At 43.9% G+C, this 144,179-nt stretch overlaps 2 protein-coding genes across 4 annotated transcripts in view; one reads left to right on the top strand and one right to left on the bottom strand.

The window, feature by feature from the left end:
- The window catches only part of MPP7 (MAGUK p55 scaffold protein 7), a 260,619-nt gene extending 256,126 nt beyond the window's left edge, over nt 1-4,493 (bottom strand). The window contains exons 1-2 of one of the 2 annotated variants that reach the window (XM_069959010.1): nt 4,478-4,493; nt 4,300-4,385 (exon numbers count right to left, since the gene is read on the bottom strand). The gene's annotated coding sequence lies outside the window, so the exon portion shown is untranslated. Of the gene's footprint in view, nt 1-2,097; nt 2,156-4,299; nt 4,386-4,477 lie in introns of those variants that run through there. The other variant, XM_069959013.1, reaches the window with a different exon arrangement.
- Nucleotides 4,494-73,247: 68,754 nt separating this feature from the next.
- Nucleotides 73,248-122,075, top strand: WAC (WW domain containing adaptor with coiled-coil). Of its 2 annotated transcripts, XM_069959005.1 has the most exons (14): nt 73,248-73,595; nt 73,752-73,785; nt 80,551-80,737; nt 90,904-90,998; nt 95,028-95,143; nt 97,042-97,136; nt 102,727-103,041; nt 115,641-115,889; nt 117,451-117,573; nt 117,729-117,877; nt 118,117-118,238; nt 118,493-118,682; nt 119,675-119,802; nt 120,894-122,075. In XM_069959005.1, the coding sequence occupies exons 1-14, from the start codon at nt 73,555-73,557 to the stop codon at nt 120,961-120,963; spliced, it is 1,914 nt and encodes a 637-aa protein (XP_069815106.1). In that variant the 5' UTR covers nt 73,248-73,554; the 3' UTR covers nt 120,964-122,075. The 2 variants fall into 2 exon arrangements, with proteins under 2 accessions (XP_069815106.1, XP_069815107.1); XM_069959006.1 differs by lacking the exon at nt 102,727-103,041 and having other exon boundaries at nt 73,249-73,595.
- The last annotated feature ends 22,104 nt before the right edge of the window (nt 122,076-144,179 follow it).

Raw genomic sequence — 144,179 nt, 5'->3', positions numbered from 1 at the left:
TTTCATAACTTTTTATTCAGATTTTCCCGGATTTGATGTGACCAAAAATCAGTTTGCACTTTGGTGTTTTATTGTACTTACACCATTTACAGTGTGAGATCATGATGAAATAATTTAATATTTCAAGCGATTCCGCCCTTTTTAAATTTTAATATGGGAATAATAAACCTGTTTTATTATTAATTAATTTTTTTTAACCTCAATAACTTTTAGTTCCCTAGGGGGCACCTATGAGAAATACACTGATTGCTCATAGGGATCAATGCAGTATGTATATACTACATTGATCAATGAATCTGGTGCTCAATTATTAAGGGCTGCTGAAGCCCATAGTAATCGAGCGCTGACCCAAGATCTTCGTCATAGCGCTAGATTACAAGTGATCATCCTTTCTCGATCGCATTGAGGGATAGCTCTTCAACTGCATATAAATGTCGCTGTCAGTTTTGACAGTGGCATTTACACTGTTAATTAACAACGTGGCGTGACCCCTCTTTGTACCCCCTTTGGGACTCCATGAGGTACCAGGTACGTCACAGGTCCTTAAGGGAGTAAACTACACTGAGACTTCCTGTTCTGTCTGTGATGATAAGGAGGAGGCTGCTGGAAAGTGACATGTATAGGACTACAGTAAAAGGTGGCACCAGTAGATAAGACAGTAGCAGCTCAGCCTCCCCCTCCCCTGTGGAAAAACCTTTGCACAGGTCATAGAGCATGCTTCAAAAGTTTCTCATACAAAGAATAAGGTCTAGGGATGTTCATGCTGTAAATCATGTCACTAAATGCTGTTAAAAATAACAGTTTAGGCTGAGCCCTTAATAAATGTACTAAAAACAAAATAAAAAAAATAAAAAAATAGAAATAGATTAGAAACATATTCCAGTATCGGCCTCTGATTAGTGATCAGAAGCTTCCCGGCCTGTATGAGGGAAGAGCAGTCTATAGGATGTGATACACATTTTTAATTTGGACTATAAAACCTTATCTTACCTTTTTGCTTTTGATGGTTTTTTTTTTTTTTCCCAGCGATGGTTTTCAGTCACCATTAGCTGTGCGTGAAGCTCTTCATACGGCTCCTTACTTCAAAGTGATTGCTGACATTTCTATGGCTTTCATAACACGTCTTCTTGTCTTCTGGTACTTTTGAGGGACAGTCTAGAAGCTTCCATTCTCTCACAAATCATCCAATAATGATCAATAATCAATAATCAATCCAATCTCACTAGGATACCCACACACTAATGGTCCTTTTACACGGAGCGATAATTCGACCAATCGAACGACTAACGATATCTAAGTAACGATGTGTTTTTTTATAACGATCAACGTTTAGATGGAACGATATATCGTTAGAAAAATCGTTATTGCGATCGTTTTAAGATCGCTTAAGCCTATCTCACACATAGGATAAATCGGTGAAAGACTGTTTACAGGAAGCGATCTGCGTATTTTCAGTGAACGACCAACGACAATTTGAGAACATGTTGAAAGATGAAAATGAACGTTTTCTCGCTCGTCGCTTGATCATTTGCTGTGTTTACACAAGTCGATTATGGCTCAAATGCGATTGTTATCGTGAAAATTCAAACGATAATCAATAAAAGGACCATTACTATCTATCTATTATCTATCTATCTATTTTCTACAGTATCTATAGATATCCTATTTATCTATCTATTATCTATCTATCTATCTATCTCCTATCTATCTATCCTTTGTACAGTGAAACCTTGGATTATGAGCATAATTTGTTCCGGGAATGTGCTTGTAATCCAAATCCTTAAGCAAATTTTCCCATAAGAAATAACTAAGAGGCAGACAATTCGTTCCTCAACCCAAAAATAAGGTAGGTAAGGTGTTCTGTATCAATAGAAAAAACAATGTATCAGTAAAGAAGGGGTTAATCAGTTAACTCTCTGTCCACATACAACTCCCCAGGTGGCTGCCAACCTGCTGGTGCTGGTACCTGCTAGTGCCTGGAGCAGCTATCGGTGAAGGGGCTAATTCAGGGGTCAGTGGGAAGCAGCGGTCATATACCATCCAGTTCCATGTGTAAGCATGTGTCCGGAAAAGACCGTGGGGAGTTGAAGCACTCACCGCTTGGGTTACATCTGTGCACGCAGGATCTTGGCTGCATGAACATTAGAGTAGGAGGGCGCCGCAGCCTCACTCACATTCATTCCTCCGGCAGCAAGGAGAGGAGATAAGGCCAAGCTGCTCGCTTCCACAGGAGGATCTCCACAGTTCTACAGGGTCCCTGATGCCGATTGGCTGGAAGGCATCCGATTACCGTCAGAGTTGATCAAGTAGCAGTGAGTTAAAATAAGAGGACTTTCTGCCCAGTACAGTATCAGGATGGGGACACAGGGGGCTTGTATTATCAAATCTCTAAAATGATTAGCTTATCTTGCAAAATGCCCTCAGACCAAGCTACTAATAATCCAGGGTTTAACTATATTTATTTATGCCTTCAATTATTTTATTATCTATCTATAGTGTATCCAGACTTTTATCATCAATTTTTTTGGACCTTATTTTCACAATTTTCCTTTAGATTCTGACCAAATATACTGGAATGGGGGGGGGGGATGTTTAATCATAAAAGGTGACCTTTTTAGTGATTCACGTCCAAAGGGCAATGTCTTTCATCTGTGCCTTTGGTTGAAGCGTCATTATTCTTGTTGTCAAACAGCCATGACAGAAAGGTGCAGTCAGAATATGTAACCTATCAGTGGTGGCAGATAGAGATAAGAAAACTCGCTGAAGGTCGATCATCATTTGAATCCCGCTGCCTGGGGAAGCTGGATGCAACCCAAAGACTGCCTGGAAAACATGGATACAGCCTATGGCCGATCTCCATTTGAGTCCTAACTTTCGGCAAATTCTCTCATCTCTATTGGTAGACATGATGTATGGAGGTGGAAAATACTTAAAGTGTCACTGTCGTGTTTTTTTTTTTTGTTTTTTTTTGCAGAAATCAATAGTAAAGTTTTAAAAAACTTTTTAATTGGGTTTATTAGGCAAATATGCCATTATCTGCATTCAAAAAGACTTTCCCCAGGTCCCCCCCTCCCTCATCTCTCATTCACTGCTCATTATCAAGAAATTTGGACTCTTTTACATCAATCGAGCCCTGTGTAACCTATGGAGAGGGGAGGGGGAGGAGGGGGATTAGTTGCCAAAAGAGAACAAAGGATCACACAGCGGGACCTGCGAGAAAACTAGTATTCAGAGGCCAGAGAGGTCAGTGCTGACTTCAGAGGAGATAGCCCGGTGATGTACCTGTAAATTAACTCTTTGTTGTCCTGTTTTGGTGCCTCATCTCCCTCCACCCCTCCCCTCTCCATGGAGAACAATGAAGACAGGGGGGAGAGCTTCAAGCTGCTTTTTCATGATAAAAATGCATTTTTCAGCTAATAAACCCAATTACAAAGTTTCCTGTACTATTGAAATTACCTGTACTATTGATTTCTGCAAAAAAAAATGTAGGCGACAGTGACACTTTAAATGGGCACTATCATGTCAAAACTTTTGTTCAACTGCAGATTCATTGCTGAGACCCTCACAATAGCTAGATATAGAGGGAGAGGTGCACACTAAGTGTGTTCTCTCCAAGCCATGTCACAGTCAGGGAGGGGAGGGGGGGAGTGTACGCTTCTTTTATTTCATTCTCACAATTGGTGGGAGTCAAGAAAACCAGGGACCTATCGATAATCCAGACCCCCTTAACTATGACATGTCCTTACGACACAGCAAAACTTTTCTGAAGTGATAGGTAATATCCATGACCTGCATTTGGTATCATTGCAGCCGGCGCCAATAGATTGTACTGGGGACATGAACAGAATTTGGATCTCCATAGCTTTAGGTATAATTGATACAGAATTACTCGGTAAACATTCCTAACTTTAGTTCCTGCTGGCACAATGATGGGGAGTAGGAGGAATTGCAAACAATTATTTGTCTTTCTCAGTTGCCAATTATTTCTCTCTATGTAAGGCAGGTGTGGGAAGAAATCATTGGCATCCATTGTCTTTCTTGAGTTTTATTACAAAGATTTATAAGAAACAGGAACAATCTTTTGTTCTGCACTGAAAAATATCAAGGACAATTACATGGGATATTTCCAAGTTTTGTAAAAATTAAAGGGAAACTATCAGCAGGTTAGAAGCAATAGGAATGACTAGGCCCCATAGCAAACTTTTGATTGCCCCCCCCCCCTCTGACTAACCACTATGCCGCCAAGTGTGGTCACACTTATAGGGCATGAGGCAATAAGGATAAAGGTAGGTTTCTTACCTTCATCTTCGGTGCCATTTTCAGGATATTAGCAGTTTACTTAATATGCTAATGAGGCGTTTGGTGCACTAGGAGCAGAAGTTTCCCTTTAAATATAAAAAGAAAGCAACATGTGAGGGGAGTCAGTACATGTAACTATAGAAAGGTAGCAATGCTTAGAGAGGTAAATATAAAGTACCTCCAAACAGTCCAAACGCCACAGAGTGGTGGGGATTTTTTGGGGAGTGGCTATTCACAAGGCCTGGACTGGTAGTCTGTCCTATTGGGTAGATTCCTGGTGGGCCAGGCTTGCATGGGATGATCTAGAACAGACGTGTCAAACTGGCCCGCAGAGCCCACCGACGATTTCTATTGGCCTGTTCATAATGTGTAAAACAAAGATCAGTTGGGCGGCTGCCTAGCCCGCCACCAGACGCCACATGTTGCCCTGCTTTTGCCCTCCTTCTATGCTTCAACTGGTTATGTCATGAACCCGCTTCCCAGCAAAAGTGTATTGTACTATCAAGAGACTGTACAGTAAAGCTGTTATATTTTTATATCACTGTGACTCAGTCATCCTTTCCATCGCACCAGCACCTATACACTAGCCACACACCTTAGGTTATTTTTTCCCTTTCTGTGGGTGGCGGTACCAAAAGTCCGGGTGGGTCAATTGCCACTTAGGACTACCGTGACAAGAGCCATCACAACCCGGCAGGTCACCGACCATTTCTGGGGAGTACAGACAGAGCTGTACAATAACACTGTTAACAGCCATCCATCAGTGTCTTATATCACAAACAGCCGTGCTACACCACACTAGGGTACTAGAAATGTGAGTTATTTTGAGACTGACACAGTGTGTGTGCGTGTGGGGCGGGGGGGGGGGGGGGGGGTGTATCAAACATGGTGTAAAGTGAAACTGGCTCAGTTGCCCCTAGCAACCAATCAGATTCCACTTTCATTTTCCAAAGAGTCTGTGACGAATGAAAGGAGGAATCTGACTGGTTACTAGGGGCAACTGAGCCAGTTTCACTTTACACCATGTTTGATAAATCTTCTCCAGTATGCGGACATTTGTGTTCTGCACTGTTATAAAGATCCCCATACACTTTATACTTGCAACAGGTTTGGCCATCAGTATAAAGTGTATAGGGCTCTCCTATGACTCCATCAACAGATGATCTTTGTAGAGATAGGGTGTCATGGAATTTAAATGCCCAACCCCTTTGTTCTCAGAAAGATAATTCACCACACAAATCAGTCTGGTTTAACCCTCCACATACAGAACACAGCAACGTTCATGTTTATGGGGAGGACGGGAAAGATAACTGTTGAATGATCGTTCATCCAACAGCTATAGTAGGTGTATGGCCACCTTATAGGTCCTTATGGCTCAGCCTGTATGTGGACATTTGTGTTTTCCACGTTAAAAGGGTCATTGCGGCTGACACTGTTTAGGGGAAGTTAGGGCTGGCACCACGTGGAGACTCTGTGACTATCACTGAAATACATACATCACCTGCTGATATAACTAATTTCAAGGGGAAAAAAAGTTGATTTTCTTAGCCATTTCCATTATATATATATATATATATATATATATATATATATATATATATTGAATTACATTTGTTACTAATGTCTGATACAACAAGCATTACATGTGATGTGGTGCCAGGCAGACGGAGGCCAATGGCTAGTGATGAATCTCTATTTATAACCACAGTTAGGCAAAAGAACAGAAAAAAACACATATAGGTGCGCGCTCAAATAATCAAAAATATACAAATTATATTTCACAATAACCTATATAATACATCACAAGAAAGCTAGACAAAAAATATTAAAAACACAAGCATGATGTGCTGTACTTCATACCGGATAGCTACCCCTATAATTTGAGAATTCAGGGTCCACAATGATTGTAAATAAATTCCAAAAAAAATGTAAATATTCGCATACCCTATTTCTCCTTGGTAAAGTGCAAGTGCTAGAAAATACCACAAAACCTATAATTCATATAATATCAAAGTCATCCACTAAAGTGCTAGTGCCCAATGTAAACCAAATCAAACAGTGCAAAAAATACAATAACATAAACAATATTTTCCATAATATACTAACATGAACCCAAGGAAGAAATAGGCAACCATATGTAATATCACATGAATAAAATGGTCACCCAGGATCCTGTAAGCTCCTCCGGACCAAACCCTACGTGCATCGTCACTCCCAAATGGTGACTTCGTCAGAGACAATGGTTTCTAACAATAGTCCAGCCTTTATATTGTAAATACCGGAAATCAATAATTACATAATACAGTTCCTTACCTCTCCGATTGGAGTAAGGGCCCTATTCTACTGAACGATTATCATTTGCATAATCGTTAACGATTAACGATCTCAAACTACCGCTATTGCGAAAGACCTTAAAACGTTCACTCATTTCCATGGAACGATAATCATTACTTATGATCGTATATGCGATCGTTTTTTCTTCGCTATTTCTTCGCTATTGCGTTCGTATCTACTGCAAACGACCGAACGATGTCTTATTCAATGCGAACGTTTTGCGAACGAGCAACGATAAAAATAGGTCCAGGTCTTATAAAGCGATCAACGATTTCTCTTTTGGTCGTTAATCGTTAACTGCATTTCCACCAAATGATTATCGTTTAGATTCGAACGATTTAACGATAATCTAAACGATAGTCGTCCGGTGGAATAGGGCCCTAAGACCGCCACACATGTAATTTATATTTATAAAACTATAGGCTGCATCTCCTTGTTGACCACTACTAAACAATTTGGGAACAAAGTCTTGTGTCTATAGCCCTATACTACAATGAGTTATTAGAATAATCCATGATCAGAGTCCTTTTACATAGAACGATAATCGAGCGAAAAATCGTTACATCATTTGATTTTAGGCATAAATCTTTCTGTGTGTATGCAGGCAACCATCAAGCAACTAACGAAAAATTGTTCGTATGTCGTTGATCGCATCTTTTGTGCTGACCATATAATCATCATTCGCAAATCTAATTGTCGCAAATTGTTGTGTGTTATGGTGCGTTTACACAGACAGATTTATCTGACATTTTTTTTTAAGCCAAAGCCAGGAACAGATTATAAACAGGGAACATGTCATAAAGGAACGACTGAGATTTTTCCTCTTTTCAAATCCATTCCTGGCTTTGGCTTCCAAAACCTGCCAGATAAATCTGTCTGTGTAAACGAACCGTTAGGCTAAGTTTACACGGAGCGATAATTGGCCCGATCGTACGGTTAACGATTTCAAAGTAACATTTTTTTTTTTATAACGATCAGCGTTTACATGGAACGATATATCGTACAGAAAATTCGTTTTGCGATCGTTTTGCGATCACTTAAGCCTATCTCACACATAGGTAAAATCAGTGAACGACTGTTTACACAGAACGTTCGGCGAATTTTTTGCGAAAGACGATTTAAGAACATGTTAAAAGGTCAAAATGAACGATTTATCGATCGTTCGCCGCGTTTACACGTACGATTATGGTTCGAATTAGATCGTTATTGCAAAAATTCGCTCAATAATCGTTCCGTGTAAACGTAGCATTATGGTGAATGATTTTAGTTGATTTTGTTCGCAAAATTGCTAGTTTGCTTTAGTTTTTTTTCGAATAATCGCTTCCTCTAGTAGGACCCTTCGTCACACATTCCTTCAAAAAAGCAAATGATGGACACAGAAACTTGATGGTCCCCATTATAGTCAGTGGGGTCTGCCAGGCACCACCCTCCTTAAAGGGGAACTCCAGGTAGGGGTTAAAAAAATTAAACTTCTGCAGAAGCATAAAGCATTACTTACCTATCTATCCCAGATAATGTACTTTTAATAGAAAGCAAGTTTTTATTATCCGGAGTTCCACTTTAAATTGCCATTGATTTTTGTTTTTCTGTTCCTATATGTACAGTATAACAGAATAAAAAAACCGAAAAAAAAATTTGTAGATTTTCCATATCCCTTTTCAGTACCAGACTTAGCTTATTTCTAGTTTCAAGCATACCTATAAAAAGAAAAACTTTTAAACTTTTGACACAGAGACATAGAAAAGCGATGTACTCTTGTATGTGGTAACGCTGACAGGTGGGATTGTCAGCTGTGCAGTGTGCATCCACATTCTGTACTACCAGCGGATTATTCCTCTTGGTGCTGTTGGTGAAAAGATATGATCGGTCGAGGTCTGACTGTTCAGACCGCGACCAGCCTGGAGAATTATCATGGTAAATACAATACCATGCTTTCCTCCCCGCTCTGTGTACATGTGAGCAGGACAGCTCCATAGACTTACATTATGCAGCTAAAGCTTCGGCTGTCCGGGCATGATGGGAATTGTAGTTTTGCAACAGCTGGAGGGCTGAAGGTTCCCTACCCCTGATTTACAGTGACAGAAAAATACAATGGGAATTAATACAGCAGACATGTTGGTTTAGACAGGGTAAGCTGTAATTCTGCTATATATAAAGCTGGTATACACATATGGCAGAGGGAGCTCAGGAGCCAGGGCCCAGGTGTGACTACCTCTGCGACGCCTTGGATAATAGATCCTCATGGGATCCTGTATTACTTGTTGCCGTTAAAAGGAACATGTTTCTCAGTGATATCAGCAGGTTTATTAGACTTTGGTACAAATATCTGTTATCAAGGAACCCATATAAGAACTGAATAAGTGATTCATGCTTCATGCTTCTGCTGCAGTCTCTGCAGTTTTCTATACCACCTATAGGGTGTGCATGCATTCTTGCCTTCTTAAAGGCCCTATATGACAGACACCACCTACACCATGTTCACTGCCAGAGGTAGCAACCCGGTAGCCCTTTGCAGTAAAGACCAGATGCTTAAAGGAGAGAGTTTAAGGGTGATAAGTAGTGATGATTGAATAGTGATATTTGACTCCGGGTGGCTGGAGAAGTTAGATGCAGGGTGTCCTGGAAAACCTATGGCTGACAGGCCTAGGGCTGTATCCAGCTTCTTCAGCCATCGGGAGTCAAATGTTAAGCCAAATGTTCAGGTTCAGAGGAACCTGAATGTTTGTTACGTTTGCTCATCACTAGTGATAAGCATAGGGCTAAATAGACAACACCCTGTGTAGAGGTCCAAAACCAGACCAGCTGGGTGACCCACTAGGTCTATTGTCCATTACACAGAGTTAGGGATCCCGCCTCCTTCACTGAGTGGCTGAGCGGACCTGAGACATCACGTCTCGGGCCTGCATCAGACACCCGGAAACGGCCGGGAACCGGGCCCCCGGAGCGCCGCGATGCGGGACCTGCCGCTGGAACCGGAGGGGGGGGGGGTGAGTGGACGTCTTTTCCCTCGGCCACCTCATCCCCGATCCCAGCGCAAAAGTGCCCCCACGCTGGAGTACCCCTTTAAGTTCCATTCACTTCAATGGAACTGAGTTACAAAACCTGCACCCAAACTGGAGACAAGAGCGGTGCTGTCTCTGGAAGAAAGTGGCTATGTTATGTAGCACTGGATAACCCATTTAAGAATAACCTGATATATTTTAGAAAGTAGCTTCATGTTGGATTTTATCATGTTGGGAGAAAGACGTAGCATACATTACAGTAAATGAGGAATGATCCTGCTAACTAGATACCAGTCCCTGCAGCCCAGCAGATAAAACCCCTCTCAGTAACTTGTAACATCTGACAATTGAATTACAATTTGCGCTCTAGCGGTGCTCTAAAGTCATTATGTAATTAGCGGCACAGGCTGTAAAGTGACCTGTGATGAATGACCCGACCGCTTCCCGGCTTCAGGCTAGTGTACTTAGTTTATTTCATCTATTTTCTTTAAAGGTCAGGCCGTCGTTCTTATCTGGACGTAGATGGCTCTCATTGTCTCCACTTTCTTTTAATTAAGTAACTTATTAACTAAGTGCTGCTGAATTATTAGCATTGCCATTTACAACAACCCAAGACGGGGAATTTTTCTTTTTTTTTACAGAGTGCTATGGGTCCACACTGTATTTGTGTCTATGAAGAGCGTGTTATATGACATGTCATATTATGGACTGCAATCTTTAATTTTCAAATGTCCCTGAGCTAGTGCATAAACACTACAGGCTATGATGTGTCATATATATGGCAAACACACGTAAAATATGGGATTCTGCTGCCTTGTATCGCTATAGCACATCATTAACATGAAGAGCATTATAGATCAGTACTGAGCAGTGCAAGCTGTGATTCCAGAATTGAAGTAAGGTGAAACACTCACTGCCTCTCTGTAGCTCCCTTCTCCTTGTTCTTTCATCTTCCTTGGGCAGCTTGTCACCTGGTCCCTTTGCTAGCTGGTCTGTCTTGAGGCCAGGGGTGTTGCTAGGGTTCTAAAATATCCAGAGTTGCATTTTGCTCAATAAGATATTACCACCACATAATAACTATGGGGGAGATTTATCAAACTGGTGTAAAGGCAAATAGGCCCAGTTGCCCCTAGCAACCAATCAGATTCCACTATTCATTTCTCACAGACGCTTTGGAAAATGAAAGGTGGAATCTGATTGGTTGCTAGGGGCAACTGAGCCAGTTTCACTTTACACCATGTTTGATAAATCTCCCCCTATGTTACTATTATATTCTTACTAAATAAAACCTATTATAGCAAGGGCAATATGGCCAATAGCACTACTATCATATAAAACACTTTACACAGACCATTGTTACCTCCATACATGATCATATAACAGCAGTAACAGTACACCCAGTGACTCCCCCATTTGGCCCACGCTGTCATGATGATTTTTTCTGGTCACAACTCGTCTCTCAGAGAAATGTTTTTTTCCAGCACCACCTTCACCTGTATACTAAATCCCCAATGTAGTATTTAGGCTCAATTTGGGCCCTCAGTACTTATGCCCCCTCAATGGCCTAACATAGTAGAAAAGCCACCATCTGCTCCCCCATATAACAGATTAGCTCTTTTGTTCCTCCATATAGTTGTCAGGTCCCCATTCTGTGCATCCATATATTATCTTGGCCTCCCTATGCAGGAAGCAGCGTCCTGTGGCCGGAGCCAGAATACTGCCTGCCGCCACAAGAGGCATTGGCCCAGCAGGGAGCCAATATCTCTTCCCAGTGTCAATCATGGCGCCATTTTTAACAGCGAGCGCTTGTCAGGAGAGCTCTCAATTAAAAGGCTCACTGCGTAGGGGCCTAGATGAAGGGGCCCCTGTATGAGTGAGCGGGTGCTGCTATGAGTATGGGCGGTTCAGGCCATGTGGTTCAGGCCTATATTATAACCTATCACTGGGCACATTAATGTCCGTGGCCAGCCGTTATTCCTTTGGGGCTTGAGCCACAGAAATTTATGTGTAGTGACGCCCCTGCTTGAGACAAGTATTTAGCAGTTTTTCAGATTGATAATGAATACAGGAGGGAGGTGCTCATTTACAAAGCCAACACGGCCATGGCCAATTGATAGATTGGTAGCATGTCCTCTGTGAATGTACACAAGTTCCTAGTTATTAGTGTAGAATCCCTCATTCAGTGCCAACATCAAATATCCATATAATAAAGGAACACAACCTGTGTGCCTCGCTCTTCCTCTGGAGGACCCAACACGTCCATCTATTCTACAGACATTGAATTCCATAGGTACCACAGTTTGCTGTCAGTTTCCTACAGACAATCATTTTGCAGGGGATATTTTTGCATTATTTTAGTAGGAATCCTTCTAACAAAGAGGCCTTCTAAAAAGCAGACGATACCTTCACATTTGTACATATTACAAATATTGCACATCTGTGATATATATGACATTGCAGTAGGGCTCCTCCATAGAGCACAGATACATATGACCTCTATACTCCTAATAGAGCTAATGTTGTATGCCCCTTTGTACTATTGGGTTCACATTCCTCCCTTCTTACATTAAGTATGTTCCTGCCCCTTAGAGATAACAATGGCATTTTTGATATTTTAAAAGATAAGCAAATAGCAGCAAATTTAACCCAGGGGGTTTATCAAGAAAGCTCCAGGGACGTTACATAGCAGGATGATTCAGCAGAATGAAGTCATGCCTTAGCCTTATGGCCCTATTCCACGAGTCGTTTGGAGGAGCAAACTCCTCGTTCCCCGCTCGCTGCCGCCGCTATTCAGCGCGGCGGCAGCGAGCGGGTGAGTACGGGAGGGGCGGCGGGGGGCTGCCCGGGTGATCGCTGATCGTCCGGGCAGCCCATAGGATACAGCAGCGCCTGCTGCCGATGCTCCTATTCAACGGAGCGACGGCAGCAGATCGCTGCTATATCAGTCGCTTGTTTTTCAACATGTTGAAAAACAAGCGACTGCAACGATCAGCCGACATGAACGATGTCGGCTGATCGTTGCACTCTATTCCACGGGACGAATATCGTTCGTAGCGGCCGATATCGGCTGAATACGAATGATATTGCTCCTCTAAACGACCCGTGGAATAGGGCCATTAGAGTGGATTCACTCATAACGTTTTTCAGAAGAAAAAAGTGGGATTTTCCTACCTTTTTTCCCTCTAATCAACTGCTGCCAGAGATTTGTAATTTACTTCTATTAAAAAAAATCTCAAGTCTTCCAGTACTTATCAGCTGCTGTATGTCCTGCAGGAAGCCGTTTATTCACTCCAGTCTGACAGAGTGCACTCTGCTGCCACCTCTGTCCATGTTAGGAACTGTCCAAAGCAGGAGAGGTTTTCCATGAGGATTTGCTTCTGCTTTGGACAGTTCCTCTGACGGACAGAGGTGGCAGCAGAGAGCACTGTGTCAGTCTGGAAAGAATACACCACTTACTGCAGGAAATACAGCAGCTGACAAGTACTGTAGGACTTTTAAATAAAAGTGAAATATAATTTTCTGAAACCAGTTGATTTGTAAGAATTTATATTGCCAGCGTTCCTCTTTAAAATGTGCTATTCCACTTGAAAAGTCCATATGATAGGTAATACCCATCTGATTGGAGGGGGACAACTGCTAGCTCCCCAATTTTGAGAATGGGGATCTGAGCCTCCTCTCTGTATAAAATATTGATGTATAGCATTCAGCTCCCATAAAGAATGAAGGCTTTATTGCCATTAACCAGCTATCTCATCGCACTATTCTAGCAAGAAAGCTATCGTCAAGATTACAGAAGGTCTCAGCAGTCGGACCCCCACAATCAGATAGTTATAACTTTGCGAGATGCTACAGCCCCTTTAAGGTCTATTTTGACTATAAATTCTGAAAACCATAAGGTCGGACTGTGACTTTTGCACAGAACTCTCCATGCCGTATAATTAAGCCTGAGAGAAGGGCAGAGACTGTTATAATTACTGAGAGGAGAAATACGCTCCTGCAGCTTTTTGATTCCTTTCCAGAACTTCTTTTTATTGAAATCACAGGCTTCTGAGAGAAAACTTGTCAGGAATATTTTTTGTTATAATTTCTAAATCCTTTAAGCTGCTGTATAAACAGTGGCGGAAACAGGTCATTAAGTTTTTTTGTTTAAATAAAGGATTATTACAGGAAGATTACTGAAGGAAAAGTCTTTTCTATTCATGTCAGCCCTGAAGATACAAAGAACAACCAAATCTGGATTAGACTACCCAGTGGTCTGTGGTCCCAATGCTGAATATCATTGGGGATTCTTGTGAATGTTATAACTTACTGTACTTTACAGTATGTTCCCTTTACTGTCGTTTACTGTGGATTTATTAGCCAAAAAATGCATTTTTTGTCTGTCTTCATTGTTCTCTATGGAGAGGGAAGGGGTGGAGGGAGATGAGGCACCAAAACAGGACAACAAAGAGTTAATTTACAGGTACATCACCGGGCTATCTCCTCTGAAGTCAGCACTGACCTCTCTGAACTCTTAATACCGGCTTTCACACAGCTTTGTTCACACAATGCTTTGTTCTCTGCTCTCTGCTGGTGACTAATCTCCCTCCTCCCCTCTCCATAGGTTACACAGGACTCGAATGATGTAAAAGAGTCGAGATTTCTTGATAATGAGCAGTGAATGAGAGAGAAGAGGGAGGGGGATATGGGGAATGGCTTTTTGAATACATATAATGGCATATTTGCCTAATAAACCCAATTACAAATTTTCTTAAAATCACCTGTACTATTGATTTCTGCAAAAAAAGAGAAAATACAACAGTGACACTTTAACGGCTATGGATGGCTTTAATATGGAAACAATGGGGGAGATAGGGGTCGGCCGATCCTGTGTTGTCTATAGGGAGGTGAGGGCTAAGTGGCAGCTTGAGCGCTATCAGCTATATTGTAGTATACCAGAGCGCTTAGGATGGCACCTGTCCACAAGTAGTTTGTTGTATATAAGGTAATATGTTTTATGTGAAACTATGCTATGTATTCTCTGTAGGGGAATTCCACAGCGGAGCCCCCGCCATGAAATCCCGCCTGCCTCAGTGTGATAGGATGCACTGCACGTCTCTGCTCTCTGCTATGTCAATTCATTGAGCGTAGAGCGGAGGCGCGAGGCATCCCATTGGCACACTGAGGAAGACGGGATTGTCAATTCTTCAGAGCGAACAGGCGCGGACAGAGGAGGCACGTGAGCTCTCCCATAGACTGCCTGTATGACACGGATGCTGGTGGGATTCCACCAGTTTTACTCCGTGTGAACTGGCCCTTACAGTGTAACAGGAAGACAGAGAATAGGTTACATGCCGTACACAACACACACTACACAAACTGTTAGGTAACAGTGACACCTGCAGTCCTTAGTGGGAACTGCCTTAGGTAGTGTAGACTTTCCAGCTCTTTCTAGAACCTGCTAGACTAGGTGGAGCAGGCTCTTTACAAAACCCTAGCTGTAACAGGAAGTAGAGTTCAGTCTGGTCAGGTCAGTGTTAAGTGCAGCTGGTTGCTGTTCTGTGAGCAGGCCAGTCCAGGCCTGGTCAGTCAGACAATCCTGTCTGGTACTGAAGAAGGGGAAAGAGATGAAGGAGAAACTGAACTGAAGGAAAAGTAAAGCTGGAAGTGAGAGAGAGTTCTGCAGGTACATGTGTAGAAAGAAAAGGTGAGTAAAGTGGGAATCCTAAGAACAGGAACCCAAAGCAAGTGGATTTGAGTATACTTGGTAGCAGAGATAACTTAAAGGGGAACTCCACATAAGATTTTTTTTTTATTAAAAGTACATTAAAAGTTATATAGATGTGTCTATACAATGTATTACCATATCTGTACGGTTCTGCCACATTGGTAGCTGATAGAAATCCAGGAAGTGAATGGCCTCTGTGCCAATCCACATTGTCTCCTGCTCCCTCTGCTCTCCCACCTTAGGAGACAAATATTCCATGCCTCTGTCTCACATTGTGTGTGTTTGCTGAGCACAGGCTGATGATGCAGACAGGGGGCAGGTTGTGATGTCACAGGAGGCGGGGCTGGATCCCCCAATCACCTGAGTGATTCGCCATCTCTGACTGGCCTGAAGCAGGTGTTGCAAGGACTGCGGACTGTGATGAACAGCTGTGGGAAAGCATTGCGTTCTGGAACCAGTACGGCATTCTGGGAACTGCTCAACCAGGAAGTACAGAAACACAATACAGAACGAAACCACCCAAAAGAAATGGATTTTTGGTAGTTTCAAAACTGGGATAGATAGGTAAGTAATGCGTTATGCTTATGCAAAAGTTTCATTTTTTTTTTAACCTCTACCTGGAGTTCCCCTTTAAGCCTATGAACCGTCTCTTTCTAGGATTCAATGCGGAGCTTGAACAAGAACATTTGAATATTTCTAGGAACTGCAAGTAGTGGCTTATGGCCCGGCCTAGATACTAAGCTCTCTAGCTGACAGGGAGGAAAAGACAGTGCCCATTAAGTTCCCACACGTAGTGACAGACCATCTCTCCACACACACCACCATTCTCTCCACAAGCACAGTAACCCATTCCATAACTCCCGTTCCCTACTTTTGAGCCAAGTCCCTTTGTCCCTCTTTGCCCCTTACATGTCCCTCTTTTTGACCTAGGAACTAGATTTGCAACATATGTTGTTTCATGTTGGATCCTAAAAATTGTTATATTCAGATGAATCATGTGACATTATAGCCCCTTTCTCAAATCATTTCACCTACAGATGTGTGTATGTGTACATGCCGTTCATATGGCCCCATACACACATCTGTAGGGGTTATGGATCCATTTTGGGGCCTTGTTCCGTGACACAAAAAAATGAATAAGCCATTGTGCGTCCGTGTCACCTATTGAACAGTGGGTCCCTGCAAAAGACGACAGTTAGGCTAGGTTCACACTGCGTTTTTGCAATCCGTTTTTTTTTTTCATCCTTTTTTTTGCAAAAAACGGATGGAAAAAACAGATGCATTTGTGTGCATCTGTTTTGATCCGTTTTTCCATTGACTTCCATTGTAAAAAAAAAAAAGGATCAAAATGGATCCGTTTTTTTTAACAGACACAAAAGTAGTATCAGCTACGTTTTTGTGTCCGTAAAAAAAAACGGATCCGTTTTGATCCGTTTTTTTTTTTACAATGGAAGTCATTGCATTAATCTGCAGCAGATACTGTAAGTGTGATTGCATCAATCTGAAGCTGATCCTGTATGTGTGTGTGTGGTGTCCCACTACGGGTGTTGCTCCTATTTACACCTTTCGTAAAAGTCTGTACTTTTGTGTGGTCTTATTGCAGCTACAGTGTTATTAGAGATGGCCACTAGTATTGTGTAACTAAAGTATGTAAGCTGCACGGATGAAGTATATCAAGGGTTATTTGTATGGGTATGTACCACATTCTGTTAACCAGTATGGTCCCTACTTTCTTCTGTCCTATCGCCTCTTTTCTTTCTCCTCTTCTGTTGCACTCTTTCCACCCAACAACGGAGCATCTTACACGCTGGTTAGGAAGTTAGTCCCTTGGGTGAAGGAGGAGTCTTAGCTGAGCTTTGGTGGAGAAAGGACGCAGCTCAGATAGCTCTTCTCTGTGGTTCTACCTGGGCTCTGGCCCATTGCCAGGTCCCCTCTACAGTCGCAGTTCTTAGCTAGTACCCCGCATGGGTAGGACGCAGAACAGTCAGCTCTTACAAACCTCTTTCTTGAAGCACCACACAAGCTATGTGATGCACTGTTAAGCCCTTCAAGAGAGGACTAGCCAACAGATCACCTCAACCCACGCCGAGGACAAGGAGTCACTACAGTGCAGGACATTATCCACAAGAGAGCCAAAGAGCTAGGAACTGATCCAGGTGGAGAAAAGTTACGTAAAGTCTATGAACTCCATCTCGCAGCGCGGGTGTGCTTCGGAAATCCTAACCATTTCGCTCGTCCCAGGTATTAGGGTCTGGGGCCTGTGTCACCCATTGGTACGGTTCCGCCAAAGCTAGTGGGCATCAGGTGGTGTGAAGACTATAGTAAAGGTCAAAACACAGGCACAGGTTGTTTCTTCTTCTTTTCCTACAAGTATTCTTCTCTACACCCAACATCCCGGCAGAGCACATTACTAATTGGGTTGAGACTCTCACGGCACCCTCCTCTCTGCTACCTCAGTACAACCTTATCCACTCTACTACAAGAAGTAAACCCAGTCAACGTTATCAACAGTCTATTATTTTTTACCACCTGCACAGCATTTGCACTGCAACCTTGGGACATTTTCCCTATATTTGGGTGGCGGGTCCTACTACTATTTGGAAGGGTCATTACACCGCTCTGGTCACCTGTGACTATATCACCTGTAACAACATTATCCCAAGGGACCCTGCAGCAACCCGACAGGACACCGACCAAAGGGGAAAAGGATGCAACCGACCTTAGGGCCCATTTACACAGAAAGATTATCTGACAGATTATCTGCCAAAGATTTGAAGCCAAAGCCAGGAATGGATTTGAAAAGAGGAAGAATCTCAGGCTTTCCTTTATGATCTGTTCCCTGTTTATAGTTTGTTTCTGGTTTTGGCTTCAAATCTTTGGCAGCTAATCTGTCAGCTAATCTTTCTGTGTAAATGGACCCTAACACTCTGAGGCTGGGTTCACACTACGTATATTTCAGTCAGTATTGTGGTCCTCATATAGCAACCAAAACCAGGAGTGGATTGAAAACACAGAAAGGCTCTGTTAACACAATGTTGAAATTGAGTGGATGGCCGCCATATAACAGTAAATAACGGCCATTATTTCAATATAACAGCCGTTGTTTTAAGATAACAGCAAATATTTGCCATTAAATGGCGGCCATCCACTCAATTTCAACATTGTGTGAACAGATCCTTTCTGTGTTTTTAATCCACTCCTGGATTAGGTTGCAATATGAGGACCACAATACTGACTGAAATATACGTAGTGTGCACCCAGCCTAAAAGCAGGCGTGCCATCACACCTGTGTGCTCCCTGCCGCGGCCAGTGATTGGCTGAGCGGTCTGTCAGCTCAGACAGGCCGCTCCGAAGCTGCTGCTGCGCGCGGGACCGGGAGAAGGATCGAAGGTGAGGCCCTGCAGTATGGTTAGGCAAAGTATGCTGTTAAAACAAGGGCTGCAAGGACATCGGTAACGGTGTCCCTGCACCCCTCGCTAAATGATTATTGGGTCATGGAATAGGCCCAGTAAACGAGCGCCGATCTAGCAGATCAACGCTCGTTTAGTTTATTGATTGGGCCCACATGGAATAGGACCCTATGGCTGCATTCCCACGTTTCGTGATCCTGACGGAGTCCCCCCGCGACCGGACAGCATCTGTAATTAGATGCTGGGAGCGGGGGAGACTGTATTCATAAGCGCCGCGCTGTAGTAACAGCACCGATCGGCTGATTCATTACAGCGCGGCGCTTATGAATACAGTCTCCCCCACTCCCAGCATCTAATTACAGATGCTGTCCGGGCGCGGGGGGACTCCGGTACATGCATCCCACGTCCGTGATCCGTTAGGATCACGGAACGTGGGAATGCAGCCTAAGTCTGTTTGTCTAATGTGGTAATGTGGTGGCAGCAGAGAGACTCCAGTTTTGTTTTGTTTTTTAAATAGAATTAATTTACAAATCTGTATAACGTCCTGGCACCTGTTGATGTAAATAAAAAAAAAAATTCAGTCAGTGTACTCACAAATTATAAAAAAAATGAAAATTAAAAACAATTTTATTTATTTTTAAACAGCATAGTTGCCTTTTTTTATTTTATAAAGTTGATTTACAGAAGTTGATGGATCCCTGCTGGTATGCAAAGTTTGACTGCCTCCAAAAGTGCACAATACAAAGTAAATCCACAATATTTAATGATTTTCCCACATAACCACTTACCACTGTTCCGTAATGTGATGTTTATAGCTTGTTGCCTAGAGTGATGACCTGTAGTTCAGCTGTCTGGTCGAGCATGCTCAGTTGCAGCACAAGGAATTATAGGAGGAGGAGCTCTTTGTTTATGAAACAGCAGATGATGGGAATCAGGAACTAATGTGAGGGAGGGAGACCATGAAGGGCACAATAAAAGAGACAAGGGGGGGGGGGGATTTACAAAGCTTACGCCAGGGAGAAGGTGCAGATTCGCCCCTTCTTTCTGCTGTACACCTCCCGTGCGCCCTGCTCACCCTGCTGGAAGCAGGTGAAGACTTGGTATACCGGGCGCAGATTCAGGTGCCCGGCCGGCCGGATTCACTAAGAGGCGTACGCCTGTTAGTGAATCCTGCCACGAAAAGGGGGCGGGGCTTAATATAAGACCGGCTTACCTGTACCTGTATCTGATCAGTGCTGTATCCTCCTATATGTCCTGTAGTAATATCCTTACTGTCATTATATCCGATCAGTGCTGTATTCTTAAAAAAAAATCTTAAAAAAAGCGTTGCTTTCTGAATGTGTTGTTTTTCTAAGTAGTAAATAGTGATGAGCGAACATGTTCGTATGTTCGTACGAACAATTTGTTCGATGATTGGAATGGTTATAATGATGATTTTCGAACCTGTTCAAACTTGCGAACGTACACAACCGTGTAATTTACACCTTGTGTCTGATCATCTGTACGCCGCACGTGCGCAACCCTTGACTACAACATACACAATCTGTACGCAAATGAATGCAAATACCTGATAACCTGTTTGCTTGTGCGTAGACCTGAAACGCGCTTCTACTGTACGTTCGTTATTTGTTTGTGAATATTCGGAGAACATGAACACGAACTGATCACAATAATTTTTTTTTCTGTTCGTGTTTGGGATCTGAACTGAACATCGGGATGTTCGCTCATCACTAGTAGAGATGATCGAACAGGACCAAGGGTCAGGTTGATACGAACCCGAACCATCGGCATTTGACTCCCGCTGCCTTCCCGTTCCGTGGGAAAGGTGGAGACTCAGGCTGTACTCATACGAACCTGAACCTCGGCCCTGTTCGATCATCTCTAATCACTAGTAGCTAAAATATAGACGTCCTATATAGAGATGAGCGAACCTCAACCATGCTCGAGTCCATCCGAACCCGAACTTTCGGCATTTGATTAGCGGTGGCTGCTGAAGTTGGATAAAGCCCTAAGGCTATGTGGAAATCATGGATATAGTCATTGGCTGTATCCATGTTTTCCAGACAACCTTAGAGCTTTATCCAAGTTCAGCAGCCACCACGAATCAAATACCGAACGTTCGGGTTCGGATCGACTCTAAACCCGAACCCGGTTCGCTCATCTCTAGTCCTATATTCTCCTTGTACCACATTCTTATCTGTAATACTAAAGTGGCACATATGCCCGGATGCCATTTGTCTCAATGTATTTAGGTTTACATGAATACCCCAGGGTTACTTGTAGCTGTGTACAATATGTCCTTTCCTATCTAGTTTGTAGTGACAGCAACGTTCATTGTCGCCCAACACTGACGAGAGTGAGGAACTTCTTTCCTGGCCCTCTTATACAATTCTGCATTGACTGGCTGTAATTGACATTGATGTTTTAGTAACAATGGTTCTCCATACCCACCAGTTTTTCCTGGGAATGAGGGGGATGGGGGGTCTGTTCTCTGCTGATTATTTCCAATACTTGGAAATTATGCGACAAGTTGTGCAGATTTTTTATTTTTTTTTGGAGGGAGACAGAAGCCCATCTGTCTGAAAGGCCTCCGCTAACAATCATTCTTTTATGGAAGTCATAAATGAGTTTTCTAATATGAAAGAAGTGACAGTACATCCAGTGTAGCTGCGTTCTATAGCACGACAAGCACAGACGGTCCCAGCCATTTCATTCACTGAGAAGTGACAATTTATAATGTATTTATAGATGTACAGACACTTCCTTTGTCACCACGCTGTGTGACAATTACAGTGGATTGTATTAACGCTTGCATTTATAAGAGGAAAGCAATGAGTGGATGGAACGGAAAATATTAGTTTAGAGGCGTACTTGTAATAAGGTGACCGATCAACTCTCCCTTACAGTACTTATCAGCTGCTGTATGTTTTCCTGCAGAAAGTGGAGTATACTTTTCAGTCTGACACAGTGCTCTCTGCTGCCACCTCTGTCCATGTCAGGAACTGTCCAGGGCAGTAGCAAATCCCCATAGAAAACCTTTCCTGCTCTGATTAATAATCAATGGAGTGGTCAGGCCGGATGACGCTATGGGGGCAGGGCAGTGCTCCTAACAGTGCTCCTGGCCGAAGATTTTGCCAACTAATGCTGCGTTTACACGAAACGATAATTGGCCCGATCGTACGATTAACCCCTTAAGGTCCAAGCCAATTTTCATTTTTGCGCTTTTGCTTTTTCCATTTTATGTTTAAAAGTCCATAGCGCTTGCATTTTTTCACCTAGAGACGTATATGAGCGCTTATTTTTTGCGAAACCAATTGTACTTTGCAATTACAGGCATAATTTTTCCATAAAATATGTTGTGAAACCGGAAAAAAAATCATTTGCGCTGTCAAATTGAAAAAAAAACGAATTTGTTTTGATTTCGGGGAGTTTTGTATTTACACCGTTCGCCCTATGGTAAAACTGACTTGTTATGCATGTTCCTCAAGTCGTTACGATTACTATGATATATAACATGTATAACTTATATTGTATCTGATGGCCTGTAAAAAATTCAAACCATTGTTAACAAATATACGTTCCTTAAAATCGCTCCATTCCCAGGCTTATAGCGCTTTTATCCTTTGGTCTATGGGGCTGTGTGAGGTGTCAGTTTTTGCGCCATGATGCGTTCTTTCTACCGGTACCTTGATTGCGCATATACGACTTTTTGATCGCTTTTTATTACATTTTTTCTGGATTTGATGCGACCAAAAATGCGCAATTTTGCACTTTGGGATTTTTTTGCGCTGACGCCGTTTACCGTGCGAGTTCAGGAATGTGATTAATTAATAGTTCGGGCGATTACGCACGCGGCGATACTAAATATGTTTATTTATTTATTTATTTATTAATTTATATTTATAAAATGGGAAAAGGGGGGTGATTTGGACTTTTATTAGGGGAGGGGATTTTTTATTAATAAAAACACTTTTTTACTTTTTTTTTTTACATACACTAGAAGCCCCCCTGGGGGGCTTGTATATACACAGCAATGATCTCTCATAGAGATCATTGCTGTGTATATACACAGCAAAGATCCATGAGATCGGTCATAGATTGCTATGGCCTGCTGCAGGCCATAGCAATCTACTGCCGAGTCGGGATCAGCGTCATTCCGACGCTGAGGCCCGGCACGGGCAGAAGAACCGATCTCCCCCCCCTGATCGCATCGCGGGGGGGAGATCCGACCCACTAGACACCAGGGATGTGATGTCTGAAGCCCTTCAATGCAGCTGTCAGGTTTGACAGCTGCATTGAAGTGCTTAATTAGTCGGCGCGGCAACGGGACCCGCGCCGGCTAACAGAGGCACTGCCCGGCTGCACGTGTCAGCCGGGATCAGCGCCGTTCAGAGCGGGGTCCCGGCGGGACCCCGCTCTGAACACCCCCCGCGGCGCCATGACGTATTAGATACGTCATGGGTCGCTAAGGGGTTAACGATGTCGGAGTAACAATTTTATTTTTCATAACAATCAGCGTTTAGACGGTACGATATATCATACAGAAAATTCGTTTTGTGATCGCTTAAGCCTGTCTCACACATTGGTTAAATCGGCGAACGGCTGTTTACACGTAACGATGTGCGATTTTTTTGCGAACGACGAACGACGATTTGAGAACATGTTGTAAGATCAAAATTAACGATTTCTCATTCGTCATTTGATCGTTCGCTGCGTTTACACGTACGATTAGCGTTCGAATTCAATCGTTATCGCGCAAATTCGCACGATAACCGTTACGTGTAAACACAGCATAACAGCGCAGGACGGGTGCCAAGGAGGAAGGTAAGACACATAGTGCCTACCTTCCTCCTCAGCGTCCCAGGCACTATCTATAGGGATATCAGCAGGTTAGATTTATATTTTTACCTCCCACAGTCACACAAATCGATCGGAACCCCCACAGTGTGTTTCGGACAGTGACAGGCAGCCCATCATTAACAGTGAGGACCTCACGCTCTATGAAGCGAATTCAGCTCCTGAGTTAGCTTCATAGAGCCCCTGCACATCATGATGTTCCTGGAATGTCATTTTGCATCAAGGGGTTAAAGCAGGGATGGGGAACGTTTGGTAATTGTAGTTTTGCAACAGCTGGAGGGCCTGAGGTTCCCTACTCCTGCTTTAGGCCGGGTTCACACTACGTATAACAACGGCCGTTCTGTGACCTGGCCGGGTCACAGAACGGCAAGTGTTACTGAAAACCATCCCGACCGGTACTGCAGTAACAGCCGGATGATCTTCATTTCTGGTCAATTTGAAAGCAGGCGCACTCATGTGCGCCCGCACCCCAATTCACCGCCGCACACAATGGAGCTTTCGGCCAAAGCTGCACATTCCATTGCTTGAACAGACAGGTTCTCTGGGGCTGCTATTTAATGAATATCAGCTGCAGTTTTTTGTGCGGCCGGATGGAATCTCTGCCAGAGCGTATACTATGGGGGACGTTTATTAAGTCCGACGTTTTTTTTTACGCCGGACTTAAAAATGTCCCCGCATCTACGGCGCTACGGAGATTTATGTAGAGGCTTACTGCCTCTACATAAATCCTGTGCGCAGCTGAGGACTGGTGGCAGAACGGATGGTGAATCCGCTTCCCCCCGTTCCGCCCCCTTCACACCCCCTCCCCACCCCCCGGCGTACTCAGCGGAAAGTGACTATTTGCGAATATTTTGTTCGCAAATCGGCCATTTGCGAATAAAATAATGTGCAAATCGGCACTTTCCGCCGAAAATCATCCGTACGCCGGATGATACATGTCCCCCTATGTGTATACGCTCCGACTGGGAGTCCATTCATTCTAATACAATGTATGTTTTGTATAAATCCCGACCCTTGTTGCAATTTGCAACAACGGCCATGATTTATGCAAAACATACGTTGTGTGAACGTGGCCTTAAAGGCTAAGATTCTGGTTCTCGGCAGCCACTACTAGAGGAAATTTAGGATATGACTGCATACTGGTATAGAGTATGGTCCTGTGCTTCCTCTAGTGGTAGCTGCAGGGAGAAAGCAATGATGTTTAGGGGAAGAAATTAAGGTGCGTTTACACGTAACGATTATCGTGCGAATTTGCGCTATAACGATTGAATTCGAACGATAATCGTACCTGTAAATGCAGCGAACGATCAAACGACGAACGAGAAATCGTTCATTTTGATCTTTCAACATGTTATCAAATCGTCGTTTGCAAAAAATTCGCTGATCGTTCCGTGTAAACAAACGTCGCGCGAAAGTCCGGACGCCCGCAGCCCCGCCCGCCGCCCGGCCCCCCGCTCGCAGCCCGGCCCCCTGCGGCCTCGTCCGCAGCCCCCTGCGCCGGCTGGATCGCCACCCCCGCCGGCGCCGCGCTCTGATCGCCACCCCCGCCGCCCCGATCGCCAAACGGCTCAAACGGCTCCTCTTCAGCCAATCAGTGCTCCTCTTCACCACTGATTGGCTGAAGAGGAGCCGTTTGAAATTCCCGACTCCCCTCTTTAGCCAATCAATGCACGGCAGCACTGATTGGCTGAAGAGGAGCCGTTTGAAATTCCCGGCTCACCTCTTCAGCCAATCAATGCACTGAAGAGGGGAGTCAGGGATTTCAAAGACTGCTACGCAGAGCAAGTAACGTATGCTCGCGGCCGGGGCGGCGGGGGCGATCAGAGCGGCGGCAGGGTGGGGGGTGTCGATCAGAGCGGCGGCGGGGGTGGCGATCGGGCCGGCGCAGGGGGCTGCGGTTGACCGTGGGTCAGGGCTGCGGATGAGCGGGGGGCCGGGCTGCGGGCCGGCCGGGCTGCGGGAGCGCGAACGCAAAACGATTTTTCCGTACGATATATCGTACCGTCTAAACGCTGATCGTTATGAAAAAAAATTGTTACTCCGACATCGTTAATCGTACGATCGGGCCAATTATCGTTTCGTTTAAACGCACCATTAATTTGCATGATTAAGGTGAGTTTTGATACAGGAATATCTGACATGTGACTACAGCATCCACATTTTCATCAGGAGTCTGAAAAAATCTTGAAATACATGATTTTCTTGTTTCGGATGTTTTCACAACTAGAAAAACTGAACAGCGGACATTATTTTAAGTTGTTCACACACAGCACTTTTTTTCACAGTCCTTTCTCCGTCCTTTGTATTAAAATCAATGGACCTTTAAATTAGAGATGAGCGAATCAGATTCTTTTTGCTTCGTACGAAGGAAAACTGATCTGTGCTCTTATCCCCCAGTCTGCTGCGGTATCCTCCCTCTGCACCCGTCAATAGTAGACTGAGGGGTATGAGCGCAGATCAGTTTTCCTTCCTATGAAGCAAAAAGAATCTAATTCGCTCATCTCTGCTTTTAATTAAAGTGGTATTCCACTCAAACATAACTTTTCAAATGTTTTTGCCCATGGTGAGTCTAACATTTCCTTACATACTTGTTATAATCTATTTAGTCTCCTTCCCCCAGTTCTGAGCTGCTGTCTGCTGAAGACACTGTGTGAGCTTTTCTGTTTGTCTCCCCATCCTCCCCCTCCCTTCTCAGACAGCTGATGTAAACAAGTCAAGCAGGCTTTATCTGCAACATTGTAGCTTCTTTGTAATGCTGGGAGGGTTATGCTGAAGTCAAGTTGCTAATGAACTCACTGTGATTAAAGGGGTAGTGCGGCGGTAAACAATTATTCACAGAATAACACACATTATAAAGTTATACAACTTTGTAATGTATGTTATGTCTGTGAATGGCCCCCTTCCCCGTGTCCCACCACCCCCACCCGTGTACCCGGAAGTGTGGTGCGCTATACATACCTGTCACGTGCCGACTCGTCTCTGATCTTCAGTCAGCGATGTCATCTTCGGCCGAATCCCTCCGAGCGTCTTGAGTGCCGGCCGCCCTCTGCCGCGTCATCGGCTGCTCAGCCGCGATTGGCTGAGCATAACTGTGCTCAGCCAATCACGGCTGAGCATCTGATGACACTGAAGAGGGCGGCCGGCACTCAGGACGCTCGGAGGGATTCGGCCGAAGACGACATCGCAGACTGAAGATCGGAGACGAGTCGGCACGTGACAGGTATGTATAGCGCACCTCACTTCCGGGTACACGGGCGGGGGTGGTGGGACACAGGGAAGGGGGCCATTCACAGACATAACATACATTACAAAGTTGTATAACTTTGTAATGTGTATTATTCTGTGAATAATTCTTTACAGCCGCACTACCCCTTTAATCCTCCCAGCATTACAAAGAATCTACAATGTTTCAGATAAAGCCTGCCAGGGACTTGTTTACATCAGCCGTCTCAGAAGGGAGGGGGAGGAGGGGGAGACAGAGAGAAAAGCTCACGCAAAGCAGCAGCTGAGAACTGGGGGAAAGAGACTGAAAGGCAATAACAATATCAAAAGTTATGTTTGAGTGGAATACCCCTTTAAAGACACACCCAAAGGGCCATCTTTGACTTTCAACTAGAATAATGTTACTAAGTTTAGTAACTTTGTGAATATATTCCAATACCTTGAACTGATCCTATGTTAAAGATGGTGCTGGTGGAGAATAAGGTCAGGTATGTGGGATTTTTACCACTTAACCCTATGGAGAGATAAGCTGATCTTAGACCTCTCATCGTAGAGTGTTCAGTTGTGCTGAATGTTCATGTGTATGGAGAGGTTGGGAGAGATAACTGTTCGGTCACTAGATATAGAAAATGTATGCTCACCTTTGTGTTTAGTGGTTTCTAGTAAAGATGAGTGGGACTGTAGCATGCTCGAGTCCAATCGTTCAGCACTTGAATACTGGTATCTGGATGCAGCCCTAGGTGTCCGGGAAAACATGGATACAGCCTATGGCCTATGGCTGTATCCATGTTCTTCCAGAACTTTCTAGGGCGGCATCCAACTACTTTTTCCACCACTAGTATTCAAATGCCAAACAATTGGGGGGGGGGGGGGGTATATGGTAAGTCCTAGCACTTGCAGGTTGCTGTTGCATTTTTTCCCCTATTTTTGTCTTTATTTTAGCCACAGCAGTGCGCACCTGCTATATAGTGTGAGCAGTGCTAATGGAGTGCTGCCCATTTTTTTGCTTTTTATGCCCTTAGACTGTTACTGCCTGTTCTCACCTAGCTTCAGCACAATCCCCTTTTGTTCCTTCTTCCTCTCAGCGCTGCAAATGCACAAGTGATGCCAAACTTGCCCTGGGGAGCTGTGGGAGAGAGCAGCCTCTTGTGGCCAGAGGACTGTGGGAACAAGAGTGAGTGACAAAGCGGAAGCCATTGAGTCAAAGCGAGCCCTCATTACGGAGCGTTTACAGTTAAAGTGCCAGAGCAGGCAACGATCCTCTGCAGGGCTGGTGCTAATGAGCAGCAGGACAGGCAGTCCACTGTCTGACAATCTGGGTGGCTCACTGGGCATCTGCCCGGTCTGCCATATAGCCAGTCCGGGCCTGCTGTTCAAACTGTTCAAACTGGCTATACAAGATCAATGACACTGGGAAAAGGACAAGTTATCTTTCAGGGAATGTTCTGAGAATATTCTTTCCTGGAAAAACCAAAACTATTACTCATGAAAGAACAATCTTTCATTTTTTCATCAAAAAATTTCCGCCACGACCAATTTCTTTTCGGACTATAAGTCAGCCAGTCATCGATCAGTCGTTAAAATGATTGTTCATTGTTAAACGCGACAGGCAATCATTTTGGTTCATTATTTTTTTATATAAGGTGTATGGGCGGCTCTACACCTGTGAGGTGAATAGTTCGCTCAGCACCAGGTATTGTTGTTGTGCAGTGATAATGAACTAGTAATGAACGCAGACATAAGAAAAGTTAATTGTACTAAAAGCAAGCTACCAGCACAAAGCATATAGCCATGGAAACGGCAGAGACGTTACTATTACCACCACACAGCTCTCACAATACATGAATAATGCATCAAAGACGGGTAATTATATAATAGGATATTAATATTTGATTGTGAATGTGATTCCGATGTTCATACTACAAAGGCCAGCAGTCAAGCACGACTCCTGCAGGCCTGGTAATGGAGAAGTAGCATTACATTTATTCTTGCAAATATTCAAGGACCACTCTGTCCTTAGGGCTGCTGTGCTAATAGCCACATGTGAAACAGCCAAGCAATCCAACTGGAAGGCTGATAATAATAGAAATATTTATGACCAGGCACTGTTATCCAGGGTTATACAGGATTAGAAAAAAAAAACACACAACTACTTCCTTTTAAGAATGGCGCCACCGCTGTCCTCAGGTTGTGTGTGGTAGTACAATTCAGCTTCATTTACTTCAATGGAACTGAGCTGCAATACCTCATACAATCTGAGGACAAGAGTGGTGGCCTGATCAGCCATGCTGCCTAATTAACCACTTAGATGCTGCTGTCAAAACTGACTAAATGCCTTTTTATGGTGGTCCAGTGGGGGGATCGGCTTCCCACGTTGTGATCATGGAAAACTGTTCTGTCACACTCACATTGTCAGTGTCTCTATCCTGTGACGGCTTTGAGATTGCTATAGGCTGCCTTTAGCAGCCTGTAGCAATCGGGTCAAGATAACATCAATCTATGCAGTACCCATGTACAACATTGATCTCTATTAGCAGTCATGGTATTGCTCATATCAGTCCCCTGGGGGGACTACAAAAGAAAAAAAATATTTAAAAAAAAATAAATAGTAAAAAATCCCTTTCCATAGTAAAGGTTTAAATAATCACCCCATTTTCTTATATAAAATTTATATATATATATATATATATATATATATATATATATATATATATACTGTATAATCTCACATATTTGGCATCACTGCACGTGGAACTGCCCGATCTATTAAATTTTGGCATTCCTGATCTTTCATGGTAAACGGCATAAGCACAAAAAACCACCAAAGCACAAATTTCTGGATTTTTGGTTATATCACATCCTGAATCTAATAAATAATTAATAAAAAGAGATTTGAAAAAAGGTGCACATACAACGGTAAGGTACTGATATAAGGTACAGATTATGGAACAAAAAACGGCACTAGAAGGAGCAGAATAGAGCAGTTTTAATTTTTAAAAAGTAAAAATTTTTTAAAAGTAGCGAAATAAAATAAAAGTTTTTTAAATTGGGTATCATTGTAATCACACTAGTTAGAGGAACCTAGATAACATGTCAGCTTTAACAACCCCCCCAAGTAAAATTTCAATTTCACCAGGCAAATAATTTTTTTTCTTTTTCAGTTTTGCAGCATATTTCATGGAAGAACCGCTCATAGCGGAATGGGCTCTTGAACATGAGGTGACAAAAAAAAAATAAAAGTGCAAAAACTTTTCTCTGTCCTTATGGGATTGAAGGGGTACTCTGGCACAAAAAAATTCATTTAAATCAACTGGTGTCAGGAACTGTCCAGAGCAGTAGCAAATCCCCATAGAAAACCTCTTCTGCTCTGGACAGTTCCTGACACAAACATAGGTGGCAGCAGAGAGCACTGTGTCAGACTGGAAAAAATACACCACTTTAAATAGAAGCAAATCCTGAATCTTTCTTAAACTAGTTGATTTGAAAGAAGAAAAATGCCGAGTTCCCACTTACATTTCATTTATAATTTTTGTAAACTTCAGATGTGTCATACAGAAATATAAGCAATTTTAACTGTTTGGGGGTCTGCCCCACTAATCTCTAAACAGTGGCGCAGACGCTTTCACTATGACATATAGAAGAAGTTTGTTAATATGATGTGAATCCTGGGCCTTAAAGGGGTTACATGGGCTGTAATAGTTTTATAAGTAGACTACAGAAATGTTACAAAAAAAACAAAACAAAACACATACACTTACCTCCCCCATCCCCCACATGTCGCTCTGGTCCTTGCTGTGTAGAACTGCAGTGTTTGTAGATTATTATTATTATTTTGATCCCAGGATGCTATACATATGATAAGGAATTAACATATAGGGGGAGATTTATCAAACTGGTGTAAAGTGAAACTGGCTCAGTTGCCCCTAGCAACCAATCAGATTCGACCGTTCATTTTCCAAAGAATCTGTGAGGAAAGAAAAGTGGAATCTGATTGGTTGCTAGGGGCAACTGAGCTAATTCTAATGTACACCAGTTTGATAAATCTCCATCATAAAATGTAATATAAAATCAAGAAAACCTCATAAATAAATTAAATGACTGATAAATAGAAAGAAAGGATCCTGCCTATGGGGCCTGTACAATCTGTAAATTTGATGTCACAGGCCTGCTCAGCCAATCAGTGACTGAGGGGGCACCACTGTGACCACTGATTGGCTGAGCAGGCCTATGACATCACTTCCATGCAGCCAGAAGTGCTGTGCAGGATGCACAGGTGATACATGCTACCGCCGAAGGGATGTGGGGGTTCAGTATATGTTTTCTAGTAATCCTAGGATTTCTATTGCATAATGTAAGGGGGGAAAACACCAGAAAAAACATCCTAAATAATATAATAATCTCATTGTCATAATAGAGTTGGGTTTGTAACCTTGCAGTAATATTTGCAGTGCATCCGTCTTATCCATTGTTCTACGTTTCTAATCCTCAGCCCTTCTTACATAACGTTACAGCGCTGGGACAGTCTTCATTTGATTTGTACCACAAGCTGTTCACATGCGATACAGTTCACTCATAATGAAATACCATGAAAATCCCATTCAAGGTTAATCTCCATATCAAGGGCTTGAAAACTACAGGGAATAGAGATCAGAGAGGAAGGACTCGCTCTGTCTTTCAGATGCACAACCTGTTTGCGTTTCTTAAAGTTGAAGACCGTTTTACTTTTACAATGTTGTTTATTTGATTTCTTAATGGAGCATTCTGAGACTTATGGAAGAATCCGCTAATTCTCTCCTGGTGCAAAAAACAATCTCCATGTTCTGGTGTTGGGAAGTGGCTGCCATCTTGGATTCTCTCTGGCACTGGATCACAGGATAGAAAAATATGCTGCCTGCACTTTCAATAAATTTTCTGCAATTTTACCCTATGGGCATACCTGGGTATGGGGGTGGTCCTAGTACCCATAACCCACCTCTTTGTCTTCAGAAGAAAACATATGAGTTAGGCCATGGGTAGATACTGCACTTAGATGGTGCAGAGTAAGGCTGGGTTCACACTACGTTTTTCCTATCCGTTTAACGTATTCGTTTTATGGAAAAAACTGATGCAATTGTATGCCATCCGTTTGGATCAGTTTTTCCATAGACTTCCATTATAAAAAAAAAAAAACGGATCGAAGCAGATGCGTTTTTTTTTAACGTACACAAAAATAGGGTTGACTAAGTTTTTCTGTCCATTAATAGTAACCAAACAAAAAACGGATACGTTGAATGGATCGGAAAAACGTAGTGGGAACCCAGCCTTAGTGGCCTTTTACACAGGACAATCATCGGCAACAAGCGTTCCTAGAAACGCTCATTCAGTCGATCATTGGCCTGTGTAAAAGTGCCAGTGATCAGCCGATGCGTGGGAAATTGCTGGATATTTTCACTGAGAGTAAGGCTGGGTTCACACTACGCTTTTTTTCATCCGTTTTCAACAAAAAACAGATGGTAAAAACTGATGCATGTGTGTGCATCCGTTTTGATTCGTTATTTTTTTTTTTTAACGTACACAAAAACGTAATCGACCTCATTTTTAGGTCTGTTAAAAAAAAACCATCCGTTTTTTTTTATAATGTAATTCAATGGAAAAATGGATCAAAACGGATGCACAAACATGCCTCCGTTTTTTTCCATACGTTTGCAAAATTGTAGTGTGAACCCAGCCTAATAACTACCAGTATTAGAGCTGTGTTTAGGTTCACCCAAACCCAAACTTTCTGCATTTGATTACCAGTAGCTGCCCTAGGGAGTCCTGTAAAACATAGATACAGCCAATGGCCTAGGCATTCAACTTCTTCAGCCACCGGTAGTCAAATGCCGTGAGTTCGGCTTCAGACGGACCCAAACATGCTTGAGGGGTATTTTCTTTTGCGGCTTTTAAAGGCTTAGCGTTTTAGGATTGGCATCACACTTCAAAGAAGGCCAGCATCACACTTCTTCTAGTGTGAGAAGGTAACAGCTGTGGAGGAACCTTAGTGACCTCCAGCAGGATTTGGAAACATATCTCTCGCTGGGAGCCAACCAGAGTGACTCCAACCAGAGGGATTTTAACATCTCAGGAACACAGATAATTGAAACTCAAGCATTGATTGGCGGTTGATTACCGATAGCTGAAGAAATTGGATGCAGCCCTAGGGAGTCTGGGAAAACATGGATACAGCCATAGACCATAGGCTGTATACATGTTTTCCAGGACTCCCTAGAGCTGCATCCAACTTCTTCAGCCATCGGTAATCAAACGCCAATCGATTGGACTCGAGCAGCTTATCTCTACTCAGGAACTCACATACTGACTTTGCAAGGGCTAGCTCTCCACTACCTGCACCACCTCTTGCTGTTTCAAAATCATCGGAGCTGTAAAGTGTTTAAAGTAGGGTAATCCAGCGCTACAAAAACATGGCCACTTTTCCCCCTCTCTTGTCTCCAGTTCAGGTGTGGTTTGCAATTAAGCTCCATTTACTTCAATGGAACTGAGTTTTAAAACTTTACCCAAACCGGAGACAACAGTAGGGTGAAAAGTGGCCATGTTTTTGTAGCGCTGGATAACCCCTTTAAGATTTGTGCCTCCATGTCTGTGGATGTTCTGTAAGTTGAGAGTAAAATATCCATTGCATTGCAGTCTTCCAGCTTCACTTGCACCAGTTCAACATCGAGGGTACCCCAAGCAACCATTGACTGGGCACTGTATTCTGATATGCAATACCTGTGCGGCCCCAATATTACTGCTTTTGCGTGTTACAGGGGAAGCCTCTAAGATCATGGTGGCACACTGCACATGCATACATAATAGTCATCTTGTAGGAAAGCAAATTGTGTTGGCATTTGGAAATCAGAGTTAAATCCTACGCAGTGGGGCTACTTTAGTATGTCATAATCCGGCCCTTTAACGAATCCTCTGGTTCTCAGATGGGTCAGTCTGACCTTGATGGTGTACACTCACATTTAGACAAACACTAGCAAAAGCAAAGACAGGAACAATTATTTACCCATTCCTCTAGTTTCCAGCTCTGCCCTTTACCAGCCGGACCCCAGGACATATGTGAATTTTGGTGCAGGTCATTTCGATTGCATTGGATTCTCAATGCGAGTTATTTAGCTGTGTAAATTACAATCACTTTAAAGAACAAATGTGGAACTTGTCAGAACGAGTCACCTAGATGTATGAACTCACCCTTATAGTTCTCACATTTAAAAATATATAGTGTGATTCACACATAACCCAGATAACCTGAGCACAGTGCTATGTAAACTGTGGTCATAGGCAGATAAATGCTCATAGCTATTTACAGCAGAAATATAGCATTACAAAAGAAATGGGAGTATAAGGAAAATTCCAGCATACACATTTTTTTTAAATTTCTTTAAAAAAAAAAATCTATATAACTTGCGGCAGCAGTAAGGGCCCACACAGCTCCCCTGCTGCCTCTAACGGCTGTGTCAGGAACTGCAGGGCCGTTTAAGCCCTGATTCCGTCATAGCTAGATATTGCTAGACCTGCTGCGTGCAGTGTACGGTGACGTTCTATCCACGGGTACCGGGCCGAGGCTGAAGCACAGGAGGCGGGCCAGCCCGCCCCCAGTGTAAGGAAACCCCCGCCCCTCTATGACGCAGCTCCATTGACCCTTATTAAGCCGCGTCATAGAGGGGAGGGAATTCCCTCCCACTGGGAGCGGGCCGGCCCGCCTCCCGTGCTTCAGTCCCGGCCCGTACCCGTGGATAGAACGGCGCCATACACGGGAACCGGGCCGCGGTTCAAAAAACGGACTACGGCACCGGATTCCCCCTCACAGCACCGTTCTATCCGTGGGTCATATTAAAGAGCATGTACCTGATGGTACATCCTCTTTAAACTCCATGTACTTCAATGGAGCTGAGTTTCAAACCACACCCAATCTGGAGACAAGAGTAGTGCAAAAGTGGCCATGTTTTTGTAGCAGTGGATAACCCCTTTAACAAAGTTAAAGTCTTTAGAATTGGGATGCGGGCACATTCACGCGTGCCAATTACCCATAACCGACAATGTAAAGTGCAGTCGGAGCCGCACTTTACCTTGTCTGTTCTGTTAGTCTTGTGCAGCCGCTATTCAATTGATACAGGCCGCACAAAACTGACATGTCAGTTTTTTGTGCAGCCTCAAGTAATCGCGGACGGAGTGTTACAACTGCCGTTAATAAGTGAAAAAATACATTGTTTGAACTTAGCCTAAAGTTGTATAAATTTATATACAAAAACTATTTTTATTCACCAGAATGCGCCTTGAAAGATTTAACTAACCTCTTTAAAGTGTTGCTGTCATTACAAAAAACACATGTCAAAGAGAGAGAGACATGTCAAAATTTTTGATCGGTCCGGGTTTGAGTGTTCAGACCATAAACAATTGTGAGAACGAGTTGGGAGAAGCCCAGGCTCACTTGATAACACAACCTTATAATGAAAGTCTGTGGGACACGTATTTTATCACTGAAAGCGGACTGAGTGGTAGCGCAGTCCTTGCCTCGCTTGTTCTTACGATCGGTCAGACCTGGACACTGAGACCTGGACTAATCAAAACTTTTGACGTGTCTCTCTGGCATGTTAAAAGTTTTTATAATGCCAGTGATACTTTAAAGATTTTTCTTTCTACCACCATCGATTGAGAGCCATGACACCTCCAAACACGATGGATTGGTAAATTAGGGAGTTCGGATGATTTTAGATTGAGGACCTAGCCCACAGCTGTTAAACTCGTAGCCCTTCAGCTGTTGCAAAACTATAATTCCCATCATGCCTTGACAGCTAAAGCTTTGGCTGTCCAAGCATGATGGGAACTGTAGTTTTGCAACAGCTGGAGGGCCTGAGTTTGACACCCCTGACCTAGATCTAGGATAAATGTAAGGTGGGATGGGGTGAGCAGAACAAGGAGACAATTAGAGATGAGTGAACCTGGAGCATGCTCAAGTCCATCCGAACCCGAACTTTCGGCATTTGATTGCCGGTGGCTGCTGAACTTGGATAATGCCCTAAGGCTATGTGGAAAACATGGATATAGTCATTGGCTGTATCCATGTTTTCCAGACAACCTTAGAGCTTTATCCAAGTTCAGCAGCCCCCGCTAATCAAATACCGAATGTTCGGGTTCGGATGGACTCGAACCCGAACCCGGTTTGCTCATCTCTAGAGACAATCCATTCACTGCACTGTATAACAGATGTATAGACAATATACAACACTATAAACTTTTTGTAACCAACTTACATAAAAGCCAATATAGTTCACATTATCATTTTCTGAAAACTTTCGGAAACTACTTAGTTTCCTCTATCCGCCTCAGGTTCTGCAATGCAAATGTCTTACTTCTGCTGAGACGCTCTTTAAAATAAATTATCCGAGTCAATTTCCTTATTTTTGCAATAATTATGTAATGGTCAATCCCTCGAAGCAAAGTGTTTACATTACTGCTTCCTGCTGCTTCTCCTCATCTTGTGAGCGGCAGGGAGAAGCCCCCAAGCTGTTTAATGAGCAGATGAGAGAATCTTATCAGAAGACAATGACATCACAGGTTATCTGAGGACTACTAGCTCCACCATAAGGAAAAACCAGCAGGAGGGGTTAGTCTACTTACTGATATATGCACGGTCTAACCTGTCTCCTGTCAGTACATAACAAGGAACATATACTCGGCTTATATACACTGACAAAACAGCAACCACCTGGAGCTTTTATAACCTCACATTTACTTGTACCCCCACCGAAAGAAGAAACCAAACCACATCACATTGTTATTTTATCTCTTCTGCTTTATTCAATGTTATTCAGATATTCAGTATGTGACTATTATACTCTAAAAGAAAGTATCGTCAAAAATGAATGTTATTATTCCATATTTAAAGGGGCGGTGTCATGAAGCAAGTAAGAAAATACCAGATCAGTACATACATATATGTACAGGAGAACAAATGGGCTGTTTTTCGTAAAGAAGCTTACATCCCTGTACTGTTTTTCTCTCCCATGGATCTATTCACTTCCTAGTTTCCTCTCTAAACTGTGACCCTGCTGTTGCCATGCAACAGTGCAGACACTTTCCCTCAACCTGCTTGCATGTGAAGTGAAAACCAACTGGCAGTACTAATGGGACAGATCATGTGACTGCTACTGAACTGAGCGTGAGTGACCCAGCTTAGTGGGTGCCCAGTGGGGCCTAACCGAGGACAACAGGTAATCAAAGAAAGCAGCACATGGGGGGATTAGTGAGTCTGTATCTCTAAAATGATACCTTTTAGGAAATTCTTGTACATTTGAAATGGGTTTGATTTAACATAATGCATCAGCATAGACCTCGGGGGGCATTTATGAACACCGGCGTACAAATACGGCATTACCCCCTTTTTCCCGGCCGGATTTACTTGGAGGCGCATGTCTCTGCGCTCGGCACAGACTTTATACAACAAATCTACACCTACTTTCACGCCTCCTCCCCGCCTTGCCATCCCCCCCATCAGGCGAGCTGGAGATACGGTAGGTATACGTCATGGGAGAAGGGACAAATCTGCACCCTCTTCCTGGCACACGCCAGGGGGCAGTGATAGTAAATGAGCCCCCTAGTTTTCTTTGTGACACTACCCCTTAATTTATCAGTATCCACATAAAAAATCTGAAAATACTGCTGTTTTAACTCTGCCCACTAGCAGCAGGCACAATAGGTAGGTGCTACCTGTTTTCTGTAAGCATTTATCAGATTTGCTGTATAGACTGGGACAGAGTCAGCAGAGGGATTTTCTCCAGACACAAAAAATATTTGTTTTTTTATTAAATAATACATTTATTATCATGAATAAAATGTAAACAATAATCTAAAAATGTTATATGTTGAAAATATTTATTTATTTCAAGGTTTAGTTCTAATTATACACACAAAAAAAATGAAGATACAGCAGTTTCAATACTAGCCGCCAGACATGAAAAAAATAAATAAAAAAAGTATATAAATAAATAAATAAATATATATATATATATATATATATATATATATATATATATATATATATATATATATATAAAGCCCTTGCTGCACGATTATCGAGCCTTGTATTAGGCTTACAAGTCATTGGGCCCTTAGATATAGATAAAATGGGAAAACTACACTATACGCAAGAAGGCGGCTCTGCAGGCCTTCTCCCTGGTCTTTGGCAAAGAGTCAATACTCTTTCACTTCATGACAACTGTAATAGTCAATGATATTTGTCTGTCAATCCCCCTAGTTTAATTTGCCATTAAGTGCACATAAGGTAGCCAGCCGTCCTGTCTAACAATATTAGGTAATAATGTAAAAGATATTTATTTCTTATGATGAAGACTGTCCTCTTTTTTTCTGAAAATATACAAAGGAATAACAAAGCTCCATTACTGGTTTTAACACCAACAAATGTAGGTAATATTGTACCTTTTGGAAATGGGAGAGTAATGCATTGCTTACCCTTGCTCAGATGCCCAGGGCCCTTTCAGCAGCGACTGGCACAGCCCATAAGAGTGGCAGCCAATGTGACTGTAAAACAGAGCCAGTTATGGCACCAGCATAAAAATGCCTGCCAAAGGGCACCAATAAAAATGTCAGCTATATAGTTGCCAGCTACCAGGACTGGATTATATTGAGGGGCCTCCACCACCCAGCTCCCTCCAAACCTTCAATAAGAGTCTCAACAGATTTGACTTGTCGTCTGTGCTAACTAGAAGAAATCCAGTGGTCCGTCATGTTTATAAGATAGGCAGCTACTATATACTTCTAGTACATTAAAGGTCTGTCAATCACACTGCAAAGGACAGGACAGAGAGCAGTAACTAGTCACAGCCCAGATGACTAGTTCACGGCTCTCCCCCTGCGTTGCGTGTGGGATTAAAAAGTATTTTACCTGACATGAAGCCTACGGAGCCCAGAACCCCTAACACCATAGAAGACCCGGCTGCAAGGCCTGTGCAGCTGTTCTGGCAGCCCATATAACACGTGTGCTTAAAGGGGTAATCCAGCGCTACAAAAACATGACCACTTTTTTATCCAGAGACAGCCCCACTCTTGTCTCTTGTTTTTGCTGCTTAGTTCCTTTGAAGTGAATGGAGCTTAATTGCAAACCGCACCTGAACTGGAGACAAGAGTCGTTATGTCTCTGAAAGAAAGTGGCCATGTTTTTGTAGCACTGGATAACCCCTTTAATAGTTCCCTTTAAATCCCTGCCCTCATGCCTCACACCGGACTTACTAAGAGGGGCACTCCTCTCAGTAAAAAAAAAAATTAAATAAATAGATATTTTCTTGTTTTCTTATTCGCTTCCTCTTCTAAGTTCTTAGAAATAAGCAGAGAATTTATAAAGCAGCGGTCTGCAGATTACCATAGACCATTCAGTAGACAACACTGACCTCTAATGTACAAGTCTGTAATCTGTTATAAATGGCAGGGCCATTTTTTCATGAGCCTTTAGTCCGCTGTGCTCTGGTAAAGTAAAATAAAAACCACATATTATACAAGAAGTCTCTGCAGCTCTTACATGCTGGATCTCACTCAGGTGCAGGTTTTTTTTCCGTACAAGTAGATTTAAAGGAATAGAAAACTAGTCATAGAGACATCAACAATACTAAAAGTCATGCTTCTCCTTCTTGCTGGATCCACTTCTGGCTTTGGCTCTAAAAACTTCATTAGTGAACCCCCCTATAAGCAGATGAACCCCCCCCCCTCCCCCTAAAAACATCAGTGCCCCAAACTTTCAGAAACCATATGACCCTGTTGTGTCTGTAAGTGAACTAGAACCAGGAGAGAAGAGTAGAAAGCAAGTAGAGGGGTCTTGCTGGGGTGTGGTCTGGGGTCTTGATTAACATTCAGTCATGAAGTTTAATTTAAAGAAGTAAAAAATAAAAAAAAATTATATATATATATATATATATATATATATATATATATATATATATATATATCTTTGTAATATAACTTTATTACAGAAAATGATATTTTTTCCCTACCTTTTTACACTAAGTGGCAGCTGTTAGGAGCGACACGGCCCCTCTGCTGCCACTAATGGTTGTGTCGGGATTTGCAGGGTTGCTCAAGCCCTGGTCCTGGCGCGGTTACATATCATGTACTACATGCAGTTCTGTGCCTTCCCTGGTGTCTATTCTAATGCATTTTAGTGTTAGGTCTCTTTCACACGTTCTGTAGGGCTTCACGTAACTGCGGACCCGTAACTATACACAGCCCTATGGATGGCTGCATTCACCCGTCTGCAATCCAGACGGGGACTATTTAAACTAGTGCGTCGGTAGCACTGTCCACGATTGCAGACCGCCTACGGAATATGTACAAGAGCCTTAGGCTGCATTCACACACCCGCAATTATGTGGACCTTACGGACGGTAAAGACAAGTAATGGGTCTTTCCCAGCATGCGGTATCAATATCATGCCGGCAGTGGGAAAAACTTTTGCATTTCTGCGGCACTGTAATGGCAGAGTGTCATTACAGTGGCGCAAAGATTCATACATTTTCCCCGCTGCCAGCATGATATTGATACATTATGCTGGGCGAGGAACCGATCTATCACTTCACTGTCTGAAAGGCCCGCAAAAATTGCGGACGTGTGAATGCAGCCTTAGACAGACTAAGGCTGGTATTACACGGAGCAATTATCGTTAGAAAAATCGTTAAATCGTTCGGATTTGAACGATAATCGTTTCATGTAATAACAGGCAACGATTAAACGACCAACGAGAAATCGTTAGTCGTTTAATAGGATCCGGACCTATTTTTATCGTTTGATCGTTCGCACATCGTTCACACATTGTTCAGTGGAATAAGAATTCGCAGCTGAAATGTACGCAATAGCGACGACTAAACGACCCCATAAATAACAATCATCGTTCCATGTAATTGGGTGAACGATTTCGGGTCGTTTGCCTTAGCGGTTGTTTAAGATCGTTTATCGTTGATCGTTAGTCGTCGAAAAATTGCTTGGTGTAATAGTACCCTAAGGGAAGCTGTCTGTGTCAGGAGAGCATTAGTGCTGCAGCTAGTAGCCATGATTGACAGTTATCCCCTCTCACTCTGCTACTCTGTGCAGCACTACTGACCCAGCTTCCCTAAGTGTAACGTCTATTTGTAACTGTGTCGGGACCAGGGCTTGTGCAGCCCTGCAGTTCCCCACACAGCCATTGGTGGCAGCAGAGGGCCCATATTACCCCTTACTGCTGCCACTCAATATGCAAATAAAAATAAAATGACACTTTCTTAAATAAAAAGTTATAGGACTGCATTAAAGAAATTTTAAAGAGTAAAGATTTTTTTTTTCTAATATATCAGTTGAATATTTTGCTGTGGTCTGGGGGTCAAAAAATTGTTCTGAGGCCTTGTCTGGTTCAAATTAATTTTGAGGTTTTGTGTGCCCAGGGCCGGCGTCAGCACCCGGCTGACTTGGGCAAGTGCCGGGGCCCACAGCTCCTCTAGGGGCCCACTCCCGTCTTTTACTACATTTTTTTGTTAGTAAAAAAAAAAAAAGTGTAGTAACAGAGGGGACTGGGCCCCTAGAGGCCACATGTGACAGTTAGGGGCCCGCCGATACATACTGGGGTCCCCGGGCACACGTCTTCCTGCAAGTCTTCCCTACAGCCGAGTAGGTAAGAAAAGGACCTTTGAGTATGAAGGACCTGTGGTGATGTCATGGGTCATGTGATCGGACACCTGACCTGAAAGAGGGCCGAAGGTAGGCTCTGTAAACTAATAGTCAACTGTATGTGCTGGCGTTTCTAGTTGTTTGTTTTGTGTATACAGGTCCTGCTGTAATATATATGTATACAGCAGGACCTCCTATCTACTATCTATCTATCTATCCACAGAGCAGGAGCTGTATACAGGAGTGGTGCTGCTGGTTCTGTATACAGCTCCTGCTCTCTGTATATATATATATATATATATATCATGCAGCATGATATATATATATATATATATATATATATATATATATATATATACACATATATACATACATACAGAGAGCAGGAGCTGTATACAGAACTAGCAGCATGTAAGATAGATAGATATATATATATATCTTACATTCTGGTGCTGCTAGTTCTGTATACAGCTACTGCTCTGTATATAAATAAATAAATGATTCCCGCTGTGTGCCCACTCTGTGCAGCTGGTGGATACAGCGGGCGTACCGCCTGGAAAACTGGGATACAGCCTATGGCTATGGTTGTATCCCAGTTTTCCAGGTGGTCCTCCCACTGTATCCAGCCTCTCCACGAAGGTGAAAGACATCGATGGCGAGAGTTCGGGTTCGTACGGACCCATCCCATATATATATATATATATATATATATATATATATATATATATATATATACACACACACAGAGCAGGAGCTGTATACAGAACTAGCAGCTCCAGCATGTTTTATATATATATATATATATATATATATATATATATATATATATATATATATATAACATGCTGGAGCTGCTAGTTCTGTATACAGCTCCTGCTCTGTGTGTGTGTATATATATATATATATATATATATGATCCTGTCACTGTGTCTGACTCCTCCAGAGTCCTGACTACAGGAGAGATCAGGAGATACAGGAGGAGAAAGATATGCAGCAGCCGCATGTTTTTTCTGCTGCAAATCTTTCCTCGCCTGTATCGCCATGATTTGCTCCTCAAAGGGGCCCGCCGAGGCTCTGTCGCCCAAGGGCCCACAAAAACCTGGAGCCGGCCCTGTGTGTGCCCATAAACCAATATAATATGTTTTTTTAACACAGTAGTCAGATAAATGAGCAATAGATCATGAGTGGTAGTTTTTTTTTTAATTACCAGGAGTGATTGTTCATAGCCATGTGGTAAGGCTGCAGGTAAGGCTGCTGTGTACCTGCTATATCATGCATTTATTAACAATCTAATGTGCAAACAAGCGCTGGGTGTGGGTTTTCGGTTTCACACGGCCTCCTGTTACATGTGGAGATACCTTTACACTGGCTGGAGTTTTACTTTTCTGATACAGAGCTTAAAATTCCTTGCAGTCAGGTACAATTACCTATTAGAATCATTGAGCCGGGCATTGTTCTGTAGGTGCACTCTTTTGGGGGATTATCTTGCACATTACACCAATGCTTCTGGCTAATAAGCCCCTCAGCATTATGTCAGTGTTCATACATATATCCTATATATTTCACCTCCCTGCTATGGGCACCTTTATTCTGCTACCTCTTTATCTGGTCCTGTCTTCTTGGTAAGTAAGAGATGAAGAAACAGTAGAACTGTGGAAATATTTTAAAGGAATATTCCACTTAAACATAACTTTTGATATGTTGCTGCCACTGGTGAGACTAACAATTGCTTCCATACTTGTTAATATCTATGCAGTCTCCTTCTCCCAGTTCTGAGCTGCTGCTTTCTGCTGAAGACACAACAAAATCTGTGTAAGCTTTTCTGTCCCCCCTCACCCCTCCCTTCTGAGACAGCTGATGTAAACAAGTCCCTGACTGGCTTTATCTGCAACATTCTTTATAATGCTGGGAGGGTTAATCACAGTGAGTTCATCTGCAACTTGACCTCAGAATAACCCTTCCAGCATTACAAAGAAGCTACAATGTTGCAGATAAAGCCAGTCAGGGGCTTGTTTTCATCATCCGTCTCAGAAGGGAGGGGGAGGAGGGGAAAGACGGAGAGAAATGTTAACACACAGATTTTTGTGTTTTCAGCAGAAAGCAGCAGCTCAGAACTGGGGGAAGGAGACTGAATAGATATTTTTTTCATTATCTTTCTGTAAAGGACAACATAAATTTGCTTAGCGATTTGGCCCATTCCACTGTACAGAAGTGTTCTTGAGGTGCCAGGTGTGTAATATAGCTGATGTTCACCATCAGATCATAATTCCAATCCTGGTTATTCACCCCCCCCCCCCCCCCCCAAGATGCTACAGTGAATACTGAATAGTGACTGCAGCATATAGGCAGTTATGTAGAGAAGGGCCAATTTCATCACCTGGTTGACCCTCTGCAATGTGTTTATGGAGTGCTGTTGGGCTGTCATGGCGGCTGGGGGTCTATTGAATGCCTTTGGACTTTCAGAGACAGGGTGTAAGAGGACGTCAGTAATATGACATTACACTGCAATTTATTAATAATACAATGAAATTTAGAGGCAATCAAGAGATTGAAGAAGAATGTAATTATAAAAAGTGTTTTAAAAATTTGAAAAAATTTAAAACAATTTTTGTTTACATTTAAGGGAACCAATCATCTGAAGAATTGTATATAATACACTAATAATCCATGCTAAACCATCCTTTAGGGCACATACACACACACCGTATACGCAGCAGATTTGACGGTGCACATTTGATGCTGTGTTCAGTTACTTAGACCTAATCTGCTGCGTATTTGCAGCATATCGCAGCAGTAAATACGCTGCGTATACGGTGTGTGTGTTTGTACCCTTAAACACTTTCCACAGTCCAGGATAACTTAAACAGGTTGTAACTTTTACTGAAGTTTTTCTTAAAGGTTTCCTTCTAACCCTGAGTGCATTGCTTTCAGCAGGAATACTTGAGGTATAGTTTTGGCAGTGTGGAACTTAAAGTTCCTTTAAGTAAGTTACTTGATACGTTTAGCTTGTGATTTGCAGGTTAGGGAGGGTACCATGAAGTGGAGATCCTATCCAAGACAGTATTGTACTCAGCAGTATGGGTTCTAACCACTTTGAAGTTGGTGGCGATAAATTTGAGACAAGTACCTGTATCCATGTCTATGACTGATCTGCCACCGAGTGACATGATCCAGGAACATAGGCCACACTTAAGGGAGGCCAAACTGTGCTCAGCCAATCGCGACTGAGCAGCCGATGACGCGGCAGAGGGGGGCCGGCACTCAGGACGGTCGGAGGGATTCGGCCCGGCCGTCCGAAGATGCCTTGAATGACTGAAGATCGGAGACGAGTCGGCACGTGACAGGTATGTATAGCGCACCACACTTCCGGGTACACGGGTGGGGGTGGTGGGACACGGGGAAGGGGGCCATTCACAGACATAACATACATTACAAAGTTGTATAACTTTGTAATGTGTGTTATTCTGTGAATAATTCTTTACCGCCGCACTATCCCTTTGCGGCTGGGTTCACACTATGTATATTTGAGGCTGTATTTGTGAGGCTGTATAGCAACCAAAACCAGGAGTGGATTGAAAACACAGAAAGGCTCTGTTCACATAATGTTGTAATTGAGTGGATGGCCATCATTTAATGGCAAATATTTGCTGTTATTTTAAAACAACGGCTGTGGTATTGAAATAATGGCCGTTATTTACTGTTATATGGCGGCCATCCACTCAATTTCAACATTGTGTGAACAGATCCTTTCTGTGTTTTCAATCCACTCCTGGTTTTGGTTGCTATGAGGACCTGACATGAGGACCAAATACAGCCTCAAATATACATAGTGTGAACCCAGCCCCCGGGTGTAAAGTAGATGATGACCCTCAGCTGTGCTTTGTAATTGCAGAAAAATACAGTGAGACACCTAGTGGTCAAAATGCAATAAACACTTTACCATCCACAGAATAGCCAGCCTGGGACTACCTTCTGAGCTGACCTACATGCAAACAGAACAGAGAAGACACATGGGTTCTTGAACACTGCATAAGTGTAGTACAGTAATAAAGCCATAATAAAAAGAACTTATGCATCTGACTCTCATTCTTGTGGGATGAATGTAATGAAGGCAAATGTAGAGGAAGCATCAATCAGAGGTAGTTCATGGGTCACAAGTACAAGGCTGTTGGGTAATACTGTTGTAGTGTACCACCATGGGTGTTTCGTGTCTCTCCTTTGCACCTCTCAAAAAAAGCTTCTTACTCAAGGTTAAGTGGTGAAGTGTGCTCTAAGGTTTCACCACTAGATGTCAGTATTTTTTATGTATTGAACAGCTGAAGTTAGGAATGGGTTACTGTTTTATGTGTACCATGTGCTCTTGCTGACCTATAGGAGAAGCTCTCTACTTTTAGCCTATCTTTTTCTTCCTTTCTCTTGCACACACTTCTTTCCACCATTCACAGGGTAGACTACTTAGCCCCTGTAGGAAGTAGTTACTTGGTGGGAGGAGGTGTAGCTTCAGTATTACCCGGATTCTCATGGGAGAAGGACACACAGAGCAAGCATCCCTGCTGTAGCCAAGCCAGGGCCTGGCTTCTGCCAGGACCCTCTTTAGGGACAACAGTTCAGTTTAGTTCAGTCTGGAGTAGTGTAGTCTAAGACACGTGTGTATGGAGATGCAGCTAGAGACAATCAGTTCTTTCAGTATTTCTACTATATCTACTATGCAGTGATAAACACTACAAAGGGAGAAGAGTCTAGGAACATCCTAGCCCATGCCGTGAATCAGTCTAAAAAGTGCAGGGCAGTATCCTGAGACACAAAGAGGAAGTAGCCTGGATAGGACAAAGCTACCAAGAAGGTCTACGTATCCTATCTCGCAGTGCAGGTAACTGGGACACCCCGGGAGCTTAGCTTCACCCAGATAACCACAACTGGGGCTTGTATCACCCCAGGAGGACGAGTCATTTGACAATGTGGGGCACAAAGTGGTCAGACCAAAGTCTATAGACAGGTACAAGTACTACAGTATATTTCTTCCAAGTTTATTGTACATTGCTAAATTGGGTTAGGACTCCCTTGACCAACTCTTCTCCTCTACACCACTCTACTCTCCTCTCAATTCCCCAAGAACCGCTACAACTGCCTCTCTTCTGTTCTGCTCCTTTAAAGGGGTAGTGCAGCGTTCAGCAATTATTCACAGAATAACACACATTACAAAGTTATACAACTTTGTAATGTATGTTATGTCTGTGAATGGCCCCCTTCCCGTGTCCCTCCCACCCCCGCACGTGTACCCGGAAGTGTGGTGCGATATACAAACCTGACGCGTGTCGACCCCCGTCTTCTGTCGATGCAATCTTGGGGAGGCCGGCCGACTCGCTGTAGACTGCTGCGTGTCGCATCATCTGCTGCTCAGCCGCGATTGGCTGAGCATAACTGTGCTCAGCCAATCGTGGCTGAGCACAGTTATGACGCGGCAGAGGGGGGCCGGCAGGAGTGGGTCGGCTGGCCTCCCGAAGATGACGTCTTTGAAGAAGATGGTGGACGGGGTTGGTCGACACAGATCAGGTATGTATAGCGCACCACACTTCCGGGTACACGTGCGGGGGTGGGGGGACACGGGAAGGGGGCGATTCACAGACATAACATACATTACAAAGTTGTATAACTTTGTAATGTGTGTTATTCTGTGAATAATTGCTGAGCGCCGCACTACCCCTTTAAGTATCTCCTGAGGCACAAACGAGTTCAAGCGCTAAAGTCCGTGTAAAGATTTATCTGTTTCTGCAAAAGTGTATTGTACTTCTAAGAGACTGCACAGTAAAGCTGTTCTATTTTTGTATCACTGGGACTCAGCCATCCTTTCCTATGCACCAGCACCTATACACACTAGCCATACACCTTGGGTTATTTTTCCCCTTTCCGGGTGGGTCGATTGCCACTCGGGACTACAGTGACAAGAGCCCAAGGGATCCATCACAACCTGACAGGTGGCCTTAGAGAAAGTAGACCCCAAACTAAAGGCATCATGGGGGCACAGGCACAAATAAGCATAGCTACATGAACGGCCAACAGGAGTCCAGAAAATTGTAGAGTCCAACCGGCCCATAGAAACATAGAAGATTGTCGGCAGAAAAAGACCACTGGGTCCACCTAGTCTGCCCTTTTAGTATTTCCCTTCTTATTATCTTAGGATAGATATATCTATATACCAGGCAGGTTTAAATTCTGTTATTGTAGATTTACCAACCACATCTACTGGAAATTTGTTCCAAGTACTGTATCTACTACTCTTTCAGTAAAATAATATTTTCTCATGTTGCTTCTGAAAATATGGACAGGACAACCAACATGGCCAGTACTGTGGAAGACCAGGTACATTATGCACGTTGTAACATCACGGCTGATGAAACAGGAGTTTGGGGCTGCCTAAAAGGGCAAGAGTACAGAGAGGGTACTGAACTTTAAATAGGGGAGCAGTATTAACCCACACAAGACACAGGGCTCCCTCAATTAACCACTTCAATCATACAGTACACAATTTCTTATGACAACCAATCACAGCTCATCTTTCTGAGCTTTGCTAAGCTTTGATCGGTTGCTAAGGACAAGCTAGACTGTCTAATGGCAACCAATCATATATCCACTTTCATTTTACCAGATTAATTTGAGGAATGAAAGCTGGGCTGTGATTGGTTGCTATAGGCAACAGAAACAATCTCTAGATTAATCTTATATGCAGCCATTGGGCTTGGCAAGTACAGCTACAGACCGCCACTGTCCATGTTCTCCCTTAGGGTATGTGCACACTGACAAAAAAATCCCTTAAAATCCACATTATTTAGTGTTCTTAGTGTGCCTTAGCCATAACCTGTTTGCTTGATCTTCGTATGTTTAGTGACCTCTGCAATAAAGCTGATCGCCAGTCTTTAAAGTGTTAAAGCTTCAGATGTGTTTACCTGTAGAAACCATAGCAATCGTGCACTGTGAAGTCAATTGCTTATGTCATAAACAAAGGTTCCATAAAGCAATGCACGGTGCCTGGATCAGAGCCATCTTGGATGTGCCAGAGGACCTTGAGCTTACTACTTTACTCTTTATGTAATTACCCTTAATTTAATTTGGAGGTTCTAGCAGGGGAAAAGGGGCAATCTGCTTTAGAATACCCCTTCAGCTGAGTCTCTACCTTCTTAAGAAGTGGACCTAGATCTGTAATGGACAATAGATACATTCGCCTAGCCATCAATAAGGTGACATATATTGCAGCCAGATCTCTTTTACATCCTGTTTATTATATAGTACGGTATTACCCTCTAAGCCCAGGGGAGGGGCAACTCTCCAGCCATGGCTCCCTTGAGGTTTCCTCCACAGGGTTTTTTTCCTTGGCTAAGTGCTGGAGGGTAGCTCTTTGTGATTAAAGGGTCTGCCATTTTCAGTGTCATGTGATTGTAAATAAAAATTTTGCCCCTTTGACACCTTAATATAATGTGTTGTGTCTTTATTTTTTGTTATTTGGTTTTAATTATTATGCTTGAGAGTTGGGGATCAATCTCAAAGTCATAACGCTGGACATCTGCCAGCTACACAGATCCATCACATGCATAATGAGCGCAAGCAGGATGGAGCAGTGGACAGCACAGCTCCTGCATGTACATGCCTATCCCTGAATTAAAGGGACACTCAAATAGAAAACAAAGAACATGTATCGCAAAGTTTATACCTATATCTGCAAAGTGTGACAAGAGTTTCTTTAAAGTATAAATCATGGCAGAAATCTACAACTGCTCCAGAGCAGGCACAGGTCCAGTGAATAGGAGTGGGGCCTAATTTAAGACCAACATACAAGTACGTCAGTCTTAATAGATGTCCCTCATAGTGTAGCTAAAGATGGATAAAACGTGTATACAGTATATATCGTAATATACAGTGGTGCCTTGGATTACGAGCATAATTCGTTCTGGGACCGTGCTTGTAATCCAAATCCACTCTTAAACCAAAGCAAATTTTCCCATAAGAAATCATAGAAATGCAGACAATTGGTTCCACACCCCAAAAACAATGATTTATTATTCTGAATAACGTGTGGAACAGATGAAACAAACATTCAGAAACAGCAGAATCTGTGATATTATAAGTTACTGTACAGTAATGGAGAGGATGGGAAACACAAGGACTGACAGAGACTGCAGGGAGCATGAAGGAATGAGCAGGACAGATGTGGGCACAGTATAGCAGCGCTCTCTGTCCGGGGAGAGAGGAGTTAGAGCTATGAAGCGATTACCTCCACAGTCCTGTCCCCTGATGCAAGCCCCAGCCTGAAGTGGATCTGCATGAAGAAAAGAGGGGACGTTTCAATTGCAAACAAGAGCCGTTCTTTTCATAAAAATATGTTGTGTGAACATAGCCATAGGCTGTAGATTGTTTAAAAGAAAAGTCAAATAATACAATGAACCACTAGATGGCAATAGAGTATTAGAAAAGCTGCTGGCTGGATTAGATTCCCTATGCAGTACTGTCTTTGTATATTGTATACTGAATATATATATATATATATATATATATATATATATATATATATATATATATGGATTCACTGAGCAATATAAACTGTATTCCAGTGCACCTGGTACACAATGCAAATAGATTTTGTTCTTAGAGGTATGCAGAGACCTTCAGGAGGTAGCGGTTAAGGATTGGCGGTGGTGCAGGTCAGGTGTGGAGGGACACTTATTGAGACATTCAGTTTGTCTCTGACTCTTTACTGATAAATATTTAGCCATCGCTCTGCAGTGACATCACTCCAGGCTGCTCTTTACTGCAGTGCACCAGCTGAATATTCAGAAGCAGGTCATCTGCAGGAGCAGTAGGTTTTGAGTGGCAGCTGTAGGGGTGAAATGGCCCCTCTGCTGCCACCAATGGCTGTGTGGGGAACTGCCCCCCTCCCTGACCCCCCTCCTCCTCCTCCATACATTATCCCCCCTCCTCCTCCATACATTATCCCCCCCTGACCCCCCTCCTCCTCCATACATTATCCCCCCTGACCCCCCCTCCTCCTCCATACATTATCCCCCCTGACCCCCCTCCTCCTCCATACATTATCCCCCCTGACCCCCCCTCCTCCTCCATACATTATCCCCCCCTGACCCCCCTCCTCCACCATACATTATCCCCTCCTGACCCCCCTCCTCCTCCATACATTATCCCCCCCTGACCCCCCCCTCCTCCATACATTATCCCCCCTGACCCCCCTCCTCCATACATTATCCCCCCTGACCCCCCTCCTCCTCCATACATTATCCCCCCCTCCTCCTCCATACATTATCCCCCCCTACTCCTCCATACATTATCCCCCCCTGACCCCCCTCCTCCTCCATACATTATCCCCCCCTGACCCCACCTCCTCCTCCATACATTATCCCCCCCTGACACCCCCTCCTCCTCCATACTTTACCCCTCCTGACCCCCCTCCTCCTCCATACATTATCCCCCGCTGACCCCCCCTCCTCCTCCATACATTATCCCCCCCTGACCCCACCTCCTCCTCCATACATTATCCCCCCTGACCCCCCCTCCTCCTCCATACATTATCCCCCCCTGACCCCCCCTCCTCCATACATTATCCCCCCTGACCCCCCCTCCTCCTCCATACATTATCCCCCCCGACCCCCCCTCCTCCTCCATACATTATCCCCCCCTGACCCCCCCATCTCCTCCATACATTATCCCCCCTCCTCCTCCATACATTATCCCCCCCTGACCCCCCCCTCCTCTATACATTATCCCCCCCTACCCCCCTCCTTCTCCATACATTATCACCCCCTGACCCCCCCATCTCCTCCATACATTATCCCCCCTGACCCCCCTCCTCCATACATTATCCCCCCCTGACCCCCCTCCTCCTCCATACTTTACCCCTCCTGACCCCCCTCCTCCTCCATACATTATCCCCTGCTGACCCCCCCTCCTCCTCCATACATTATCCCCCCTGACCCCCCCTCCTCCTCCATACATTATCCCCCCTGACCCTACCTCCTCCTCCATACATTATCCCCCCCTGACCCCCCTCCTCCTCCATACATTATCCCCCCCTGACCCCCCCTCCTCCATACATTATCCCCCCCTGACCCCCCCTCCTCCTCCATACATTATCCCCCCCTCCTCCTCCATACATTATCCCCCCCTCCTCCTCCATACATTTTCCCCCCCCTGACCCCCCTCCTCCTCCATACATTATCCCCCCCTGACCCCACCTCCTCCTCCATATATTATCCCCCCCTGACACCCCCTCCTCCTCCATACTTTACCCCTCCTGACCCCCCTCCTCCTCCATACATTATCCCCCGCTGACCCCCCTCCTCCTCCATACATTATCCCCCCTGACCCCCCTCCTCCTCCATACATTATCCCCCCCTGACCCCACCTCCTCCTCCATACATTATCCCCCCCTGACCCCACCTCCTCCTCCATACATTATCCCCCCCTGACCCCCCCTCCCTCCATACATTATCCCCCCCTTCCCCCCCCTCCTCCATACATTATCTCCCCCTCCTCCTCCTCCATACATTATCCCCCCTGCCCCCCCCTCCTCCTCCATATTATCCCCCCCTGCCCCCCCTCCTCCTCCATACATTATCCCCCCCCCCGACCCCCCAACACACACACACACTTCCCCACTGGCTGCCTTCTCACCTCTCACCTGCGTCTGCAAGGTGAGTACTTCAGTGATAGTAGCGGCGCATCACCTACTGCCCGCCCGACATATCGACGTGTTCCTCCAGAGCAGGGCAGGTGCAGCCAATCAACGCGTGCACCACAGCCGGCCACAGCGGCCCCACGCTCCCGCTCTGCACTGCGCTGATTGGATGAACACGTGCGGGCAGGAGGTGATGCAGAGAGGAGGCCGGGGCAAGTCTTGAGCGCTCACATGAGCGCGGCAGCTGCAGACTGGGGTTGGGGGGGCTGCCGGGCGCCCGGGTGACGGTCTGGGTGTGGGGGCGCTGGTGCGCTATCCAACCAAGGCTGTGTGAGGTCCCGGGGGTGCCATCAGCGCCCCCTAACTGTCCGCGCCCCGTGACGTTGCCCGGCCCGCCCGGTGCAAGAAACGGCCCTGAGATAGATAGATAGATAGATAGATAGGAGATAGATAGATAGGAGATAGATAGATAGATAGATAGATAGATAGATAGATAGGAGATAGATAGATAGGAGATAGATAGATAGATAGATAGATAATAGATAGATAGATAGATAGATAGATAACTCACTGACCAAAAGGAAAATTATTAAAATGTAACCTTTATTCACTTTTTAAAAAAAAAGATTTATGATAATGCAAAAAAATATAAAGAAATATATATACTCAAAAAAGAAAAAAGAACTTCTATAACGCAGCCATCACCATCCTCTTATGCACATGCAGAGGTTTTCTCGTCCATAAATAGCAAAGTTCATAAATAAGTTCTATTTTTGTAATACAATGTGCATGTTTCTTAATTTGTATTGCACTTTACTGTATTTGCACTTATTTTGTATTTGTATTGTGCTGTATCACACTGTCTTTTGTCCCTTTCAGCTTAATGTAAACAGTCTTTTTGTCGTGAGCAATTCATTTATACACTCTCGTTGAGTCATTTGTAAAATATGAAGAGTTTATTTACTTCCCTTTCATTTCCACCGTAGTAGGTATCAGAAGTCCTTCACTTTATATTGCACTGGCCCGACGCGTTTCCTGAACCATTATCCTCCAGGGCCGTAGGGTAAGCTCACATTTTTTCTGGGATCTTTATTGGATTCCTTCTGCACGGCTCTGATGATGGCCGCACACTGATCAGTGCACCTTGGCTTCTATTTATATAACACATGAGCCCGCCTCTCGTTTGACAGACTGATCTCCTGACTAATTAGAGTAGGTTCTACTCGTAGTTCCTGTCCAGAGATATCTCAGTCCGGAGCGGTCCTCACGTGATGTTGTTGGTTTATATCTGTTACCTGGATACCTGAGACGCACGCGCACCCCAAGCCTCGCTGTGGATTCTATATCTAAATGGTAAGAATACTTTAGTTGGAGACATTACGATTTATTTTTAATATAGGTCTGTATTATTTTATTTTCTATGCTTGTTCTGACTCATCGAAAGCACATATATGATACATAGTCATTGAGGCCAAACGGCCGTGCTGAATTCATCCTGAAGATCCAGCGCGCTTCACATTGTAGTAGGCGCTTGTCATAGTCTCCCTTCAGTACATGTCTTTTCACCACTTCCAGTACTTGACATTTTAGAGTTTCCCAGTTCCCTCCATGTTTCTCCATAAAATGAAGTGCTACAGGAGTTGTACGTTTATTTTTTATATCCCCTATATGCTCACTTAGCCGCTTTTTTATCGGTCTAAAAGTTTTTCCCACATAGTTTTGTGGGCAGGGGCATGTCAGCATGTACACCACTCCTGATGTCTCACAATTTGCAAAGTCCCGCATCACATAGTTTTCTCCCGTGCTACTGCTCTCAAAGGATTTTCCAGGGGTGATGTATTTGCACATTGTGCATTTACTGCATGGATATGTTCCTGACACCCCCCTGCACTGTTTATTCATATTTGTAGGGAGGTAACTGTGCACCAGTCGGTCCTTCAAGTTGCGGCCCCTCCGATACGTAATTTGTGGTCTATCAGGTAAAAAACGTGTGATAGTTTGGTCCAACTTGAGAACCGGTCAATAGAGGGTCAGAATCTGTTTGACCTCCTCAGATTTTACATCATATGTGCCTATAATTCGAGTCATCTGTTCTCCATCATCAGTTTTTGCTTTAGATCTTAGTAGTTCTGTCCGATTTCTTTGCATCGCTTTCCAGTAGGCGTTTCTAAGGACTTTCTTAGGATAGCCTCTTTTTAAGAGTCTATCCCGTAATTCAGCAGCTTTTTGTTTAAATTCTGCTAGAGTGGAGCAGTTCCGACGTAATCTCAAATACTGGCCTGTTGGTATGCCAGCTTTAAGTGCCCTAGGGTGACAGCTTTCCCATTTTAGCAAGAAATTGGTCGCTGTTTCCTTTCTGTATACAGTCGTATGCAACCTTCCATTTGTAGCAATCTGTATATCAAGGTCCAAGAACACCATCCTCTGTTTGCTAATAGTTTTTGTGAACCTCAGACCCAACTGGTTGTTATTCAGGTCGTTCACAAAGGCACTGAATTCCTCCTCTGAGGAGGACCATACCAACAGCACATCGTCTATGAACCTGGCCCACATTTGTATGTGCCGGGACCAGTGAGACATCTCCTCTCCGAAGACGACCTGGTCCTCCCACCAGCCGAGGTACAGATTTGCGTAAGTTGGGGCGCATGGACACCCCATCGCTGTACCCCGCTGCTGGTGGAAGAAGTCCTCAGAAGCTGAAATCTCAGACACAGAGAACCCCTCTATCCGAGAAAAAACAGGATTTAGGGGAAGAGGACAAGGACGAGGATGTGGTAGAGGTAGAGGCCGAGGACGAGGACGTGGTTTTTTAGGGACGCCACCGATATCACAGTATGTACTAAGGAACAGGAAATAACAACTGAAAGCAAGGAAGACAAATTACAAGTCATAAATCTCACTAAAAGGCAACTCACAATATCAGAAATGAGTGTACTTACAAAAGGACTGTCGTTTGTACCATCAATGAAATTTAATGCCTTCACTCGGGTGAAGGATGTGCATTTATTTTGCAATTAAAAACAAAAGGGATGGTCATCAACTAGGCTTGGAAGAAGAAGACATGACGGTCTACAGAAACATGTTGGAACTGGAACAATCTGCACAAAAAGAGGAAGGGGAAGGACCCTTCACAAACTTGAAACCACGTAGTGTAAAAACACCCCCTTTGGGGGATTATGCACAGATCGACATGTTTGTAGACTTGGTTAGCCAAGCTTTTAGAAAAATCAAAGATCAAAATCTCACAAGAGAAGAGAGGGAGGCACTTATGTCACTAGAGAGTGATTCCTCCCTGGTCATCAAGCCCTCTGACAAGGGAGGGAACATTGTGCTGATGACCAGGGAGGATTACAACAATATGTGTCTACAGCTATTGCAAGATATCAATTGTTATAATAAATTGAAACGGGATCCCACAGAAATATTTACTGCACAGCTGAAAAGGATCCTTGATGAAGCAAAGGATTCCAAACTGATAAGTCCAGCCGAGTATGTATATATGAATCCAGAACACCCAAAGATTGCTAGCTTTTATAGCATACCTAAAGTGCACAAGGGCTACCCACCACTCAGAGGACGACCCATAGTGGCTGGAATAAATAATTTAACACAAAATATCAGCCAATATGTGGATATAGTACTGAGGCCCTTTGTCGAAGCACTGCCATCATATGTGAGAGATTCCACGGATGTCTTGGGGAGGATCGAGGAGATGCAGCTTGACCAACACTGCTATCTGGCCTCGCTTGATGTGGAGGCGCTATACTCCTCGATCCCTCACGAAGGGGGCAAGAAGGCAGTAGCACACTTTCTGAGGACACGAGGTGTGCAATACGAAGCCCATAATGAGTTCATCATGACTCTCCTAGATTACATCCTAACAAAGAACTATTTCCTCTTCGGGGACGACTTCTCCCACCAGCAGCGGGGTACAGCTATGGGGAGTCCATGCGCCCCAACTTACGCAAATCTGTACCTCTGCTGGTGGGAGGACCAGGTCGTCTTCGGAGAGGAGATGTCTCACTGGTCCCGGCACATACAAATGTGGGCCAGGTTCATAGACGATGTGCTGTTGGTATGGTCCTCCTCAGAGGAGGAATTCGGTGCCTTTGTGAACGACCTGAATAACAACCAGTTGGGTCTGAGGTTCACAAAAACTATTAGCAAACAGAGGATGGTGTTCTTGGACCTTGATATACAGATTGCTACAAATGGAAGGTTGCATACGACTGTATACAGAAAGGAAACAGCGACCAATTTCTTGCTAAAATGGGAAAGCTGTCACCCTAGGGCACTTAAAGCTGGCATACCAACAGGCCAGTATTTGAGATTACGTCGGAACTGCTCCACTCTAGCAGAATTTAAACAAAAAGCTGCTGAATTACGGGATAGACTCTTAAAAAGAGGCTATCCTAAGAAAGTCCTTAGAAACGCCTACTGGAAAGCGATGCAAAGAAATCGGACAGAACTACTAAGATCTAAAACAAAAACTGATGATGGAGAACAGATGACTCGAATTATAGGCACATATGATGTAAAATCTGAGGAGGTCAAACAGATTCTGACCCTCTATTGGCCGGTTCTCAAGTTGGACCAAACTATCACGCGTTTTTTACCTGATAGACCACAAATTACGTATAGGAGGGGCCGCAACTTGAAGGACCGACTGGTGCACAGTTACCTCCCTACAAATATGAATAAACAGTGCAGGGGGGTGTCAGGAACATATCCATGCAGTAAATGCACAATGTGCAAATACATCACCCCTGGAAAATCCTTTGAGAGCAGTAGCACGGGAGAAAACTATGTGATGCGGGATTTTGCAAATTGTGAGACATCAGGAGTGGTGTACATGCTGACATGCCCCTGCCCACAAAAGTATGTGGGAAAAACTTTTAGACCAATAAAAAAACGGCTAAGTGAGCATATAGGGGATATAAAAAATAATTGACAACTCCTGTAGCACTTCATTTTATGGAGAAACATGGAGGGAACTGGGAAACTCTAAAATGTCAAGTACTGGAAGTGGTGAAAAGACATGTACTGAAGGGAGACTATGACAAGCGCCTACTACAATGTGAAGCGCGCTGGATCTTCAGGATGAATTCAGCACGGCCGTTTGGCCTCAGTGACTATGTATCATATATGTGCTTTCGATGAGTCAGAACAAGCATAGAAAATAAAATATTACAGACCTATATTAAAAATAAATCGTAATGTCTCCAACTTAAGCATTCTTACCATTTAGATATAGAATCCACAGCGAGGCTCGGGGCGCGTGTGTCTCAGGTATCCAGGTAACAGATATAAACCAACAACATCACGTGAGAACCGCTCCGGACTGAGATATCTCTGGACAGGAACTACGAGTAGAACCTACTCTAATTAGTCAGGAGATCAGTCTGTCAAACGAGAGGCGGGCTCATGTGTTATATAAATAGAAGCCAAGGTGCACTGATCAGTGTGCGGCCATCATCAGAGCCGTGCAGAAGGAATCCAATAAAGGTCCCAGAAAAAATGTGAGCTTACCCTACGGCCCTGGAGGATAATGGTTCAGGAAACGCGTCGGGAGAGTGCAATATAAAGTGAAGGACTTCTGATACCTACTACGGTGGAAATGAAAGAGAAGTAAATAAACTCTTCATATTTTACAAATGACTCAACGAGAGTGTATAAATGAATTGCTCACGACAAAAAGACTGTTTACATTAAGCTACAAGAGGATGGTGATGGCTGTGTTATAGAAGTTTTTTTTTTCTTTTTTGAGTATATATATTTCTTTATATTTTTTTGCATTATCATAAATCTTTTAAAAAAAAGTGAATAAAGGTTACATTTTAATAATTTTCATTTTGGTCAGTGAGTTGTGAAATTAGAGGAAAATTAATTATTTTCATCAGTGTAAGGATAGATAGATAGATAGATAGATAGATAGATAGATAGATCTGCAAAGACAAAATGAATATCTTAATAAATATCGTAAAGACATAGAAGAGACCAAAAAGAGGAAATGGTTTAGGGATGAAAAGGACTATGTATCGGGGAACCTGTATGCATGGAATAAAGATGGACAGAACCAGAAACGTAAGGATCGTCTTCAAAGTACCACCACAATCGTTCCTAATACACCGAGGAAGCCTTTTTTCGAGCAGCGCCCCCTGACAGACGGAGAAAAAAACCTACCAGAAGAGGGGGCTGTCGGAGGAGGCGTTACACCAAAGGCATCTACAACCACCAAGGTATCCAGAACACGTACGCAGAACAAGGGCACTCAGAAACGGAAGGACGAATCGAAAGTGAATTAACTGATCCTACTACAGTGGTAAATATATCATCATGTTTATTATCGGACAATCAAGTGACTGTGTTAAGTAAGGGTCTTTCTTTTTGCCCCGAAGCTCAGGTTAACTGGTTTAATTTGGAGTTGGATCTCTTCCAATTCTTTAGACGGTTAAAATTAAGAGTATGGGGAGAAACAATAGCGGATAACCCAGTAATACCTTGTGAAGCTGAAATGTCATTAAATGTGTTTGATTTGTTCAATCGAAGTGAATTTACACCCACACAGACGGTACATGCTATTGAAACATATTCTCACTTGGTTAAGACCGACATCGAGCGACTACGTAGAAATACTCCAGAAGGTTTTTTGAGACATCCAAACCTTAGGAGAGAGGAGGTACAGGCTTTGACTGAGCTGGCCCATAATGACAAAATCACCATCAGACCAGCCGATAAAGGTGGGGCGATTGTCATTATGGACACAGTTATGTATGACAATGAAATTAGTAGACAGCTGAGCGACACATCTGTTTATAAACCATTGACTCAAGATCCAACCCCACTAATTAAGGAACAACTTAAAACCGTGTTGGACGTAGCATACACCAATCACATCATTGACAAGAAATTGAGGACTTTTTTGTGGACTGAGCATCCTAAGATTCCGAGGTTGTACACTTTGCCGAAGATCCATAAAAATCTTCAATGCCCACCAGGCAGACCTATTGTGTCTGGCCGTGATTCTCTCATGAGCCGTCCTTCCATTTTTTTGGACAAAGTGTTACAACCTAGTGTACTTCAGATGCGGTCCTACATTAAGGACACCACGGACTTTATCAATAAGATTGACAGACTCGTGATACCGGAGGGAGCAATTTTGGCCTCTCTGGATATCACGAGTCTGTATACGTCCATCAAACATGAAAAAGGGATTGCAGCAGTTAGAGGGGTCTTGGCTAGATCTAGGTGGTCGGAACAGTGTCAACAGTTCATCTTGGATTTATTATGGTTGGTACTCACTTGCAATTTTTTTACTGTGAAAGGGAATTTTTTCCTACAGTTAATGGGATCGGCGATGGGGTCCAATGTGGCCCCATCTTACGCTAATTTGTTTGTACAAGCATTTGAGGAGGCGTTCGTCTATGGATCACACCACTCCCGATATTTATTGGGGTGGTGGAGATTCATAGACGATGTTTTCCTCGTGTGGACAGGGTCTGAGAGTGAATTGCTGGAGTTTTTGCATTTTCTCAATCATGTGGATAATGATATCACATTCTCTATGACACATTCACGTACATCGGTGTCATTTTTGGATACTCTAGTATACATACATGAAGGCAAACTACAGACAGACATTTTTTCTAAACCCACCGATCGCAACACGTTGCTGAGATATGAATCTAGTCATCCTCCGAGTATGAAGCGTAATTTGCCGAAGAGCCAATTCTTACGGGCAAAACGCATAGTCTCGGATGAAACTAGATTGGGCAAGGCATATAATACCATGATTAATAACTTCATTGAGCGGGGTTATCCACGATCTGTGGTCAATGACCACTGTAGGAGTGTGAATACACTTGACAGGAGTAGTCTTCTATCAGCTACAACAAAAACCGCACGTCCATCACGGATACCACTGGTCACTACATACAACACATGTAGTAGGGACATTGCACAAATAGTCCATAGACATTGGGCAGTTATTAAGGATACTTTTCCTGACATCCCGGAATTCCAGCTAAAACCTTTACTTTCATACAGGAGATCCAGAAATTTAAAGGACCAGCTGGTGAAAACCGATGGCCGTATGATTGCACAGGTGGATAACCGTAAGACAGGTTCTTATCCCTGCTGGAGGTGTGTGAATTGCAAATACATGTTGAAGTGTGATAAATTCACACACCCCAGAACTGGCAAAACATTTGACATTCGCAAGTATTTCACTTGCGATTCTGATTGGGTGATATACCTATTGATGTGTCCATGTCAACTACTATATGTTGGGGAGACAACGTACGATGTGCGCACAAGAATCACCCAACACAGGTATACGATTAGAAAGGGTAAACTGGATCTTCCAGTACCCAAACATTTTGTGGAGGCTGGACATACGGAGCGGGATCTGAGGTTCTTGGTGCTGGATCAGATAGCACCATTACCCCAGGGAGGTGATAGGCTGTCGAAATTGAAACGGAAAGAGTTGGAATGGATCTTTAGATTGGATACGCTGAGACCCAGGGGCCTCAATGCTGACTATAAGATCCTTCCCAAATATTGCAATTGATCAAGATAAGGGAACTAATTATGGAGAGGGCGGATGTGTGTTTATTTTGGACTCTCGTGATGTGTCTGTAGTCTAGCCATCTGTGTCATAGGAGGTGAACACGGAGATTTTGACTTTTTATATCTTTTTGTTTATTACAATATACTTACCTTGTGCATGTTTTTTCATTTCTTCAGATTTGACATCAAGCTACATGTGGAAGTCAAGGATGCACGCTCGCCTATGAAGGAGAACAGACAGCCGAATATATTACTACAATCACCCAGACAGACCGTATCTGGATATTATTCACAAGTCTTGGTGACCAGCTAAGGGGGTGTGCAATACGTGTCCAGATGAGTGGTCCCTACGGGTTTGTCTGATGCCCTACCTGAAGAACGACATTGGAGCTTTGAGCTGCTGTGGAATTCTATATGGTGGTGGCGGAAGATAGTGGAGGGAGAGCGCTGACGGGCTCACTGTCTTGCTCTCTCACCCCCCGCAATTTTGGGGATAAGCCATGAATTAATTCTGGATAACATGTGGTTTGGCACACCAACAACCCCTGGTTCTTACCTGTTTTTGGACTTATTGTTAAGGTTTCTTTATGTGGGCGTTCCCAATGCACTGGTCTGTCACAATAAGGGTGGGCGTAATACAATGCTTATTGCGCATGCGCAGCCTATACGTACACGCACAGTGTTTGCGTTCCATCTAGGCGTGCGCTCCACAGGCTTCAGCGTTATACGGCTGCTGTTTGTTTATGGTGAGCGAGCAATCCTGATTTCTTTTATGTCTGATATTTTGTAATATACTTATTTTATGCACATATACACTGTACCTTATGTAACTAATATAATATACACTATGATTTTGTTCTTTTGATCACTGTATACAATCTTTTGACATATGGATCAATGTGTCAATCCTAGCACACCTGTTGATTATTTTTCACGTCAGATCACCTGATTATATCACGTATTTATACCTGTATTGGTAGTGTGTTCACTTAAGCCTGAAAAAAGACTGCGGTGTGCAGTCAGAAACGTCGCTGTATTTTTTGCATGGAGTGTTAATAAATTTTCACTTTTTTCTTGGACTTTTGGAGTGCTGCCGCATATTTGAATTTAGATAGATAGATAGATAGAGATAGATAGATAATAGATAGACAGATAGATAGATAGATAGATAGATAGATAGATAGAAGATAGATAGATAGATAGATAGATAGATAGATAGATAGATAGATAGATAGATAGGAGATAGATAGATAGATAGAAAGATAGATAGATAGAGATAGATAATAGATAGATAGATAGATAGATAGATAGATAGATAGATAGATAGATAGATAGATAGATAGGAGATAGATAGAGGATAGGAGATAGATAGATAGATAGATAGATAGATAGATAGATAGATAGATGATAGATAGATAAATAGATAGATAGATAGATAGATAGATAGATAGATAGATAGATAGATAGATAGGTAGATAATGGAGATTATATGATTTTTTTTGCAAGAAAGTAGATATGTTTTTTTAATCCTGCATAAAACCTATAAGATGCTCAAGAGTCCAAACTTTCAATTTCCTCCTTGGGCATCTAATATAACGCTTGTAACATTTCTCTCAGCCTATAATGTAGACGACATTACACGACATTGCAGCTATCAGAAAATGTTTGACATTGTTTACATACCCTGCATGCAAATTGTCAATGCCTAAAAAAATGTTTGATGCTAAGGGGAACACTAAAGGACTGTGTCCATGTCTTCCAGGACTCCCTAGGGCGGCATCCAACTTCTCCAGACACCAGGGGGGAGATTTATCAAACATGGTGTAAAGTGAAACCTTTCACCTTTCATTCCTCACAGACTCTTTGGAAAATGAAAGGTGGAATCTGATTGGTTGCTAGGGGCAACTGAGCCAGTTTCACTCTACACCATGTTTGATAAATCTTCCCCCAGGAGTCAAATGCCGAACGTTCGGGTTTGGAGAATGATAGTGAACCCGAACAGTGATGGCCCATGAAAAAATCAATGGCCTTCGGTCACACATCTCTAGATTATCTATTCCTAATATTAAGTATTAAGTATCCTAAGGGTGCCTTCACACCTACCGGATCCACAGCGGATCTCACTTCTGCGGATTCGTAGCGAGATCAGCTGCGGATCCGGTACCATTGACCCCCTATGATAGCACATACTCGCAGCGGGATTGACATCCCGCTGTCAGTATGTGTTTTAACTGCCCGCGGCCCTGCCGCCCGAATCTACCATCCTCGGCCGCATCAGTCCATACTCAGCCGCATTAGCCCATCCCCGGCCGCATCCAGCAGCCCGCCGCCGTCTGCATCCCCCATCCCCGGCTGCATCCCCCCATCCCCGGCTGCATCAGTCTATCCCCGGCTGCAGGAATTGGCCGGGGGTGGGGGGATGCGCCGGGGATCGTAGATGCGGGCGGTGGGCTGAAGGATGTGGCCGGGGATGGGGGGATGCGCCAGGGATCGGAGATGCGGGCGGCGGGCTGAAGGATGTGGCCGGGGATGGGGGGATGCGTCGGGGATCGGAGATGCGGGCGGCGGCAGGCTGAAGGATGTGGCCGGGGATGGGGGGATGTGCCGGGGATAGACTGATGCGGCCGGGGATAGACTGATGCGGCCGGGGATGGTAGATTCGGGCGGCGGGGCTGCGGGCAGCGGGGGGTTAAAGCACATACTGACAGCGGGATGTCAATCCCGCTGCAAGTATGTGCTATCATAGGGAGTCAATGGTACCGGATCCGCAGCGGTTCTCGCTTCGAATCCGCAGAAGTGAGATCCGCTGTGGATCCGGTAGGTGTGAAGGCACCCTAAAGGGGTCTTCTAGGTGGTGGTCACTCTATACAAAATGGATATTTTGGGGAGGTCTACCCAGTGGAAATGAAGGAGCTGTTCTGTACATGTGCTAGTGACTTATCTGTATAGGCAGAGGAGTCTGATATTAAAGCGACTCTGTACCCACAATCTGTCCCCCACAAACAGCTTGTACCTTCAGATAGTGGCTTTTAATCCAAGATCTGTCCAGTTATTGTCCTGAAAAACAACTTTTAAACTTGCAGCCCTGTGCCCAACGGCCGTGGCCTAGGGTGACTATGCATTAGGCTGGCACAATCTCTCTGTCCCTCCTCCCCACCCTCCTCATCATTAGGAATGCTCCAGCCAGGTATTCCCCTATTCCTCACTTGTCTGAACACTGCACAGGTGCCTTAACGATCCAGCCCATGTGCCATGTGAGGAATAGGAGACAATCTGCCTGGAGCATTCCTAATGATGAGGAGGGTGGGGAGGAGGAACAGAGAGGGTGTGCCAGCCTAATGCATAGACATTCTAGGCCACGCCAGTTTGAAACAGGGCTGCAAGTTTAAAAGTTGTTTTTCAGGACAATAACTGCATCCCCTGCCGAACGGACCCCAGGACAGATCTTGGATTAAAAACAGCTATCCAAAGGTACAAGCGGTTTGGGGGGATCAGATTGTGGGAACAGAGTCACTTTAATCCTATCCTGAACTGACAACGGCGTGCATGCTGGGTGTTGTAGTCCTGTAACAGCTAGAGAGTCACGGATAACTGCAGAACAAGTGCAGAGAGGATCAGACATACAAGTTGTAGAGTTTCCTGCTGTCTCAGAAGCCAAATATAGATCCACCATGGTGACAATAGTGAATTCACTGCCATGACAGAGCTGTTATGATCTCCAGTCATGGTTCATGTGGACATGAAAATCTACAACCCGTGTGACCGCTGTGTTTCTGTGATAATGAAGCACCATGTCGAAATGACATGAAAGTTTAAGGTCAACAGCAGAAAAGGCCGTGCTGTCTAGTGATGGACGTGCCATATGCAATCGCACGTTCCTGTCAAAGAAGAGTCTGTGGAGCTACACATGGATTAACTCCACTATAATTCAATGGGGTCACCCCATTCACCATTGACCAATCAAGACATAAAAAACATATCTATTTATCTCCGTTCTCTTCTCCTTTTTCTTGAGCGCATTCATTTTCCTACTTTCCCCTCTATAATTTACAGTCATAAATCAATGTGATGGTCCCCATAGATGTTGGCAACATAATAGTATCTATGCTTTGGAGTAATTTTTTTTTTTCTTTTCAAATAAACTGGTGTCAGAAAGTTATACAGATTTGTAAATTATGTCCATCTCCAGTCTTCATGTACTTATCAGCTGCTGCATGTCCTGCAAGAAGTGGTGTATTCTTTCCAGTATGACACAGTGCTCTCTGCTGCCACCTCTGTCCATGACAGGAACTGTCCAGAGTCAGGGCAAATACCCACAGAAACCTCTCCTGCTCTGGACAGTTCCTGTCTCGGACAGAGGTGGCAGCAGAGAGCACTGTGTCAGACTGCAAAGAATACACCACTTCCTGCAGGACTGATAAGTACTGGAAGACTGGAGATTTTTAAATAAATCAATTTTAAGTAAATTATAAATCTGTATAACTTTCTCTAACACTTAAAGGAAAAAAAACAAACACTGGAGTTCTCCTTTAAGGTATAGCACACATATGTTCAGCTAATAAGGCTCTAATACAGTTTTATGTAAAAAAAAAAAAAAAAAAAACCTTAGAGGATTGATCCCAAGACTAAATCTTATCACTTAGCCACCGGATCATCAATAACCATCTTATTGATGGGGTCCCACCACTATATTTGCACAGATAGCTACAACAGTACTTGGGCTTGGAAATGACCGTGAGAGACGGTTAAAACGTTGTTTGCTTTTATTGCTGTGCTGCACATTACACTTTGATGGAATAAATCTGCACATTGAAATCACTTGGAGATTGCTGTTGGAATCCTTTGGCTATATATGTCTGATCAGTGGTCATGATCCTCCAGATGGCACCCGCTATCCAGGGCCGGATTAACTTTACCATAGACCCTGGGCTGTTCACCAAGGCTGGGCCCCCCTACTCCACTGCAACTATATCTGTAGTATTCCTCCTCCATAGTGCAGACTTGTACAGTCTTGGTGACGACTTGGTGTCATATGTTAAGGTCCTTTAGTATGTTCTTTAATGTTACTGAATTGTCTACAGTTTTGCACTGATTTGTGCAAAATTGCGGTAAAAAAGCAGTGATTTTTTTGCAAATTATGGCAGAACTGCAGGAGAAAATATACCATTGAAAGCATACATCTATTTGGGTGGCCATGGGACCCCCAGGAGCTCAGGGCCCCGTGCTACCGCCCGAAACGGACCTATAATAATCCGACCTATTATAATCCGCTACTGCTCCACTGACTGAAGCTCCAGGCTGTGCTGCTTACATTCCTGTTGACTAGTATAGCGCTAGGCTATCTCTGGAAGTCCCATAGCAAGTATCTGGAATGGCAGCGGTCATGCATGCTGCCATTCTGTTAACTCAGGGGACCCCATTCTTGTGGTCATGGGGGTCCTGTGGATAGGTCATAAGTTCTCATCATAAATGGTGATATCCATCTGACACATCCATGGCACATCCACAGGGTATATTTAAAAGGGAACTATCAGCAAGTTAGAAGCCTCTAACCTTCATCCTCGGCACTGTTTTCGTGTACTTTGTAATTTATTAGATATGTAAACGGTTTGGTGCACTGGGGGGAGGGACTGCAAATACGCAATTGAATATTTATTAGGAGGGGCGAGCTGGCCGGGGTGGATCAGTAGTCCCGCCCCTTGTGCACTAAATTGCCTAAACAGCATATGAATGAAACTACAAAGTCCCTGAAAACAGCGCAGAGGATGAAGTAAGAAACGTACCTTCATCCTCAGCGCCCTGTGTGCTATAGGGAAATATCCGCAGCTTAGATGCTTCTAACCTGCTGATATGTTTCCCTTCAACTGATGTTAGTGTGAATCTTGGCTAAAACCTCCACCATTAATACCAGCATCAAAGACCGCTGGTGAGAACTCCGCTTTATTATGACAATGTAACTTTAATGAGAATCGCTAGACTGTGCCTGAACATTGACACCGTGTGACCACCACACAAAACAGTCTATGAGATCAGCAGAAAACAGCTTTACAGGGTCACATACTGAGGGCACAAAGCAAATGCAAGGTCAGGAGGGGCCAACATAACAGGGCCATAGTATTGCTGAATGGTCAGCACCTAACCAATGCTGCTCTCCTTCACTGCGCAGGAGAAGAGATTATTACACAGACGTGATCCCCTCCAGATGACGTGTATAATCTTCCCTTCCAACCCATCAAAGTAAACTAGACTGACGGATTGGCGGCTTCGGTGGCCATCTATAGGGAAGGTTACAAAATGAGAAAAAGCTTGGTAAATGTACTACTGTAAATCAACACTAAACTTAGAATAATATTGCAAGAAGGTATGACAGGGATTTTACTATTCAAACAAAACCTGTTTCCCAGTAGTTAAAGTGTACCTGTCGTTTAATTATTATTTTTTTTTTTGCAGAAATCAATAGTACAGGTGATTTTAAGAAACTTTGTAATTGGGTTTATTAGGCGAAAAATGCATTTTTATCATGAGAAAGCAGTTTGAAGCTCTCCCACCTGTCTTCATTGTTCTCTATGGAGAGGGGAGGGGTGGAGGGAGATGAGGCACCAAAACAGGACAACAAAGAGTTAATTTACAGCTACATCACCAGGCTCTCTCCTCTGAAGTCAGCACTGACCTCTCTGACCTCTGAATAGAGGCTTTTACACAGGTCCCACTGTGTAATCCTTTGTTTTCTGCTCTCTGCTGGTGACTAATCTCCCTCCTTCCTCCTCCCCTCCCCTCTCCATAGAGCAGACAGGGGCACGTCTGATGCAACAAGGCGCAATTTCCTGATAATGAGCAGTGAATGAGAGAGAGGAGGGAGGGGGGGGACCTGGGGAAAGTCTTTGTGAATGCAGATAATAGCATATTTGCCTAATAAACCCAATTACACACTTTCTTAAAGTGACGCTGTCACCCCCTATTTGCATTTTGACTACTCTCCACAGGTGTAAAGGGTAAATGTTACAGCTTTTATTACTTATTTTATATCACATTTCATGGTTCTTGTTCTGGTAAAAAGTCATTTTTATCACCTGTGGTTTGGTATATGTGGTTGGGGCCTCACAGCCTTTGTGCCACATCGCTCCGCCCCTAGCGTCACTTGGCCCCGCCCCCATCCATGACGTCATCACTGCATAGGCCCGGCCCCTTCAGCGGCCATTGGTGTGGGACAATCTAGGGGGGTGGGGCCTAGAGCTTTAGGCTGGCCCTTCCAATGGCTGCTGAGGGGGCGAGGCCTATGCGGTGATGACGTCACGGATGGGGTGGGGCTAAGTGGCATTAGGGGTGGAGCGATGTGGCACAAAAGCTGCAAGGCCCCGCCCACATATACCAATCCCAATTCACAGGTGATAAAAACGACTTTTTACCAGAACAAGCACCATGAGGTGTGATATAAAATAAGTAATCAAAGCTGTAACATTTACCCTTTACACCTGTGGAGAGCAGTCAAAATGCAAAAAGGGGGGACAGTGTCACTTTAAAATCACCTGTACTATTGATTTCTGCAAAAAAATAAAATACGACAGTGACACCTCAAGTGTTGACCTCATTTATTTATTTTTTATTTACAAAATAGAAGTATTTCCAATGAATTCTTGAGTGTCATGTATGACGGTGATCTGTTTAAAACTTTATTTTATTTTGAAATATAAATAATAAATGTCAATAAATAATAAAGAAATAATAAACACCTTCCCAACCCATGATGTGTAGGTATGTCTGTTACGGGTTGGGTGTGAGGGACTATGGCAGGGGCTTGGGGGCTGACATCCGCTGGTAATGACGGACATCAGAAATTACTCAGATGCTGGTCATTTAAAGGAGTAAAGGAGTAGTTCACAAAAAAAATGTTTTTCTTTCAAACCAACTGGTGCCACAAAGTGCCAGAGATTTGTAATTAACTTCTATAAAAAAAAATTACTTCCAGTACTTATAAGCTGCTGTATGCCCTACAGGCAGGGCCGTCTTAACAGTATTATGGGCCCCTGGGCAGAGGTGCGAATTGGCCCCCCCCAACCGCCACCATAAAATCCCCCAAATCTTTGCATATAGTGCCCCCCATAGTAGCCAATCCCCCCATAGTAGCCAATCCCCCCATATAGTGCCCCCCATAGTAGCCAATCCCCCCATATAGTGCCCCCCATAGTAGCCAGTGCCCACATAGTAGCCAGAGCCCCCCATAGTAGTCAGTGCCCCCCATAGTAGCCAGTGCCCCCCATAGTAGCCAGTGCCCCCATAGTAGCCAGTGCCCCCCACAGTAGGCAGTGCCCCCATAGTAGCCAGTGCCCCCATAGTAGCCAGTGTCCCCCATAGTAGCCAGTGCCCCCATATAGTGCCCCCCATAGTAGCCAGTGCCCACATAGTAGCCAGAGCCCCCCATAGTAGTCAGTGCCCCCCATAGTAGCCAGTGCCCCCATAGTAGCCAGTGCCCCCATAGTAGCCAGTGCCCCCCACAGTAGGCAGTGCCCCCATAGTAGCCAGTGCCCCCATAGTAGCCAGTGTCCCCCATAGTAGCCAGTGTCCCCATAGTAGCCAGTGCCCCCCATAGTAGTCAGTGCCCCTCATAGTAGCCAGTGCCCCCATAGTAGCCAGTGCCCCTCATAGTAGCCAGTGCTCCCCATAGTAGCCAGTGCCCCCACAATAGCCAGTGCCCCCCACAGTAGCCAGTGCCCCCCATAGTAGCCAGTGCCCCCCATAGTAGCCAGTGCCCCCATAGTAGCCAGTGCCCCCCATAGTAGCCAGTGCCCCCATAGTAGCCAGTGCCCCCCATAGTAGCCAGTGCCCCCATAGTAGCCAGTCCCCCCCCATAGTAGCCAGTGCCCCCCATAGTAGCCAGTGCCCCCCATAGTAGCCAGTGCCCCCATAGTAGCCAGTGCCCCCCATAGTAGCCAGTGCCCCCATAGTAGCCAGTGCCCCCATAGTAGCCCGTGCCCCCCAAAACAACAAACCAGTTACTCACCCGTCCGCCGGCCCCAGCAGCTGATGTCTCCCGGCAGCGCGCACTCCCGACATCCTCCGGCACAGGCGGCGGGGTACAGAGAGACTGCCTGTGCCGGAAGTGTCCTGCTGCATGACACATCCAGGACACAGGCAGCGTCTCTGTACCCCGCTGCCTGTGCCGGAGGATGTCGGGAGTGCGCGCTGCCGGGAGACATCAGCTGCTGGGGCCGCCGGACGGGTGAGTTCCTGGACTGCCGGCCCCTTCTATCGCCGCTTAGCTGAGTCGATCAGAAGCCCGGGAAAGTGCTGCTCATTGCACTTTCCTGGGCTTCTGATCGGCTGTCAGCTGAGAAGCGATAGAAGGGGCGGGCGGAGGGGGTCGCTCAGGGCCGCTCACTATGCATATGCATAGTGAGCGGCAATAGAGGGGGCGGGCGGGACGGCTTCCTTGCGGTGCTCAGTACTGCTTGGGAGCCGTCTTTGCTTTATAGGACGCACTTAGTTTTATAAGTGCGTCTTATAAAGCTAAAAATACAGGTGTGTCCCAGAGGGCAGGGGCCCCCTAGGACGCACGGGCCCCCGGGCAGCCGCCTACCCTGCCCAATGGATAAGACGGCCCTGCCTACAGGAGGTGGTGTATTCTTTCCAGTCTGACACAGTGCTCTCTGCTGCCACCTCTGTCCATGTCAGGAAGAGTCTAGAGCAGTCTAGAGCAAATCCCCATGGAAAACCTCTCCTTCTCTACAGACTGGAAAGAATACACCACTACCTGCAGGACATGTAGCAGCTGAAAGGACTGGAAGTCTTGAGATTTTTTAATTGAAGCAAATTACAAATCTCTGGCACATTCTGGCACCAGTTGATTTGAGAGTTTTTTTTTTTTTGTGATTTACCCCTTTAAAGAGGTTGGCCAGTTTATAGAAAAATTGTTCTTTGTCCAGTATTAGTAAGTGTACTCACTGTATATACTGACAGCAGCTCCCTGTGTACCTCATAGAGCTAAAATTACTCTCTCCTCCTCCAAGCTGTGCTGTCCTGCTCTGTGGTGAGTCTGTCTATAAGATGTTCGACGTGGAGGAGCATGTGACCATGCCCCGCCCCCCAGTGTCCACCACTGAGCCTGTATATTCCTATGGAGGACACAGGGGGCGTCGGCCATCTAATGGACAGACTCCCCACAGAGCAGGGCAGCACAGCATGGAGGAGGGGGGTCTGATTTTAGCTCTAAGGGGTACACAGGCAGGGCCGGTGTCAGCAAGTGTCGGGGCCCACAGCACCTCTAAGGGCCCAGAGAGGGAGAGGGGCCTGGTGCTCTAGTGTTCAGCCCACTCACTGTAGTGTAGGGTGAGCGGGCTGAACATCAGAAGAGAGAGAAAGAGCAGTAATGTGTGTGTCAGTCAGTGTGTGAGTGTGTCAGTCTTTGTGTGTGTGTGTGTGTGTCAGTAAGTGTGCGTCAGTCAATGTCTGTATCAGTAATGTGTGTTTGTGTATGTTAGTGGTGTCTTAAATGATTGTGCATAGTGTATGGAAGGATGAGGGGCCCAGTGAGGCTCTGTTGCCCAAGGGCCTGCAAAAACCTGGAGCCGTCCCTGTACACAGGGCGCTGCTGTCAGTATATACAGTGAGTACACTACTAATACTGTACACTGAGCAATTTTACCATAAAATGGCCAACCCCTTTAACAGTTTAAAGGTGTGATTGTGGGGTTTTATTTGTCTGGTTGTTGGCTATCATGACAAGATCTTGTGATAAAGCCTGCCTATGGCAAGCTGTAACATAATAAAGAATTCACACTTACCCGTCCCCGTGACGTTGCAGCGCCTCAGCTCATTGTCAGCCTCCGGTCTCCTGCTTCTTCCATCTTCTTGTGTTGTCATGAGTGTCAGGAACATCTTGCTCAGCCTGTCGTGCCTCAGTCACTGACTGGTTCAGCGGGCATTTGGTCGTGACACCACCATCCCCTGTGCGTCCTGGATTTTTACATTATACCTGGAGTTCTACTCTAAGGGTGCCTTCACACCTACCGACTCGCAGCGTTAATAACGCTGCGAGTCGGCTAGGTCCTGGCAGATCACTGTCACTACATACACGCAGTGGTCTGAACGACCGCTGTGTGTATGTAAACCTGCCGGCCGCTTAACCCCTTATGATGCCGCCCGCCTCCCGCTTCAACCCTGTATACATTACCTGTCCTCGCTCCACGGGGTCCCGGCGTCCTGCTCTCCCGCCCGGCCAATCAGTGGCTGCAGCAGGGCAACACACTGATTGGCTGGGCGCGAGAGTAGGACGCGGGACCCCGTGCAGCGAGGAGGTAATGTATACAGAGCGGAGCGGGAGGCGGCTGGCCGGCATCAGAAGGGGTTAAGTGGCCGGCAGAATACACGCAGCGGTCGTTCAAACCGCTGTGTGTATGTAATGACAGTGATCTGCCAGGACCTAGCCGACTCGCAGCGTTATTAACGCTGCGAGTCGGTAGGTGTGAAGGCACCCTCAAAAAAAAAAAAAAAAAAAGGTTAATGCGTTGTCAACTGTGTAAACAAAAAATGAATGGAATTGTACAGTCCTGTAGAATAAGCCTAGCTTTACCAGTTTTACCATATGATGCTCAGAAAAGATAATTGTCCTGCATAATTGTACAATTTATTTGTTTTTCAAGGTATGTCGTGTTTGTTATTTATTTTATTTTTGCTGAGGGAGGGGCAACTACCTACTAACAGAGGTACCTGTCTACCTACTGGGGGACACGTATCTACTAGGGGCAAGTGGGGATTCAACCGACCTGCTTACTAGATTACAGATACCTACTGGGAGGACATATCTACCTAATGGGGCAACTACCAACTAGGGTCACTTATCCACCTACTGGGGGCAAATACCTAAAAGTGGCAGTCATAGTATGGTGAGATCATGTGCCTTTTGTTTACTGGTATTATTGGTAATATTAGTCTCAATATACAGTCTAGATTATTTCTGGCAATATGTGATCTATGCCTGACACCCAGCATGGTGGCTGGTCAGATGTTTGCTTCGACGTCTGCGTTCACAGTTGGAAGCATATAGCGCCATATTTTTTGCAGTGGCCATGCTAGGTTACTGCAACTCAGCTTCCATTCCCTTCAGTGAAAACTGAGCTGCAGTTACCCAGCAGGACCACTACACAGTGTATGGCGCTATTTGCTTCCTGCTCATTTAAATGTTGGTTCTGTGGCTTTGGCAAACAACTACTTTTTCATCTAGTATATTTAGTAATATCACCCTGAACAAATAGTTATTTGCACAAAACACTGGATATTACTAAAACGGACTAGGAAAAGGTATAGTGCTCGGGCACGAAGCGGTTAATTTAGGGTATGTTTGTATGTGACGCACTATTTTAATAAAGTTATAGCTTCCTGAAAAAAAAAAAAAAAATCACACGTCATTGCCCAGACGCATATGGTACGCATGCGTATTGACGTCAACATTCTAGGTGGTGCTGCGCCTGCTCCGTTGGAAGCTGGGTAAGGCGGGGCAGCGCATGCGCGTTCGTGACGTCTAGACGGGAACCATACAGTGCGCGTTCCCGAGCGTCCGCGCAGCCGTCACCGCCGCCGCTGTGTCTTGCTGTCTGTGCCTGTGTGTGCGCGGGGAGATGGATGACGGGCGTACGCCCCGTTAACGTATAAAAGTATTGACTAGTAAACCGTCAGAAAGCCGAGCGTGTGTATACAGTGCTATAGACTGGGGCCTCCTCCCGATCACCGTGCCCCGGTACCGCGCCCGCCGGTGGACGGGTTACTGTTGTCAGCAGCCCTCTCGCGTCCACACCCCACTCACACACGGCATTGATGGTAATGTATGCAAGGAAACAAGCGAGACTCAGTGATGGGTAATGAGCTGCTCTTCTTCCTCTTCCCCTGTCTCCTCCTCTCCCCGCCGCCGCCATCTTCGCTGGGATCCCCCGCTCCTGGTGACGGCGGCTGCGGAGCTCCCCCTGCCGCTCCTCTCACCCGCTAACCCGCTCTCTCTGTCTTCTCTCTTACAGCTGTCACGACCGAAGGGACTCCCAACCCTACCAGGTATATACGGAGCGCCGCTACTACTCCAGGCAGGCTGCGGCCTGTGCGCTAGGCCCAAGCCCCGGAGCCTCCGCCGCTATAGGGGGCCCGGCTGCTCCTGTACCCGGGGGGAGGGCGCCATAGTGTCACTGCGGGACTGCAACACCAATGTATATATATATATAGGTCTATAGTGTACTGGGCATATACAGCTCTATGGTGTATATACAGGTCCAGTCTATATAATGTATACAGGTGTAGCGTACAGGGTATATACAGCTCTATGGTGTATATAATGTATACAGGTATAGGGTATATACAGCTCTATGGTGTATATACAGGTCCAGTCTATATAATGTATACAGGTGTAGCGTACAGGGTATATACAGCTCTATGGTGTATATACAGGTCCAGTGTATATAATGTATACAGGTGTAGTGTACAGGGTATATACAGCTCTATAGTGTCACTGCAGGAGCCTCAGCAACACCAATGTATATAGTGTATATATATATATATATGTCTATAGTGTCCAGGGTATATACAGCTCTATAGTGTGTATATAATGTATACAGGTGTAGTGTATAGGGTATATACAGCTCTATAGTGTCACTGCGGGACTGTGCGGAGCCTCAGCAACACCAATGTATATATAGGTCTATAGGGTACAGGGTCAATACAGCTCTATGGTGTCACTGCAGGAGCCTCAGCAACACCAATGTATATAGTGTGTGTATATATATAGGTCTATAGTGTACAGGGTATATACAGGTCCAGTGTATATAATGTGTACAGGTGTAGTGTACAGGGTATATACAGCTCTATGGTGTCACTGCAGGAGTCTCAGCAACACCAATGTATATATAGGTCTATAGGGTACAGAGTATATACAGCTCTATGGTGTCACTGCAGGAGCCTCAGCAACACCAATGTATATAGTGTGTGTATATATATAGGTCTATAGTGTACAGGGTATATACAGGTCCAGTGTATATAATGTGTACAGGTGTAGTGTACAGGGTATATACAGCTCTATGGTGTCACTGCAGGAGTCTCAGCAACACCAATGTATATAATGTATACAGGTCTAGTGGACAGGGTATATAATGTATACAGGTCTAGTGGACAGGGTATATAATGTATACAGGTCTAGTGGACAGGGTATATAATGTATACAGGTCTAGTGGACAGGGTATATAATGTATACAGGTCTAGTGGACAGGGTATATAATGTATACAGGTCTAGTGGACAGGGTATATAATGTATACAGGTCTAGTGGACAGGGTATATAATGTATACTGGCCTAGTGGACAGGGTATATAATGTATACAGGTCTAGTGGACAGGGTATATAATGTATACAGGTCTAGTGGACAGGGTATATACAGCTCCATAGTGTCACTGCAGGAGCCTCAGCAACACCAATGTATATAGTGTATATGGCATCTTTATTCGTGTAGAGAGCTTGACGGTTACAGCGATCCCCAGTACAGGGGCGGCCCTAGTGCACAATACTGTTTCCCTGTAAAAGAGAACTTTTCTGGTGCGATCATGTGTAGCAGTGTTAACCCTTTTAAGTGTTCTTATAACTTACTGGAAACAAAAAATTGTCATTTCCATAGTAGTAGTTATCTAACTTATAGAACTTGTATAGACCAAAGGATGTGGATTTATAGAAGGGGAGGGGGGGGTGCGTCATGTATTAGTGTAGATCTGTGCAGGGAGCTAAACAGTGACAGCGATCTTCATCACTTACTGGGACCATTTTTCTGTTCCCCTTGTAGATGCAAGTTGACAGGACAACAACCTGTGCTACTATATGCAGAATTATAGCGTTATTGGAGGGGGGGGTGTGATCTCTGTGTAGATATGTGCTTGGATGAAAACGGGGGCTTCTCCGGTGCCATCCTGGACACTGTTGTTATCCCAAGTGCTCTGGGGACCAAGGAGCTGTCATTCTTAGTGTAGCTGTCCATTGACAGGTCGGCTAGCCTGTAAAGCTTATATAGCATGAATGCTGTAGTGTAAGACATGGGGGAGTCATCTTTATTAGTGCCGGAAACCAAACAGTGACTTCTCTGGTGTAAATTTTTGCACGTGTATTAACCTATTAAGTACTGAGTTGAACACTTACGGGTGTAAAGGAAATCCTTTTCCCACTGTAGATGTTAGTGGAATCGCAGCTTACATGTCCGAAAGTTGTAGTGAAGTCAGCGTTGTAGGTGCAGGGTGCACAAGTGAGAAACTTTTTCAGTGCAATTTTGTGTGTCATTGTTAACCTTTTAAAGGGGTTGTCCGGCGATAAAAAATTATTCACAGAATAACACACATTACAAAGTTATACAACTTTGTAATGTATGTTATGTCTGTAAATGGCCCCCTTCCCCGTGTCCCACCCCCCCCCACCCGTGTACCCGGAAGTGTGGTGTGCGCTATACATACCTGTCACGTGCCGACCACGGTCTCCGATCCTCAGCAGTGACGTCTTCTTCGGGCGGCCAGCGGATCTTCTCAAGTGCCGGCCGCCCTCTGCAGTGTCATCCGAAGCTCAGCCGCGATTGGCTGAGCAGCTGATGATGTGGCCGCGTCATCAGCCGCTCAGCTGCGATTGGCTGAGCACAGTTATGCTCAGCCAATCGCGGCTGAGCTTCGGATGACGCTGCAGAGGGCGGCCGGCACTCGGGAAGATCCGCTGGCCGCCCGAAGAAGACGTCACATCCCATACACATCAGTTGACAGGTCCACTAACCAGCGAAGTTCAGAGCAAAAGAGTTGTAGTTTACTTGAAGTAAAAAGCAGTCAGCTCTCTATATTTGCTGAATGGTGACCTCTCTGGTACCATATTGTGCACTGACTTTTATTCCATTAAAGGAGAAGTCCAGGCTCTGACTTTTTTCCATTCACTGTTCATCTCACCTGTGAAACTTAGAGCAAAGTTGTATTTTTTTATACAGCCAGGCAGTAACCTGTCCAGTGCCATCTTATGCACCGCTGTTAACACTTTGTGCTCAGATTGTATTTCTGGTAACCAAGATATTTTTTCTTCTCCTATAGACATCAGCTGACAGTGTAAAGGTTTCGGTTTTTTAGGAGAAATAGGGTTCAGTCTTCAGATCTGGTGATCTGTGGCGGGAGAGTGACCTCTCCGGCGCAATGTTTTGCATTACTTGTTGTCCCTGTAGACGCTCTGGTGACGTTTCTGGGCGGGAAGAAACTTTTATTATCGCTGTAATGTCCATTGACGGATAAACAGTGAAGCTTATATAGTGCAGAAGTTGTAGCTTTATAGGGGGGTGGGCATCTCTGTGTTATTACTGGTCTGTGTATGAGCTAAACAATGACTTGTCCAGTACAGTCTTGTGAACCAGTTTTAACCCTTTCCGTTCTGAACGATTTCTAGCAATGGACATTTACAGTGGGAAAAAAATCTTGGGTGACGGGCAACAAGCCCATGAAACATAGTACAACAATTGAAGCTTTATATTGAAAAGACCTGTCTATAGCACTGCAGATTTGTGCAGGGAATGAAACAATGTCTTCTCCATTGGTGTAAGTGCTCAGGTGCAAGAAATTTGGCTCCAACTTAAGATCTCTATTGCCAGGTAGCTGTGCTGTGGTGCAACTCGGTAATATAGGTATGCCCACCCCTTCGCTAAAACTATTATAGATCTCTGGATGGTATTAAAGGGTTATTCTCATCTGAAAAAATATCAATGGTAATTAATAAGCGTCTGACCCACAGGGAGTCCTGAGAGCTCCAGCAGGCAGACGTCATCCTCATACACATGGCTTCCCCTTTCTGTTCCAGAGTAATAACTTTCATCAGGACATGATGGGAGTTGTAGTTTTGCATCAGGCTGGGGGATGCTGCGTCGGTGCTGCTAGTGGACAGTGTCTCAGGACTCCTCATTATCTGTATTTTTAGAGGGGGAATGTGATGGGATATATTAGAATAATACAACTTCTGCAGTACATTCCTGTGCTTGTGTCCAGCAGGGAGATGTTATTCTAATGAATGAGCAGCTGTGTAGTATAACATAGATGAGCAGGTTCATCCTGGGGTCTGTATATGGAATAGGAGCTTGTTATATAGTTCCTGATGAATTCCTAGAAGAGTCTGCATGCTGAGACTTGCAGTCCTGCTGTCTGGGTAACCCCACATATGCTAACCATACAGTTTCTGAGATCTTGTGAATGAGACAGACCTGCTCACCTAAAGGCCCTATAACACGGAAAGATTATCGGCCGTTACGGACGATAATCGTCCTATGTAATAGAAGACAACGTTGCTGTCGTGTTGTCTTTCAACATGTTAAAAGACAAACGACTGATATAGCAGCAATCCGGGGAATAGGAGCAGCGGCAGCAGACCGGCGCTATCCTTTATGGACTGCCCAGATGATCTAGCGATCACCCGGGCAGTCCCCCCCCCCCCGCGCCTCCCCATGGCCTCCCCTGCACTTACACGCTCGCTGCCGCTGCGTGTAATGGTGGCAGCGTACGCGGAATAAAGAGCTGTGCCCCTTCAGCGCTCCCCTCCGGTGCACATGGGCACATAGTAAGTCTGCCATGAGGCCCTAGCACCTGTACCCCTTAATTTCTGTGGCCAGAAGGGTATTGGCACAGGAACCAGATGATCAGCAGATGACGGGACTCATATGTAAACTTAAAAATATCTCGGCCAATAGGCTGTCTCCATACTTGAGGAGAGCTGAAATGCTGTATAAATAAAAATTCTCTCACCTGATTTTGATTGTAATATTTCTACAGCTGTGTCATTAGATGTATTTTAACCATTTTGATAAAGCGTTGGGATATGTTCACCGAACATCTTTGCTTGTTCTGTTGCGGATGTACTACATATGACAGCTTGCATTGCCAGCTCTGTCTGTCAGCAGAGAGCCCTATAACAGGCATAGGGAACCTTCGGCCCTCTAGCTGTTGAAAAACTACGATTCCCATGATGCCTGGGCAGCTAAAGCTGTGGTTGTCCAGGTATGATGGGAATTGTAGTTTTACAACAGCTGGAGGGCAGAAGGTTCCCCATGCCTGTTATAGGGCTTCAGGAACCTCTGAATAAATATGGATTTATGTATGAAGTGGCACAAAAAACAAATCACCAAAAAGATGAATTGTGGTCAGGAAGCTGATGGCAGGAAATAGACGTTCAGATCAGCTCTGCTATAATTCCATGTCTGGGTGAAAGTGAGATCTCCAGTTTTTCTTTTGTGCCCCCCAGTCAGTGAGTTTGATCTTGCTGAGCTCTATTGTTTGGCCCCTATAGGTAGTCTATTCAGAATCCAGTGGACTAGAAGTGTTCCCTGAGGCAATGGGTTCATGTCTCAAGCCTTTATAGCGCTGCCCTGAAAACAATTCACATGGACAGGAGTCCCCTTAAATCTTGATAACTTCTTAGCCTGGTTTCCTTTTTGACAATTTTGTGTGACAGTAGTAAGGGCCCTATTACACCAACAGATTATCTGACAGAATTTTTTGAGCCAAAGCCAGAAATGGACTATAAACAGAGAACAGTTAATTAGTAGAGATGAGCAAACCTGGAGCATTCTCGAGTCGATCCGAACCCGAACTTTCGGCATTTGATTAGCGGTGGCTGCTGAACTTGGATAAAGCCATAAGGCTATGTGGAAAACATGGATATAGTCATTGGCTGTATCCATGTTTTCCAGACAACCTTAGTGCTTTATCCAAGTTCAGCAGCCCCAGCTAATCAAATGCCGAACGTTCGGGTTCGGATGGACTCGAACCCGAACCCGGTTCGCTCATCTGTAGTAATTAAGTAATTACTCTATTAATCCTCTAAAGTCTTCTCTGTTCTTGCACCTATACACAGTTTATTTCCTTGGTTTTGGATCCAACTCTATAACAAAAAAATCATCAACAGCGGCATAAGATTGTATGTTGTGACCAAAGCTTTATCAGTACAAAGGTTATATCAGGCAACCCTGCCTTGGTACCTTTAGGGTATATGAACATCAGCTGTTTTATAGGGGGTCCCCATCTCTGAGCCAGAATTCAGAACCAATGCTTAAGTGGCTGCTATTCTGCCATCTTTGTATTACAGTGGCAGCCATTTATCCGAATGACCCCTATATACTATTGCAGCACCCTCTGTATAAGAGAGATGAGAATTTGTTGCATCGGCTTAGTTTGTTTGAGCTTCCTATGAAGCTGGGTAGCTTGGTCTTATGTTAGACGACACATCCTGATGAAGGGATTTTATTATTTTGATAGAACAGACTAAGGGCCCAATTCCATGGAACGATTATCGTTCGAATAATTGTTAAATTGTTTGGGACAAAGCGATAATCATTTGGTTGAATAGCAGTTAACGGTTAAATGACGAATGAGAAATCGTTGATCGCTTAATGAGACCTGGACCTATTTTTATCGCTGCTTGTTAGCATGGGATGAGACATTGTTCGGTCGTTCGCAGTAGTGACAAACGCAATAGCGACGACCGCAAGAACAATCATAAGTAACGATCATTTTTCCGTGTAAACGGGTGAACGATAATCGTCCCGTGGAATAGGGCCCTAAGAATGAGTCCAGTTCCTACATGTAGCAATTCTTGCAGTTTTCATAACTTGGCTATTTTGCACTAGTTATCACTGGCTGCTTCTTACCATCACGCAGATGAACTGAGTGTATTGATAGTTATATAGGATAAATGTGATCACTAAAAGGGAGGTTTAAAAAAGTAATTAAAATAACTTATTTTAAAATTCTAAACCTTGCTCAATCATTTTTCTTCTTTTTTTCCTTCAGACTCTTAAATATTCAAAGGGTCACCCAAGCAGCGGTGATCACCGTCATGACAAGATGCGAGATTCTGCAGATCCGTCTCCCCCGAATAAAATGCGCAGATCAGATAGCCCTGAGAAATATGCTGACAGTGTTGGACACGGCAAGGCCAAAAGTGTGCACATCCACAGGGTGCGGGAGAGGGATGGAGGTAAGTCACCACAGGCTTTCTCACTCCAATGTTCATCATGTCATCTTTTAACTTTCACCCTTAAGCAAGTCTAGCTTCCCTTTGCTATAGGGTTACTATGTCCATACAGTGCGATGGTCTGCAGAAACCTTTCACCGTACATTGTGGCCAGGAGTAGGATTTGCACATTCAGGTCACATTTGCATGAGTATTCCTAGGCTCCATTCACACATCGAATGGTATCTGCCGTATGCATTATCACTACATCAGCATCGTCCCGTCAGTCTTTTTACTTGCTTTTAATACATATTATATAACTTTAATTCTTAGAAATCATCCAGTGTTTACATGGAAGAGTTTTGCATCTTTTTCAGCCAGTTAAGCAACATTAGTGGCTATTTGTGACCCTCTTGATGCATCAGAGGTTTTTAGTACTTTAAAAAAACAACAACTTGGATTTAAATGATGAGCGTCCACTCATGTAGGTGGAAGCCAGTCTACTGCCTCTTATTTTTCCCTTAACTTTTTCTGTTAGGCTAGGTTCACGCTGCGTTTTCAGCATCCGTTTAACAGATCCGTTTTTTGCAAAAAACGGATGCATTTGTGCGCATCCGTTTTTCCATTGACTTCCATTATAAAAAAAAACTGATCCAAACGGATGCGTTTTTTTTTTTGACGCACAATAAAGTACTGTTTAAATGGATGCTGAAAACGCAGTGTGAACCTAAGCTTAGCAAGAAAGAGGTTATATATCTGACGAAAGCTGTAAAAGGGTTTAGTTGTATACTATTCTACAGTTCATTACTGCACCTTGTTAGACTCTAATTATTAGGGTTTTCTGAGAATGGTTAGCTGCCTTTTATTTATTTTTTTTTTTAACAAAAAAAGTACAAAGTAAGTTTTTCCATCTAAGATTCATATAGCAGAATGAAGTGCTGTTCTGTAACTCTTATAGTTGAGATAAGCGAACCTCAAGCACGTTCAGGTTCGTCTGAACCCAAACTCTCAGCATTTGATTACTGGCGGCTGAAGAAGTTGGATGCAGCCTTGGGGAGTCCTGGATAACATGGATATGGCTTATGGCTGTATCCATGTTTTCCAGGCATACATAAGCTGCATCTAACTTCAGCCGCTGATAATAAAATGGCGAGAGTTAGGGTTCAAACGAACCTGAACGTGCTTGAGGTTCGCTCATTTCCATCTCACATACTATAATAGTGTGAGCAGCCACCTTGTTCTCCTGATAGGCTGGGGTTCCTGTGGTGAGAGCTGGCTTTGGCGGCGCTTCAGACAGGATTTTCCTAAACCATTAGAGACCTCCAGTTTACCCAAACCTTTTACTGGAGACTGTACTGTTGTGCAAATGGTTGGCGCTAAGCATGTGGCAGGGCTATTCTCCAAATGGACAGAGGCTATCCCAGAGCTATCTGCAGACCCTTGTACATCTGTAGTGAGTGCATACATTTTCCTGATTTAGTCCAGGTACCTTATTACAATAAATTCTATTTGTGAGGTTAGAAAACTGTTTGGAGTCACTGTATCTAATTTATGCTCAGCAAGTAATGGTCATGACATAGTAGTCTGTGGACGTTCCCGACTTGACCCATTGGGTTCAACCAATTAATAATGATGCGCCCATATACTTGGGGATGTTCCTGAAAGGAAACGCCAGACTTCCTTCTCTTTGGTTTTTATTTTTCTCTACACTCTTCAGAAGTGGCTTATGTAAGACTGTTTAGGTTATTTTTTCTTTTGTAGAACGCGTTAGGATGTCCATTGTAAAAAAAATAAAATAAAACAACCTTTTGACATGTCTCACAAACTTGACCTGATGGGACCAAGATTAAACTTTTTGGCCTCAGTTCTAAGTATATCTGAAGGAAACCAGGCACTGCGCCTGGCCTGGCCAATACCATCCTTACAGGAAGGCATGGTGGTGGCCAGAATCGTGCCCTGGGGGACAGGGGGATTGGTCAGAGTTGAGGGAAAGCTGAATGGATCTAAGTTGATCCAGAGTGCTCTTCTGGACCTCAGACGAGGCTAATTGGGTCACTATCTTCTTGGAAGGTGACCCGAGTATACAGCCAGGACAACACAGGAGTGGCATAGGGACAAATATCCTTACAATGGCTGCACTGACAGTAGTCATGTAACCTGACAGAGCTAAGAGGATCTGCAGAGAGTAAAGTATTCGAATCCAGTTGTAAATCTTGTGGTATCGCACCAAACAAAATGGAACCGGGAAACACTGCCAAAGGGGCTTCACCTAAGTAATCGCTTTGAATACTTATGGCTATATGAGATTTTAGTTTTTCAAGTTCAATTAATAACCATTTGCACGCATTTGAGACCGCGGCTGTTAGGCGACATGGCCAGTCGCAATGCCCGGCTAGCTAACTATTTAAATGCCGCTGTCTGTATAGTGGTGGGATTTTCCCCCCAGACAGAATTAGAGGGGAGATCCCCGCTTCTGCCTGTGCTGGGCCTCAGTGCTGAAATGATGGTGATCCTGGCTTAACACTCGATTACTATGGACTCCAGCAGTCTATAGTATCGAGCACTAATCTCATTCATATGCACTGCATTGATCTGAGAGATCGTTATAGTTCTCGAAGACTTCAAATTACAGTGGGAAAAAAAAAGTTTTTCACTAATTAAAAAAATCCCATCCCATATTAGGTTTACATCACCCCTCTTTTCAAATTTTATAATTAAAAATATAGAAAACGATGTACATATTTCATATCGCTGTGTGCAGGATTGCCTGAACTATTAAATTAAATTATGGCATTCCTGATCTCACGCGGTAAAGGACGTAGGCACAAAACCAAATTGCAGATTTTTGGTCATTTCAAATCTTGAAAAAAAGGTAGTAAAAAGTGATTGAAAAGTCGCATATATGCAAGCAATCTACCGATAGAAATACAGATTGTAGCGCAAAAAATTACCCCCCAAAAATAAAAGCGCTAGAAGGATGGTAATAGAGCAGTTTTAAACAGTTTTTTTTTTTAAAGGTTTTAATTTTTTATAAGCAGTAAACTAAGTTATACAAGTTACCTATCATTGTAATCGTATTGATTCGAGCAACATAGATAACGTGGCACTTTTACCATAAGGTGAACACAAAAACCCTGAAATGGAAGAAGTTGTAGTTTTTTTTTTTTATTTGACTGTGTAGATTTTCTCAGTTTCAAAGCATATTTATGGAGAAATTCTGTCATTGCAAAGTTTGATTGAAGTCGCAAAAAATAAGGGATTATGTGGGTCTGTAGGTGAAAAAATGCGAACGCACTGGCCTTAAAAACATTAGGAAAAAGCAAAAGTGCAAAAATGAAAATTCACTTCCCCCTTTTTTTTTTTTTTTTTGAATGACATACCATCATGACAGGGCTTGCATCTATGCTCCTGAGTTTGCAGTGTTACACTGCTTACCCAACTCTCACTAACCTCCATGGGAGTCATTAGAACGGCTTAACACAGCCAATTCAGTGTTTTCTTGCTCTCTGAGCAGGCCAGGAAATCCTCAATCTTAACCCCTTATTGACCACCAATATGCCTTTTCACGGCAGTCACTAAGGGGCCTTATTCCGATACATATGCCTTTTTACGGCAGATGTATCGGAAGGCTCTGCCCCTGTAACTAGCCAGAGAGGAGAATCCTCCGCTCCGGGTAGTTTTAACCCTTTAAATGCCGTTATCATGATTTGACAGCAGCATTTAACGAGTTCCGGTGGCCGTGTGAGTATATTCACGTGATCGTGGAGTCCTGCAGCTAGGTCCAGGCTCCCAATTGTCTCCTAGGGCCGTTTTGAAGGCCCCTGGGATCACCATGTATATGCCTCTGTATGGATTGCCTCATGTCATTGCTGATATAGGCAATACACTGCACTACAGTGATCAGCTGATCACTGATTAGTATACACTAGGGTACAGTAATGTAAAAAAAAAAGTGTAAAGTAACCCCCCCCCACACTCTCCCCCAATAATAAAAATGTATTATATTCCCCCATATAATAATATGCTATGCTAAACGCTTAAACACAAACCCTATACATCTTTGGTACTGTAATGACCCAAGCTATAAAACTATATCTAATTTATACTGCAAGAAATAAAAATAAAACCGCACCAGGTAGGAAGATAGTTTCTATTGTGGTGATAGTTAGAAAAAAATCCTGCAATCCTTTTAATCCTGCATGTACTGGATTTTTGAAGTTCTCCTTTGACATAGGTGTGAATCAGTTTGATGTGCTATAAGTGTTCCAAATGGGAATATTACTTCAGTTCAGAGAACTGCAAGGAAAGCAATTTACTAAAATTTTAAATTGACTCAAGTTATTTGACAGTGTAAAAAAATAAATAAATCAAGGTGTCCCGCCAGTATTTTGGCCTTTGCATCTGTCAGGAGTTATAATATATCATTACCAATTCTTGGGAGTTCTATTGTGTTTTATTGGCGAGATTAAAGCCCTGTGTTTGTAAATAAAACATGTGAGTGCCCCTTACTCCAACCAGTATAGAGGGTCACCTAATCCTGATACAAAGACACAGATGGCCACACTAGTATTCATAAAGGAATGGAGTATTTTCTGGCCGGGTCTTGATCTTGTATTAAAGCTCAGTTTCTTGGCTTTAAATCCAGGACCAGTATCGTAGCTGTAACCCCAATCCCATGTGAGATGCAGTTTTCAGTAACATGCAGCTATCAATTCCTGACTTGGTTTCAAGGGGCCGTATTTTAGATTAAAGTGGAGAATCTGAGCTTTAAAACAAGACCAGGATCTCCGATGTCACTTCAACCTAGCCAGAGATCGTGTTTTTACTTTCACTTTAGCTCCAGTGCAGAGGAGGAGGACGGGGCCAGTGGGTAACGCTGCAGAGTGTCATACACAGTATATACAGTCTCCAGTATTCTGATTCTAATGAAGCCGCGTCATAGAGGGGAGAGAATTCCCTCCCACTGGGGACAGGCCGGTCCGCCTCCTGGGCCTCAGCTCCAGCGTGGGACCCGTTGATAGAACGGCGCCGTACATGGGAACTAGGCCGCTGTTCAAAAAACGGACCGCGGCACCTGCTTCCCCCTGACTGTGCCATTCTATCCATGGGTCAGATTTAAGAGGATTTACCTCTTTAAGTTGTATTTATATTTGTGGTACAGTATGGATTCTCAAACAAAAGGAGAGTTCAGCAGCTTAATATTTTTTTCTGGTGTGCACCATTTGTTTTTTAACACCTTTTGTGGCTGACTGCTAAGGCTGGGTTTACACATTGCAGTTTCATTGCAGTACTGCATCAGTTTTGTGTAAAACGCTGCAATATTGTGATAGCAACTCCAGTGTGTGTGAAATGGTGTAGCATTTTTGAGAGCACAACCTTCTGATGTTCAGTTGTGGTTAGGGTTGGGTGATATGGCCAAAAAATAAAATCTTATTGATCGGTGTGGTAGTAAAAGCATAGTGGGTGAGGGGTGTAGTATTAGTAGAGATATAAAAGATGAGGGGTGTAGTACTAGTAGATAAGGAGAGTAGGAGTAGCAGCAATAGTGGTGAGAGTTTGGGAGAATGACAGAGGCTTCAGGGACTTCCGGAGCTTCTGTCATTCTTCCGAAGCTCTCCTGGCATCCGAGTGTCTCTGAGCTTCTCCGATGAGCTGCTCGGGAGAGCTTCGGGGATCCCCTGCGCAGTCAGTGTACGTCACACTGCCTGCACCGGGAACGGGCCCCAGATGAGTTAACTGTTTTTGTTTTTTTTCCTTTCAATTTAGCAGGGCTGCGGTCAGGCAGGGGTTTAAATTTTCTGGCGTATAGGGCGAACCCCTGACAATCTTCTTGAAAGTCAGAGGTCGTCTTATACGCCCAGTTGCCTTATACACCGGAAAATACAGTATGTATGAACTGTACACATCTCTGCTGTCAGTTTTCATACCACACAGCAGTACATGCTGCTGCTGTGATGGAGCATCCTGTTCCTCTGGGCCAGAGAATAGGATGGTTGATAACAGCAGTGATAGGTATGCTATGCTGTGTGATATGGAAACTGATAGTGGATATATGTATATCCATGCTGTCAGTTTCCCTTTTATAGTCCTCCGCCTCACATCCCCTGTTTACACAGGAAGATGTTTGGCTGATGTCAATAAGTTTTAAAGCCTGCTCTAAACAGATCAACTGAGGATCGGACGTTTTGCCCATCCTCGACTAATCGCTGTCATTTTTACAGATTATTGGTGAAGGATCATTTCTTGCAACGCTTCTGGCCGATAATCAGCCGGGGGGTGGGGGCGGGGGGTGGTGGTATGTGGGCCAACCACAGAGCAGGTGGGGAGGTATTACGTATGGGGACTACATGCCGAGGGGGATGTATAGAGGCCTAACTACAGGGAAACTTAAAATATAGGAGTCTAACAGTGGGACATACAGTATAGCGGCAAACTACCATATAGAGTGGGGCTACAGTGTAGGGGCATACTGTGTTTCTTCAAAAATAAACCCTGTCTTATTTTCTTGGAGAAGCACCATAGTAGCACAGAGCACTGCTATATTCTATTTGTATATAGTTTTGTATGTGTATACCTATTCGAGTTAATGTGCCATGCATGGGTTGCCTGCTATCTTGATTCCTATGTTCCCTCTGATAAGGTTTCTTAATACAGCCATGTCGTCATTTCCCATGATGCCTCTGACTCTGCAGAGACAGAGGGTAGAGTCTCACTATTGTAATTTCTTTCAGTGCTAGAAATTATTAGTAGACAATTATTATGATTGATTAGTCATAGACAGAATGTCAGCTAACTCCGGCTGCATCTTATAGGACATTGGAGAAGTCTGCACACTGAAGATACAGGCATAGTGATAGTGAATCTGGGGAGTTTTATAGCTTTGCAACTGTTGTTGTTTGGGCTCTATTACTATTATATCACTATATCTCTGTCTCTGGAGTGAGCAGACATTCTGATTATAGCAGCATGTTGTGCAGTGAAGAATATAGAGGAGAACAAGGAGGGTAGAGCTGGGAGACAGGGGGCTGAGCTGCCTAGAGGAATATCATAGGCTGTGATATAATCCTGTAGTTTTACAGAACATCATACTGCGTGGCCTGTGTACACATAAAAGCTCATATTTTATCCGGTTGCTGGATGGGAGTCACATGACCATCTGCAGTAAAGAAATGTGTGGATGCAGCTGAGCTGGGATGAAACAGCTGATACTGCAGGAATAATGGGGATCAGTTATATAAAAATGTTTTCTTCAAATACTCCTTCAGTCTGTGTCCTTATCACTTCAATTAGCTAGCTTTCTGCTTATGCATATGTTACTGGTGCATTTCTATGTAGAGTAGGTAAAGGTCTCAGTAAATGTCCTATTCCACGGAACGATTATCGTTCATAAACTCGCTCCAACGACCGCTCGTTAACTTTTTTTTAGCTCATACACATAACACACGTGGGAACGTGAACGATATATGTAGTGTAACGATTATTTTGCGGTCGTTACATGGTCGTTTAAAACGTTTGCCGGGGTGATCATGACCATACGACACACCTACTTTTTTTTTTTTTTTTTTTTTTTTTAAACCTTTTAACAAATGACTGAAAGATTTCTAATTTTACGAACCGATTAGCGAATTATCTTTCAAAGACCAACGTGTTTTTTTTTTTTTTTTTCCTGACATGCTGAAAAACAATTTTGAACAACAATATAACAATTTCGCCTTTGTCGTTCGCTCGTTTACACCAATTCCACGAAGCGATTATCGTTAACGAGCTGTCATTGGAGCGAGTTTATGAATGATAATCGTTCCATGGAATAGGGCCTTAAAGTGACACTCACCCCCTTTGTGCATTCTGACATCTCTACTACACAGGTGTAAAGGGTAAATGTAGCGTTTTTCATACCTTATTTTATATCATACGTCATGGTGCTTGTTCAAGTAAAAAGTCTTCTTTTATCAAGTGCAGATTATGTTAAGTGGACGGGGCCTCGCGGCATTAGCGCCACTTAGCCCCGCTCACAACGCCACCGTTGGCCCCACCCCCTCACCAGCCATTGGAACAGGCTGGCATAAAGGTCTAGGCCCCACCCTCTCTAGGTCGGCCCACCAATGGCCGCTAAGGGGGCGGGGCCAACGGTGACGTTATGGGCAGGGCTAAGTGGCACCGCAAGGCCCCGCCCACTTAACACAATCTGCAGTTCATAAAAGATCACTTTTTACTTGAACAAGCACCATGACGTATGATATAAAATAAGGTATGAAAACCGCTAAATTTACCCTTTACACTTGTGTAGAGATGTCAGAATGCAAAAAGGGGGTGACAGTGTCACTTTAAGTTGTTTGCCCCCTGTTCTGGACTCTAACATATCTGCTCTAGTATGTGTTGTTGCGTTGGTGGGAGGAGGACGTGGTAGCGGCTGTGGTTTTGACTTGCAGACAGAGCTGGGAGCGTCAACAGACAACCGAGCTCCTCACTGCACACAGCTATTACTCCTGAGAAATCCAGGGCACAGGCCAGTATATATGAACGTCCGTGTACTCTGCACAGTGTTAGAGCAGTTTGTGCTCCAGAGCTGCTGTTCTGTCCAAGATGTTTCATACGTTTAGGATTTTCTGACCTTTTTGCTGGATGCTTGATAGCTAGATACGGTTTTATTCAGTGCGGCCATATTAGCAATTGAGTATTTTGTGAGTCAGCATTTGATCTATGGTTTTATATATGTTACAATGTGTCTTCTTGAGGAGACCACATAGATGGCGTAAGGAATCGTAGGGTCCTCTTCCTTTTGGATGAGATTTTGTATTCCCTGATGAGCCTTTGTTATTTTTAAAAGGAGTATTCTACAGATTTTTTTTAATTTTTTTTAACTAACTGGTGTCAGGAAGTTATACAGATTTGTAAATTACTTTTATTAAAAAATCTCCAGTCTTCCGGTACTTATCGGCTTATCTTTCTGCTGCCCCCTCTGTCCGTGACGGGAACTGTCCAGAACAGAGGTTTTCTGTGAGGATTTGCTCCTGCTCTGGACAGTTTCTGACATGGACAGAGGTGGCAGCAGAGAGCACTGTGTCAGACTGGAAAGAATACACCACTTCCTGTAGAACATGTAGCAGTGGAAGACTTGAGGTTTTTTAATTAAAGTCTTTTACAAATCTGCAACTTTATTGCAGCAGTATTGAAAAACATTTTTGTTCCCCTTCTGGAGTACCCCTTTTCGGGTTGTGGTCAGTACCTGGTCCTGCTGCTAACCACTTTAAGGTCCTGTTTTTCCACATGACAGTGTGTGCTTACTTTGTGAGAAACATATCGCTGATCTCAGGGAGACCAGCCAAATGATAACACTGCTGGCTGCTAGTGAAAGCGCTCAATGCAGTGAAATCCTAGGTGCATTGCCCCCTGGGAAACATGAATATGCAAAAGGAGAGCCCTTGGAGCCTCATCTAAAAGTCTTAAAACACAGGACTAGCCAGATATCCCTCCGGGAAGCCCCCAGCCAAGGGGTGGCTTCTGAAAGGAAACCACCAAAACCGCCATATTAGGGGGCCCTATAAGTAAGTGTAATGACAAGGAAAAAACAAAGACCAGGTATCCATCCCCATACAGCTGTTTTGGGGTGTTGCCCCTCATCAGTGTGGAGCAGGATTCTGGCTAGGTGGGAGCAATATCTAGTAGAGCCATAAGAGAAACAGATTGCTGATCTCAGGGAGACCAGCCAAACGTTAACACTGCCGGCTTCTAGTGAAAGCGCTCAATGCAGTGAAGTCCTAGGTGCATTGGGTGTCCATGCTATTTTTTTTTTTCCCGCAGTGCCATCTTTACTTGGTATCTAGAAAAATCTTTACAGAATATTGCCCCAATCTACACGAGTTTTCTGTTGCTGATATTTTTTACTTAATGTATTTGTAAAGACCAGGCATGGGGAACCACCATCAATACAGCAGTGAGAAGAGGGTCTATACATGGGATGGGAAACCACCAGCTGTTGCAAAGCTTTACTTCGGCTGTCCAGGCATGATGGGAATTGTAGTTTTGCAACAGCTGGAGGTTCCCCATCCCAGGTATAGACCCTCTTCTCACTGCTGTATTGATGGTGGTTCACTATATGTTGTATCCATTGCAGTCCAGTCTTTCTAAATGTATGAATAAATGACAGCAATCCTTCTACTATATCATAATGATTTTTGCTTTCTTTCCAGGGACCAGTTTTTCTCCACAAGAAAATTCACATAACCACAGTGCTCTTCATAGCTCAAATTCACATTCTTCTACTCCAAGCAAGACGAGTGATTCTGTAAGTAATATTGCAATAACATGGACTTATTTGGCTAACTTTTATTTTAGTAGTGTTTTTTTCTTTTTTAGTGAAAGTATGAGGAGTAGAAAAAATTGACTGGAAACTGCAGTGCTGTGATCTGCCTGGGCCCCGCCTCTTTGTCACTTTACTGCAGCATAAAACAGGATTTTTTGTTTGCCTTCAAATTGAAGGCATAGAAAGCTTAAATGGGTACTCCGGGCTGGGGTTATTTTTAGTGTATGGCCGGGGAGGGGGTGGATATAGAGGCCGCGGTTCACTTGCCTCCCCGCTTCCAGCGCTGGATTGCGCCGCCCCCTTCTCCCGTCCCGCTGCTACTTCCTGGACTGAGCTGCGGCTTGATACGTGATAACCCAAGCCGCAGCTCAGCCATTCAGCGGCCAAGGCAGGACAACGCTATGACCGCTGCCTTTAGACGTCAGTCTTAAGCTGCAGCTTATACCAGGAAACTGCAGTGGAACGGGAGAATGGTGCGGCGCAATATGGGACTCTACACTGGAACCGGGGAGGTAAGTGACCAGCGGCCCCTATATCCACCCCCTGCCCGGCCATACACTATAAATAACCCTAGCCTGGAGTACCTCTTTAATGTACAGCAATATATGAATTCCTTCCCCAAGAACTATGTAACACTGTCAGCAGTTTTGTAGTACAATGTGCATTTGTTTTAGACATGTGGTATACACTTCCTTCAAGCTAAATAGTGATTAAGTACTTTGTGAAAATGGTTACAAGGTGCAAATATTGAACACATGGCCTCAGGTATTTGCCACAGAAGACCTGAGTAGTGTGATGTGGAGATGACATGGGACACATTGCCTGACAGTCCTGTGGTTGTTACATCTCGTCTCTTTAGCAAAACCGACTCTTCTCCCTAAATCTACATAGGCACTGTGTCAGAGAAGGGGGCAAAGCTGTGACTTTATTCATTTCAGGATGTGATTTAAAAAAAAACAAAATAAATTTAAACTTTAAAAGGAACACCTGAGCCTTCTCGCGTAGATCATGTGACTTGTCAGTTGTACTCCAAATGCAAGTCTGTGGGTCTCGCTTATAGGTGGTGGGGAGAGAAGCTTGTGGACAAGCTTGTCAAACTTTTTTTTTATTTTTTTAAATCTAGTATTCTTTGAAGGGGATCTGTCGGTGAGAGCAGCATACATTAGTGGCAAATACTTAACAGAACAATGTATTGTCATTCTGTTCAGCAGTTCTCCTAACATGCAGGAGAATGGGATTCATGTTGCTTGTTCAAGTAAAAAGTGATCTTTTATCAACTGCAGATTGTGCTAAGTGGGCACCACCCCGCCCACAGCGCCACTGTTGGCCCTGCCCCTCAGTGACGTCATAGGCCCTGCCCCCTTGCTGACCATTGGAACAGGCTGGCCTAAAGATCAAGGCCCCACCCCCTCTAGGTCTGCCCATACCAATGGGCATAGAGGGGGCGGGGCCTATGTGCCTATGACGTCAAAGAGGGGCACATTGTTGCACTTGCATAGAACATAATGAACATCCTATTCTTGCTTAACCATACTCCCCTGGGGTCCTTTTCTGGCCATTTCAAGTTTTTCACTTTTTCGACCAGAACACCCCTTTTTAATAGGGGGCATAACTTGTTTCTAAGTGTGTATTTTTTATTGGTTATAAAATTTACACTAACTTTGTTATAAAGTTACTCTTAGTCCCAATGACCCCCGCGCTTCGTTCTCTGCATCACGATCGACATTTATTGTATTAGGTAATGAATAGGGGGGACAGGGTGTATTCTGTTCCCGGCCATCACTCCTCCAGTGATTGTGCACGCACAGTCCCTGTTCTGTCCATGTCGGCTGTGAGGCTGGAAAAGGGACCCTTCCTATAATGTACATGTAGCAGGGCTCCAGATGGCGACCAAAATGGTCGCCAATGCGACTGACATTTTGCAAATGGCGCCCAGATTTATTAATCTGGGCGCCATTTGCGACTGGCCCTGGCGGCGCGCTGTCTCTTTAAGATGCGCGGCTGACGCGCGGCTGCCGGGGGTGTCCCGTCCTATCCCCGGCAGCGCGGCGCATCAGTGAGCTGCCTGGGGCCCTGACTTCCGGCACAGGAAGCGCACGTCAGAGACGCTTCCTGTGTCAGAAGTCACAGCCCCAGGCGTACAGGGAGCTCACTGACGCGCCGCGCTGCCGGGGATAGGACGGGACACCCCCGGCAGCCGCGCATCAGCCGGGGACAGCGTCCGAAGAAGAAGAGGATCGCCGGGGGAGCGGGTTGTCAGGTGAGTTTGTGTGTTTGTTTTTTTTAAATATTGCTTAGCATAGAGGAAAGGGGGGGGGGGGCATCTATAATTGGGTGAAGAGAAGGGGGGGCATCTATAATGGGTGGAGAAGAGGGGCCATCTTCAAGGGGGGGAGAGGGGGCCATCTATAAGGGGGGGGGCATCTATAAGGGGAGGGGGTATCTATAATGGGGGGGAGAAGAGGGGGCATCTATAATGGGGGGGGGGAGAGGGGGCATCTATAATGGGGGGGGAGAGGGGGCATCTATAAGGGGAGGGGGTATCTATAAGGGGAGGGGGCATCTATAATGGGGGGGAGAAGAGGGGGCATCTATAATGGGGGGGGGAGAGGGGGCATCTATAAGGGGAGGGGGTATCTATAAGGGGGGAGAAGAGGGGGCATCTATAATGGGGGGGGGAGAGGGGGCATCTATAGGGGGGGGGGGAGAGGGGGCATCTATAAGGGGGGGGGGGGAGAGGGGGCATCTATAAGGGGGGGGGGAGAGGGGGCATCTATAATGGGGGGGGAGAGGGGGCATCTATAATGGGGGGGAGAGGGGGCATCTATAATGGGGGGGAGGAGGGGGCATCTATAATGGGGGTAGAGGGGGTCATCTATAAGTGTAGGGCAAACTGGCTGCAGACACTGGGAGATAGATATATGCACAATTATTATTATCAGGGCCCCTCAGGTGTCTGTATTGTAGGGGGTCACTTGCATTAGTCACTAGGTGAGAGATATATCTATCTATATACACATCTTGTGGGGGGTCACTATGGCTGCAGTCATAAGTCTAGCTCAGTATGTATAGACTGTTGCAAGCTTTTAAAGGGAACCTGTCTCCCCCGGTGACGGGGTGACAGGCTCCCAACCCCCGTTAGAACCCCCTATACTCACCTCATCTTCACCCCGCTTCTGAAGATGGTCGGGTCACGGAGATCTCAGCCGCTGCAGCCTGACGCGCACACTGAGAGATGAGTCCAACGCTCATAGAGAATGATGGAGCGCTGGACTCTCCCGTCATTCTCTATGAGCGTTGGACTCATCTCTCAGCGCACGCCGGGCTGCAGCGGCTGAGATCTCCGGGACCCGACCATCTTCAGAAGCGGGGTGAAGATGAGGTGAGTATAGGGGGTTCTAACGGGGGGTTGGGAGCCTGTCACCCCGGTACGGGGGTCGACAGGTTCCCTTTAAGTTCCAAGTTCAGAAGAGTAAGCCTCATTAAAAGGCTAGCCAAGTGAAGCTGAAGTACTGAGTCAGACTGTATATGGTTGTCAAGTTGCAAGTTTCCATGAACGTTTTCAAACTAAGAAAAGAAAGGATCTAAAGGAGGAGGAGGATGAGGAGGAGGAGGATGAGGAGGAGGAGGATGCTGCCGTGGCCTCTGCACACAGTAAGTCCCATTTAACATAACATTAATTTTACATGGTTTAAAATGTTGGCGACCAAATATTCTATTTGGCGCCTAAATTTTTCAGGTTAGGAGCCAATGGCTCCCAGGTAAATTTTTTAGTCTGGAGCCCTGTGTAGTGCATGGTATTTGTCTGGTATATTTAGAAGGTTAATGTATTTCCATTGTAGCAGTTGGAGTCTTTATTTCATTTTACAATGTCTTTTAATTTGTAGAGCCTTGTCCATCTTGTTAGAGGAGAGCCCGAACAGATTACTTTTAGTTGGCCATTCTCACCTGAAGCTGTCACTTATTATGAGGCAGGCATTGACTCTCCCAAGTCTCTCTTATGCTTTGTAGACATATGATCCTGCGGATGACTGGTCTGAACATATCAGCTCCTCTGGTAAGAAGTACTATTACAATTGCCGAACAGAAGTGTCTCAGTGGGAGAAGCCGAAAGAGTGGCTCGAGAGGTAAATGTGCAACCGGTCTCTTTTACCATAGAGAATTAAGCATCCATAAAGCAAGACGTCCTGATCAGCTTTGCAGAGCAGGACAGAAGAAGGTCTCCTCCATGTCTGCATGTTTTATTTATAAGTCACACTTGTGCCCATCATCCTTAGCATGATTGCTGCACCATGTTACTTTTTACATCCACCAGGGACATGATAGCATATAGCTAACCTTGCTTAATTTAATTCACATATCTACTGTACCCCTACCTTTTCTGTCCTACATTGATTGGTTGGGTCCTGCGTGTGCAGTCCCCCACTAATGATGGAGACAGAAGTAGCTTGTGGCTGAGTGCCTCCTTGTTTGTTGCAGGAGTCATGCTCCATAGACTTAATATAGAACCCAACCCCGGCAATGAGACAGGAGCCATGGGATTTTTCCAGCTATATCTAGTGATTGGAGGGGGTTTTAAAAACCCAGGCTACGTCTGTGTGACGTGGATTTTTTTTTGTTTTTTTTGAGACAGGCCATCTAGTCTCATCTAGTGTTTTTATTTGGTCATTAGGTGGGGAGAGATGCACTTATGGGTTTGTACATTGGCTTGCAGCATTATTCTTAATGGGTCTGTTTTTGCTACTGACCAAATTCTTACACAGTCCTATCTATGATGACTTTATTCTAGCAATTGCACTGCAGCTGCTATGGGTTGTGTCTTATGTATTTTTTTTAAACTCTGTTAGAAAAATTGCAAATTATAGTACAATACTTAAGAAATATATATGGCCGACTCAAGTGTTCAGCAGTGCAGGTATGTGCAAATAATATATGCACAATAAAATTATGTTTAACCAGCACTTAGTGTCACTGTTTTCTCGTTTGTTTGTTTGTTTTTTGCAGAAATCAATAATTCAGGCAAATTAATTAAACTTTGTAATTGGCTTTATTAGGCAAATATGCTATTATCTACATTCAAAAAAACTTTGCCAGCCCCCCCCCCCTCATTCATTATTAGGTAATTTAGAGACTCTTACATTAGTCGAGCCGTGTGTAACCTATGGAGAAGAAAGGAGGGAGATTAGACAGAACAGAGAACAAAGGATTACTCAGTGGGAGCTGTGTGAAAGCAGAGAGAGGTCAGTGCTGACTTCAGAGGAGATAGCCCGGTGATGTAGCTGTAAATTAAATTGTTGTCCTGTTTTGGTGTCTCATCTCCCTCCACCCCCTCCCCTCTCCATAGAGAACAATGAAGACAGGGGGAGAGATTTAAACTTTTTCATGATAAAAATGCATTTTCGGCTAATAAACCCAATTACAAAATTTCTTAAAATCGCCTGTACTATTGATTACTGCAAAAAAGAAATTTAAATGACATTGACACTTTAACACTAGTAGTACAGTTCACTGATAACAATGTTATTCAATATGCACCTCATGTGCATCGGTAGTATCTGTTATAGTAACTAAATGGCTACTGATGAATATTTAGTAGGGGATCCTCCCTTGTCCAGCCCTTTTTGGTATACAGGATTCAGTAGCTGTTTGACCAGTTAGATTACGTGTAATTAAAGTGTAAAGTCACATGGCTTTAGCCCTTTAACAATGTTGGCCTATCCACGGGACAACAGGCCGTGGTGGCGTCTGGTTACTGCCACACATTCCCTATTCACTTTAATGGGAGCCCTACTGCAGTAGCCCGGCACAAATGCTGCACGATGAACAAAGCTAAGGCTTCTGGCCATCCATTGTGTATGTGTGTAACATCTGATTAGCATGGTGTCTGCATCCCATAGATCAAACAGTAATGGCCTGATCGTATTATAGGTCAGAAGAATAGATTGATACTTATCAGTTTAAATAGTTTTTTTTTTCTGCTCATTTTTGTTCCTTTTTAATTGTCTTTGTATTCTTTTTCATGTAGAGAGCAACGCCAAAAGGATTCTACCAAAGTGGCAATTAATAGTTTCCCCAAAGACAGAGACTATAGAAGAGAAGCGATGCAAGCCACAGCTACAGGTGAGCCATATCTACTGCAAAGCAGGATTCTTTGTATTTAAAGGGGGTAATCTATCACCTATACATAGGGTATGTGGTGATTATTTGATGGGTGCTAGGGTATGTTTACACTGAGGAATAGGCGAGGAATTTCAAGCTGAGTCCGTGCTTAATTTTACGCGTATTCTTCTCTAAATTCATGCGTGTAGGATCCACTTTCCTTTTGCGGATTCTGCTAGAGAAATCTTAGTCATTAGGGCTCTGAATTTCCACTTTTGCGCGGTATCTGCGCCTCTTCCGCCAGAGCTGAAGAAGAGGAAATTTCAACCAGAAAACGTTCCATTCCTCGCTTATTCCTCACACCCCTAGAGATGAGCAAAACTTGAGCATGCAGCGTTTAATTACCAGTGGCTGCAGCCCTAGGGGGTCCTGGAAAACATGGATACAACCTATGGCTCTATCCATGTTTTCCAGGCAGCATGCTCAAGGTTCACTCATCTCTATGGTTGTGCTCATCTCTGACTTCTGGAACCACCACTGGCTGGATTTCTGCTTTATTCACTTCGTATGACACTGGTGAAGGTAGCAGAGTATCGCTGCACCTCAGCCCCCCATGAGGAGACATTTGTAGCCTACTCTATGTATAGGTGATTATAGTTTGTTACTAACTGTATTTTCTGTGCTGTTTGATACCCTGTTAGGGTGCCTTCACACCTACCGGATGCACAGCGGATTTCTCTCGAGACCCGCTGCAAATCCAGTCCCATTCATTCCTATAGAGCACATACTCGCAGCGTGATTGACATCCCGCTGTCAGTATGCGCGTTAACCCCCTGCTGCCCGTAGCCTGCCACCGAGAGCATATATTACCTGCTTGGCGACGTGGCTGCTTGGGAGGCTCCTGGCTCCGGTCCCGCTCAGCCAATCAGTGCTGCTGTGCACTGATCGGCTGAGTGGGACTGGAGTCGGGAGTCTGACAACGGGACTGGAACTGCTGCGGATCCGGTAGGTGTGAAGGCACCCTTAAGTAGAGAAATTTTATATAGAGGTTTATATTTCTTTTTCTGATGAAGGGGAAGCTTTTCTCCTATGAAGGGGTTATTGTAAAGAATATACATTGACAGCTTGCACAAATGACTCTTAATGGTGTGTAGGGCTGTGGAGAATGTAGAATTCCCAGTGGTTGCCCGGCAGTCGTATTAATAACCTTTTCGCTATCTATAGACTGATGGAAACAGTCAGAAAGATCTCCTGATAGATCTGCAAGGCAATTGTGACTAAGGGAAGTTAGTAGAAGAATAATTGTTGGGGATCTGCTTGTGTGACTCCTTTTATCATAACATGATTAGTTAGGGACACCAGCAATACTCTGTATAATAGATGTTTACTAGCATCTTGTGTCTTTTATGTCTATTGATGGGCTATCCTTAGATTATGTGATCAATAGGGTGTCAACACATGGCACCCTTCATTGATTAGCTGTAGGGCAGAGCCACTGTGGCTTTTTGCCTCCATGCACTGTGTAGTGGTCAGTCTGGGAGTTGGAATCTAGCCTAGTTTTATATTTTTTGTGGTTATTAAAAAAAAATAATAATAAAAAAAAATCCTTGTAGGGAGAATAAGTTACTCCTATATGTTTTTAAAGGGGACCTATCAACCCAACTGCCGTGGTGAAGCCCGCCTGACCCCCCACCCCCCCCCCCCCCCCCCCGGTGGAGCCCCATATACTTATCCCCCTATCAAAGTCCCGGACCCTCTCCGGTCGGCGAGAAATCCCCGTCGGAAGGTGCGCGTGCGCTCACCAGAGATGAGTCAGACGTCCATAGAGAATGACTGCTCCAGTCATTTTCTATCACCGTCGGGCTCCTCTCTGGTGAGCTCGCGCACAGCTTCTGACTTGGATTTCTCGGCGCCGGGACGGGGATCAGGACTTTGAGGAAGGTGTAAGTATAAGTGGCTCCACCGGGGGGTCAAGTGGGCTTCACCCTGTCAGCCAGGGTGACAGGTCCCCTTTAAAGTTGTTGCCAAAAAGTTCTAAAAAGAAAAAATATACCAGTTGGCTCAAAAGCCACCTGCTGGTATCAATGACATCCTGTACGTAGTGGCATCAGAGTGCTGAGCAGTGATGCCGATATGCAAGGCTTGTGACTGCTGCAGTCCGACGGGTACATCGTGTCATCACCGGCCACCAGAGCATCTGTGCCGGATCCTCTTGGGGGAGGGGGATAGTGTTGTGTGCAGTGTTTGTGCATGTTGTTGGCACAGGTAGCAGGTGACTGTCTATGGTTGATATGGAATTTTCTGTGTTGTCACCAGATGCTTCTATGTGACTGAATTATATTTTGGCTATTATATATAAAGCATATGGGCACCGACGTCTGTTGGATGTGGCATTACTGCACAGCAAACGTTACTGGAAACTAAGCTCATATATTTTGCAATACTCCTGTTACCCATATTTACTCTGTTTTCTACCCATAATTCCTTGGTGCAAATTTGCTTTCCCTACTATATGCAATCGGCAGAATTACCAGTGCTTCTTGAAGGCCAATGCTGGTAAATGGTTCACATAATGTACCTTCATGGACTTGCAGTATATCTTGTACAGAAGCGTGGGTTTTCCTGTCTGTTGTATTGTATCTTTTGTGTCTTTATCTTGCTTTCGTGTTTTGGTATTTTGCTGAAATTTTGCTCCGGTTGTGATACCTGGTTTTTCACTTTTTTTTTTTTTTTTTTTTTTAATGTACCTGTGATGGTGGTTTTGTGTTGGAATTGGTCAATAAAATGTTCTTGGCAGCACCGAGCTGACAATGGTAATATCAGATCTCTGTAAAGTTGTAGGATTCTTTGATCTGCAATGTATTATTTGTCTTGTTTATGCTATATGTAATCCAGTAATGGCGAGCAGCATATTTTGGTCCGTCTCAGATGTTTGACAGGTGGCGGCTGTGAAGATAAAGTTCGATCTAGTTGGTTGTTTGGCTTTTTAGGTGTGGCAACTTGCTTATGTGTTTTTGACGGAGTAGCAGAGAAAAGATGCGGATTGGTCAGGGTCCAATCACAGGTGCCAATTCCCAGAAAGAGGTAAAATTGTAGTCCAGAATAAAAGGAGTAGTAGCCACCCATGTGCAGTCCATCCCATCCATTCTGAGCTACAGTTATACAGCGATCTGGTGATTGGAGGCGGCCCCAGCGGTCTGACCCTTACGGATTTACTATCCTATGGATAGAAGAGAACTTGCTGAAAGGTAAAACATTTTTAAAGGGGTTATCCAGTGTTAGGACAACATGGCCACTTTCTTCCAGAGATGACACGACTCTTGTCTCCAGCTCAGATGTGGTTTGCAATTAAGCTCCGAGCGGTGCCGTCTCTGGGGAAAAAAAAGTGGCCATGTTTTTTTGTAATGCTAGATAACCCCTTTAAAGTGACTCAGTACCCACAATCTGACCCTCCCAAACTACTTGTACCTTCGGATAGCTGCTATAATCCAAGATCTGCCCTGGGGTCCGTTCGGCAGGTGATGCAGTTATTGTCCTAAAAAACAACTTTTAAACTGGCAGCCCTGCGCCAAACGGCTGTGACCTAGAGTGTCTGTGCATTAGGCTGGCACAACCTCTCTGTCCCTCCTCATCATCAGGAATGCTCCAGGCAGATTGTCTCCTATTCATCAGCTGTGAGAACACTGCACATGGGCTGGATCGTTAAGGCTCCTGTGTAGTGTTCACTGCAGAGGAATAGAAAAAATCCTGCCAGTGGCATTTCTAATAATGAAGAGGGTGGGGAGGAGAGACTGAGGGGTGGTGCAAGGTTAGGGCACAGATACTTTAGGCCACGGCCGTTGGGCACAAGGCTGCAAGTTTAAAAGTTTGTTTTTTAGAACCATAAGTGCATCACCTGCCGAATGGACCCCAGGACAGATCTTGAATTAAAAGCAGCTATCTGACTGTACAAGTGGTTTGGGGGGGTCAGATTGTGGTACAGTGTCGCCTTAAGCCACGCTCATGTGTAAAAATTGCAAGGTTTATGTTGACCGTAAAGATGGAGTTATTGCATAGTGGAGTACTGTGCGGTAAAACTGCACCTGTTTTACTGGTTTTGTGATGTGGGTTTTGTTTTTGTTTTTTTTTTTTGGGGGGGGGGGGGCTGTGTACTCTTTTGCCTGAAGTATTTAAAAAAAAAATCTGAATTAAAAATACAAGTCCTCTAACTAAACCATGGCAATTCATAGTATAATGCAGGCAGTTTTGCCACATATAATAGAATAGAGTAGCTTGCTTTGCAGTGAGGCTTTTGGTTTGCTGTGTAGTTCACAGCGCTGTTGGTGAATTTAATTATTTGAACAACTACATCATATTTTATGTTAGAAACTCTTGCAAAGCCGTCTGTCCCATGGGACGGACCCATTTTCTACTTACATTTTAGAGAGGTTGGGACTCTTTTATGGTGAGTTTACACAGATTTATCTGACAGATTTTTGAAGCCAAAGCCAGGACCAGACTATAAGCAGAACAGGTCATAGAGGAAAGACTGAATTCTCCTCTTTTCAATTCCATTCCTGGCTTTGGCTTCAAAAATCTGTCAGATCTCTGTGAAAATGCACCATTAGTGTGCAAAGGTGTTTGCATAATCAGAACTCTCTTTTTTTCTAATCAACTGGTTTCAGAAAGTTAAATCAATTTGTAATTTACTTCTATTAAAAAAAACACTCAAGTCTTCCAGTACTTATCTGCTGCTGTACGTCCTGCAGGAAGTGGTGTATTTTCTGACACAGTGCTCTCTGCTGCCATCTCTTCCTACGGCTCTGGACAGTTCCTGACATGGACAATCTCTATAGAAAACCTCTCCTGCTCTGGACAGTTCCTGTCTCGGACAGGGGTGGCAGCAGAGAGTACTTTGACTGGCTGAAAAGAATACACCACTTCCTGCAGGACGTACAGCAGCTAATAAGTACTGGAAGACTTGAGATTTTCAACTAGAAGTAATTTACAAATGTGAATTTTTTTTTCCACCCCTGGAAGTACCCTTTTAAGACTTGCTCAAAGGATAGGGGAGTTTGATTGTTGGGGGTCCCCCGGCTGGAGGGAGGGGCTTTGTATTATTTTTTTTTTTAATGAAAAGATAATGGAGCACATACATTCAAAATCTTTAGGATTGGTGGGATAGATGAGTATGGACAGGGACAAAGACGAGTATAGACAAAGACTTTTTAGCGTCAGTCCTGTGGCTAGGGGATAAGTGTCTCTTAGGGCAGCCTCCTCTCCCCCTTGAGCATTGACGTGCAGGCTTTGTATGATCTGTACATAAATAAGCATAAAACATTTTAAAATGTTCTCCTAATTTCCCCCGAAATTCCTGAAGCTCAGTACACAATGTATATTCTCTTCACTTAACCCCTCCCCATCAGAAACCGACCTGTAGGCTATGTGAGGGGAGCGCCGAGCAGCACTTTCTGCCCGGCCACTGTAAGAAGCTGTATAAGAATCCTGTGTCTTTTTCCTACTAGGAGCTTTGTACAATGTACATCATTAAACATGAATGGTCATGGTGCTGTATTAAGTATTTTATTTTTTTTTTTTTTATTTTTTTTTCTTTATAAAAACTCCCAATCAGTTGATGAGAAACATTCCAATGACGCCAGCAGCATGCTTCCACAGAATATCTTGTCGCAGACAAGCCGGCACAATGATAGAGACTACAGACTCCCCAGAACAGAGACTCACAGTAGTGCAGCCGCCCCGGTGCAGCACACAGTTAAGCCGCTGGTTCACCCTTCCGCGGCCCCGAGCACTGTTCCTTCTAGTACTTTTACAGTACAGCCTGATCACCCTCCTCCAAAAAAGTCATTTGACGCAAATGGAGCGGCGGCTTTATCGAAACTGCCTATCCCTACATCTTCCATCCCAGCACAAAAATCGGAAAGAAAAGGTAATGTGTGACACTGGGAATACATGCTATTGGGGGGGAGGGGAGATGCTCTGCATAACCCTGCAGCATATCTGCATCTTGGCGTTGCCAGTGAGTTAGAATTTTTCTGTTTTACCATGTCTGAGCACATTTGCACTTCTAAGTGGCTGTGATGTCACTTGTATTATATAGTAATGTTAGCATGGTGTACGTGCCAGGGTTACATGGTTTGTTTTGTTGGAAGGACCTGAATTCAGCATACTGGCGCGGTCCGCTATAGTGATAGTTATTCTATATTTGATTACGCTGTTTAAGCAAAGTCCTGCATGTACCTGTATAGCGATTGCTCATATCTCACTGGCATGTTAGCTGGGAAGTTAAAAATGTTGCTGTATTATTGTGGGGTTTGTACTGTTTGGGGGTCAGGATGAAGAACAAAGGCTAAAAATAGGAAATACCAATTGATTCTCCAATTATTACTGCCCTGCTATGCTGTGACACAGGGCTAATGGTTTACACTGTACACTAGATAGATGACCTGTAGACGTAGAAAGGAGTTGCCAATGCTCTGGGGAAGAGAGACCTCTGTCCATCCAGTTCAGCCTAGTACACTCTAGTGTTAATCCAGATGAAGGAAAAAAAGGTAAATGCCAGTTTTTCTCATTTGAAGGGGAAAAAATCCTCACTCTTAATCTAGCAATCAGAATAAATCCCTGGATCATACGCCCTTCTCCAGAATCTAGTTAGTAGAACCTGGTATACTATAATTGAATCTTTTAATTTTTTTTTTTTAATTTATCATGCCCACTTCCTCCAGCAGAAAGTTTCATAGTCTCACAGCTCTCACAGTAAAGAGAATCCCTTTCTGGTGTCCCCCCCCCCCCCCCCCCCCCTCTGGACAGAGGATGTCTCTTGTTCACAGATACTTGGATATAAATGGATCATGAGAGAGATCTTTATAGTGCCCCTCATAGTTATACCTAGGCAGTGATAGGCAGGAAGCCCTGATTTACCTTTTTAAGGAACAATGTGAATCGTCTTCTGCAGGCAGACAGGCTCAGCTTATGCATACCCAGCCCCAACTTCCTGTGTTATTTCCTGATATAGCCATTTTGGGAGACAGACTTACAGGAAAGACACAGCTAGTGGACAAGATCTTAGAGCTGTTCTTTTTGCGGAGTTAAGGAGTCAGTTTTAGTAAATGAAGTGGTATACCAGTGTTGTTTACCGGTCTTGTTGAAATGTCAGTGACCATTTAAAGTTTGTCGCCCATTTAATATGACAGTCTACTATAAATGATGAAGTGATATTTCATGTTTAAAGAAATTGTGTTTATTTTCATTTGAATGTCTACCTATTGTGCCAAGTGTCCCTGCTAAGGTGCTAATTCTAACTGGTTACCTGTACAGTAGCAGGAATTATTTCATTTCCTGTGTACAAAAATCCGTGTAGTTAAACTTAGAGGGAATTGACATCTGCCGTCATGGTCCATGCATGGACGATGTGCTATACGCTGGAATTCAGAGCACCCGTCATCAAGCTCCAAAACAGTTTAAGTGCCCTATTCCACCGGACGATTATAATTAGCATAATCGTTAACGATTAACAATCTCAAACGACCGCTATTGCGAAAGACCTAAAAAACGTTCACTCATTTCCATGGAACGATAATCGTTACTTATGATCGTAATTGCGATTGTTTTTCTTCGCTATTTATTCGCTATTGCGTTCCTATCTATTGCAAACGACCGAACGACATCTTATTCAATGCGAACGAGCAATGATAAAAATAGGTCCAGGTCTTAAGGCCCTATTCCACGGAACGATTATCGTTCTTATTCGGCAGATATCGGCCGCTACGGACGATAATCGTCCGGTGGAATAGAGTGCAACGATCAGCCGACATCGTTCATGTCGGCTGATCGTTGCAGTCGCTTGTTTTTTAACATGTTGAAAAACAAGCGACTGATATAGCAGCGATCTGCTGCCGTCGCTCCGTTGAATAGGAGCATCAGCAGCAGACGCTGCTATATCCCCCGGGCAGCCCCCCCGCAGCTCCCCGCCGCCCCCTCCCACACTCACCCGCTCGTTGCAGCCGCGTTGAATAGCGGCGGCAGCGAGCAGGGAACGAGGAGCAAACGAGCGCTGAGAGCGCTCGTTTGCTCCTCTAAACGACCTGTGGAATAGGGGCATTATAAAGCTATCAACGATCTCTCATTCGGTCGTTAATCGTTAACTACATTTCAACCGAACGATTATCGTTTAGATTCGAGCGATTTAACGATAATCTGATCGTCTGGTGGAATAGGGCCCTAATTCTTTGCTGTACTCTGAGAAAGCCTTGTGGCTGTGTCAGTACAGTAGAGTGAAGATTTAAAGTGAATGTACCATCTGGTACATTGCTTTTGGTTAACAGGCCGGCGCGGGGATGTCCTTTTGTTTGAACTACCATCCAGCTCCCGTACATGGCGCCGGTCTATTGCCGAGCACTGGGGGCAAGCCTGCCGGCCCCCAGTGTGATGAAATCTCCTTCCCTTCTGTAACACTTTTCCATTAGAATCAGTGGAGCCTCAACACAGAAGGGAGGGGAGATTGTCACATTATGGGCCGGTGGGCCTTCCCCCAGTGCTCAGGGGCGGGCAGGTGCTCTGGAGTAGACTGGCCCCGTGCACGGGAACCAGGCGGCAGTTCAAAAAAAAGGGACCAAGCCGTCGCTAGTCTGTCAATGTATAAATCCCAAAGTTGGTGTTACATTTGCTTTAAACGGTTTGAAAGCTCACAACAAACATCCCAACGAATTCTGAGCATGCGTGACCTCCAGCACTGGACACAGTAGGTAGATGTCCTGAGAGGGTGTGAAAAGAACAGAGAGGGGATGCTAAAACAAGTCTGCATCTGCAGTATCCAGACACTTAAAAAAAATAAATAAATAAATAAATAAATGAATATATACAGATATATATACACAGTTATATGCAGAAGAGGATTTTTACGCAATCCTCCCACCAGGCAGAGACTAGCTGCCCATGTAGTGTTGTGCTAATGCATCATGGGATTGATAGCAGATATGAAAGGGAGAGGATGCAGCTTGCAGACTGAAAATCAAGACTATTACTCCTTAGCGGTCACATGACCTTGATGCAGGAAGTAAATGTGTTACAGCAGAGCTGGGTTGAAACAGATGACAGCAACTAGCAAGTTGATCCTGTGATCCCAGCAGCATAGGCACAGATTATAGCAGTCTGTAATTTGAGGGGAAGAGTGATAAGTATAGTGAGCTTAGAAGCTCAAAGGCCCTATTACACAGAACAATTATCGGCCGTATTCAGCCGATAATCATCTCGTGTAATAGAAGGTAACGATCAGCCGACATGAACTATGTCGGCTGATCATTGCTGTCGTTTGTTCAACATCATGAAAGAAAAATGACTGTGATAGCAGCGATCTGCTGCCGGCAGCCCATGGAATAGGAGTGGCAGCAGACCGCCGCTATCCTGTATGGGCTGCCCGGATGATCTAGCGATCACCCGGGCGCCCCCCGGTGCTCATCTGCTCGCTTCCGCCTTGTGTAATAGCGCCGGCATTGAGCGGGGAACGAGGAGCAAACAGGCGCTGTCAGCTCTCATTTGCTCCTCCATTCACCCTGTGTAATAGGGGCTTTAATCTTGTCAAATTGGTGACCAGGCCGCAGCTGCATTGTATCTGTGACCTAGCATAGAATACCGGTCTATAACAACTCCATGTCCTGCAGCATAGAAACTGCTGACCCGAAGAGAGACATGACAACAATGTTACATGAAAAGATGAACACCATGATGTCACTGAATGAGCTTTAGTTAAAATTATATGAACAGTCAGTAGAAATTATTTTTAATTAATTAAAATAAACATTCATTAACCCCATCATGACCCAGCCCAAAATGGCCTAAATGACCAGGCCTTTTAAGAGCTATAGCGCTTTTATTTTTCCATCTACAGGGCCATGTAAAGGCTTGTTTTAAGGAACAAGTGTACTTTGTAATGGTGCCTTTTAGTGACACTACTGCAAAAATATTTGAGGTTAAAGGAGAAGTCCGGCGAAAACTTTTATGAAAGTATTATTATAAAAATCACCAATATACACTTATTATGGGATATGCACATAAAGTGCTTTTTTCCCTGCACTTACTACTGCTTTAAGGCTTCACTTCCTGGATCGCTGATCGTCCGGGCAGCCCATAGGATACAGCAGCATCTGCTGTCGATGCTCCTATTCAACAGAGCGACGGCAGCAGATCGTTGCTGTATCAGTCGCTTTTTTTTCAACATGTTGAAAAACAAGCAATTGCAACGATCAGCCGACATGAACGATGTCGGCTGATCGTTGCACTCTATTCCACGGGACGAATATCGTTCCGTGGAATAGGGCCTTAAGTGTGCCCCTGCCATCATCCTCTCCAGCAGCCACAGCCCGCACAGCTCTGGGAGTCGGGGCGTGACATCCCCATGTTATCCAGGAAGTGACATCCCCATGTTATCCAGGAAGTGACATCCCCATGTTATCCAGGAAGTGACATCCCCATGTTATCCAGGAAGTGACATCCCCATGTTATCCAGGAAGTGACATCCCCATGTTATCCAGGAAGTGACATCCCCATGTTATCCAGGAAGTGACATCCCCATGTTATCCAGGAAGTGAAGCCTTGATGCAGTAGTAAGTGCAGAGGGAAAAAAAAACACTTTATAGGCATTTCCCGTAATAAGTGTGTATGAGTGAATATCGAGCATGCTAGAGTTGGTCCAAACCCGAGCGTTCGGCATTTGATTAGTGGTGGCTGCAGAGGTTGGAAGTAGCCTTAATGCTGTCTAGAAAACCTTTAGTCACTGGCTGTATCCATGTTTTCTAGACAACCTTAGGGCTTTATCCAGCTTCAGTAGGCCCCGCTAATCAAATGCTGAACGCTCGGGTTCGGACCAACGATATTCGCTCATCTCATCATTAATTTTATCATAATGTAACAAAAAAAAAAATCAGTAATCCTGGCGTTTTTTCCCTCTTAAGCTGCTGTTTGTGCAGGAACAATATTCTTATATTTTAGTCAATTGGCCAATTAAACACTCAATATTACAAATTATGTTGACTGAATTATTTTTACATGTTTTATTTCTATAATTGGAAAGGGAAGGGGCTTTGGCATACTCTTAAAAATTTAATTTTTTACACTTTAAATCCCTCTCGGGAATTGCATGCTCTCATTGGAATTTATACTGTAAACTGTACTATGCCATTACATAGCATTGTTCAGTATTATTGGCGCTCTTCCCATAGAGCCTGCCTGAGGCAGGTAAGTATAACGCCTGTGGCAGTCAGGGAAAACTAACAGGACCCCTGCAATCACACTTAAATGCTGCCGGTCATTAACTGTGAGCTTGCTTCATGGCTCCGTAGCAAATAATGCTGTAGGGGTACGACATGGGTCGTCTGGTCAGAGGTGCCCATACGGCTTCTGTCGTCTAGGGGGTTGTTATCTCCTAAGGTAATATAATTTTGTGGTGATAAAGGGCAATATGCTTGATCTCTCAACATTAGGGGAGTATTTTGTCCCCCCAATGAGCCCTGTATGATTGGTTGATTCCAATGAAATTGATAAGTTTGGCACCTTATGTGTAAATTCAAAGGTTTAAAGGGGGTTTTCAGCATTCAAAAATGTTTTTATATATTGCTGCCTTGTTGGCAAACATAATAAAAATGTCATGCTTAACTCTCCGCGTTCCCCCGAGTCTCGATGTGGCCTCTCCATTGACTGCAGCCCCGCTACTTTAACAACAAACTAATCTCAGGAGTGACAGTCCGCTCATCCAGATACTGGCTAAGATGGGACAGTGGAGCAGATGGGACAGTAACTGGCTGAGCGGGCTGTCACTCCAGAGATGAGTTTGATACGAAAGTAGCGGGGCTCCAGTCAGTGGAGAGGCCGCATCGGCACTTGGGGAAACGTGCAGCAATATATAGAAAAATTTTAAATGCCGGATAACTCCTTTAAATGTTACCTCCAATCCTGTGGATAAGGGATATCTGATGACAAAAACAGAGCTCAGATAATGTCTTTACTGCGAAAGCCTTATCAAGTGAAGGACGTAGTGGTGGAGGCTTAAACTGGCATAATAATAGTAAGATAGTAGTCATTATTTATTTTTATTTTTTTAGCTTACCCCTTTAATCTGTTCCTTTTTTTTTTTTTTTTTTTTTTTTTTGTACATGAGCCAATCAGTGCTGGAGCAGGGACCCTGGTGTTTTTTGTTTTTTCTTTTTAAAGCACCCCGCCCGGTTCCTGTGGTCAGCTGCGCCCCCCCCCCCAGTGTGACTATATCCCTCTCCTAGAATCAATGGAGCCACGTCACAAAGGAGAGGGGATATTTCGAAAATAGGACCGCACCACTGGGATCCCTGCACCGGCACTGATTGGCTCATGCACATAAAAACAGGACATTATACCTGAGGGTGCATTCTCTTTAAAGTGACACTGTCATTATCTTTTTGCATTCTGACTTCTCTTCACAGGTGTAAATGGTAAATTTAGCAGTTTTCATACCCTATTTTATATCATACGTCAAGTAAAAAGTGATCTTTTATCAACTGCAGATTGTGCTTGCAGATTGTGCTAAGTGGGCGGAGCTACACTGCAATAGCCCCACCGTTGGCCCAGCCCATCTGACGTCTTCACCGCATAGGCCCCGCCCCCTCGACACTCCTTTGGTATGGGCCAACCTAGAAGTAGTGGGGCCTAGACCTTTATGCTAGCCTGTTCCAATGGTTGGAGAGGGGGCAGGGTATATACTGTGATAACTTCAGAGGGGCGGACCAATGGTGCCGCTGTGGGCGGAACTAAGTGGCGCTATTGCTGTGAAGCCCTGCCCACTTAGCACAATCTGCAGTTGATAAAAGATCACAAGCAGCATGACGTATGATATATAAGATATGAAAACTGCTAAATTTACCCATTACACCTGTGTAAAAACAGAAAGCAAAAAGAAGGTGACAGTGTCACTTTAAGTGCAGCTTTAAAGATCAGCAGCTTTTTGCCCGCTTTGGTAACGGCAGTGTACAGCAGGGGCTACACTGAATCAGGTTATAAAACTTATTTCAGTTTGTCACCTCAGCGTTGATATACAAGTTTTATGTTTAGTTTTTAACTTTGGAGGGTGTTCCTCTGGGCTACAAGAACCCAGCAATGTTCAGCCACTTTTCTCCTAACACCCCTAGGCCTGCAAGTAAATGCTCGCTCTGTATAGACTAACAGGCCGGATGTCACTTGGGCTTTTGCAGCCCGTGGGCTCCATCTGCTAATTTGCATAAAACTTCTATCTCAGCGCTGGAGCAATGGATTACAGTAAGAGTGCTCTCCTGATTCATGGTAAGAAATCCTATTGTACACTGCCTTCACATTAGTCAGCATAAATCTACTGACAGCTTTAATAGTCCAGTACAGGCTATGAACAGTAGGATCAGCAGACGTCTAACAATGATGGTAGAGACACATGTACGACAGAATTACCACATTTACATTGCATGACAGGCAGATTTTCTCCTATTCCCATTGCACGTGAGGCAGAGCATGCTCAGACAGATTGACCTAGTAACTTCTCTAGTAGTCTAAGAAGACTTTCACATTTGCTGAGTCATGGAACATACTTCAGGGAAAGTCTATAGAGAGAATTACTGTAGATTATGCTTGGTGCGGATGTGATGTCCAATTCTACGGCCATCTGGAGCATTGACTGTGGGAACCACAACCGCCAGAATTGCCATTTGGTTTCTGGGCCATACGCATGAGTGGTTTAGCTTTGGCCATGCTGACATGGAATCCTTTTATTGTGATATTTATTACAACTGGTCACTTGATCCTCAATGGTCGGTCACTTGTGATTTTCTCATATGGTCCAGAATAGAGAGGACTGTGATGTGTATCTGGGAAACTCTTTTTTTAAGTGGTCTGCTCAGGTGAACTTGTTTTAGTAAATACGTGTTTCCCATGAAATAGATATTTTTGTGCATTTCTTCATTGGGCTTTGTTTTGTGTGGTATGGTATGGTTCCTCTGTAAGGGTATGCGCACACAGCGGAATCCGCAGCTTGCCTCTGCTCACGGTCGTGTGCATTTCCGCACGTGCCATAGACTCCATTCTATGCACTGGCGGATTCCGCCACCCGTCTAAAGAATGAACCTGTGTGCGCGGAAACTGCAACAGGTTTTCTGTCAGGATTCCGTAGTGTGCACATACCCTTAGTCTTGGAAGTGTCAAAGGGATTGTCCATAAACATATACAAAGTTATTTTACGATCTTTGTGGCATTTCATCCTTTCAACCACCACTGTCTCCCTTATGTGGGAAGGCTTAAAGTGCAGTGGGAGGCAGGGTTGGCTGAATACCTGGCTAGAGTGTACAACAGGAGCAGGAAGTCTGTTACAGGATACAAATTACATGGGATGTTGGGCTTAAAGGGGTGAATAAAAATAGTTTTCAGATCAGCTGGCGTTAGAAAATTACACAAATGTGAGTCGCTTCTACTTAAAAATATCCAGTCTTTCATTACTTATCAGCTGCTGTTTGTTCTGCAGAAAGTGGTGTTTTTTTCCCAGTTTGACACAGTGCTCTCTGCTGCCACCTCTGTCTGTGACAGGAGGCTAGAGAGAACAGCCTAAACCTAAACTGGTTGTATAAACTTCAGGGTATGTAATAATAGGCATAGGCTAGAAGGGAACCTTGCATACTAAGCACCTATAGCATGCAAGAGAAATGGGAGATTCACAAAGACAAGACAGACAACACTCAACACTCAAGCGGTGCCCTCCCGCAGCTTACGCCTCTTTCATCACATCAAGCAGAAGCCAGGGTATCCTTTCTTACATTTTTGTGGACACTTACGACTTTAATACAGGACCTGATACAAGGGAACGTATTTGTTGACAAGCTGTATCCAGTGGCCAATGATGGAGTGTCAGTGCACTTCCATTCCATTGCAGTTATTTTCTTGGCATAGAATAAAAGAAATCTGATGAGTAATCTACAATGAGAGGTGTGCGTGACTTCATTTATAATTCCTAGCAAACAAACCGTGGGCGTGCGGAGATATGGAAAATCAAAATGGTCGGATTAAAATTGTATGACTGAACGCCAGGAGGGTTGGACTTTGGGATAGTCCCATACAGCGGGGAGGAACGTCCCGACATCAGTCTGGCACAGAGGGCAACACTCCCATTTTCCTGAGTCTGTCTGGGGGTGTAGTAGGTTCTCTACTGTATGGGGGTGTAGTAGGTTCTCTGTAAAGAAAAAAAGACTGTATAAGTCGGTCCCTGGAACTGACTACTGTAGGGTAATATGAGGGGCACAGCGTTGAGTAACTCTGAGTCTGGGGTTTGGTAAGATCCTTGGTACCCAAGAGCTTCTCGGCCGGGGAGCAATCCAAAGGAACAGTGAGGCTGCAGAATCGAGTCTTAATAGTGTTTCTCAATTGCAGGTAATGAAATAAAGCTGTACAGGGAATATCATACAAATCGCATTTAGTGATACCGCACCTGGAAGGTCTGTCCGCTCCGTCAGGTGTTGGTTGAGCCACAGAGGAGTTCTCAGAGAGAGGAGAAGAGGATAGCAGCATGGCTACCACAGACCACACCCTTTGAATAGTAGCCAGTGGAGTGGGCCATGAGGAAGAGGAGGTATATTTAGTGTGTTAGTTATGCCCTCGTATGATCCCACCAGTGCCCCTGCTGCGTTAGTAGGGTCTAGATCCAGCCACCAGTTAGCATACACCAACTGAGATGCCAGGACGTAGTGGTACATATGTGGGGCTGCTAAACCTCCTTGCTGCTAGGGAGCCAGTAGATGGGCATAGCCAATTCTAGCAGACCTGCCGTGACAGTCAAAGGAAACTAAAGAAACTTTGGGAAACAATAATTTTAAAGACTTTAATATTTAAAGATATTAGTTCCCACCGCTACAAATGTTGTTCTGTGGATGCCAATAAGGGCAATAAGTTCAGGGGTAGATAACTAGCGGACCTGGCGAGCTGCCGTCACATGTCCAAGAAGATCAACCAGTAGAGGAAGGGATACCAAATAACCTGATGTAGACTGACTATATTATGGACACTCACTGGTCTTCAGTAGTATTGCCGTGCCTCACTGCTTAGCGTGTTATCCTTTGTTTTTTTTACTGGTGATTGGTGGGGTCTCAGGACCCAAATTAGACCAGTCAGGAGGAGGCCTGTCTACATATTAGATATTATATGGTTGTTGTCAGTATCAAAGAGGAATGCCATCGAAAAATCAAATCAACTGGTGTCAGAAATTTCTACAGATTTGTTACTTCTATTTAGAAATCTTCAGTCTTCCAGTACTTATCAGCTGCTGCAGAAAGTGGTGTATTCTTTCCAGTCTGAAGAATTGGATCTGTCATGTCTGTGTATGACGTTACCTAGGGAATTGCTTAGGATCCTTTGCTCTATTCTTGCATGTTTGTGTTTTTGGGGAGAATGACTGATCAGTCTTGTGGTGTACATTCGCTTTACAGTCTTATGACCACCCAGTTGTTTCATCATCCTGTTTAGAATAATGTATCGGTATGAAGAATAATGTATGGGATATACATGGTGAATTGGCATTCTTATCAGTATGTAAGTTTCTGTTCGGAGCCTCCATCGGAGATCTGGCCATTTTTCATGAGAATCCTGAACTTATTATAAATCACTTGAGCTGTATGTAAATGGTATATGTGAATTAATAGTAATAAGTAATAGTTTAGATGGCCAGACTGTTAGGGGCCTATTCCACAGAGCGATAATCGCTCCGTGAAATAGAGAGAACGATCAGCCAATGATCAGGTCATCGGCTGATCGTTCATTTAGGTTCAGACGTAAAATCATCGTTTGCCACCAGCGCATCGCTACGGTGAAATAGCGGTGCACGGCGGCGACCGGCGATTTCAGCAGCATCTTACATTACCTGTCCGGGCGGCAGGTCTTCTCCTTCTTCCTCCCACTCCCGCACCGCAGCAGCTTCGGAGCAGGGCTGTCTGAACTGACAGACCGCTCAGCCAATCACTGGCTGGAACTGCCGCGGCCAGTGATTGGCTAAACGGTCTGTCAGTTCAGACAGGCCGCTCCGAAGCTGCTGCGGCGCAGGACTTGGAGGAGGGAGAAGACCTGCAGCCTGGACAGGTAATGTATAAAACAAGGGCTGCAAGGACATCAGTAAGTATGTCCCTGCAGCCCTTGCTTAACGATCATCGGGGCTGTGTAATAGGCCCAGTAAACGAGCATCAATCTAGCAGATCGGCGCTCGTTTACATAGTTGATCAGGCCCTGCTCGGCCCGTGGAATTAGGACCCTTAGTCTGTATTGTGTCTAGCAACCAGCTACATTCACGTGCATAGGAAAATAAAAAATCTTCACCTTTTGTCCTCATCTGGACTCTACTTTGGTAATATGCACTGGAAATCACTAGTGTATTGCAATATACCATGACAGATATCTGATCTCCTGTCTGTTGAAATGACAGGTACACATTTGTATTGGTGGGGGTCCAGGTGCTGAGACCCCCACAGATCTCCATGCTAATGTAGCATTGGATGGATTTATAATGGAACCTATAGTACTTCCAGTAGATGCATTTGCCAGAAGTTCCATAGTCTCAATTATAAATCCATCCAATGCTACATTAGCAGGGAGAGTGGAGATGAAGGGCACGAGCGTCACTTCTGCTTCCTCTTTCAAGCAATCAGCGGGGGTCTATGCACCCGGAACCCCATGATATACACTTTTCACATGGGGCTAGAACACGTCAGAAATTTGTTGAAATGATTGGTACGCTTTAAATACTTTTATCGTCCATGGAAACATTTCTGAAGCATCTTATGTTAAAGCTGGGTATATAGGTGCATTGTTGTCAGACGGGTGTATGTTTGACCAGCAGCTCCGTCTCCCCACCCCCACATGTGCATGTACGCTCTGCTTAGCAGAATGTGCATGTATTGTATTTTTTTGAATGGAATTTGGGGGCTGGAGGTGAGATGCTGAGGAAGAGAAGGGAGGACTCTGTATCCGTTATGTGAAATTGGTGCTTTCAGCTGACATGGCTAACAGGTTATTAACTTTTGAAGTCCATTGCTGGATCATTGTGTGACTCTTCACTTTCTTCGCACTTCTCCTCATGTGTACACAGGCCCATGTGTAGCCAACTAATGACTTATAAGCTGTAAAGCTCAGCAAAATTCTCACTACCTGTGGCCACCACTAGAGGCAGCTGACTGCATATATGTATATGCTGTAACTGCAGATAGTCACTAGTAAGTCTTATTAGTGAAGCCATGTTTCTAATTAAGCTTTTTAAAGGCCCCCCCCTCCCCGATTTTAAAATGTGGTTGTCCACTATCCACAGGATAGGTGACAAATAAGAGATTGCGGGGTCCGACCTCCGTGCACCAAGCTACCCCCCCCCCCCCCCCCCCCCCCCCCTCACACACACACACACACACACACCGTAAAGAGGCGATGTACTCTTTAGTTTTAGTGGTTACTGTGACATGTATAGAGGCATTTTGTGAAGCTGTCAATATCTAACATATATTTTCTTTCTTCCCATAGACTCAACATCTGCTGACAAGCCATCCTGTACTACTCCCTCCACATCATCTGCCCCTGGATTAAACCCCACCTCTGCTCCTCCCGCCTCCTCGTCCTCCTCCTCCTCTACAGTCCCCGTGTCACCGGTGCCACAATCACCAATTCCTTCACTATTGCAGGACCCCAATCTCCTGCGACAGCTGCTTCCTGCCTTGCAAGCCACTCTACAGATTAATAATTCTAATGTGGATATCTCCAAAATCAATGAAGGTATCAAAGGTTCTTCCTTCCTTTATAGTTACCTGACATGGACGTCTGTCCAAGATCTCAACTAGAGATGAGCAAAGTTAATAGAGTATTACACTCTATTACACCTGTCAGGCAGCGTCTGCCTTTGAGTTCTGCACTGGCTACCTGGAAAAAGCTGGTTGTAGTCCTGGTAGAGTTTTCCCAGCGGTGCATTCAGCTTTTCCAGGCAACGGACTAACAAGCCGCCGGCCGTGTGTAATAAAGAGCTTCGCTAACACTGTGAATTAGCTAATCTCTAACCTCGACCCTGTTATCTTATTAGAAGAGATATGTACATACAGCGAAATCCATATTGTCCATTAAAATTTACATTGTTTCCCATTATTAAACATTAGGGCCTTTTATTGCCCATACTAGCCAGTCATTGCTAAGGTTTAATTTTACTTGAGCTATAAAGAGTGCAAGCTGTGCTGTAATTGATGACATGTTTTCTTTAAAGGGGTATTCCCATCAAACGTAACTTTTGATATGTTGCTGCCCATGGTGAGACTAACAATTCCTTCCATACTTATTATCTATTCAGTCTCCTTCCCCCAGTTCTCAGCTGCCGTTTTCTGCTGAAGACACAAAAATCTGTGTGTGAACCTGTCTCTCCCTCTCTCCCCACTCCCTTCTGAGACGGCTGATGTAAACAAGTCCCTGGCCGGCTGTATCGGCAATGTTGAAGCTTCTTTGCAATGCCAGGAGGGATAATCACAGTGAGTTCATTAGCAACTTGACCTCAGAATATCCCTCCCAGCATTACAAATAAGCTACAATGTTGCAGATAAAGCCTGCCAGGCAGGCTAGTTCATATCAGCTGTCTCAGGAGGCAGGGGGGAGACAGAGAAAGGCTTAGACACAGATTTTTGTTTTTTTTTTCAGCAGAAAGTAGCAGCTCAGAACTGGGAGAAGGAGACTGAATACATAAGTATGGAAGGAATTGTTAGTCTCACTATGGGCAGCAACTTATCTAAAGTTATATAGTGGGCTTAAGTCTTAGACTTGACAAAGCGCTGCTGCGCAAAAATGTTTGTCGTCTGAGTCTCTCCCGCACCCCTACCATCCACCCCTCCCTGTGATGTCAAGCTAAATAAAGCCGCTTCAGAAGTCTCAACCGGTGAGTGCCTTGTTTTCTTTCCACTATATATACTGTACTCTCCTATTCATCGGTGCACCCCGGCGGACTCTAAATATCACTGCCCAGTACTCCAGTGATCCATAACGATTGCACATTAGTGATCATTTTGCCTGTCAGGAAGTGCCAGCTACTATATCTATAGCGCTCATATCAAAAGCTATGTTTGAGTGGAATACCCCTTTAAGACATTGTCAAGATACATGTAAGTGTTGTGTGTTATGGATCCTTTAGTTGAGGAATAAGTGTGATTATGCTGCCATCTAGTGGCAGAATTCATTTTTAGCCTGAAGCTCACAACTTTTATTCATACTTTAGCAGCTTCAGTCTTGCAGACCTTTTACTTTTTACTCCTATTTGTTTACAGGTGTGTTGCAAATATAATAACCTAGATGTGTATTTTAGTCCTTACAGCTGCTGTGACACAGGCCTCTCTACAGTCTATACTACACAAAATCATCACTGCTGGGCCCTCGGCTTTCAACATTACGTCTCTAATCTCCCAAGTTGCACAGTTGTCCGCACAAGGTGAGTGGTGATAGATACATAGGTATATTTATATATTAAAAAATTATATAATATATTTTTTTTAATTATTAATTTTTGTCTTGGCTTTATGGCATCTGCCACCTTTAGTATACCTGAAGCTTAGGAATTATAGCTATAATTTTCTTTTATTTCAGCAACCCAGTCCAATCAGTCTCCTATGTCTCTTACATCTGATGCCTCCTCTCCAAGATCATACGTGTCCCCACGAATCAGCACACCGCAGACTAACACCGTTCCTCACAAACCGTTGATAAACGCAACACCTGTATCTTCACAGCCAAAGGTAATAGCTGCTCCTGTGTCCTGGTGTAAGTCTGATAATCCTATAACCCACCCCCTCCCTCCACATCTGGGGGCTGTCTCTTCTAGAGGAAGCCGCAGCTGGCAAAATAAAACTAAACCAAGCAGCTCTGTAAAACTCGTGGGAAAGGTGATCTGGGTGTTTTGGCCAAATACTGCTTCTAAGGGTTCTATGTTTTTCAGACCAGTGAAAGTAAAACGTTCCTGTTCACGTCTTTGTAGGCCAATACCACAGTTGGTGCTAAGCAAGGACCATCTACACAGACCGTACAACAGCAGACTGTGACCGTTGACAAACCCCAAGGACATGAACCCACTTCCCCACGAAACCTTCAACGACAAAGGTAAGTTAGTTTGCTCTAAAGGAGCAACATTTTGCTGCGTTGTACGACATAGTAATCTGGTTTTATTAGGGTATGTTTCTTTAAGGAGGATTCTCTTCCATAACATTCCCATTTATAAGTAGAATAAAGTAGTGTCTTTTTTTTTTTTCTTGTTTTTTTTTCCCCTCTTAAGCGTTAATACTCACACTGTTTCTGTACTACACTGCTTGACTAGTAGATTTGTCATTAACCTGCCGTTGTTGGTCTACCCGTAGTAGTCAGAGAAGCCCGTCTCACAGTCCAAACCATACCTCCAGCACTTGTGCATCCAGCACGTCGTCCGTAACACAGAGCACGTCTGCACGATCGTCCTCCTGTTCACTGACGCCAACGCTAGCTGCCTACTTCAATGAAAACCTTATAAAGCATGTTCAAGGCTGGCCTGCGGATCATGCAGAGAAACAGGTAACAAAGGATTTAGCCAGGGTTTAACAAATGCAGTGGCATTCAGCTTCAAGAGAAATAAAACTTGTAGTTTGGGGATTGGAATAAAATATTTTAATGTGGGAGTGTTGGATGAAGGTGTTGCTGCGGATATTGGATATCTGGAATCGAGATAGTGTCACATAAAGAGCTGATAGGGTATTTGATCCCTGGATATTTGTGGTTGGCTGAAATGTGTATTCTGAGCAGAAACTGGTTACAAGTGGTGGCCACAATGGTCAGTTCTGAGTCCTAAGTGAGATAGAAGGTTTGGTAGGTAAGGTTTGTCTGCTGAGGACAAAAAGGTAGGGTTAATATTCCTAGAGGGGTCTGTACTATTTAGTAGATAAGTGGTCAGAACAATGAAATCGTTGTTTCCTGGTATCTGAGCATCATATGTCAGTGAACACTTCTGAAGAGAAGGATTTAGGGGTAGTGATTTCTGACATACTGAGTCACCAGTTCAACCAGGCGGTAGGGAAAACTGGGCTGAATAGCTAGAGGTGTAACCCGTAGGAAGAGGGAGATTGTGATCCTGCTGTATAGAGCTCTGGTGAGGCCACATCTGGTTACTGTGTCCAGTTCTGTATAGCCTGGAGGAATAAGGAAAAGGGGCGAACATGATCCAAACCTTTTAACATGTTAAAAACCTAAATAAGGTTCAGGAAAGTGTTAATAAGAAGGGGGCATAATCTGAGGATTTTGGGGGAGGGAGATGAGAAGCAGTGTAAGAAAATATAGTACTAAAATAGTAGATGGTAAATCCACAGTAAGTGAATGACAAGAGAAACATACAGGTATTGTAAGGGAAAAATCTTAGTGGGTCAGTGGTGAACATTATCTGCAGCATTATCTGAGAACTTCTGTGTGATATCTGCGGGGAACAGGCAGTGTTGTGAGTGATCACAGTATTTCTACAATGCTGGACGAGTAACGTTAACTATGATAACTTTTTTCCTCTTCTCTCTTTCTAGGCTTCAAGGTTGCGTGAAGAAGCTCACAACATGGGGAGTATTCACATGTCCGAAATTTGTACAGAGTTGAAAAATTTAAGGTCTTTAGTTCGAGTATGTGAAATTCAAGCGACTTTGCGTGAGCAGAGGTTCGTATGGCTTTGTGTACCTAGGGTTACTACATGTAGGTCAGCTTGCTGGTTATAGGGGGAATAGCTGTTTGGCTGTATAACAGAAGATGGGAACTACGAACTAATATGAGAGGTTAATATAAAATGCAGAGAGTGGAGGCCGACTCTTCACTGGCCAGGGTTTTACAGGAAGAAGAGGTCAGCATTGCATGATGGGAACTGTAGTCTGCTACCCAAAGCCATGGCCTACTTATTCTGTACTTGGGGTACATAAGGTGCAACAGTTATAAACAGGTAATTGTATTGAACATATTTAGGATATACAGTTAGTGTTGGGTTCACGTAATACATTAGCAGATGCTAAAAGCGGATGTTGCTGTATGCCATAAAGCAGTATCTTTCCTATTTATACGTTATGTTGGAAATAATTTTTATTTGTTTTGGGTTGCTGCATGAACCCAGCCTTAGGGTCCTATTACACGTCCCAATCATAAAGTGTAAACGAGTGCTGATCTGCTAGATTGGCGCTCTTTTACTGAGCAATTACACCTGCTGACTATCCGGCAGTTAGGGCTGCACAGACATTGTTAGCGATGTCCGTGCAGCCCTTGCCTAGTGTAAAATAACGTATTTACATACCTTATCATGTTGCCCGGTGTTCTCGGGCCTTCATCCCCGGTCTGTGCAGCTGCTTTCTGTTCCCGTCTCTGGCTGCTCAATCACTGACCATTGTCCTGTCAGACTGGACAAGAAGGAAGGAGATGGCAGAGACCAGGGAAGGCCGGAGGACACCAGGGAACGTGGTAAGGGAAGTACGTGCTTTATCTAACACTACAATCATTAGCCGTGGGATGTGCATCGCTATTACATGTAGTGATGTGTGCCTGACACCCAATGATTTTAGGTCTGGACCTAAAATGATCAGCCGATTGTTCTCTATTGCATGGAGCGGTAATAGGCCAAATTGACCTGATTCGGCCAACTATCGCTCCATGTAATTGGGCCTTTACTTTGTTGTTTTTTGTATCGGTTACCTCAGTGAGCAATGTATTGTCCATTCCTCATCCTTTAGTCATTATGTGACGCTGCTTCTTTCTCTCTCCCCCCAGGATACTGTTCTTGAGACAACAAATTAAAGAACTTGAAAAACTTAAAAATCAGAATTCCTTCATGGTGTGAAGAGTTGTCTTGCACGCGGACTTGGGACTGACTGTAAAGCAGAGCGAGCCCGGTCTCAACATTTTTGAGCTGCAAACACGTAGACTTTGGACCGTTGAGCCGGGCGGCGGACACTTCAAGGGGGAAAGCAGGACTGGAGAGGGTGTCAATTCAGGGGGTAAAAACAAAACAAAAAAAAAAGAAAATCCAAGAGTGATTTGTAAAAAAGAAAAAAAAAAGACAAAAAAAACAAAAACCCCTTGAAATGTAGATTTCTTGTAGATGTATCCTTCACGTTGTAAATATGTTTTGTAGATTGAAGCCATGGGATGCTCCATGTGTATCAGAGCTTTGACATCCAAAACTAATCAATGCTGAGGTGGTAAACAACCCTAGCCTTTTTTCATGTAAGCTTGTCTGCAAAATTAGCCGTTATTATATTATTATTATTTTTTTTTTTTGTTAATTTATCATTCAGAAATTTTTTTTCTCATTTCCATTTCCGGAAATTTAGATACCAGCACCAAGCAAACTGTTTCCGTGTCTGAAGTAATCTCTAACAGTTTGGGCAGTGTACAAAACCATTTGTGCTAGATGTCATACGCACCCCAGCCTTGTTTGAGAACAGTGCTTCATTTCATTAATTTTTTTTTTTCCCCCCTCCCTAATTTCTGCAAAGAAATCTATTCCTGGAAGTGTTCCTCCCGATGACTAGACGACTTTTCCCTGTGCATCTAGGTTTTCTCCTTAACGGCACTGTTGCTATGGCACTTTTTTTTTTCTATATATATATATTTTTTTTCCATTCCTGTGTACAGTAGCTTAACATGACGGTGATTGATCGACAAACCCACTTTTTGCTTGTATAATAAATTATTGAAGTCCTTTCCACACGCAGCCTGTGATAACTGCCGAGCCGGACACGTGTCGTGTGCTTACCAAGCACATTACTCGCTCAGTCATACAATACACCGAGAATTATTATAATTTTTTTTTTTTTTTAATATATATATATTTTTTTTTTTCCGCCCCATTGAACATAAATAAACTTCAAATGTTTGTGTGGGGGAACAGAGGAAAACAAGCTAGTCAGATGTGAACTGTATCTGTTGTAATAAACCTGTTTAAAGAGACTGTCGGCCTGCTTTCATTTCATTCTAGCAACGTGTTAAAGATTATTTTATTGCAATGTGAAAACTGCATTGGGAAAGGGTTATGTGTTCTTTATGAATGTTAAATGTGGGGTTGGGAGGTCACCATTTTCTGGAAGGGCTTTCGGCTTTTTCAAGGATTTGGCGTTCACTTCAGGGGAGCAATGTTGTGATCGGTCCCATCTATACCCAATCAGACTGCATTGTTATATACATTGACCTGTATCAGAAACACAAAGTCCTGTCTCTGTTTTTTCCTTTTTGGGTGCCACTTAGGAGGCGCCTGTTTGTTCCACGTCGTCCTGTCGCCCGGCGGTTGTCTTGTGTTACCGTTTACCTGTCTTGACGTCATGCTTTTCAGTTCTATGGATGCTTGTGTGATGTATTATGGTGTTCCAGTTTGGTGCTGACTGCTGCTCTCGCCACCACAGACTTCTCTCAATATCTGTGATCAATTACAAACCACTGTTACCTTTCAATGATGGAGAATCTCGGCTTTGTATATTGTTTCCTAAACTATTACAAATAAACAGGAGAAGAAAAACTATGGCTGCCATATAACCAATCTGTTTATTTCACACTCTTCACTATTATACACAGTACCAGTAAGGCCGACAACATGCACGTTGTTGCCTCTTTATTACGGACCGTACAGACTAAAGGTCTCAAACTGTCAGGCCGGGACTTAGTTTTGTAATACGGACACAGAATTGTGCATCTAATGTAGCTCTACAAACTCTTCATTGCTTTGCAGGTAAAGTGCCATTCATATTCTAGTGGCTGTGCTAGGAATAGCATCTCTGTTCAATTTACTGAGCTGCAGTACCATGCAAAGCCACTATAAAATGTATGGAGCTGTACATGGTTAACATTGTTGCCCGATTTTGATATTGATGGTCTATTTTATTCAATATTAAAGGGGAACTATCAGCAGGTTAGACAAATCTAACCTGCTGATATGTACCTATTGCACAGGAGACACCGAGGAGGAGGGTATGTCTCTTACATTGCGTATTAAAAAAATTTCAATGCCCCCAAATGAAAAATGTTACACAATGTAGCGGTGTGTAAAAGTGCAATTATTTGTGAATATTTTGATGATCTATGAACATTTACCATATTAGAAAGGAAAGCATAAGAATTCTTCAACTTTGGGTGGCTTTAGTATCCTCAGGCCTTGATAAACAATGAGATCCGTTTGGTCATGGAGGATACAGGTTCCGTATTGTGCAGCACATTTGGCCCCAGATGTTACAGCCGCCTTGTAGATCCTGCACACTTGTAGGTTGCTGAAGCTGGTACCATATCACTGAGGTTTTTGTGTCCCTCGTATAACTACTACAAGTGACACCCCAGCAGGGGGCAGTATTACTCCATAGCTGAGGCTGGATTGGTTTGCTCACCGCAAGATCTGTTTACTCCGATCTGACATATCACATACCAGCCTGGGCTTCAGCCTATTACCTAGGTTATATCCTGGAATTCCAGGTGTACCCGAGCTGTCTCCTCACGGACCAGGAATTCATCGGGAATCAAATGTGGAAGGTTCGACAAGGTTCCAGTTCTATAGAACCTAAGATTTTCCGCTGTTAGATCATCTCTACTCAGAACAGCCTAGATGGTGGGCAATTGGTCAAATCCAGCATCTCTCACTCTAATGATTCCCCCTTTCAAAGTCTGTAAACTGTATTTGTGTGTCATAGAGCCATGTGTAGAAGACAATGATGTCTCACCAAAGAGGTACACTACCCAAAAGCAGCACCGTATGCCCTCTTGTGGCCAGACCCAGTATCTAATCAGACCGCACTGTAATAATGTGATCATTTACATATCTGTAAGCTCAGTTTGGTAACAATCTGACATTTCTTGCAAGATTTAAAATTTTGTCTATGACAATGAGTGTACTGTATGTTCACTATTGTAGTCAAAACCAGGAGTGGGTAAAAAAAAAAAAAACACAGAAAAAGGTGCAACTCTTTCAATTATAGTTTTTGTCTGTTTGTTCCGATCCTGGTTTTGGTAAAACTATCCGAAGAACATTCCAAATAGTGACCTACACTCACCGGCCACTTTATTAGGTACACCATGCTAGTAACGGGTTGGACCCCCTTTTGCCTTCAGAACTGCCTCAATTCTTCGTGGCATAGATACAACAAGGTGCTGGAAGCATTCCTCAGAGATTTTGGTCCATATTGACATGATGGCATCACACAGTTGCCGCAGATTTGTCGGCTGCACATCCATGATGCGAATCTCCCGTTCCACCACATCCCAAAGATGCTCTATTGGATTGAGATCTGGTGACTGTGGAGGCCATTGGAGTACAGTGAACTCATTGTCATGTTCAAGAAACCAGTCTGAGATGATTCTAGCTTTATGACATGGCGCATTATCCTGCTGAAAGTAGCCATCAGATGTTGGGTACATTGTGGTCATAAAGGGATGGACATGGTCAGCAACAATACTCAGGTAGGCTGTGGCGTTGCAACGATGCTCAATTGGTACCAAGGGGCCCAAAGAGTGCCAAGAAAATATTCCCCACACCATGACACCACCACCACCAGCCTGAACCGTTGATACAAGGCAGGATGGATCCATGCTTTCATGTTGTTGACGCCAAATTCTGACCCTACCATCCGAATGTCGCAGCAGATATCGAGACTCATCAGACCAGGCAACGTTTTTCCAATCTTCTACTGTCCAATTTCGATGAGCTTGTGCAAATTGTAGCCTCAGTTTCCTGTTCTTAGCTGAAAGGAGTGGCACCCGGTGTGGTCTTCTGCTACTGTAGCCCATCTGCCTCAAAGTTCGACGTACTGTGCGTTCAGAGATGCTCTTCTGCCTACCTTGGTTGTAACGGTTGGCTATTTGAGTCACTGTTGCCTTTCTATCAGCTCGAACCAGTCTGCCCATTCTCCTCTGACCTCTGGCATCAACAAGGCATTTCCGCCCACAGAACTGCCGCTCACTGGATGTTTTTTCTTTTTCGGACCATTCTCTGTAAACCCTAGAGATGGTTGTGCGTGAAAATCCCAGTAGATCAGCAGTTTCTGAAATACTCAGACCAGCCCTTCTGGCACCAACAACCATGCCACGTTCAAAGGCCCTCAAATCACCTTTCTTCCCCATACTGATGCTCGGTTTGAACTGCAGGAGATTGTCTTGACCATGTCTACATGCCTAAATGCACTGAGTTGCCGTCATGTGATTGGCTGATTAGAAATTAAGTGGTAACGTGCAGTTGGACAGGTGTACCTAATAAAGTGGCCGGTGAGTGTATATAATGTATAACCGGGCCATACTGGGATATAGAGAGGAGGAGTGAGCGCCTCTGTGCTAGCACCAGCAGTGTGCTCACATTCCAAGAACTTTATACTCTTCTGCCCCCTTGTGTACAAAGTGCTAAATGCAAAGATGTATATCAGTGCTGTAAGAAGAGAGAGTGAAGACCTCAAACCATGATATTTCTTCTTGTTGCTCTGGGCAATTGTGCCTCAACACAGGGTTTGATAAAGCTTCCCCATTATATTTGATTGTTTATTTCACTGCAGAACGACAGCTTTAACACCATAAGGACCGAGCAAATGTTCGCTTTTGCGCTTTCGGTTTTTTCCTCCTCTTGTTTAAAAAGTGCTTGCGTTTTTTCACCTACAGAGCCCTTATTTTTTGTCACCAATCGTACTCAGCAAATACAAACTTAATTTTTCCTTAAAGTATTCTGCAAAACCGAAAATAAATATTTGCTTAGTGTAATTGAAAAAAACATTTATTTTTATTTTTTTTTTCATTTTGGAGGTCTGCTGCTGGGCTAGGTGGAGATCTGATGTAAATACCTGCTTTGGCCGGTTTATTATCCCCAGTCAGTAACCTCCAGGAGTGTTGGGGGACTTGGGCACTTGTCACGGTAACCTGGAGTGGTAGCAGACCTACCCGGGTAGTTGGTATTTCCACTCACAGAAAAGGAGAAAAATAACCCAAGTGTTCGGTGGTTGCAGGTGCTGACAGATTTGAGTCCTGTGCATTTAGTGAAAAATAGAATACTGAATAAGGCTTGAGGTTGACAGTACACATAATACAACAGAATAGATATTGACTCACCAAACGCTGTGGCTGACAGTGAGGTAGAACCAGTGCTTGTAAGAGTTGGTGCTTTGTGGAGAGAAGGAAGAGGAGAGGAGTTGCCAGAGGAGCCCTGCCCAAGTAGTAAGTGTACTCTGCCGGAACAGGTGTGTAGAAAGAAGAGATAAGTGATATTTGTACTCAGATACCTAATTGTGGCTCTAAACCACCTATGCCCCCTAGTTGCTTAGAACCCGTCCTAAGTGGGTAATACGAGCCCCAGTCAACAGATCTCTGGGTGTAGCATGTTGTCAAGATTTCCCAGTCATCCTGAACTGTGCATTAGGATACTTAGACCTTTTCCCTGGTCGCTTTGTCCTACTGGGGTCAGTTCCCTTTTGTTTCAGGAGACTGCCCTGCATTTTTTTAAGAGGTTCCTGGCATGGGCAAGGGTTATCCAAGGTGGCTTCTCTCCCCTAAGGTGAACTTAGCACTGCATACTTGCTGTAGTGTAAAGTAGGATAATTTTGTAACAAGCTAGTATCTCACACGTCTGTCTGCTTAGACCTCCAACTACTAACTCCTCTAACTTCCTCCCACCAGGAACTAACTCCTCCTACAGGGGCAAATCTAAACCCTCCTGTGAGTGGTGGGGCTGAGTGTGTGTGAAAGAGAATAGGAGATAGGTCAGAAAGAGCAAGCCCCTGTGACTGGTCAGCACACAAATACGTGGTACAAAACAGTTAATCATTGACTTCAGCTGTGCATAGAAGACACTAACAGTGATGACACCTAGTGGGAAAAACAAAGCACTACATCTCCCACTTGCGAACCTGAGAGAACAACTTACCCAGGTGCTCCAGACAGCAGGTGTGACACCACACCATGTTTAGGCTATGTTCACACAGCCAAAAAAAATATGGAAAACAATGGCCATAATTTTAATTTGAAACAAAGTATAAACCACCAGGTAAGCGGATTTAGTAGCATTTAAATGCAGCTGTCAATTAAGTGGTTAATTAGCTGGGTGCTAATAGCCGCGGCCTCTGGCTGCTAATAACAGTGGAGAGGGGGATGACCCCGCTCTAAACTGTCCTAGTGGCGACAGGGCGTAAATATATACCCAGTGTCATTAAGGGATTTAATATGAGCGGAGAACTTATTCTAGTGATGAGCGAATTTGGATCATGGAAAATTCAGATCCTGGCAATTTAACCCTTTACATGCCATAGTCAAATCTGCATCATGCCATGTCGGCGGGTCTCATTTACCCTATTTGCAGACTGGGGATACTATCACTGGGTGGCAATGGGGTTTTCATGGCAGTTGGGGGACTTTTGAAGGCCCACAGGCCTGTCATATATGTGTTTGTATACAGCCATGCCACAGGCTTGCAGGCATAGTGCACCACACTATAGTAGTAGTACAGTGTATTATACAAGCCATCAGAGGATCGCTGGTAAAAGTCCCTTTATAGGGCTAGTTAAATAGCTTTTTTTTATGTTTAACAAAATATATATATTTTTCAAACTAAATTAAATAAATAAAGTTATATGAACCCCCAAATGTTACTATTAGACTGCATTAAAAAGTCCTTATATAGAAAACAGTATGGGCCTGGTCAGTAAGGGGTTAAAGGGATACTCCCATGTCAGCTAATATAGTTATACTTGTAGGAGTCATCAAGTTATTTTTGCAAATACGTTTGATAGGGTTAACCTGGATTATTCTAATATCTTGGATATTTCTTCACCCTTGAAAACATGGACACAATAAAGTGTTTCCTTCATGAACTATTTTCTCAATCTATTCTAAACTGACTTTCTGGTACACAAGGTTCTGGGAAAGGAGGAAGAGTATGTTATGTGAACTTCCATCGCAGCCACAATACAGATGCAAGAAAGAGACACTTCTATATAAACAACTTATGGTAAACAACACGTTGTACCAGCCTGACTGCGCAGGACAGGAAACTGCTGATCATCTATGGACTGACCTATCAGAGTGGGATATGTATGTGTCTTGTGACTTCAAACCCCACCTGTATTAAAAGTTTATGTATTTCATGAGAATACACTGCGCATGAGTAATACGGCTCCATATTCTGTTTATAAAAGTTAACACAAAACAATAAAGGGGGCGCTTCCCTAACTTATGTTACTGATACGTACATCAGCTGTCTGTGTCTGTGATTTTAAGTTGTAAGCTGAACTGCAGCATAAAGTCAGGCAAATTAAAAGGTAACCTTATCACATTCATTCAGCTATAGCTTTATGTATATACACTAGAAATGAGCGAACTTGCCGGATTTCTGGTTCGTATGAACCAGAAATCTTGGCGTCTGACTCCCGCTGTCTGCTCGCTCCGTGCAGCGGGTGAATACAGTGTAAGGAACGCCTAGAAAACTGGGATACAGCCAATGCCAATGGCTGTATCCACCCGCTGCAGGGAGCGAGCAGACAGCTGGAATCAGACGCCGAGAGGTTGGTAACCTAGAAAATGAGCTGTTACCAATGGGAGGGAAAGGGCGGCATATCAGGAGAAGGAGGCAAGTTGCTAAATGACTGTATATGTTTAATTTGATGAGTCCTACAAGTACAGTATACATTAGTTGAGATGGGAATAACCCTTTAAGGAAAAGAAGTTGAAGCAATATGGAGCCCTCCAGTACTATAGATGACACATGGTAGTTGGGGCCCTATTACATGTTATTCCTTTGTTACGGTATAATTGACAGCTAATTCTGTGTAAATCCTGCAGATTGTAATGAACTTCCTGGTAAACTTCTTCTTTAAGGCAAAGTCGAGTAGATTGAGATCAGTGAGCTGTCCCGGGACTGTACAGACATGCCGAGCTGTGAGATAAGAGGAGCAGATTTCCCATATACTCCCCATACTGTATAAACTTCCCTCTCTATAATCAGGAGCCGCTGCTGGCTGAACGTGCACAATCTTGATGATATGAAACCGTAATAAACTATAATCCATCAGTTTAGTCTTGAATAGAAGCTTAATCAAACCATGGGCGCCAAGCTGGAGCTTGGTTCCTGCGGAGCTGCGCTCTGATCTCAGCTGTTTAGCATTGTTTCTGCCATCCGGCTGTATTATCTGTACTGCAGCTTACATTCTTCTTTTCTCTACTACAGAGATATATTGGAACTTAAAAGAAATGCCCCCAACTCTACAGACATTACCATTTATTTCTCTGTAAATGTTGGAATAAACATACGGGCTGATAGGTACCATGGGAAATTTTGTGGGTTTTCTTCATAATCATGATAACTTTTAAGGGTCCATTTACACAGAAAGATTATCTGACAGATTATCTGCCAAAAATTTGAAGCCAAAGCCTGAAACAGACTATAAACAGAGATCAGGTCATAAAGGAAAGCCTACGATTTCTTCTCTTTTCAAATCCACTCCTGACTTTGGCTTCAAATCTTTGGGAGATAATCTGTCAGATAATCTTTCTGTGCAAATGGACCCTTATGGTGCGTTTACACAGACAGATTTATCTGACAGATTTTTTAAGCCAAAGCCAGGAACAGACTATAAACAGAGAACAGGTCATAAAGGAAAGACTGAGATTTTTCCTCTTTTCAAATCCACTCCTGGCTTTGGCTTCCAAAATCTGTCAGATAAATCTGTCTGTGTAAACGCACCATAAAGGTGCGTTTACACGAAACGATAATTGGCCCGATCGTACGATTAACGATGTCGGAGTAACGATTTTTTTTCATAACGATCAGCGTTTAGACGGTACGATATATCGTACGGAAAATCGTTTTGCGATCGCTTAAGCCTATCTCACACATTGGTTAAATCGGCGAACGACTGTTCACACGGAACGATCTGCGAATTTTTTGCGAACGACGAAGGACAATTTGATGACATGTTGAAAGATCAAAATGAACGATTTCTTGTTCGTCGTTTGATCGTTCGCTGCGTTTATACGTACGATTATCGTTCAAATTCGATCGTTATCGCGCAAATTCGCACGTCAATCGTTACGTGTAAACGCACCTTAAGTCATGATGGGAGTGGTAGTTTTGCATCAGCTGGAGAGCTGCTGGTTCAGGATCTATGAGACCCATTGGTTTGGGAACACTACTGACTATGCACCTGTCAGCATCTCGAAAGAGTATCCTGCCGTGCGAGAAGGATCATAGTTAAAATTTAAAGGGGTTATCCAGTGCTTCAAAAAGATGGCCACTTTCTTCCAGAGACAGCACCAGACAGCTCCAGTTCAGGTGTGGTTTGCAATCAAGCTTCATTCACTTCAATGGAACATAGGGTCTTTACACAGAGAGATTTATCTGAAGCCAAAACCAGGAACAGACTCTGAACAAAGAACAGGTTATAAAGAAAAGACTGAGATTTCTCTTCTTTTCAAATCCATTTCTTGCTTTGGCTTCAAATATCTGTCAGATAAATCAGATAAAGACACCTTATGTTCTATTGAAGTGAATGGAGCGTAATTGCAAACCACACCTGAACTGGAGCTGGCTAATGCTGTCTCTGGAAGAAAGTGGCCATGTATTTGTAGTGCTGAATAACCCCTTAAGTTTAAATATGTTAAAGAGGGCACTGGGTCTCACAAGATTCTTCACACACCGGCCAGCCGCATGATCTGACTCATTTAGTCCATAAACTAATTCAGTCACATTTGAATGACAGCCAGGGAGGCCTGTGCTTCACCCGGCTATGATCGAAGTACGTCTCATGAGCGGGACCCATCGCTATCTTTAACTTTTGACATATCAGACCTGTCTAAAGTACACAGTCTAATGCTGCAAATCCACATTAGAGGTCAAAATAGACTTTTCAACTGAAGTAAATGCAAATATACCATTCCTAATATTACTAAGTCATGATACAATGCTTCTTAGGACAGTATTCATTACTATGGAGACATATATTTTAATCTTTTGCATGGCCAAACTTTGTCTTTGAAAATAAAAAAAATGTAATATGAGACACTGACCACTAGATGGCGCAGTTACACCATGTGCATATACAACTTTAGCCTATGCTACCCTACATACAGTGAACTGAAAATGTGTCTTCTCTGGGGGTCTTCTGAAAGGAGACAGCCACTATGCATAATATATAGTGGACTGAATATGTTATGCAAAATCTAGCCTGGATAACAGGGTGGTCTTCTCAAAGAGGTGTTTTTTAGAGATATTTCCCTGTGTATGTGAAGCATTAGTAGTTATGCATCATATGACACTGTGGATATAGATACAGCAGCTGATAAGTACTGGAAAACTTGCGATTTTTTAATAGAAGTAACTTACAAATATGTAAAAAAAAAATTTCACCAGAGTACCCCTTTAAGGCGCTATCCATGTTGTCTGGATGTGTTTGGTCCATAATGAGAGATGATTTTTGTAGTTGTTCTCTTTAGCTAATAGATGAGGACATGTGACTGAAATGTGAAAAACCGACGCGTTTCGGATATCTCATACATCCTTATTCATGACTGTGTGCTGTTTGGTGGTTATGTGCTGAGGATATGCACATATCTCACAATCAATATTTCTCACACACTTTGGGGGAACTTGGAGTATTAAGGCAGCAAGAAGACCGCAGAGACTGGTGGACTATGGAGCTAGCATGCTGCTTAGTTCTGGGATATATGTCTACAATGTTTGCTCACAAGCTGCGAATAATACAGCAGTATGAATAAGAATGTAGGACGTATTCAAAATACGTCGGCTCTGTGTTTAGACAAATAAAATAAAGATCTTTTTTATTTTTTTTTATTTTACTAACGTCTGTTGTTTGTTCTTCACATCGTCTCCATAGATCTGTCCATAGTCCTGCACGGACCACCTGGATAAGGACTAATAGGCGAGGGTCCTGGAAAGGTGAACTCCTCTATTGCTTTAAATGTTTTCTCTAAACCCCTTTACCATCTGGAGGTGTCACAGCACAGACATAATCGCCATATTGAATGGTGAGAGCGGATGACTTATAATAGGATAATAACAGTGAGAAGGTTTTTCCTTTACGACCCTGCAATATGTCACCAGAAATATCCTGTTATGTAGAAAAATGGAGACATAATAATAGGCCTCATGTCTGACAGAAAAGCTGCCTTGTTGCCCATAGCACCCCAGAATCATGTCAACAATGACGCACGTGGACTGAGCCTTAAAGGGGTAATCCAGCGCTACAAAAACATGGCCACTTTTCCCCCTAATGTTGTCTCCAGTTCACGTGTGATTTGCAATTAAGCTCCATTTACTTCAAGGGAATTGAGTTTCAAAACCCCACCCAAACCGGAGACAACAGTAGGGGGAAAGTGGCCATGTTTTTGTAGCGCTGGATAACCCCTTTAAGATTACATTTTCCTCTTATTTTCAGCATCCAAGAGGTGCCACATGTGAAGTCTACATCCAGACCGTATACTGCAATGATCTGGGACGTCCTGGTAGGGTCGGGTAACCATCAATGACTTTGGTTTTGTTTTTTTACAACTGCTGTATGCCCTGCAGGAAGTGGTGTATTATTTCTAATCTGACACAGTGCTCTCTTCTGCCACCTCTGTCCATGTCAGGAACTGTCCAGAGCAGCAGCAAACCCCTATAGAAAACCTCTCCTGCTCTGGACAGTTCTTGACATGGACAGAGGTGGCAGCAGAGAGCGCTGTGTCAGGGTGGGTTCACATTGAGGAATTCTCACGGATAAACTCCGCTGAATTCCGCCGGTTGTACACGCTCACGGATGCGCGCCTTTCCGCCGGCTCCATAGACACCATTCTATGGGCCGGATAATTCCGCATTTTGCCGAAAGAAGTGACATGTCAATTCTTTCGGCGGAATGCGGAATCAGCCGGCCCATAGAATGGTGTCTATGGAGCCGGCGGAAAGGCGTGCGTACAGCTGACGGAATTCCGCAGAGTTTATCCGCAAGAATTCCTCAATGATAACCCACCCTCACAATGGAAAGAATACACCACTTCCTGCAGGACATTCAGCAACTGATAGGTACTGGAAGACTTGAGTTCTTTTTTTAATAGAAGTAATTTACAAACCTGTATAACTTTCTACCACGTTTCTTTACAGTATCCCTTTAATAGCCTCAAATTCAGTATTGCCAGTGCAGTATGAATAAGTTCTAAAAACTCTGCTATGGGCAAAACAGGTTTTCTGTAAATGAGAAAAAAATAATATAATAAATATTATAATCGGGGTAGATTTATCAAACATGGTGTAAAGTGAAACGGGCTCAGTTGCCCCTAGCAACCAATCAGATTTCACCTTTCATTTTCCAAAGAGTCTGTGATAACTGAAAAGTGGAATCTGATTGGTTGCTAGGGGCAACTGAGCCAGTTTCACTTTACACCATGTTTGATAAATGTAAATAGTTTCTCCTCATTCACTGTCATGTAGAGGTCTCTCTATAGTCTATGACAGAGATGGGGAACCTTCGCTTTCCAGCTGTTGCAAAACTAGAACTCCCATCATGCCTGGACAGCCATAGCTTGGCATGATGGGAGTTGTGGTTTTGCAACAGCTGGAGAGCCAAGGTTCCCTACCCCTGGTCTATAACATCACTGTCCCTTATGTTAGAGATTATTATTAGAGGGAATGGCACTGCGCGTTTCCCCAGAGAATCTATCTGTCCTGCTAGTCCCTTTCACCCGATGCCCGAGCGTTGCTCTGTCCTGCAGAAGGCATCTTAGGACATGCAGTCGCAGGCCTCTGCTATGTGGACTGAAGCTCTTCTGAATGTTGACACGCGGCCATGTCTATAAAATGATGGTGACACTGTGTCTCACACACTTTCCAGTGGAGCAAAAGTTCTGAGAAAACGACTTTTGTCCTGAGTGCCGAGTCTGGCCAAGGCAGCAGCCCGGCATGAATGGTGAATAGAGCACAATACTCTTTCCTGTCAGAGGTGTGAATTTGCCCGATTCCTATGAAATGTTCAAGAAAATGTCAAACTGTTTCACCCATAGACAGCGCTTGTTTCATTCTTCTTTCCACTTGGAGTTGATTTCTGTTATAATTGCATTGAGGAAGAGCGCTAAGCTGCAGTACCAGATATGGCCTATGGGCAAGGGTGGCGCTGTTTTGTGAAGTTTTATAAAGAGGAGAGATACACGTTAATGAATGTGGCGAATCTGGAATAGGAACACTTTTATAGAAAACCATATTAAGCTCCATTCACAATTAAAGGGCTATTCCAGGAAAATCAGCTTTTTCCCCTATCCACAGGTAGGAAATCACGGTGGTCTGACTTCCTGTATCCCCCGCCGATCTCCGTATCAACCTTTTATGTTATGCATAGAGCTGAGGGTAAGGCACGTGACCTGCGGCTCTATTCATTTCTATGGAGCAACATAAAGAGCCAAGTATGCTGAAAGAGTGCTGTACTTGTCTCCTTCCGTTGTCCCATAGGAATGAATAGAGCTGCGGGTCATGTGCCTTACCCTCGGATCTATTCATAATACAGAAGCTGGAGCCCGATATGGAGATGGGCAGGGGGTACAGAGGTTGGCCCCACGACGATCTCCTACTTTTCGCCTATCCTGTGGATAGGGGAAAATTACATTTTTCCTGGAATACCCCTTTAAATTAATAAAAAAATATGCCTGACCTTACCTATACCTACAAGCTTTAGTGGATTCCACTAAACCAGCACATTATGGCATTTATGGCTTATAGATTTTCATTGTAGAAAACTGTATATTACATTGTATATGTCTTTTTGCATCATGTCTAATGGCCCTATTCCACGGAACGATTATCGTTCGTTTTCGGACGATATCGACCGCTACGGACGATAATCGTTCCGTGGAATAGAGTGCAACGATCAGCCGACATCGTTCATGTCGGCTGATCGTTGCAGTCGCTTGTTTTTCAACATGTTGAAAAACAAGCGACTGATATAGCAGCGATCTGCTGCCGTAGCTCCGTTGAATAGGAGCATCGGCAGCAGACGCTGCTATATCCTATGGGCTGCCCGGACGATCTAGCGATCCCCCGGGCAGCCCCCCCACAGCTCCCCGCCGCCCCCTCCCGCACTTACCCGCTCGCTGCAGCCGCGTTGAATAGCGGCGGCAGCGAGCGGCGAACAAGGAGCAAACGAGCGCTGACAGCGCTCGTTTGCTCCTCCAACGACCCGTGGAATAGGGCCATTAGTAAAAGAAACAGTCAATGCTTTCCTGCTCTTCTATACCATTAATAGGGTACTCCGGCGAATTGTTTGTTTGTTTCAAATCAACTGGTTTCAGAATGTTATATAAAATTGTAATTTACTTCTATTTAAAAATCTCAAGTCTTCTAGTACTTATCTGCTGCTGTTTGCCCTGCAGGAAGTGGTGTATTCTTTCCAGTCTGACACTGCGCTCTCTGCTGCCACCTCCTGGAACTGTCCAGAGCAGGAAAGGTTTTCTATGAGGATTTGCTTTTGTTCTGGACAGTTCCTGACATGGACAGAGGTGGCAGCAGAGAGCACTGTGTCAGACTGGAAAAAATACACCACTTCCTGCAGGACATACAACAGCTGATAAGTACTGGAAGACTTGATATTTTTAAATGGAAGTAAATTACAAATCTGTATAACTTTCTGACACCAGTTGATTTAAAAGATTTTTTTTTCCCACTGAGTACCCCTTTAATAACAGAAGGTATATTAGTACATGTGTCCAGCAGATGCTCTTATAAATATATGGTGGTCCAAAAGTAGGTGGGCAGTATGTGTAATAGGTTTTTTAACTTCAGGGGAGATTTATCTTTCCAAAGAGTCTGTGAGGAATCAAAGGTGGAATCTGATTGGTTGCTAGGGGCAACTGAGCCAGTTTCACTTTACACCATGTTTGATAAATCTCCCCCGAAGTTAATAAACCTATTACACATACTGTCCACTTTCTTTTGGACCACCCTGTACATATATATATATATATATATATACACTACCGTTCAAAAGTTTGGGGTCACATTGAAATGTTCTTATTTTTAAAGGAAAAGCACTGTACTTTTCAATGAAGATAACTTTAAACTAGTCCTAACTTTAACCCCTTAAGGACAGAGCCAATTTCGATTTTTGCATTTTCGGTTTTTCCTCCTTGTGCATCAAAGGCCATAGCACTTGCATTTTTCCACCTAGAGACCCACATGAGCCCTTATTTTTTGCGTCACTAATTGTACTTTGCAATGACAGGCTGAATTTTTGCATAAAGAACACTGCGAAACCAGAAAAAAATTCAAAGTGTGGTAAAATTGAAAAAAAAAAAACGCATTTTGTTTATTTGGGGGAAATGTGTTTTTACGCCATTAGCCCTGGGGTAAAACTGACTTGTTATATATGTTCCTCAAGTCGTTACGATTAAAACGATATGTAACAGGTATAACTTATATTGTATCGAATGGCCTGTAAAAAATTTAAACCATTGTCAACAAATATACGTCACTTAAAATCGCTCCATTCCCAGGCTTATATCGCTTTTATCCTTTGGTCTATGGGGCTGTGTGAGGTGTCATTTTTTGCGCCATGATATGTTCTTTCTATCGGTACCTTGATTGCGCATATACGACTTTTTGATCGCTTTTTATTACAATTTTTCTGGATTTGATGCGACCAAAAATGCGCAATTTTGCACTTTGGGATTTTTTTGCGCTTACGCCGTTTACCGTGAGGGATCAGGAATGTGATTAATTAATAGTTCGGGCGATTACGCACGCGGCGATAGCAAACATGTTTATTCATTTATTTATTTACTTTTATTTATAACCTGGGAAAAGGGGGGTGATTCTGACTTTTATTAGGGGAGGGGATTTTTACTATTAACAACACTTTTTTTTAACTTTTACACATATACTAGAAGCCCCCCTGGGGGACTTCTAGTATAAGTGCTTTGATCTCTCATAGAGATCTCTGCAGCATAGATATGCTGCAGAGATCCATGAGATCGGCACTCGTTTGCTTTCGGCTGCTGCAGCCGAAAACAAACGAGTGCCGAGCCGGGGACGGCGCCATCTTGGAGTGGTCCCCGGCCGGCTTCAGTTATGGAGATCGCTCCTCCGGGATAACATCCCGGAGGAGCGATCTCCCCACTAGACACCAGGGATGAAGCTGCGTCCGGTAATCGGATGCAGCTGTCATGTTTGACAGCTGCATCTGATTACTGTATTAGCGGGCACGGCGATCGGACCGTGCCCGCTAATACTAGCGGTCCTGGGCTACAAGTGGCACAAGTGGCGGTTCAGAGCGGGGTCGCTGCGCGGCCCCACTCTGAAGTCCCTTACCGGCATCAGGGCGTAAATTTGCGCCCAATGTCGTTAAGGGGTTAAACAAATACACTCTATACATTGCTAATGTGGTAAATGACTAGAGAGAACTTTCATCTGAAACTCGACAGTCTATTCTTGTTCTTAGAAATGAAGGCTATTTCATGCGAGAAATTGCTAAGAAATTGAAGATTTCCTACAACAGTGTGTACTACTCCCTTCAGAGGACAGAACAAACAGACTCTAACCAGAGTAGAAAAAGAAGTGGGAGGCTGCGTTGCACCACTAAGAAAGAAGATAAGCACATTAGAGTCTCTAGTTTGAGAAACAGGCGCCTCACAGGTCCCCAACTGGCATCTTCATTAAATAGTACCCGCAAAACTCCAGTGTCACCATCTACAGTGAAGAGGCGGCTGCGGGATTTTGGCCTTCAGGGCAGAGTGGCAAAGAAAAAGCCATATCTGAGACTGGCCAATAAAAGAAAAAGATTAAGATGGGCAAAAGAACACAGACATTGGACAGAGGAAGACTGTAAAAAAGTGTTGTGGACGGATGAATCCAAGTTTGAGGTGTTTGGATCACAAAGAAGAACGTTTGTTAGACGCAAAACAAATGAAAAGATGCTGGAAGAATGCCTGACGCCATCTGTTAAGCATGGTGGAGGTAATGTGATGGTCTGGGGTTGGTGCTGGTAAGGTGGGAGATTTGTACAGGGTAAAAGGGATTCTGAATAGGGAAGGCGATCACTCTGCAACGCCATGCCATACCCAGTGGACAGCGCTTGGTTGGAGCCAATTTCATCCTACAACAGGACAATGACCCTAAACACACCTCCAAATTGTGCAAGAACTATTTACAGCAGAAGCAGCAGCTGGTATTCTATCATAGGTAATAGAGTGGCCAGCGCAGTCACCAGATCACCACCCCATTGAGCTGTTGTGGGAGCAGCTTGACCGTATGGTACGCCAGAAGTGCCCATCCAACCAATCCAACTTGTGGGAGCTGCTTCTAGAAGTGTGGGGGGCAATTTCTCCAGCTTACCTCAACAGATTAATAGCTAGAATGCCAAAGGTGTGCAATGCTGGAATTGCTGCAAAAGGTGGATTCTTTGACGAAAGCAAAGTGTGATGTAAGAACAATGTTATTTCAAATACAAATCATTATTTCTAACCTTGTCAATGTCTTGACTCTATTTTCTATTCATTTCACAACGTATGGTGGTGAAGAAGTGTGACTTTTCATGGAAAACACTAAATTGTTTGGGTTGACCCCAAACTTATGAACGGTAGTATATATATATATACTGTGTGTATATATATATATATATATATATATATATATATTATTGGAGATGTACATAAGGCCACATAAGTTATGCTGCGTTTACACGGAACGATAATTCGCCCGATCGCACGATTAACGATGTCGGAGTAACAATTTTTTTTCATAACGATCAGCGTTTAGACAGTACGATATATCGTACGGAAAATTCGTTTTGCGATTGCTTAAGCCTATCTCGCACATAGGAAAAATTGGTGAATGACTGTTTACACGGAACGATATGCAAATTTTTTGCGAATGACGAACAATGATTTTAGAACATGTTGTAAGATCAAAATGAACGATTTCTCGTTCCTTGTTTGATCATTTACACGTACGATTATCGTTCGAATTCAATCGTTATCGTGCGATTTCGCACGATAATTGTTCCGTGTAAACGCAGCACTAGTCTGGGTGCCATATTATGGAGCAGAATTTGCCAGTGTGAGCCCACAGTGCCATTTCCCTAGGGGCAGGAGGGCAGCACAGACAATCCAAGTGAACTTTCTACTTATAAATATGTGGAATTGCTGATAAGACTTTGGCCGAATGTTAACAGTGATGTCGCTCTGTAATCTATAAAAGTCACTTAGGCCAAGTGCAAATATTTGGAAGCGACTGGTAGCTTTCGCAGACGACTCCATAAATGCTGGGCCTGGCTTATCTCCTCAGTCTGCTCTGATTGATTCAATTTAACAGGAACTCTTCATTTACCACAAGTCGCCTTGGGGACCCTGGCAATGTCCTCGCTCTTGTTTGCCAACTGTTGCTATCAGAAAATGGAAGCGGACCACCCTCATATAATGCGCTTTTAATTGAATTGTAGAAAAGATGACAGAGATGTCACAATAAACAGCGCTGTATAAATGGTTAAAGCAATAAATAATAGTGCACAGTGCCAATAAAAAGTATGGACCCCCCTGAACTTTATATGTTTTCATTATGCAATGAAGAAGTTGTCAGCGTTGTCCCAGCAGGGTCACCCTTGTCTATGCGTTCTATTAGGGATTATGGATGTCATCGAGACTCTTCAGCTGGAGCCATGTAATACTACAGTACAGTAAATATCTAAACAGTCCCCAAAGTTTTTTTTTTAGACAGTCATAGTTAACTAAATCTGTCCCTAGCCTAACGTTGGTGGGTAAGATGCCACTACTAGGGAATGAATACTTAGGCACTCTTAGGGCCGTATTACATGGGCCGATAGGGGCCCAATAACAACTGTAAACGAGCCCCGATCTGCTAGATCGTCGCTCGTTTACTGGGCCTATTATACGGCCCGATAATCGTTTAACAAGGGCTGCATGGATATCGTTACCAATGTGCTTGCAGCCCTTGCGTAAACAATATATTTTACCTATCCACGCTCCAGGGCTGCTCCTACGATCCGCTTCTCCCCGAGTCCCGCGCGGTCCGGCTTCATAGCCGGCGGTCTCGGCCTGTGATTGGCTGAGCCGCCTGTCAGCTCAAACAGGCCGCTCTAAAGGCTAGAGCGCGCGGGACCCAGGGAGGAGAAGACTGCAGGAGCAGCCCTGGAGCATGGATAGGTAAAGTATATTGTCAGTCGCCGGCCACGCACCGCTACTACACGTAGCGATGCGCGGTCAGCGCCCAAAAATTATAGGTTCAAACCTATATCAACGATCAGCCGATGATCGTTGTCATCGGCTGATCATTGTATTTATTACACGGAGCAATAATTGGCCGAATAGGCCCAATTCAGCCGATTATCGTTCCGTGTAATAGTACCCTTATAGCTATGGAAGAAAGAAAACTCTCCCCACTTATATATAGTTATAGCTACTCTGTTAAGGTCCCCATACACCCTATACTTTTGTAGCGAAGGGTTCAGCTGTCAATATAAGGTGTATAGGGCTCTCCTAACTGACCACGTACAGGTGATGTCAGTACTTACAGGGGTCGGGCGTAAAAAAAAAATATATATACTGTCCGACCCCTTTGTTCTGGGAGAAATAAGTCACAGCCAGAGCTTTTTGGCTTTGGCTTAACCCTCCCCTTCCTATAGAGAACACAGGAACGCTCATCCATTCCGTAACATCCTCTGTATGGGGAGATAACTGATGGCTGGATGATTGTTCAGGCTGTCAGTTACTGAAGGTGTATGGCAAGCTTAAAAGCTCCTATACACCTTCAATACTAATTGTCCAGCTAAACCCAATTACAATTGTCTAAATAAACCCAATTACAAAGTTTCTTAAAATCGCCTGTACTATTGATTTCTGCAAATAAAAAAAAATTAAACAACAGTGACACTTTAAGTTATCAGTAGATTATACATCAGTAGAGTATACAACACTACTTCTATAGCTGCAAAGGAGGAGAAAGCTACAAATAACAGATTTGGAATCAGCATCCTTTATCTTACTTACAGATGACTTCAGTTTAGGGTTTTGAAGAGGATGGGTTGGAGGTGACAGAGTCCCTTTAAGTCAACGGATTAATGTTTTGACATGAATAACTCATGTCACATGTTACAGATTATTATTATTATTATTATTATTATTATATAATAATTATAGCTATTAGAAAAGTAATAAGAAAAATATGAACAGCAACAATAGCAAAAATAATGATTATGATAATAAAATAAATAACAATAATAGTAATACTAACAACAGCAACAGCAATAATATTAACAAGAATAATGATGATGATGATAATAATAATAATAATAAATTATACTATAACGAAAAAAAAAAGATAATAATAAAAACAATAACAACAATAATACTAACAGTAAGAGCAGCAATAATAATGATGATAATGATGATAACATAAATAATAATAACAATAATAATAATAACAGCAGCAATAATATTAACAAGAATAATGATGATGATGATGATAATAATATTAATGCTAACAACAATAACAAGAATAAAGATAATAATAAAACCCTTAACTACAGCAATAATACTAACAGTAAGAGCAGCAATAATAATAATAATAATAATGATGATAATGATAATAACATAAATAACAACAACAACAATAATAATAATAACAGCAATTATATTGTAATAATAATATAAGAATAATGATGATAATAATAATATTAATAATAATAGCAGAATAAATAATAATAATAATAATAATAATAACAGAATAAATAATAATACTAACAACAACAATAACCAGAATAATGATAATAAAAACAATAACAACAACAATAATACTAACAGTAACAACAAGAATTATAATGACGATAATAATGATAATAATAACAGCAACAACAATCATAATACGGTTATTATTATTAGGCATGAGTGGATATACAGAACTAACAAAGGGAATTGTTTCACTAGGCCTGGCCGTCAACTTATCAGCCATCGGTCTTTGACTCCATGCCGCACCACACTGGGAGAAGTTTCCCAGGACTGGATCCATCTTTTCCCAGCACTCGGGGAAGAGCGGCACAGAGCGGAGTAGACTTCAAAGCCCGCAGCCCGCTTCGCTCATCTCTAATTATTACTATTGCTTCTGTTGCTTTTATTATTATTATTATTATTATTATTATTATTATAGTTCTTTTTCTTCTTATTGTATTGTTGTAGTTATTATTACTATTATGACAATAACAATAACAATAAATATAGACGACTATTGTAAACGATTCCTTTTCACCTTGCCGGTGATCTATACGCTGCACTATATATTTTTTCCTCTGCAATTGATGCAAATGGATTGAGAAGGCGCTGACATCCTGACGCTGCTTTACATAAATATCCATCAGCTTTTCCAGACTGTCATTTTTTTGGCCTCAATGATGAAAAATTAGTCGAGACTGAACTGATGAAGATGGATGAAATGTAAAATAAAGCACATTTGCATCATAGGTAGTCCCCACTGAAATGAATGCAATAGAATCGCTTGATCCTTTATAATAAGTGTAAGTGCCCCCTATATCCACTGGGAATCAATCATGTAAGACAAGAAAACGTGGTGGGATGTATCATGTTGGGCGGCAGGTGCAGATGACAAGTCACAAAGTTTAGTGCAAAGCCCTGTTTGGTGCAAAAAATGTGCAACTTTTTGCCCATACCAAGGGGGCATGGAAGGGGCGGGAGGGTGGAAACAGATGTGCACAAATTGTTGCCGGCTCCAGGCAGCTCCAGTGCGCCAGGATTTATACATGCACATGCTCAGGCACGGGGTTATTTAAAGGGGTTATCCAGGATTTCAGGCTCCCGACCCTCCGCTACAGCTCCCTATACTCACCTGATCCCGACAGGTCCCGCTTCTGGATCCGGTCGGGTCACGGAGATATCAGCCGCTGCAGCACGTCGCACACACTGAGAGATGATTCCAATGCTCATAGAGAATGACGGAGCGCTGGACTCTCCGTCATTCTCTATGAGCGTTGGACTTATCTCTCAGCGCGTGCGCTGGGCTGCAGCGGCTGAGATCTCCGTGACCCGTCCGGATCCAGAAGTGGGACCCGGCGGGATCAGGTGAGTATAGGGGGCTGTAGCGGGGGGTCGGGAGCCTGTCACCCCGACACGGGGGGTGACAGGTCCCCTTTAACTAACATTGCAATTCAACTCCATTTACTTCAATGGAACTGAGCCACACCCAAATTGAGGACAGAAGAGGTGCTGCTTCTGGAAGAAAGCTGCTATGTTATTCTAAAGGCCCTATTACACGCGACGATTATCGGCCGATATCAGGCGTTACGGGCGATAATCATCCCGCGTAATAGTAGGCAACGAATAGCCGAACGATGTCGGCTGACCGTTGCAGTCGTTTGTCTTTCAACATGTTGGAATAGGAGAAGTGACAGCAGACCGCCGCTATCGTCTATGTGCTGCCTGGATGATCTAGCGACCCCCCCCCACACACACACGGCCCCTCCTGCACTTACCTGCTCGCTGCCACCACGTGTAGTAGCAGCGGCAGCGAGCGGGGAATGAGGAGCAGACGAGCCCTGACAGTGCTCGTTTGCTCCTCTAGTTGCCCCGTGGCGACTTTAAAGGGGTTGTTCACCAATTTTTTCTTTCTTTCAAATCCACTGCTGCCAGAAAGTGCAAGAGATTTGTAAATGACTTCTATTAAAAAATCTCCAGTCTTCCAGTACTTATCAGCTGCTGTATGTCCTCCAGGAAGTGGTCTATTCTTTCCAGTCTGACACAGTGCTCTCTGCTGCCACCTCTGTCCGTCTCAGGAACTGTCCAGAGCAGTAGCAAATCCCCATAGAAAACCTTTCCTGCTCCTAAGACTGGAAAGTATACCACTTCCTGCAGGACATGCAGCAGAGATGAGATTTTTTTAATATAAGTAAATTACAAATCTCTGGCACTTTCTGGCACCAGTTGATTTGAAAGAAAAATATTTTTGGTGAACAACCCCTTTAAGAGTATGGGATGTTGTTCTTGATAAATGCCCCCCCCCCCAAGTCTTCATGGTGGAGCAGGTGAGCGCCATAATCATCTTCTATCACACACGGC

This window comes from Dendropsophus ebraccatus, chromosome 2 (genome assembly GCF_027789765.1).
Source record: "Dendropsophus ebraccatus isolate aDenEbr1 chromosome 2, aDenEbr1.pat, whole genome shotgun sequence".
NCBI classification, from domain to species: domain Eukaryota; kingdom Metazoa; phylum Chordata; class Amphibia; order Anura; family Hylidae; genus Dendropsophus; species Dendropsophus ebraccatus.
The sequence above is the reverse complement of the archived record's forward strand: the minus strand, read 5'-3'. Positions and strand labels throughout refer to the sequence as shown.

What these genes read in the sequence shown, in the direction of transcription:
- WAC (XM_069959005.1), top strand. Translation starts at nt 73,555, where the DNA reads ATGGTAATGTATGCAAGGAAACAAGCGAGACTCAGTGATGG. An exon ending in CAAGCAAGACGAGTGATTCT is followed by an intron (nt 90,999 to 95,027) that starts GTAAGTAATATT and finishes TATGCTTTGTAG; the next exon opens with ACATATGATCCTGCGGATGA. An exon ending in CCGAAAGAGTGGCTCGAGAG is followed by an intron (nt 95,144 to 97,041) that starts GTAAATGTGCAA and finishes TTTTTCATGTAG; the next exon opens with AGAGCAACGCCAAAAGGATT.